General features: G+C 40.4%; 3 protein-coding genes across 12 annotated transcripts; 2 read left to right on the plus strand and 1 right to left on the minus strand.

The window, feature by feature from the left end:
• The first annotated feature begins 6,894 nt into the window (after nt 1-6,894).
• Nucleotides 6,895-24,692, plus strand: TMEM233 (transmembrane protein 233). Its single transcript, XM_072879858.1, has 3 exons — nt 6,895-7,385; nt 14,662-14,796; nt 22,843-24,692. Exons 1-3 carry the CDS (start codon nt 7,197-7,199, stop codon nt 22,852-22,854), a joined length of 336 nt encoding a protein of 111 aa, XP_072735959.1. The 5' UTR covers nt 6,895-7,196; the 3' UTR covers nt 22,855-24,692.
• An 8,686-nt stretch (nt 24,693-33,378) lies between these two features.
• PRKAB1 (protein kinase AMP-activated non-catalytic subunit beta 1) lies at nt 33,379-43,310 on the plus strand. Of its 3 annotated transcripts, none has more exons than XR_012045211.1 (8): nt 33,379-33,399; nt 35,328-35,502; nt 36,399-36,565; nt 38,314-38,407; nt 39,431-39,559; nt 40,847-40,980; nt 41,499-41,567; nt 41,650-41,721. XR_012045211.1 is itself a non-coding variant. In XM_072879852.1 (8 exons), the coding sequence occupies exons 2-8, from the start codon at nt 35,338-35,340 to the stop codon at nt 41,725-41,727; spliced, it is 822 nt and encodes a 273-aa protein (XP_072735953.1). In that variant the 5' UTR covers nt 33,656-33,718; nt 35,328-35,337; the 3' UTR covers nt 41,728-43,310. The 3 variants fall into 3 exon arrangements, 2 of the variants coding, with proteins under 2 accessions (XP_072735953.1, XP_072735954.1); XM_072879852.1 differs by lacking the exon at nt 33,379-33,399 and adding an exon at nt 33,656-33,718 and having other exon boundaries at nt 39,431-39,545; nt 41,650-43,310; XM_072879853.1 differs by lacking the exon at nt 33,379-33,399 and adding an exon at nt 33,828-33,847 and having other exon boundaries at nt 39,431-39,545; nt 41,650-43,310.
• Nucleotides 43,311-45,673: 2,363 nt separating this feature from the next.
• On the minus strand, nt 45,674-121,631 carry CIT (citron rho-interacting serine/threonine kinase). 8 transcript variants are annotated; one of them, XM_072879828.1, is made up of 48 exons: nt 121,589-121,631; nt 121,080-121,205; nt 120,184-120,325; nt 118,736-118,911; nt 117,288-117,389; nt 116,931-117,073; nt 115,899-115,992; nt 114,352-114,555; nt 112,982-113,135; nt 105,322-105,502; nt 97,935-98,040; nt 96,920-97,063; nt 95,441-95,560; nt 91,729-91,899; nt 91,404-91,457; nt 90,789-90,842; nt 89,469-89,609; nt 88,970-89,095; nt 85,917-86,012; nt 84,060-84,176; nt 83,508-83,617; nt 80,393-80,567; nt 78,745-78,942; nt 76,479-76,532; nt 67,887-68,084; nt 67,221-67,414; nt 66,575-66,710; nt 66,046-66,150; nt 64,509-64,649; nt 64,208-64,315; nt 63,356-63,473; nt 62,945-63,109; nt 61,509-61,646; nt 61,052-61,232; nt 60,752-60,843; nt 60,351-60,455; nt 59,296-59,465; nt 58,221-58,301; nt 57,875-58,010; nt 56,438-56,577; nt 55,475-55,567; nt 52,993-53,101; nt 52,739-52,867; nt 51,809-51,889; nt 51,106-51,184; nt 50,808-50,990; nt 49,587-49,890; nt 45,674-49,077 (listed from the first exon to the last, which is right to left on the minus strand). In XM_072879828.1, exons 2-48 carry the CDS (start codon nt 121,173-121,175, stop codon nt 49,054-49,056), a joined length of 6,168 nt encoding a protein of 2,055 aa, XP_072735929.1. In that variant the 5' UTR covers nt 121,176-121,205; nt 121,589-121,631; the 3' UTR covers nt 45,674-49,053. The 8 variants fall into 8 exon arrangements, with proteins under 8 accessions (XP_072735929.1, XP_072735926.1, XP_072735924.1 ...); XM_072879825.1 differs by having other exon boundaries at nt 63,356-63,518; XM_072879823.1 differs by having other exon boundaries at nt 49,587-49,920; nt 63,356-63,518.
• Between the last annotated feature and the right edge of the window lie 265 nt (nt 121,632-121,896).

Here is a 121,896-nt window from a genome sequence, read left to right on the forward strand (position 1 = left end):
TTTTCAGATGGTTAAAGTGAGGTAAGATAAATCCTGCCATTTCAGTGCTACAAAGGGACTGCTACAACAGACTGTCTTGTCAGTCACAAGGAGAAAAACTTCCAAGAACATGAACTCATTTGCAGGGAAATGGAACGCTGAGATAAAACAAGGACTCCTCACAGCACAACACAGGCCACCCACAGCACTGAGCAGATGCCCATTGCTGTCTGAGCTGGCGTAACAGATCCTTTAATGTTGATATGTGACTAAATCAGACAGGTCAGAAGCCAGGAGATAAAATGGAAAAGGATAGATCATGAAAAACATATAAAGACATCTTCACATGTGTTTAAGCGCTACCAGGTTTGCACAGTCAGCTTATTTATTGGCTTCGAATTATGATGGTACTTCAGAAGGTTATCAGTGAATGAAAAAACAATCTCAGACTGTGAAGGAAACTTTCATTTTTATCTGAATATTTCTGTGCTCACATATTTATTTACCATGAATAATTTACCAAAGTTAACAGCTCATCACAGACCTTTGATGTTTGCAAAGCTACAGCCCACAGTTATAGTCCACAATGAAAAATAAGAGTATACAGCTGCAAGGGTAAAATTGCAAAGTTATGTTTAAACTAAGAAAGGCATTTCTCTCAGAATACCTATTACAGCATCAGCGTACGCTAATCCCAGTGGCAGAATAATGCATCAGCCCCACAGACACTGCTGACTCAGTAATACCCACAGAAATACAATAGCAAAAAGAGTCCTGATCCACCATTTTTAAGGAAGGAAACATGCATCCTTCCAGCCATTACACTTTCTACTATTTAATATGCCACATATTAAACTCTGTCCACTTCAAAAGCAGGAAAAATGAGACATACCCCTGTTGTGCCCTAACTGGTTATATACTGAAGAAATAATGACAGTGATATGAACAGACTTAGGGAAAGGTCTAAATTAATTCTTGAAGTGCAATGTAATGCAAATATATGCAAGTTAGCAAAAACAAAAGCGCCAACAGGCATTTAGCCTTTGATTCCTGAATGTCCTCATTTATTTATGGCAGAGAGTTAAAGGGTAGATAGACCTCTTGACTCAACATTTGTGCCATGCACGGATATTGACTCTTATCTGTTTCTCATGGAAAAGAAAGAATTTTCAGACGACTTGTCTCTGTCTTCTTTATAAGTCCACCCACTACTGTGCCTTCCATGAGAAATCACCATCAAAATTATTCTTGCAACTCCTTGACTACAGTATTCAGTTAAATAATACAGCAGCTCCCTGTCTTAGGAAAAGTGTAACTGTGTGAACATTTAATATGTATGAAAACCAGTAAAAACTGTACTTATCTGATTCAACCTCATAAATTAATAACACCTTTGCTAGGCTCCCAATGAATCAACTGGAATTTAAGGGCTCTCAAGTAAGCTTAGTTTCTGCCTCCTGGATAAAGGGTTTTTAGTTTGTCATTATCCAGCATTGCCTGAATGGAATTTATGCACATTCTGTGATACCATCAATAGCGAAACTTACTTCAGAGCTAGGAATAACTGTCTTTATGATGCTTATTACAACAATTTCCTTTGTGTAATGTTGACAAAGAGTTTGATCCAAATACTCGTTTTGAATCACTAAATGATAGGTAGCAGTAAGCAGCCTTAAGCAGCCTCCCAAATCTCTCCCTTCTCATTTCTTTTCATGCTTAAGTAAGTTTAGTGCTTTCAACATGCCTGTACAAATTGCTTCTACCTACAAGCTCCACTATACAAACCACGCAATCACCCAAACAGCCAGGAGATACCAAAACATCTAAAATCAAAAGCATAATGGCTACTTCCCAAAGCCTGCCAGTAAACCTTCATGGTACGACTGGTTTGGGGTCAACACAATGAATTACAATAGATTTCTTTCTCTTTGCACTTTTTGAAACTGTAATAGTCCTGCATTCCTTAGTACTGCTTAGTCATCTGCTGTACCTGTTTTAGTCATTAACATAATCTTCATTTTTATTCAAATTTTCTGTTGGTTAATAGTAGTATATTCACTACCATCACACTGAGGCTACTTCTTTATTCCTTATTCTGAGTTACTTTATTCCTTGTTCTGAGTCCAGGACAAAATGTCACGCACAGATATACATTCTGTATTTGTAGTAAGAAGTTTCCTGGGAGCCAACCAAGTAAGATTAGAAAGGATTATCTGAAGATCAATAACAACCAGGGCAGCTCCTCTCTTATATCTCACCCCATTCAGGATTTTCTGTAACTTCTGTTCAACTCTAACTGCAGTATAGAATCAAAAATATGGCTTCTCTCTTAATGATAAGCACCAGGCACAGAGTTCTGGTCCAAAAGTTGAAAACCTCAAACTGTGGAGGTATTTGGGTTTAAGGCCTCAAAAAAAAAAAAAAGTTTTCTGCAGCTGAAGTTCAGGCAGAAGTAAAAGGCAGTTCACCTCAGTTTACTATAAATAGAGGCTTCTAAGCAAAGACCTATCAGTGCAAAGCAAATTTGGACACTGAAATGTACAAAACGTACAGAGGAAAGGACTGATTGAGCAGTAAGCCTGCAAAGAGGAAAAGCGGGAGACCCTGGAGACCCTCGTTCGTTTGCCGTTGCTGACTGGGAACAGACAGGGAGTCATTTCCCTCCAACAGCTGCTTGGGTGACATAGATTTCTTTATAACTTACTAGCAACAAGAATCAATAATGCAGTGCTGTCTTTGTTCCTTCACAGCCACGGTCTCTGAGTTTGTGAAGCGTTGCTAAATGGCCTGACAACCATGAGAATGAACAGCAAGCAGAGAAGGGATGTTCCCACATACTTGTCAAGACCAGAATGACCAGATACAGAATTGTCTTTAACAATAAAAGCATGGATTAGTTTTCCCCTGCTCCCTTGTAGAAGAATATTTCTGTACAAGCAGTTATTAAAACAAGCTGAAATACTACTTTTTGGAATATGGGAGGCCTCCATCCAATCTCATGTGTACCATCTCCAGGTGATTCCCTTTTGGGGGAGGGGGAGAGTCAGAGCATTGAGCTACATGACAGAAGTACCAGCCCTGCTGTGTATGGATAGCCTTAATCCCTGTGGGCTTGCTTGTTCCATTTGTCAAATGGGGATGGTTTTTACTATCATGAGATATTGTGATGAAGTTATGAAGAATTTTAAATTACTGTGCAATGGATACAGTATGAGAATTTCAGACATTGAATTACTTAATTTCCAGTTTATAGTTTTCTCTTCCCTTGGGGTTACAAGGTAGCCAGGTTTACTGTTCTCTCAGGAAGGATAAAGTATGGCTAAATGTTGGAAGATGCTTGGGAGGATTTTGTCTTCAGAAAAGTGGAACTTAGCTTGGAGCCTTACGTGGCCATTGACTGCTACTGTGACCTCCTTCCCTGAAAGTGGTGTTTAAGTCTGGGTAGAGAAAGGTGCCTGCAAACATCTTTTCTGCTGTATTCAGAAAGGCTTGAGTCCATGATCTAGCCAGAGGACAACAGTTCTTTGGAAAAACATAGAAGTGTTGCTCACAGGTCTCCTTTATTATTTCTATAATACTTTTTTCTGCTTAATAAGCCAGAAGGGTTGGAAACAGAGGCAATGATAGGCAGCTGTGTGACCATACTGATAAATAACAGATTGTTTGTTTTAGAAAGATGCTGTTTGCATTACTGTCAGGTTACTATTCCTCCATTGGGCACACTACGCTCTCTTAAAAATTTTCAGTTATTCTCTTTTTTTTCCAAGAGCAGTTGGGAAAGAGCAATATGCTCATTTTTGCCACAGGAGAGCAGAGAGCATGATCTGAGATGAGGTTTGTTGAATGTCACCAGCTCTGCTGCATAGGGATTGACTGTGCTAATCAGACATGGTCCCATGTAAGGCCAGTTTGGTGACACATTGCCACATTGTTCCAGCAAGAACTGTGACCTGGAAATGCCTCCCTCACCTTACACCGAGCTCAGGAAGCCTAGCCCATCTGTCCAGTCTCTCAGGCCAGTCCAAGGTCCCACCAGCTCCTTCTGGCATGACTCTACACTTGAGAAGAGTTCATGGTGCTCAGGATTTGCAGAGACTCTGCTCTCTTACTGCTGTGGAGAACCAGTGAGGAAGCTCCTTGTATCATGTTGTCTGGACATACATGTTAGTCCCAAACAACCTCTGAGCATTAAACTAGCATTTTTTTATCTTTCTGTGGACTTTGACTTGTGTGTGCAGATACTGGAACTTCTTTCCAGAACCACTGCGAGCCATGAACGTGCCTTTGAGGAGAGTCCTACCAGCCAGCAAAACAGCAAAGTGTGGTGGAGAGACCATATTCTGCCTTACAACCAATCCTGCTGTCAAGCTATAGCACCCTCTGAAATCAGGAGAAGGCGACCTTTAAAAAAAAAAATAGTCTTGAACCTGTCATGTCTCTAGCCCATCTGCTTTGCCCATCATGATAAGCAATTTATCCAGCATCTTGCCTTACTCATATCACTGGGAAAATCTCTGCTCTGTGCAGAGCGATCAGTTTCTTTTTCAAGACTTAGCTTGAAGAGCAAGGCTGTAAGCAAGAATATTGGGTATTCTGACTCATTCTCTTGGAGGGCTATTTTTATGATTGTTCTCCATGAAACTACATCTTAAAACTCTCAGTTAATGTTCTTAAATAATTTTCACAGCTTTCTGCTTGAGCTATCTCAGAACAGTGGTTCTTCCCTCCGAAGTAAGAGCCTTTCCTAGGTTCTCGGGAATATAACTACCCTCCATCACCGCAGTCTGTGAAGCCACTGTTGGCTGAATATCTCCTTTTTCTTTACCTCACTAGGTGGCTAAAGTCAGTGCCATTTCAAATTTAATTGATCTTGTCCTAACAGGATATACTTCTTGGATTTTAACCCATCTTCTCCATAAAACAAACCACTAAATTCAGCTATAATAACTGCCTCATAACAGAACCTTTGTCTCAAGAACCTCTTAATGGGTGCTCGTTATCACAAATTGCCCCCACATATCTATAATATCTTTTGTAGCTTCACAGATCTTACCACTTCCTGTCTCCTGCTTTCTTTACAACCCATTAGCATCCCTTATAGGCCTCATTTGAACAATTAAACTTTACTGTTTCTGGAAACGTACAAGGCACCCCAGGTTCTACTATTAGGTCTGTGCCTTTGAGAGACCTAGGAAGGGATTCACATGGTCCAGATTAACAGAGCCCAGATTCCTCTACCAGTCCATGGTCCTCAGAGAAAGATTTAGTGCAGGTTGTTGGCCTGATGTGACTGGTAACTCCACCAGTCTCTCAATCACCCTCTTGGAGGTCCCCCATAAAGGCGCTTAAACTACATCTCTGATGTTAGTAAGAATCTACATCCTTTCCTCATACCCCAGTTTCAAGTCTCCCTGGCTAATCTCTGCACACAACTTTGCCTTCTCTATAGAGGTGATGTGCCAGCAGCTTTTTGTTGTGCCTGTTTATGTTCAACATTAATGGCTCAAACTGCCCTATGTGAGCTGGATGTTCCCATTCACATGCCTGATAATAGGTTCTTATTTACCTGTGAGTGTTTCAACTCCAAGCAGACAAACTCAAATGCATTAAGCCATTACAGTGTTGCCCTGATAAGTGTTCTCATGGATTAAAGGCTTGAGTGGCCCTGGAAGATGCTGATCCCTTGCAGAGGGTAAGTCCATGGCCTCCATCCCCACTGAAATCAATTCTAAAAGTAATTGTGTGGTGTGATGCGAACTGTGTTTTCTGAGCTTGTCTGGTGACTGTGTTTAGAGTCCCCTGAGAACAAAGATAGCAGAGATTTTACAGCTACAAAGAGCTTGTGTCTGAACACTAATGGGTACATTGGCAAGCAGATGTAACTTCAGTATTTCTTACTCTTCCCTAAAGATATAGAATCTTTTCTTTTGACATTTCGATAGATCAGCAGATTCTCATTCCACGTTATATTCCAGGCACGCAGCTGAGAGATGATTAATGTCTGAAAAGTACTGCACCTATATTTCTTGTCTTTACTCTGTTGACTGCATTTTATCTTGTAGGATGACATCCAGAAATGGGAAGCCGTGGCTCCATTCAAGTCAATGGCAAAACTCCCAGTGACGAAAGTAGCTCATTCATAAAGCTCTAAACACACCTTAATGTTTTCTGTAACTTTAATTAATGAAATGCTCTCAGGAGGAGCCAGACAGAGCAAAATCTTCATCCGATCAGAAGTCTCTCCATTTTGCTGAAGCTCTAGGCAGGTATAAAGTTCTTTCTTCTTGTAACACATGGCAGAAACAGAGCCTGTTCCTTTCTGGGTACAGGCAGTCATACTTTTCCTCACCAACTTCAGAACTATGATGGAAGCAGATCTGTATTTAGTTGTTTTGTGGTTGTGTGGGGTTGTTTTTTTCCATACAGTAGGTTTTGGAAGTAATAAAGATTCATTTCCTTTCTCCCCCTCCTGCATCCCCCAAAGTGGATTTCACCTTACAGATGTTATGTTCAGTAAGGACTGAATCACTTGCTAAAAATTGGCCAAAATACTCGGGGCCTGAGCCACCAAAATGCTTTAAGCTGGTTATTTTCTGCCGATCTTTCATGTTTTTGCTAAGTTTAGCAAGTCACTGGCGTTAGGAGATGACAAATTCATCCCAGATGAAAGGAAATGCCTTTGCAGACTTTACGCCACTTGCTGCTGGAGCTCACTGACGCTAGAAACGAGAGTCTAAGAACGCAGCGAAGTTCTCCTCGGGAGTAGTGCAAACTCAGTTACAGTCGTGTAACTGGAAACAGAAAGTTTCGGGAAAGACCGGAACGGGCGAAGGCCGTGTGGGTCCGGACCCCGCGGCGCGGCGCGGCGGGGAGGCTCCTAGGGGCAGGACAGGAACAGCCCGCGGCACCCCCGCCCGTCCCCGGCCAGCCGCAGCCGGGTCACGGCGCTGGAAACCCTCGACGGCTTTGGTTTTTCTTTTTTTCCGGTTCCTCCCGTGAATTTACTGCGGGGTTAAAAGCCTTCGCGTAGGAGGAGCTGTCGGCGGGCAGCCCCCCACCCCCGCCCTGCAGTGCTGCCGGGTGCCCGTCCCGGGGAGGCGCCGCGCCGCGCCGCTCCGGGCGGCTCCCTTGGCTCGGCGCCGCGGCGGGGTCACGCCTGCCCGGTGCGCGGCGCTGGGCTTTCCGAGCCGCCCGCCCGCCCGCCGCACCGCAGCCCCATGTCCGCGCTCCCCGCCGGTGCCGATGTTAAGAGGGCTCTGGAGAACAGCCCCGAGACCAACATCGAGGATGAGCTGCCCGACGGGCCGCCGCAGCCGCGGCCCAAGAACTACCTGCTCCTCAGCATCCTCGCCTGCTTCTGTCCCGCCTATCCCGTCAACATCGTCGCCTTCGTCTTTGCCGTCATGGTGAGTAGCACCCCGCCGGGTGCCCGAGCGACCTTCGGCTTGGGGCTGGGTGTTTGGCGGGGCGACCTCCGGCTCCCCGCGCCGGCCCGGCCCCAGCCGCGGCGCTCCCGACCGGTCCCGCCCGGGACCGGCAGGAGCAAAGCGGAGCTGGAGGAGCCGTCAGGGTAACGGGCGTCCGGCCGCCTTTTAACCACTTGTCCCTGGCGCGTGTGGACAAAGTTAGGTGAGGCAGCGAGACTGAGAGCATCAGCGGCTCAGTCAGCGTGTCCACTTAGCTATCCCAGCAGCAAACATAAAACGTGGAGTGAAAGGCAGTTCAAATCAATTTTTCAGTATCAGGCTATATAAGGGCGGGAGGTTTATCCTGATTAATTGATTTGTTACATCAACTAACTAACAAATCAACATTTGTTAATACATTAACTAACTTGCACACTGAATTGGACATAGTATCTATGTGTGGAAGTGGTAACTGGGGAGCAGAAATCAGATTTGCAAAGGAACAGATGTGGTTTCTACTTCAGCTAATCAAATATGATAGAAGCGCCTTTTTTCCAGAAAACAGGTTCTTTAGCCTGATACTGACTATTTGCTAGAATGATACACACAACAATAATGATTGTAGGTTGTTGGCAAAAACACTTATAAAAGTGAGTATCGAGTACCCTGAGAGAACAGCCTTACTCCTACAAACCGTAATTGATTTGCATAGTCCTTAATAATCCAGCAATCCCATTAACTTCAAAGGGATTGCTAGAACAGAATCGTCTTTGAGTTTAAAGTTGCAGAGTCAGATCCAGACTTTTCTAATAGGATACATGATCAGTGTAATCAGTAATACTGCAATGTATTTCTGTTGTTTAGGAGCTGAAAAGGGTTTAAAACATGTTGTGTATTTTCATCCTTTTCTCTGACAGCCAGGCCAAAAAGGTAAGTAAAAATACAGTTGTTTCTTTTTGCAATTAAGTATAAGAATAATTACCTATATCTAAAATATACTAAAACACACTTTTTTAAAACTAGTAAGATGGATCAGAAATCATACCTAAATACTGGGATACGTGCTTAAGCTTGAAAATTACCTATAGGAGCTATTCCAAAGCCATCTTCACAACCTTTTTTGTCCAGATAAGTATTAGCTGTCATTTTATTTTTTTCTACGTGTTTATTTTCTTTGTTGTTAACTTACCTATACAATATGCTCTTTTCCTTGATTTGAGAAGGTTTGGTTTTGCTGGTACCCAGTATCCTTTCTGTCTGTGGATACTTAAGGTGCTATATAAAGTAATGAGAGCTGGTGATCTGGGGCTGTGAGCATCTGTTCACTGTGACAGTGCTTCCACCAAAGCACTGGGGCTGCACAGAAGTTAACTGTCAAGGACAGAATTTGGCCTCTAAAGATTTTTGCACCCCATATGGAGAAATCTCCACCCACGCCCTCGTTGAAGTTCATGCAGGCTTTTGGAGTCAGGCTTAAGTAACTGTCACCAGGGGATATGTAGAAACCCGGGTGGGAAGAGCACTTCCTGAATGCTAAACAGTCTGTGCAGGTCTCAGCTGCCCACTCCCTTAAAGGAGGGAAACAAAAACCAAACCAATCATCTCCACTGGATGTGAATGCCTTCTGTTTCAATATTATTCTTACCTAAAATCTCTCCTTTTCTATGAAAATAACATGTCCAACTTCTTTCCCTACAGCCCGATTCCCCTGCCTTTTAGAGCTGCAATCTGTAACTGCTCCATTAACCTCAACTTCAGGTTCTGCATTTTAACCTGTGCTGGTTTTATTTCCACTTCTGCTGGGATCTACATCCTCCCTCTCTTTCTCAGCTTGTTTCCTAGAGTTGCTAAGGGTTAACACTGAGATACAAGAGTGGGTTATTTTCTTTTCTTACAGAAGATACCTTGATAGTCTGCAGAGCTTGCCTGAGATGTTGTGTCAGAAGAGATAAGGACCCATAAAAGTCGAGTTCTTTATAAATTTCTACTTTCTAGAATGGACCTGGAAGGAAAAGTCCTGTTGGCTTCTAGAGGGGCATGGTTCAGCACCCTGTTTGCCTGTGTCATGTCCTCCTTAAGTGCTCTCAATTCAGACAATGTTTTCACTCTAAAAGTAGAGTCTGGGCTCTAGCACACCCCCGAATTAAATGACAGATTTGTCTTCACTCTCTTCTGTCTCTTCTGCTGCCCCATTTACAACTCCAGCACTGGTTTCCTCACTTCTTTCTCACCTTTGGGAGCACAAACCTTACCATTTCAGATCTTACCTCCTTGGCTATATTTTTAGAATCAACCTCTCCCAAGTTCTCCCTGTTGGGATAATAACCTTTTCTTGTTCCTTACCTCCTTTGTGAAAGCAAGCTATGTCTCGTGACAGGGGTAAGAGGATAGCTAGTAGAATGGACTCTTAATGGTATCAGTGTATTGATACACTGGCATTACAAGAGCAGCCCCCTCAAAGTAGTTGCTGGTCACTTGCAGGTGTGAGGGTTGCTTGGCGGTTTTAGCAAATGAAGATCTATTTTCCCTAGGGTCCTGGACAGGACTCCTGGCTGTAGGATTACTGTTCTCCTCCATATTCCTCTGCAGTTCCAGCCAGATGCCATCAGTTCTGCTTCCTGTTGCTTCCAGCAGCTATATTGTGTTGCTGTGCGATTAGTTGAACCCCAGAGGTGCCTCACTCAGACTTTCCGTATTCTTTCTTACATAGGTGAGACCACAGGCATCAGGGCAGGAGTGTGGGGTGCAGGTACCAAGTCAGGAGGCTCACGTGACAGAAGAGACTTCTCTGGTGCGAGGCTGTGGCTAGGCAATGTGTCACTGAGCTCTTTGGCTCCTTATCTGCAGTCATGTCTTTTTCCCCTATTGCGAACCCAAAGAGCACTTAGCTGGCATTGAACTGGCAGTTGTATCTGGGAACTGGCTCAGGTGGACTGGCAGTATCTGACTCATGGAATCAGAGCTAGAGGGAGGCTGTGGGACAACTCTGAAAAGTGAATCTGTTGGATATTTCTAACACCAGCACTGAGGTCTGGTAGTTGAACAAACTTTGTTGGCCTTTCTCAGTACAGCACCTTCAGGTGTCTTTATTTCAAAGATCTGTATGTCAGACTAGTCATCTAATTCCATAGGGCCTTAGATTTGTAACAATTTCCAAACAGTCTCTCAAAAGCTTTTTCTCCCTGATTGTTTGCTCCTAACTCCCTCTCTATGTTGACACATTTCTGTTTAATCATTTGCATGTTTCAAACAACATATGTGGTCAAGCTGTGACAATCTTGGCTCATCCGCCTCTGATAGTAACAAGTTCTTTGACTGCATTTGTTACCCTTGGATTCAGATGCCTTGTCTGTGTATTGGTTTCCCTAAGCAGAGACAACAAGCAACAGGGTGGTAGAAGTCATGGGACAGCAAAGGATGGCACTTGCTTTCTGAGGGGGTTGCCTCTTCTAATTAGGATCCTAATGAGCCATGTACAGGCTGTTGGCTTTAGTCAGGTCAGTGACTAGCATAGTGACCAGTGTTCCTGTACAGCTGTACTTCTCTTTAGTTAGAAAGTCTATTTGGAAAGTTTATTGCTTATACAGCTTTTTTTTAAGTAGCTTGTAGGTACCTGGACATCTAATACTGTATGGGACAGCCTGTACCTACTTCAGGAATATTAAACAACAAGGCTCAGCAGCTGTTCTTAAGCATTTTTGCATGGCCCTTACCTTTGCAAACTGGTAAGCTTTTCCTCTGCAACAACACTTTCAACCTGTCCCCAGAGACACAGAAGTCCAGCGTTTGTTTGCATGCTGTTATACAGCCTGCAGAGCAAACTCCCCTTTCATTGTGTCCTGCTCATCACCTACCTGTTTCATTTGCCAAAAAGGAGAGATCAAGCCTGGTTCTGAATTGCTCCCCGAGTCCCCCCTCTTCTTTCTCCTTCCTTGTGAGTTGTTCACAGTGAGGAGTCATACAAAGCCTGCATGTCTCATTCTTCCTTTGGTCTGAACTAGAGAGTGTCTCATTTCCAGGCACGACCAAATAAGGTTTGTTACAGCCTGGCTCATGGAAAGTGTAGAAAATGTTGATCAGCAAACCTTAGTCTGGTCTGCCCAGATTTGTAAGAGATGTGGAGGAGGATTTCTGCAGTCATTTAGTATTCTTTCTGCTTTTGCCGTAAATGGTGCTCTGGGAACATGGAACAGAAAATGCACGTTAAAAGGGATTAATAGTTTGTAGCTAATTCAGTAAATTTCTGTTCATATGAGGTTAAGTTGCTTCATTGTTGAACTGAGAATATCTTTTATAAATAGATGTGTGTGAACCTGGTGAAGTCACTGAGATTGCTAAAGTAAATAAGCAGCTGCGGAACTGTGGCTTTAATTTAGTTTATGACTTCATAGTGAGCGAGGTAGCAGAAACCTGAGAAATCATATGGTATTAGGTTGAAAATGGCTGAAATTTGTTTTAAAAAGTTGGACAGACCAAATGTCACACACAGATGCTGTATTCTGTATATATTGTCTAGCCCTTGAAAATAAACAGTTGTAACATTTAAGGCTTTAACAGTTAATGTTGTCTATGTCTAACGTTGAAAACTGGAAGCTTGATCCAAGGGCCCTTTGAAGCAGATGGAAGTAAATGAATTTCAAAGAGCCTTGCATCAGGCCCCAACCACTCCCCCAAACCTCTTATATTTTCTTCAGTGCTAAGTTACACCATTTAATTTAAACCTCTTAATAAAGAAACTTTTGTCTCCTTCCTGTCTCTCCCAAATCCTCCTCTTTATCATTAATGCTGTTCTCCTCTTCTTCATCATGGATTTGTATTAAAATGATATTATTTATTAAAGTGCACAGGGTGAATTATTTATGCGGTACCTGCAGAAATCACATGGACATTCTCCAGACTTCCTAAATATGTTAGTAAAATTGCACAGAACTGTAAGCTGGTGCTGCCATGTCTTGCTTACAACTCTGTCTCAGTCTTGAGACCACATGTATGGGGAACTGAGTTTAGAGTGTTTGCAGGACCACTCTCTAGATGTTATGGAAGGCGAGTCCTTTGATGGGTGGGGAGAACAAAGTCAGGGCTGGGGTGTCAGTGATGTTTCTTCATGTTTCTCCCTGTAGCCACAGTCACATTCTGACTGTGTGTTGCTGACAGAGGCAGGAGGAGAAGTCAGCCTGCTGAAGACCAAGCCAAACCATATTTCTCCTGATACTCCTTTTATTGACCTTCCTGAATGTATATTGAGAAAACCTGAGAAAGCTCTTCTCCTGTAGACAGGACTGCTGAAAACAGCGGAGTAACTTAGGTGAGAGGAACTGTGCCAGCCACCCTTTGTAACAGGAGGCTGCACTGGTGGAGAATCAGAGGTGGCATCATCTCATTTGCCTATGTGTTTGTGTCCGTCTCTCATTTCCATCTCTTCCCTCTTTCCCCACTATATCCTTTAAGTCCACTAGCCAACCTCAATGAAATTTGACAGCAGAGCAGAGGTATTAGTGATATTCTTTAGAAAAAAAAAACAGAGAAATGTTTAGGCATGTAGGCTTCCAGGAAGAGAAGAAATGTATCAGTGCTCTCTTTAAGGGCAAGAGTACATGAGCAGCTCAGTCTTTCTTAGACACCAGAGAATAAGTACCTGCACTTATCCTTGAGATGCAATTCTAGGAATATAGGCTTCGTTGCTTTGGGACTGTCTTGGTACGAGTGATCTTACTGCAGCTCTAATGCCAAGGATGCATCTTGCCCATTAACATCTGCATGCTCACTAATTGACAGAACGCACACAGATAATGTCCCTAATTATTTTTCTGCTTGGGAAAAAAGGCTCTACAACAATGCTTGGTATCCTCTGAAGTTCATTCCTTTCCTGCTCGCCGCAGTCTCAGATCTTTACTCTGTTGAATTAGCTGCTGTTCTGTCTTTGCTACAAAAAGTGATTCATAACTAAAGCACTTTCGTAATAGCACTTGGTGATACCTCATGCAGTCATTTTCTAAAGACAACCTGAATTATTTAGCCCACAGAACAGTTCATTTGATCAGGTCTCCATATTTCTGCCCCCGCACCTCCCATTTCTGGGATACTTCCTGGAATACTTACGGGATACTAAAGAACAGGTTATGACTAACCTGATTCCCCAAGTAAGTATGCTGAGGTAGTTCAATAGTGCAATCTAATAAAGAAATCTGGACTCAATGTCGTGGTTTATGAACTCAAACTCTCCTGATCTTACAAAATAATTCTTAGTAATCTTTTTAAAAATTCTTTGATAGCATCTTATTCTTGGGAAAAAGTTACTACAAATTGCATTAGACTTGCGTGCTAGAATACTTCAGTGTCCTTCGCTGAATCTTTTCTTTTAAAAATATGGCCTGGTTAAAACAAAAATTAATTCAGAAAATCCTACAGTCTATCTCACAAAAGACTAAAAGATCAGTGGTCCTATCACACCTTGCAATCCCTGCATGTAATGAATGTAAAGCATCTGCTAAATCATGGGTGGATAGAAGTAAACTCAAGTCTGTTGAGATAATATCTGTACGTCTGATGTGTACCTCAGGATGTATATGATGATAATTATCAGTGTGTTCCAAAAATGCAAAGGGACAGAATTTCTAGCCCATGAAGATGGCACTCAGATGTTTTGTTCAGATGATCTATATTTTTTTGGTTTGTCTTTTTTTTTTTCCCCACCACCAGCAAACTACCTATTAATTCTTCAAACTTTATTTTGAAAAGTAAAACAATGGAAAAATAGGAAATTAGTAAGCTTTTTTAAAGAAGTTTTTCTGAGGCTTTCTGTAAAAATGCAGCCTATTTATGCTCCTTCTCATGCTTATGGGTCCTATAAAGCGTAAGAGTTTATTTCACTGCTAGTGAAGTGGCCAGCTAACAGTTCACATATAATACAAAAATATTTCCAGAGATAAAAGCCACTGATTTATGCAAGTGGGTGGATTAGAGTTGATTTGACAGTTCTTATGCTGGTGTGTACAAGAAAACTCATCATATGAATATAGCCTCACCACTGAAAATAAGAGAGCTGTAGTTGCAATGAAATGTACTGCAAATGAGTGGAACAGAAAACTGGACTCCCTGCTTACCTTGGACTGTCGGCAGTGGATGTTTATTTTTACAAAGCAAATCACCATTTTCTGAAGTCCTTTCTACAGTACCAACGTGCACAGAACGTAATGTTAGTTCAAAGCAGTCACACTGGTTTGTGTACAGATTTCTGTTTAAAAGAAGTCACAAACTCTCTGTTTCTCTTCTACAGGCTTTAAACAGTTATAATCAAGGAGATATAGAAGGGTCAAAAAGACTGGGTCACAATGCACTCTGGGTTGCTGTTGCATCAATTATCATTGGCCTTGTCATCATTGGAATCTATTGCGTAGTTCATTTCACAACGGTAAGCAAAATGCTACTATTTCCAAAGCAACCAGTTCTTCTCTGTGTATGGGCTTCAGAATAAGAAACTAAAGATTGTCAGAACTATCTACTAATGTTAAAATTTAGAGATGCATGCATGTTTTCCAAAAGAGCAACTTTTACTTTTCCTTATTTAGCAGTTAAGAAAATTCTGTTGTCTGTGGTTAAATGTAAACAACTGTGTCTTAGCAGCAGTGGATTTTCTAGAAACTCTTGCAGCTCCTATAGGTTTTTCCAATTTAGGACAGTTGCTTTGTTTTTTCCTGCCCCTCAGTTTCACCATCTGCAAGGCCAAGTGTACAGAGTTCCTTAGATTTCAGGTAATAGAGTCTCCAGGTGCTAATTTTCAGTTCGTAATCTGTCTAATGTGTCTTTTAACTTTGCAAGGAGAAGGCAACAGTCAATTACTATTTTACTGTTTGATTACTAGGTGATCCTAACTAGATCAACAGTGACCACAAATGTAATTTTGGCTTGGCTTGCTGTGGGAGAAGGTCATTCATGCTCAGTGCTGTGTAATTGACCTGCCTTCGTACACCTGGAACGATAGGGAAGAAGCTTGACAAATGAACCTCTGTATGCACAGTGGTTACCCAGATGGATTATAAGCTTATTTGGAAAAGAGGACAAAAGTAGTTAGGGTATCGATATCCTTTCTTAAGGTTGTGCAACAATATGTTCTTTTCTCCATAGTAATGTGCACTTCCCATTAAAATAACCAATTTAAATCAATTTATTATTGGCTGTTTTGGTTGGAGAGCCTTTCAGTGCACTGTACAAACTTATGTGTAAAGTATAAACAGAGATCATCTCATCCACCACTGAAATGCAGACATCTCTGGGGAGTGGAACAGAGTAGCCGGTTAAACATGTACAACATTTTCAGACAAAAACTTGAAGTATGCCATACTGAACTGCAGGGAAGTTAGTGGAGATGGGGTCCATTTCTGTAGGATATTAATGGATGGTACCGCAGAGTCAGAAGCTTACTGTATATTCATTAATTTCCCATGCATTTTGCAAGCATGAATCTATCTTTGGTTCAGCTTGTGTTCAGTTTGTTCAGCCTTCACAAATTTAAAACCAAGTCACTTCAGGCTGGGTGTGCCAAGTTTTGTAATTGACAGCAGCAGTAAATTCCTCTGTTCGCTTCTACTACCTTACTCATCATTTCTCAGACAAGGATAGCAGCTCAATAATTTTTTTTTAACTAGGAGGAGAGAAGGGCAGCATGAAGAGTGGCAGACAAGACTGACCTGAAGCATTCACATTAACCAGGGCACACTACCTACATTTAGTTGTAGTCAAGATTTCACTTCCTTCACAGTAGGACCCTGTGTGCTGAATGTGTGAATGCTTCTTTGTGCCCACTGCCAGACATTAGTGGTAGTTAGCACTCTACATCTAGCTAGTATTTGTAAGTACCTGTCTCTCTCCTGCCCTCAAGGAAGTAAGCAGCAGTAAATCAGTATAATACGACTTTATATTTTTTTCTTAAGTTTTGTCTTTTGAGGATTTTTTAAATTGGTTTTGATTTTGTGGTTTTTTTAAGAGAAAAATCTCTGTGTTAGATGGAAGCATTGCCAGGTGCCTAGGAACCCTCAGCACACTGCTGGGATATTAATTTCTGTATTTCGTGAATAGTTTCCTTAGAGGTCTCTTGGCCAAATGGTACCTTGAGTTTTGTGAGGACTCGAGGTTTACTGGATTCACCTTGCTCTCTGGCTTTCCAGTCTCCTTACTACTCCCCTTCTCCCTCTCACCTGTCACCCTCCAAAGAGCCCTTGCTTCTAAGAAAGTGTTTGAGGGGAGCAACAATCTTCTTCATTCTTCTGATGTGAAAATGAGTGAACAGGAGCACCCAACTGGCCTTTCCACCATCCATGCTTACTCCCTTTGTTGCCTTACTCTTGGACATTTATATTTTATGCTAAATTGTCTTTGAGTTTGACATGCCGCTGGTGTGGATGGCATTGCATGCTCCATGCAGTTATCTCACATCCATTTGTACCTCGGTCATGATTATTACTAACAGCCACTTTGCATTCTGCTAATGTGAAGTGAGTGTAAATTACTTCTACACTAACTTTAATATATATGCTTCAGTATTAGTAAGATAGTACAAAATAGCCTTCATAGAATAATATGACAGCCCTGTAACTGATTTATTTGATTACCATTAGGCACAGATTTTATGTTTCCATGACCTACACATGCATTTTTCCTGAAAGTTAATTTAGACTTCAGCAATACGTATGAAAAGCTTGACCGTTCCAGGATTCATTACTGTGTGTTTTATCCACGTGAAATTGCTCAGCTACCATATTACCCAGTTGCTCCTGCTGACATTCCTTGTGGCTTCTTTTGGTCTTCAAAGGATAACAAGTCTCATTGCAAATTACCATTGGGAGTACCCCCTTGTATTCTCCTTCCATATTCTTATGTATCTCTCCCTAGAGCTTGTTGTTTACCATCCCACCATCCCATTTCTAATCTGTGTTAGCACTTTATCTGTTCTCCCATGACTGCTAGAGCTTCTCACAGAGTGTATTACTTGAGTATTCATAAACCCTTTGATAAATTTCACTAGCTCATTCTGATTTATCCATGGTTCAGCTGATGGTATCAAAGATGCAAGGTGTAGTGAGTTTGAGGGCTGAATGAGCCTCGGGAGTTCTTCTGCAGCGTCCCAGGTCTGTGCTTTTGGAAAGCAACAAACCTGAGGCATCCAAGTCAGGTTGGCAGGAGGGAATCTCTTATCAATTGTTACACAACTTTTTATCTTGGTACAGAAGCTTGGTTCAGGCTCAGCTGGCTCCTCTGAAGTCTCCTTCAAAACAACTCCTCACCTTCTCCCAGAGGGCTGGCTACACATGTCCTGGAAATGCAGATCTGCAGGCCAAGAAGGAACCTTCCTTCTCCTGCCAGAAGTTACAAACTTCAGGCCTTCCCCATCATGGAAGTTTCCATTCAGTTCTTGTTCAAGTGCAGTCTTTAGTTGTTCATTCTTTGCTTTGTGGAGCTCAGGCACTCCCCTTTCCAAAGTCTCTGTGAGGACCCTGTTGGTCTCCTGTTTGTACACCCTGATGGTCTGCAGTCTGCTCACCTCCTCCTGAAGCCCTTTTCCCTGGAGACTCAGTGCTTCAGTCAGAGTACAGCTCCCACCAGAGAGGCCACCAAAGTCCCAGCCTCAAAGACAGGCAGCAGGCACTCCCTGCAGCTGCAACCTGGACAGCTACATCCTGCTTCCGAAACTCCATCTGGGTCAAGGCATCCTATATTCCACGCAGTTGCTCCAGCAGTTTTGGGGACGGTGCCCTGTGGCTTATCACCACCACTGTTGCACAGTCCCAAGCAGTCCCTTGCTGTCTTCAACAGAGTTTCTGAGTCTCCTTCTGTGCAAACTCAAAACTTAATTGCTAAAAACCTTCTCTGCTGCTCTAGAGCATCTCTCATTGGAATCACTGTGAATTGAACACTCAAATCTTCTCCAGCTCTGGACCCAGGTTCCTTCAGCAGTCACTGGAAAGTAATTTCATCTCTATGAATGGTATTTCTAGAAGACCAGTTCAATGAGGTCAGTGCCTAACTTGCTGAATTTCAGTAGCCTCTGAGTATCAAAACCCACATGCCCTATTAAAAATTCCAACCAAAGTTACTCATTTGTTCCCACATCTCTTCTGGCTTTTCAGTACCCAAACCTACTATGCATTCCATCTTGCTTAGGAAAGGGGTTAAGTCCTGTGCTTTAAACAGAGCTGAGGAGGGCTCCCATGGTACTCCACATACCTCAGCCAGGAGAAAAACATCTAGTCAGGGGTGTTGAGGGTAGAAATGGTAGAAGCTGCAGAGAGAGGAAGTGCAAGAAATTCCTGCTTTGAACAAACAGTGACATAACCCCAATAATACTGGTAGACTCAGTAAGAGGAAGACCCTTTGACTTTTCAGAAAAAGGGGGCTCTGAGCCCCGAACTTCCCTGCATGCCTTCTTTGGTTTATTCAGTTGCAGAGCAACGGTAGCACAGGAATAACAGCAGACGACACCTACGTCTGCATGGAAGAAACAGCCTTGACTTTTCATTTTGAAGATTTACTCAGTGCTAAGCCAACTCGGAGCTTCTACTGCTGCCTTGGAGAGCCTCATTTGTCTTTAACACTGGCATGTTATCTTTAGCAAACACACATTAAGCTATATGGTGATAAATATATATATAGCCTGGAACAGGGCCCACCCAACACTTGGGCACCATCTACCTTTTGCAGTCATGGCCCTGAATGTAGACAAGGGGAAGCCATCGCTTGCGTCACTGGAGTTAACAGCCCAGCAATAAAACTTGTCTGTCTTGATCAATGTAAAGTCGTGTTTTCCTCGTTACGCTGAGGAATCACTGAGTGTTAAGCTGTAGTGTGTGCTGAATCAAGGCTGTCCCTCATTCCACACTAGGACAAATTTATTCTTACTCCATTCTGTAACTTTTACCCTCTCGTGTCAGCTCGTGCAATTGAGCCTGCACTCCTACCTTGCCAGTCCCGAATGCTGAATTACGCTTCCACTGCTTGCTCAGATGTAACTTAAACCAGTATTTGTGTCACCACTGAGTCCAGCCCTGCATATGTGCCCGCAGGCATGTTGTCCATCAAGAACTGCAGTGAGAAAAGGGACATATTTTTCTTCCATAAGGAGGCATCACTGTGAACTGAAACAGAGCTGTGTGCCATAGCCTGCATGTGGCCTTAGTCTGCTGCAATATGCCTGGTTAGAGAGTGAATGGCAAGATACCTAATGACAGGCGACACTCAGCTGTGAACCACATCCTGAATTCTGCCTCTAGTTCTGATGTCCTTGTCTTGAGAAAGATGTGGTATGCACACACACACACACACAAAGAAAAAAAAGAGAAGGGCTGCAAGGTATGAAAAAACCTTTATATGTGGAGAGACAAAATAGACACAATCCTTTGACTTGGGAAAGAAAGATTTGGGAATCGGTAGTTAAAGGCAGTGAAATAAAGAGTGATTATTTGTTGTCTGTTATGAATGAGATGAGGGGGCATCAGAGGAAAGCAGCTTTAAACAAGAAGGAGGTACTTCTCCATGTAACATACAATGCAGCTGTGGGACTTACTCCTTCTGGTTGCTGTGGATACAAAAAATACAAATGATTTGAAACAGCAACGAGTGAAGTTACAAAAAAAAGCTTAAATGCAAAGATGCAGATATAATCTTGGGCTCAGAAAGTTTCTAAGCTGCAGATTGCCAGAGCTGGAAGGCAGTAAAGGGAGAAATATCACCCTGGATGTAGCCTTTTCTTACAAAGTCCCTTTAGGCATTTGTAACATGTCACTGTCAGAGATGGGATGCTGCAGAGATGGCTGTTTGCTCCGACCCAGTGCTGCTATTCTTATGCTCCTTCATGAAGCCTGTTAGTAGCCTTTCCACTGACTTGAATGGATTTGGAGTCAGCCTTCCTGTCTCTTCCTCAGTATTTTGTTCAGCAAAAGTTAATAATTTTGTCAGTGAATGAGGGCTCTTCAGTAGTTCACAACCTGTGTTTTCAGAGCAGTCTCCAAATTTTTGGAGAAGATTCCAAATTCTGTTTTGTTTTGCTTTTTGATAACACAAGACGCTTGGTGTCTTTTGGATTTCATTTGAGTCCCACTGGCAGGATTTAGGGAAACATAAACCTGGGCTGGAACCTCCTTACTTAAGTGAAGAAGACCCCAGGTATCCCAAACCCTTTTCTTAACTGGATCTCAACATGTCATATTCTGCTTCATGCTACCATGGGAATCATGCATTCTTACTCCATTGCTGGGTTTCCTGCATAGCCTGTTAGTAGTCTGAAACAAGATGCAGCTTCTTACAGCACATACTTCTAGACTATCTCTAGTGTCTGAGTGACGCTTGACAATGCTGCTCAGGGCAGAACTAGAGCTCATATGAGTTTTGCTTCCCAATTGAGCCACAAAGCATATCATATAAAGCCCATGTCTTTTGTGCACCTCTCTAGTGGTTCTCTGCAGTCTAGGCAAGTAGGAGTGAGTCAAGTAGAAACGTGGAGAACTAGTAAGAGGTGTTAGAGTGAAGTAAAGACACAAGCTTTTCTGTAGAGCTCTGAGATAGTGACAGTTTCAGTATGAGGAAGGGTAGCCAAAGTACTGAAGGAAAGGATGCAAGAAACTCCTGCTAATGGACCAGTGTCCGAGACTTTTTAAATTCACATCAGAAGTTCATTGTCTTTGTTTATCTTGAGCCCCAGGACCACAGGCAGGGTAGAATTATCTTCTGGTGATAACTTTTGTGAGAAGGGTAGTTGTGTTCGGTGACTTTGGAATTTAATGCAAACCGTTATAATATTTTAATGCTTTCACAGAGGAGTGTGAACTTCTGACCCCTTCTTTAATCTCACTTGATCTAGAACTTCACCCCAAGGAAGTCACAGAAATACCACCTGTCAGCATGGCTTTGAAGGAAGACAGAGAGACAGCCAGGCTGTGCGGAAAGTACTAGCTTATACTGATTCATAATCAGTAGGGTCTTAAGCATATGTGCAGTAATGCAACATTGGTAATTACTGGTAGAAGGAAAAGGAGTAAGCATTTAGACTGTGCACCAGGGAGAGATGTATACATACATTTTTCTTACTAACTTAGAAATAATTCTTCAGGGGGAAAAGGCATGCAAGATTATTTTTAATATCTCTGCTGTCCCCTTCCTGAGGGGACAAAGGCTCAAGCAGCTCAAAGCCTTTGCAGCCATTTCACTGAGTGACTGTCTCTCTTTCAGAGACAGAATAAACTGAGGGCCAGTAAGATGACAGGAATTACACAGCCAGTCTCCAGATCTTTACATTGCCTATCCTGTTCTTGGTACCTTACCATAGAAAAAAAAGAGTCAAGGAAGACTACCTGCCTTTTGCTGCAGGGATTGACCTGCCAGTAACTGGTAGAGCACAAAGTCTGAAGTCAGGGCATTCCCGTTGTCTTTTACCCACATTCATTCTTGGTGTCCACCTAGCCAGTGAGCTCATACTGCTGCTTTTCTATCAGTAAGGGCACTAACTGATTATCTCCTTGATACCCTACCTGTTTTTACTGGATTTGTAAAAACGTAAGAGCTTAAAGTCCTCTACCTGTCTATCAAATGTGTTCAGTCAGCTCAGAGGCTGAGTAGTGGGCAGACACATGTAGATGCACAGAGGCAATGAGATTAAATCAGCCTCATTTCCATAGCAAACCACATTAAAAATTCTGGTCCAGTTGTTTCATCTGTGCATGGAGGAAATGTCCTCACAATAGATTCTGCCCATTGGAGTCCTGAGCAGCACCCAAGAGACAATCAACAAAGGAGTTAATGCTGTCTGGAGTATATATTTGCTGTTTAGTGCCTCATGTCCTAGATCTCTCTTTAAGGACCTGCTAAAAGGTAGCTGCTTGGTGGAGAAGATATCTTGGACTCCAGCAGAGAGCCCTGCATCCAGGGACAAGCCAGTGAGATCAGTACATCCATGGGTAATGTCTGAGACCTACCCCCATCACAAGAATTTGAGGGAACTTCTCAGATCTTTCCTCTCCTAATGCAGATACACAGGAGAGGTTACCCAGTCCTTTTAAAATGTCTCATGTATTGCTGTTGTATTTACCAAGTTGTCTACTGCTGAAAGTATTGTTCTTGCCTGACTGTTTTATGTACCACGTCAAGGAAGCAGAGATGCTGTTGACCTCATGAAACTTTATCAAATAAGAGCCCACTTCCTGGCAATGAAAGATCCTAACTTGCACTGATTCAGGTAACCCAGTTTAAAAATTCAGTTCAAATTGACAGATGACTGGGGCCATTAGAAACTTAGCTCTTTGATTCAAAACTGTATTGAACCACTAATCTAGAGGGATGTTTGTTAAGAGAACAAGTGCCACTAATGTGGCATAATGTATCCATTAGATCTGTAGAATTAATAATTTAAACTCACAAGGCAAACTCTCTGTCTTTTCCTCCTTTAAAAATACATATTTCTGTGTCCTTGCAGCATGCTATCTGAAGACCAGGACTGCACTTGAAGGATATCATCATGTAAATCTCAGGAGGGGAGAAAGAAGAAGAGAAGGAAACCCTTCATTCCAGACTGTTAGATTTGACCCTGCAAGTCTGCAGAGGCATGTTGCTGGTGGATGAACTGATAGTCCAGTTAGTTAATCAGCATGGCGTGACCAGGTTTTCAAAATAATTTATTTATTTATAAGGAATCTCAGTATAAAGCAGCATTTTCTCTCTTACCCTAATGTATAATGAGATCTTGCCCTAACAACTCCCTTTTCTTTCTCATTTACATGGAATGTATGCTGGATCCATGATGTTCCCTGGCTGACCCTAGCCAGACAAAGCCAACATATCTAGACTGTTTATAGTGCACAATGTAAGATCTGATGCACAGCCCACTGAAGCTAGAAGAATTCCTGTTGCCTCCAGTGGGTTTTGAATCAGGCCATTAAGGATTTTTTTTTATTACTTTAAAATAGTCTCAACACAATCGTAACCATGGGTTTGTGATTTTATCCCGCTATGTGATTTTATAATGCTGTGGGCGTACTCTGACTCAGCAGCTGCTTTCTTCTGTCATCCTCAGCTTTTAGGTCTTTACCTTGGATTTTTAACCACCTGGGACCGATTTCAATCACCTGATTATTAAGAGACACTCTTTTTCCATAGCATCCATATTTTTCTTAATAATTTATTTTTGTTTTGTTGTCTTTCATTCTTGAACTCCCTTGACTTAGCTCCAGTCCTGCATTAAAGTTGCACTGATCATATTTTCCTCTTTAAACTTCACGTATGTAAAAAGTTCCTATTTTTTTATCTGACAAAAGATGTTCTTTTTAAATCGATGTTCTTCTTCATCCCTTTGTTATTGTTCCTCTAGCAAGTCACATAGTTTCATTGTGTTCTGCTTTGTTCATGTCTTTTTTTGTTTAGTTCATCCTCTCATCTTGCTATGAATAGTCTATATATCAGTGTAGTTAAAGGTGGACAGACTTTTGTACCCTTACATAGTTACATACACTCTTGCTGATCCTAAGATATTACTCAGTGAACAGCCTTAGGTTACAGAATTGATGGCCTCTAAATTACTGCAGTTTCTTGGTACCTTATGAAAATTTAGCATGGGACAGCTGTTTTTTATTAGCTGAAACCTGTTTGAAAGAATGTATTTTTTTTGTCACACAAATATTCCATGTTAAAAGGAGTAAGCTCTGGTGAGTATTAAGACAGATGACTACATCTTCAGCGGTTGTTGCTCCATTTGCTTTAATTGTTACTAAATCTTCAAGCAAGCTGTGCCAACTTACACTTACTCTCCTTGCACTAACATGAATCTGGACCGACTATCCAGAAATGCATGGGAGTTTTGCAGGTGCAGGTGAGAAAAGAATCATGCCTGGCAGGAGTACAACTACCTATTAAAAAAAATAGTAATCTCCCTGAAATCTTTAGCTGTTAAAGCATATGCCTGGAAGTAGCATGTATTTTCTGTGCCTTGATATTATACTTTTAATGTGCTTTTTTGCTTTTCTTTCTGCCAAATTCTGTTTTTCATTGAAGTCAGTGAGGCATCACCTATCCTTAATTACTCCAGTATAAAACTTCATGAACACTGGTGAAATCAGTTGATTTCTTCAGCATTTAGACTGATTGAATTTGTCCACGTGGGAATCTTGCCACTGATTTTGATGATCCCAAGAATTGGCTTTTCTGTGAACTTGAATACTATTTCAATGGTCTGATATGTCTTGTGGGACTTTTAGTAGCTTGCCTTATTATCAGATATGATAGAACTGTCATTGAGAAGTGGAATAAAATTACTTTTAATTCATGTCCATTCTGGTATGTGGGAAGTGTCTTTCCTAAGTTTTGTTGCCTCTTCTATTTTAAAGAGTAATAACCCTTTTTTCTAACTCCTTGGACAGTTTCAAAATAAAGTGAATCAAAGCAAACGCAGGATTTCTGGCCTACACAATACTATACAACCAGTCTGTACTATAGCTAGTACATTCAGAAGTTGCTAGAGATCAATTAATGCTCAAAATACCATCAAGGTAGACTCTTTGCATCATTTTCAAAATAGCATCCAGAAAGGGTGTTGAGGCCTTTTCAAAATGGTCCCTCAGTGGTCTCTTCGGGGCTTTCCTACCATGAGGGGAAAGTGGTCAAATGAGGTCACCAAAGGAGGTCTCTCAGCAGGTAACAGAGGTCAGATTTCCACCACCTTGAATTGCTGGCATCAAAGTAAACACCACTGCATTGCTGTAGTAATAGTTTTCTACGTCAGGGTACTAAAAGTGTGTACAAAAATGTCCTTCTGCAAAATATTAAACTCCAGTACTGTAAACTAAACCACAGCTAGTAGTGTGAGAGGGGAGAAAGATTTCTAAAGTTATTTGGGCACTAGGGGATAGGGATAGGCAACTTGAAGTATTTTTTGAAAGTGCCTAACAAGGATTTAGATCAATAGGAGCTAGACACCCGACTTGTTCAGATGCTTTTGAAAACCATACTGGAAATCTAACTTGCATCTTGATGCTCATAAATATCTTTGAAGTCTCGCTCTTAATATAATTGAGAATTGAGCCATTGTGTCTTCAGTGCTTCTGAAGATAAATGTTGCTACCTTACAGTGCTATGGATTAGTATAAAAATAAAGGCTTTATATTAAACCACTTAATGTGACAGAGAGGGGAAAATGCAGCAATTCCTCTAAAGTCCTTTAGTGCTTCTGTGTCGTAGTTAATCTTATTTTTGCTTTACTAATGTACTGATATCAGTTCTCTTCATTTATTCATGTTTACATAAATTTTCAACCATGTTTGAGAAATGCAGTCAAACACAGCTTGTGCTGGAAATGAATGTGGTGCTTGTACAACGACATCATTCTGTTGTAGGGGTGACAGACCCATACAAAGTGAGGTATCAAACATAGGGAAGCTAAATGACATTTTACTGCCCAAATCAACAAGACCCCTGTGACAGCAGTGGGTGTGGAAGGGAGAATGCAGTTGTTTGAGGAATTAGTGCCTGCTTTTTATATTTTGAGGGGCATATAAACAAATTGCATTATTTATGACAGGCTCTGGAAATTACCTGTTCTTCATCGTCATGCGTCTAGATTTGGATTTCGCCCATTATTATTCTGCATTGCACCTACCATTTTTTGGTGGGGGGAAAAAAAAAAGACCTGTCATATGTATGCACTGAATGATGTTATTTCATGAAATGGAGGGAGGAGCAGTAAAACGTATTTCAACTCAACATCTGTGTCCTGGGCAGGTGACCAATCTTCCTTCCACAAAGCTGCTCCAGGCTTCCATTTTCTGATGCAGTCTTCCTGCATGCTGAAGGCACCAACTAATGCCTGAAGTCCAGCTCTCTTTTCCTTCCTGCATGTATTACAGGCAGAGACAGATGGAAACTTGAAATTGCTGGCCTCAGCTCCTGGATCATGTTAGCATCTTTCGCTTCTTACAGGGCAGCTGCATTCTGCAAAACAGCAGTGTGCATGTATCTTGATATGTAACCCTAGAAGAGGGCTTCTAAATATAAGAGGAGTTTCTTTGCTGCCGCATGAAGGGGGTCAGCCAGACACTTAAACAACATGTGGTGTATGTTTCATCAGATTGCACAGCAAAAAAAAAAATCAAGGGGACAATATGAAATTAAATTCTTAGGTTGCCTCCCTGCAGGCACACCCAGGAGTTTACAGCTTGTGACTTGAAGATCAGCACTGGCTCTTCAATTTATGTGGTTGCAACCACAATCCATGAACACTGTGGCCTGAGGCTCCAGAAGCTGTTGCTTTTGTACCTGTATCTTTGGATATGTGCTCACAGTGTGAACTATGTTCTGCCTCTCAGCCTGGAGATAGGTTGTATCTGATTGCTACCACAGTGTCCATCTCTCTCAGAATCAGTCCAGGTGCATCTGCTGGGACAGCATGCAAGCATCTCTCTCTAAAATCATTTCCTTACCTGGACCTTACCTGTCTACCAGTTATTTAAGATGGATTTTGTTACTGATGTGCATCAGTAGGGGAGAGACTGGGTTATCTTCCCAGTTAGTTTTTACTTTGTGTGCGTTGTGTGTGCACACATGTACAAGAGGATGCATTTGAAAGACTGGATTCCCCAAGGCAAGTAAGATTTAAATACAAAGAAAGTCACTGGATTGATTCGGGGACAAACTGGTAAGCCACATCCTGGTGACCTGACAGCTGTTCAGGAGCCTTTATAGAATGTATTGTTTCTTGGAGGCAAGAGTCCATATTGCCAAGCCTTCACTCCTGATAATGGGGTAAACTAAGAGGAAATTGAATAGTTGAACCAACCCTGACTTTGGAGGAGATGCCTCCAGGCAAAGTCAGAGACATCAGAAGGCCTGCGCAGGGTAGTCTGCATTGCTGCTGCCTAACCTGCAGCTCTTCTGAGACAGCCCTCAGTCTTTCACAGGCAGTAACTTCAGGCTGAAACACTACTTGTATGTTGGCTTCCTCTTGCTATCCTTCCATCTCCAACCTAATTTTTAATTAGTAGGTCTCTGAAGGTGTGCAGTGTTATGTTGGAGTAGAGGAGTTTAGAAGAGATGCAGTGGTCTATGAGTGATTTTTATGTGCGCTCACAATTTTCCGTTTCCCAAGCACAACGGCATGTTCTGCATGCACAGCAACGGCATGTGTCCCTGAAATGTGAGTGAGCCTTTAAGGAGGCTGCCCGACTTCCTCTGCATCACTCTCTGGCAGTGTGGCAAAATGGACTAAATTCAGAAGTGACCTAAAAGGAGGAGGGGGTTTGGAAACAGATCACTCAGCCAGTGTAAAGATGGAGGAACAAACTTGGGAGCCCAAGGCAGAAAGGAAAGTTATAGTAAGAAATTTAACCTGAAGGTTTCTGCAGTTAAATTTATCCTGTCTTGAACTCTAGGATAAGTTCTGCTGCTGCTATCACCTAACTCACTCTCCAAGGCACAGAAGCTACAAGAAGCATTTGCTCACATGTCCTTTATAATGTGATTTATGGCATGTCTGAATGTGATTTACCAGCTCATGACTGAGGATGACTCTTCTGTTTTTGTCATATCTAGCTGTAGGGCTGAGTCAGCTTCCACTTTGCATGCAGTGACTTCTCTTTGGCTAAATAAGCTTGCATCATGTCAAAGGAAAAAGAACTTTGCCAGGTACCAGTGGATTAATCAGGACTTTAAACTGCACGATCTGAGACTCTAGGCCTTTTTCAACACATACTCTAGGGTAAGAGAAGGGGAAACTCCACTGAAATTAAGGGATGCACACCAGAGCAGGCTGTGTGGTAATGGTGAGCCATGGCAGCCTTGTGTACACGTATCTCAACTAGTGTTCAGTGGGGGCTTAATTGCCTTTTGATTTTAACCAACTCCAGGAGATAATCCAAAGAGTGAAAATGAGATTCTCACCTAGAGCACAAGTAGTCAGTGAGTGCCATCCCTCCTTTGGGGCTAGTACAAGAGTTTAGCTTTGAGGTACTCGATGCCTTCTTTGCCTCAGTCTTTAATAGTAAGACCAGTTGTTCTCTGGGTACCCAGCCCCCTGAGCTGGAAGACAAGGATGGGGAACAGAATGAAGCCCCCATAATCCAAGGGGAAATGGTTAGTGACCTGCTACACCACTTAGACACACACAGGTCTATGGGACCAGATGGGATCCACCCAAGGGTATTGAAGGAGCTGGCGGAAGTGCTCACCAAGCCACTTTCAATCCTTTATCAGCAGTCCTGGCTAACTGGGGAGGTCCCAGTTGACTGGAGGTTAGCAAACGTGATGCCCATCTACAAGAAGGGCCAGAAGGAGGATCCGGGGAACTACAGGCCTGGCAGCCTGACCTTGGTGCCGGGGAAGGTTATGGAGCAGATCATCTTGAGTGCCATCACATGGCGCGTACAGGACAACCAGGTCACCAGGCCCAGTCAGCATGGGTTTATGAAAGGCAGGTCATAACTTGAGTAACCTGATCTCCTTCTATGACAAGGTGACCCGCTTAGTGGATGAGGGAAAGGCTGTGGATGTTGTCTACCTAGACTTTAGTAAAGCCTTTGACACCGTTCCCCACAGCATTCTCCTGGAGAAACTGGCTGCTCATGGCTTAGACAGCCATATGCTTCGCTGGGTAAAAAACTGGCTGGATGGCTGGGCCCAAAGAATGGTGGTGAATGGAGTTAAATCCAGTTGGTAGCCGGTCACAAGTGGTGTTCCCCAGGGCTCAGTATTGGGGCCGGTTCTGTTTAATATCTTCATCAATGATCAGGAGGAGGAGATCAAGTGCACCCTCAGTAAGTTTTCAGACGACACCAAGTTGTGCGGGAGCGTTGATCTGCTGGAGGGGAGGAAGGCTCTGCAGAGGGACCTGGACCGGCTGGATCGATGGGCCGAGGTCAGTTGTATGAGGTTCAACAAGGCTCAGTGCAAGGTCCTGCACTTGGGCCACAACAACCCCATGCAACGCTACAGGCTTGGGGAAGAGTGGCTGGAAAGCTGCCTGGCAGAAAAGGACCTGGGATTGTTGGTTGACAGCTGGCTGAATATGAACCAGCAGTGTGCCCAGGTGGCCAAGAAGGCCAATAGCCTCCTGGCTTTTATCAGAAATACTGTGGTCAGCAGGACTAGGGAAGTGATTGTGCCCCTGTACTCAGCACTGGTGAGGCCGCACCTTGAATACTGTGTTCAGTTTTGGGCCCCTCACTACAAGAGAGGCATTGAGGTGCTGGAGCGTGTCCAGAGAAGGGCAACGAAGCTGGGGAAGGGTTTCGAGCACAAGTCTTACGAGGAGTGGCTGAGGGAGCTGGGGTTGTTTAGCCTGGAGAAAAGGAGGCTGAGGGGAGACCTTCTTGCTCTCTACAACTACCTGAAAGGAGGGTGTAGTGAGGTGGGTGTCGGGATAGGACAAGAGAAAATGGCCTCAAGTTGCGCCAGGGGAGGTTTAGATTGGATATTGGGAAAAATTTATTCACCGAAAGGGTTGCTAAGCACTGGAACAGGCTGCCCAGGGTGGAGTCACCAACCCTGGAGGTATTTCAAAGCTGTGTAGATGTGGTGCTTGGGGACATGGTGTAGTGCTGGACTTGGCAGTGCTAGGTTTACAGTTGGACTTGGTGATCTTAAAGGTCTTTTCCAACTTAAAGCATTCTATGATTCTATGACTTTTTGTGCCTGAAAGGTTTGTAAGGCCATTCTTCACCCCATTGAATCAAAGACATATATTCCCCTAATACAGGTCTCTCCTGACTTCAGATCTATCCTGTTTGGTCCTTACTTTCTTTAAAAATGAGTCAGCTGCTGAAGAAAGACGGTAAGTGATATCTCCAAGGGGGTAGAATGACTCAGTAGTAAAGGTGTCACTTCACCTGACCCCTCAGCCTGTACAGCACCAGAAATGCTCTGTCATGATTGTTAGAACTTTGACAAAGTGTGCTGAGTCTCATGATCTTATGAGCCAAAAACCAAAATGCCTTAAAATTAATTTCTGAATAAGATGCTCTGTGTGAGTTTTAATAGTCAGGTCAGGTCTAGTTCATGTTTATTAAAGAAGGTAGATGTGAGTAAGGGAAAAAGGAGCTGACCCTTGCTTGTGGCTAGTGACATGGTAAATCACACAGATACCATGTGGCTCTTCATATCCTGTAGGTGTTCTATAAGCCTCTCCTTTTAAAACCTCGCATTGCCCTATGAGGTGGTGTAGCACAGTCATGACACCTGATAAAGCATTTAATCACTTACTTTTATCTTGGTTTATGGGTTGTGGACAGTCTGAAAGTGGACTGTGCTTTTTTTTCCAAGGGAATTTCTTATTCAAAATTATTCAGTTACATTTTCCCCTGATCCTTTTACCCTCCAGCCTGCCATTTGCAATTCAAACTGTTGTTGTGATTCACCATACAATTTCCAGGATACCACTTATTTTTCCTGAGCAGACAACCATAAATCCTAGGGCATTCACATTGTTGGTGTGATTGCTAATACCAACATTTCATGTTTGTTTTTGTGGTGTCTAAATGTAATGTTTACTTAAGGTGAGTATTTGTCCCATGGAAATGTGGGTAGTGAACACAAGCAGGGTCCTGAATACACCAGAACAAAATAATCTGCAGTTCTGAATTTGTATTTAACTAAAAGATTTTGCAATATTCCCCCAACCTAGCATCACCTTCCTTTGGCTGATGGAAAGGTAATAGGTAAAGGCGAAAGTGATTGTCTTCTTGAAGGTCATGCTGGCAGTTAGTGTCAGAGGCAAGGAAGAGATTTTTATTTAATTCTTTCTCTCCTTCTTGGTGAAAATGCTTACAGTCACTATTCTTGGGTATCCCCCAAAATTGTAAGGCAATGTACACAGCTAAACAACTAAGGAACAAATTATTCTGATACCAATGTCAGGAGTGCTTAGTGAGGGCTAAGCCTCAGTGGCCTGTTGCTGTGTCCCCCGTCTGAGAGATACGGCAGTTTAGAAAACTAGAGAGAGTTATCATGATAAATTATTTCAATGGCAAGTGACACCTCTGACATTCTCACTAGGGAACCTCATTTGTGATACATACAGAAGCCTTGATGGAAGAATGTGAACCAGCTCCCCATCTGTTACATCCTCATCTGGCAGTAAGAAGAAGAAGGTTATGACAGGTATGTAAAGGGCAGCAGTAGAAAAGGTCTTTTGTGGTCTTCCTTTGGCATGTGGAGGCTGGTCCTGGATGCAGTGGAAGAGGGCGAGTTTTTATGCCCTTTAGGTTGCAGAGCATGGAAGGAGGCAAAAAGTCACAGATGCTGTGAAAGGGAGGAGCAAAACTCCAGGGTTCCAGAAAATCAGTGGGTAGATGAGCTCTGCCAGGCCCTTGTGGCATGTCTTTAGCCAGTGTCTTGCTTCCCACGTCTCCTGCATCAACAGCTATAAGGGAACTGGGCTCCCACTCAGGCTGACAGGAGAAAACAATACTCCAGTCCATGTGAGGACCGTGCATACAGACATGCCCATGAGGAGGCAGGGTGATGATTTAGTGGGCAGCAGCGGTAAGCCCCCCATGTAAGACACTCTGTTCATGGTGTAATGTCATCCAGCCCTCATAATTCATGGGGACCAGGCACCTCACAAAAAGAGTTACAGCCTGATTGCTACACTCACCTGTCACGACTGAGGGTGAGGGAAGACAAGAATCAGGTTGAAGAGGAAGCAGTTACGGGGAAAAGAGGGAGGAGAAGGCAGGGACACTGAAGGCTAACCACCAAGAGGTTGAGATACCTGTGTCCATTGCCTCTGTCCTGTCCACAGGCCTGCAACTCCCAAAGGTTTTGGCATGTAGTGCACCATGGATAGATGGTTCATCACTGTGTAGGGAGGAACCATCACATTTTAATACCAGAACTTTAAATTGAATAATGCTTGGACCTACCATAGACTAGTTACCACAGCCTCATGAGCTAGTAGCAGTCCTTATCCTGCAGTTTATTACCTATCTGTGGTTCTTAGAAGTAACAAAAACCATTGCAAAGAAGTGAGGATGGGCCCCAAAGTGAAGGTACCGTTGCTTGAAGCGAGGCTGGCTGGCTGCTGTGCAGATCGTCACAATGGTCCTGCTGGGCAAGTGACGGACAAGACGTGGCAGTGTGTATGTCCCACCTACACCGCAGACAGTTCTGCAGACCTAACCAGCACACGCAGAGGCACGTGCACGGGTGCTGGCCAAAAAAAGACTGGGGAGAACAAAACAATTGGGTTTGGAGACAAAGAATTTAGGAGTGCTAAGCTGTGTGAACTATCAAAATAACAGCAGCTGCATTTTATAGCAGGGGAACTGTTCTGCAGGGGCTGGGGAAGAGCTGCCCACACACATTCCCCTCACACCCCTCTGGCAGGCTGTCCCATGCTGAGGTGTTCTACCCGTGAAAGACAAACTAGGAGCAGCTGTTCCTCAAAACATACTGCGGGAGCCAGCCGTGCACTCGCGATTAGGCACGGTGAATCTGTCTATCCCAGCAGAATTCTTCCCACAACATAACGGCATGCCACAAGGCTACACTTTGGTTTGGTAGGAATCCTTCTGTCTGTTTGCAGGTTGCTTCGATTGGTTAAGAAAAAAACAACAATTTCCTTGTAAAGAGAACTGCCGACCCGGGAACCTGCAGTCCTCACAACTTTGTGCCTGTTAGAAAAGTAGAAGAAAGACAGCAACAGCTGATGAAGAGCAAAGGGTGAAATGAGATCGTGTAATTGGAAATGCTCAGAGAAATATGTTAGAGAAGTGTATGAGTGTAATTTAATTTGGGAAACGTTTATCAGTTAAGGACTTCAGTTTCCATCTGTGCTTCCCCCGAGGGAACAGAGCCGTGTGCTGGTGGTTTCACGGTCTGCTTTGACCACCTAACGGTCAGCATCCGCACAGCCGGCTCTTGCTCCCGGTTCCTGAAGAGGGCAAATGCATTTATTGCCTAGTTCCAGCATCCCGGTGCTCGCTCATCTGCAATGCTCCTGAGCTGATCCCAAACCTTCTGGTGGTGGTTTGGAGAAAATGGCTCCGAGAGGCAGGTAAAGAGCCATCACGCTTCGCTACTGACCTCATACCTAGGACACCGGTTTAGCGGTCATATTAAGTAGGTACGGGATAGCCCTGGTGGGACAGTCGGCATGGAGCCTGCCGTCAGCGGCCTGATGGAGCTGCCCGGGCCCAGCGCGCCCGGGGAAGCGTCTTGGCTGCTGCAGGGCCTGCCTGGGGCGGGGGCCGGCGTCGGAACCTGCGCGCCGGGCTCGGGTTCTCCCCGGGGCGGCAGCCGGGGCGCGCGGCCGGACGGAAGCGGAAGCGCCTGGGCGGCGGTGGAGGGCCGGCGGCGGGCACTGAAGGCGGGAGGTGGGTTCCCTCGGCCGGGCACGGCCGGGCCGGGCGGCGCGGGGAGCTCCGGGGCTGCCAGCCGGGAGCGGGGCCGGCGGGAGGGGCGGGGTCCTGGCGGCTGCTATGGGGACGGTTGCTACGGGGACGGTGAGGGCGGGGCGGGTTGCTGTGGGGACGGCGGGGCCGCGGCGGGTGTGGTGCGCCGGTGCCGTCGGGCCCGCGGCCCCTCGGCTGCAAGGCCCGGGCTTTGCCGTCCGTGCGAGGAGCGAGTGGTCCGTGGCCCGCGGCGGGCGCCGGTGGTCCCGGTGCGCGGGGGTGCCGGGGTGCCGTGCGGCTGCAGCCCCGGCGGCCTTTGTAACGCGCTCCTGGGCGCTTGCGGGGGAACCGTGCCGTCTGCCGGTGTGCTCGGCGGCTCCGGGGAGAGGTGGGGGCGCAGGCAGCGACTGCCCGGCTGCCCGCGTCGGGGCGTGAACCAGCTCGGCAGATAAAACACCGAGGGGCGTTCTGTGAGCGCTGCAGGGCCGTTCGGTTTCGTTCACGAAAGTCCGACTCGCAGAATCAGCGAGTTGCTATTCGAAGGAGATACGGAATGCTCAAAGCCGTTGCAGTTTGACGTAGTCAGCTAACATTCGCACGTATACCTATTTTTTATCATGCCAGTTAAATTATTTATTTGTTTAGCCGTTTATTTACTTAAGTCGTGCACACTGAGACTGGTTTTGGGTTGTGACTGAGCTGAGATCTGTGCAGTTGAAAGTTGGGCAATGGGCAAGTTGGGTAATTTGAGCTTACAGGAAACAGGGCAATATCCCATACACTGTACCCCATACACAATATCCCATACTTGTACCCTGCTGGTACAAGTCTCCTGCATCGGCGCTCGGCAAGGCCCTGTTTGTACAGTTCCCCGCGCCCCCCTTGGCCACCTCTGAGTTGCTGCTCTTCACCTGTAAGTGGTCTTTCAGATAAGATGCGGCATGCGCATCCAGTCTCATCCCTTCTCCCTGTGGATGTGGCCCCATGGGCTGTGGAGCGGGAAGAAGTGTTGTGTTTCTTGTAGAGCAGGCCCCTACCTCTCCCAGAGAAAAGCGGAGACCGCAGGAAGCCTCCACATCAGCGGGACCGTGCTGTTTGTGCTTTAGAGCCACAGCCAGCCACTGTAAGGATCCTCAGAGATCCTTTGAGATAACTTTATTTTCTAGTGAAATCACATGTCTAGTAGGCTGTTTTTGAAGCATTCTAACAGAAAGTTCTACTGATGCTTCAACTGATGTGGGAGAACATGTATGCCTGGGTATTCAGAAGACAGAAGAACAAGCACTTGGCTTGGGAAGACACAATACCAGTGTGCTGCAGTGACAGACACCTGCTTGGTCAGCTTTTAGAGTGGCTGAGTCTTGCAGAGATGCTAGGGTATTGAACCGTAGCACATTATTAATTGTCATTTAGTGTCTTTGTTCTGAGCGCGATATAATTTTAAGATGCTAGCATTTGGGGTTAGTCAAGTTTCTTAGACAATTCAACTCAGAAACAGAGCCCAGGTCTACTGATGAGCTTTGCTTTCCTGCCTACTGGTGTTCTGGCTTCAAAAGTACACGTGCTAATCTGGCTTTTCCTGCTCTTTTAGGTCCTTAAAAATGGGGAACACAAGCAGCGAGCGAGCTGGGCTGGAGCGTCATGGGCATAAGGCATCCCGAGGTGACAACTCAGGAGGAGCCATCAGTACAAAAGAGGGTGATAGACCAAAAATTTTAATGGACAGTCCTGAAGATGCAGACTTGTTCCATTCAGAGGAAATGAAGGTATTGGTGGTTTGGTTTTGTCTTCTAAAAGCGTTGGGAACACTGTCCAGCTGTGGTGCTGTTAGCAACCTTCAGTAATTCTGTCACTGAGTTTACAGGCAAAACTATCTCCCTTGCTTCCCATGCTAAGGAGAGATACTGCATTGATGTTCAAGCAGATATAATGACTCTAATGTCATGGTTTCCAGCAAGAATCAATTGTAGAAAAACTAAAATGTAACTGGCTCAAAGCTCTTCCCCAGTTCCAGGTACAGTGCCCTGGCTTCCTTCGGATCCTTAATGCTCTTGCAGTCACCAGTGACATTTTACCTGTCTATTATTTTCCATATTAAAAGATCTGTTAACTGTTTTTTTGCTCAGTATTAGATGGATTGTTAGAAATGTCTTGCTGTGTATCGTGTTTCATAAGAATGTGTAACAGAAAATTGCACTTAGATATTGACTGTTGGGCAGAGCTGTTTCCTATAGCTCATAATTCATAATCTTCCTGCCAACTACAAATTTTGTGCCTACAATATTTGTATAATCTAGATGCTTCTTAAGTGTATTTCTTCTTAATTATTTTTCTCTCTCTTCTTATATCTGTGTATTTTGAAAACTCTTGTGAGCTCAAGTCATTTCTTTTTAACCTATTTTAGGCTGGAGAGAGGGGGATTATTTTGCCTTCCACTCTTTCTGCAAACTTGTAAGGCTTTAACATCTTTGCAGAATTTGTGCAAATGAATTTGTGAACAGCATCTAGAAATGCACAGTTTCTAATCTCCATCTGGCAAAAACTACTTGTAGGCTTGTACCTTAGAGAATCGTGCCTCAGCACAAAAATGTCTTCAGTAAAATATAGATTGTCTAAGCCTGCCAGGAAATAATTCCTTTTGATTAAGACATTGTGCTTGTAGGCTCCATTGGAGAAAGAAGAATTCCTAGCTTGGCAACAAGATCTGGAAGTGAATGATAAAACTCCCACTCAAGCTCGACCAACAGTCTTTCGCTGGACTGGAGGAGGGAAGGAAGTTTATTTATCTGGGTCCTTCAACAACTGGAGTAAAATTCCTCTGACAAGGAGGTAATAAACTGCTGCTGCTCTATCAGTGGTATTCCCCATGGACTGGCAGTGCTTAGTGCAGTGAGAAAGGTGGTCAGTCGGTAAGACTGGTACTGTGCTTGGATTTACCACTCTCCTGCTTCTCTCCTCAAGCCCTTGATGAGAATCTGACTTTTTGATTCTTGGAGGGCACAGGATGAAAGTTGCGCTGTGTGTCGATTTTGAAGGAGTGATTTGTTCACTAGGCACCATGCGCAAATGACCCAAAACAATCCTTGTTGTGCAGGCTGCTACCTGGGATAATATTGGGGTATGTAAGGTGAAGTTCGTTTTAAGCATAGTGTCTCTGATGGCAGATGTACTTTCTTGCCATATCATTGGCTTTTGCCCAGCTCAAAGGGTCCAAAATATGCGTAGGAAACTCTGAGCCTGAGATGCCTGCTGGTAAACTATGTGAATGAGAGAATAAATCTGTGTTAAGCTACCAAGTCCTTTTTCCTGCCAGAGAGCTCTGGAGCTCTGCTTAATTCTGTACCTGAGTAAGTATTTCCTTTGAACCAATGTTTTTTCAAAAATTTAAAACTTAATGGATGGCGGAAAGTCTGAATTTAACTGTCGATCTGAGCCATGTTGTCTGTCAATGATGACATATCCAGGAAAGATTGGTCTCCTGCCAATTTCTGGTGTTTCTCATCTCAGTGAGTGGTTACCTGCATTGTCATTGTTGCAGAAGTGTCCTAATTTCTTAGGAAACTTGAGAGAGGAGCATAGTGGCCTGATGAAATGGTATGGGAGGATTGTTCTGTGCATGAGCAATGTGAAATAAATTATCAAGACAAGAGCTGGAAAAAAGGCCAGTGGAACATCAGTATTACTGTCATACTCTAAGTAGAAAGCCTGGGAGACAGGAAATGGTGAAATGAATCTGGAAGGACAAAAATGTCTCTTTACCCAAAAAAAAAGACAAGTTTGTCTCTTGTCAGATTAGGTAGTCTGGGAAAGTAGATATTTGGACCTCCTTAGAGGATGGATAAAATCATGTTACTGAATCAAATATGCTGAAGTAGAAGAGTCAATTATTCCAAACGGAAATTTCAAATCCATCTCTGTGGTGGTATGCTTGCACTCCTTACCTGAGAAGAAGTAGAGAGAGATACTGGCATTGTGTGGCCCGTTTGAGTTGTTCACATAGAATCAACTGTTTCTCAGCTTCTTTGAGATGCTAGTGAAGGATCGGGAAGTTCACAGCACAGGAGTATCAAAATTACCAAGCAGCAGCTATTCAGACCCAAAGTAACTCAGAAGTACTCGGAGTTGCTGCTTTCATCTTCTAGTCATTGTTCATTTATTTCATAGGTGTTTGTGAAATGCAATTTATGCTGGCAAATTCTGAAAGGCAAGGAAATATGAGTAAGCTGATCTTGTTCCATCAACAGTTGTCTCGCAGATAAAATGAGGTCTCACTTACTAACAAGTAACGTGAAGGTGTGAGGATGACTTTACAAAAGCTCAGTGCCAATTCTTTGATGCCAGGAATGTGATAGTAGATGTGTTGGGACTTACCGTCACAGAAGAAATGATTGTTAACATTAACCTTAGTTTGATTCTTTACCTTTAGATTGCATGAGATTCTCCTAAATGTGGCACTGCCTTTTTAAGTTTTTGCACATTAAGGAGGCTTGTATTCTGTGTTACAGTGTTTGTCACAGTTTATAGATTGACATACTTTTCAGAATATTTCAGGGCTGATTGTTTGTCTTAAATTCCAGTCACAATAACTTTGTGGCAATCCTGGACCTGCCAGAAGGAGAGCACCAATACAAGTTCTTTGTGGATGGGCAGTGGACGCACGATCCTTCAGAGGTAATGTTTTCTTCGACTCGCTGTATGTATTCATTGAGGCATCTGATGATGAGAAACTGGCTGGTTTCTCTACCAATAGCTGGCCTGTTCAGAGAGAAGGTATTGGTTAACAACAGAAACTGACTTTTTAAACTGGTGAGAGAGATATTTCTGATCCCAGCTGGCCTAGGTGGTGGCATCAGACTGGCAGCCTCAAAGGACAGGAGATTTTCTAACAAGTGGGTGACAAGATCTCTTGGGTAGTGGTTCATAAGAGACGGTGAGATTTTGTTGTCTAGTGCCAAACTGTCTTTTAAAACACTGTAGTGTTGCTGACAGCCCAAATTTATTTGTGCTGTGCTTGCTATCTCTGCGAGAATGTTGCTATTGCTGCTCTAGATACTTTCATAGTCCAGTAATTGTGCCAAAATCTACCAGGCCTTTTCCTCCTCTTCTGCTATAAAATGAGCTTTAACCCCAGCCCATCCAGCAGTCCCTACCTGCATCAGAACTAATCATTCACAGTTGCTGGTTCCAGTGTTCTCACTGTCTTGGCAAAGCTCACAGAACCTCACAGAATTTACCTTGAGGTAAATTTAGCTCTTAGAACCCTCTGCCGTGGATTCTAGTCTTAGCTTTAGTAGTAAACCAGCAATACCAACCATACTCTGTCCTACATCAGGCCATGCAGATCGTAGCCTGGCTCTGAAAGCCCTGTAGAAGCTAAAAGTAAAGCTTGACTCCTTGTGTCCTCACTGTTAACTTTAGCCCAAGCCTGATCCTAGCCTTATCTATAGCCCAAGAATTTATCAAGTGCTGTGGACCTAGCAGGTTCAACTGACATGTATCCCCCCCCAGTCCTAAATCCTGCACTTCCCCTTAACCTAACACTAAGTGAGCAATGGTGAGCTCTTTTCATATCTGGTACTAGCATATTTTAAAAGCAATATATCTCATTCTTGGTAATGCTGATTGTGTAGTTTTGAGAATCTAATAGTCCTGCACGCTTTTTTATTCTGACTTTTGTATCTTATTTCTTCCCAGCCAGTAGTAACCAGCCAGCTAGGTACTGTCAACAACATCATACAGGTGAAGAAAACTGACTTTGAAGTATTCGATGCTTTGATGGTGGACTCCCAAAAATGTTCAGACGTGTCTGGTATGAGCATACTGGTAATTTTATATCACACTTTTTAGAGCTGTTAAAAATTCCATCTTCCTTTTTATCTGGAGTTAACGCTTCAGTATAGATTAATCTCCACTTGTGTCAGACCCTGTGGATGTGTGCAGGAATCACAAATGCACAAAGGAATAATGCGGAATGCATAAAGGAGGAAGTCTCTGACAGAGCAACACAGGTCACTGTAGATCTGATTAGGAGGAAGTCATGGGTGCTTGATAGCTGTTTGCCTGTGCGATGTGAAATGGCTGGTTTTGGTGCACTCAGTGGTGGATCAGTCTCTGCCTTACAACATCAAACCAATGTTGCCAGCCTACACTGCTCCTAATACCATCTTTCTCTGGTAAGGAGATGGGTTGAGGAGGTCAGAAGTTGTGCATTAAGAGGTAGAAATTAGGGGCATCTTAGTAGTGCTAACACCGGCTCAGGAATATGTCATATCCTCTCACTTTAGTATAAAATCTCTCTATATTAGAATATAAATATGCTATTTTTGCCTTAAGTTTCATATTCTAGTGAACAGAAGAGAGGTAAGATTTAGCTCGAGTCATTTCTGAGATCAGCCTTGCCACCTGTTCTTTATAGACCTTTGTAGGGATGGAGACCATGATTGAAATAGTACCTTAAATCCTCCTTCAGAAGACCTGTCCTTTGAATCTGAGGCAGACGGTGCCTTTGGTTGTTTTTTGCTATATGCCACTTTCCCCTGGACAAAGCTTTTTTTGCAGAAAGAGTGTGATTTGTGAGACTTGGACAGTGCAAGAAGCCAGGAGGAGATTCTAGTAGGTGTCTTCCCCCCACGTGCTGTAACAGCCTTTCCTTATATTGCTTTAGACTCTGAAGAGCTCTTTCTATTACCCTGTCCCTGCACGGGAATAATATCTGCCTTTTACGTGTGCGTACCGTGTTTTTAGTGCTTCCCTTGGAGGTAACTTTGTGCAGCAATGTTTACTCTTAAGTGTTTGCTGGAGAAATGCTGGGCAGAGATGACAGTGAAGTTCTGGAGTGCAGTAGGGCCCTCAGAACTCCGTGTCCCACATCTTCACAGCTAGTCTCGAGTCAGACAGACTTTGGACATCTTAAATCACTTCTTGGGCAGTGACTGATCCTCTGGCACTGCATCAGCTGCTGCAGTTCTTGTACTTACATGCCATTGATTTCTTTTGGCCACATGTTCCTGGATGTGAAAATCGACTTGGAACACCAGTAAAAACGTACCTATAAAGAGCAGATATTCTCACGGACTATTTAAGAATAAATATTTAACATCTCTCTGGCAGAGTTGTCAAGTTCACCCCCAGGACCGTACCACCAGGAGCCCTATGTTTGTAAGGCAGAGGAGCGCTTTAAATCGCCACCTATTCTTCCCCCCCACCTGTTGCAGGTCATCCTGAATAAGGACACAGGCATTTCTGTGAGTACATTGGTTTGTTTTGCTAAATAAGGGCCTTGAGGATGTGAACAAATGGGAAAAAATCTGGGTACAGACAGGGGACAGGCAAGGAAAAACCTTAGAATAGTTGCCATGTTGGTAAATTCCTTATTTAGGAGTATTTAGTCTAGATGGATCCACCTGAAGTAAATTAAATTTATTTTTCCACTTCACTCTCTTCAAAATTGAAAACTAGATTGCTGTTTTACTCCCAGAAACCCTAATTTTCCCACTGCAACACCATTAAAATGTCAGAAGCACGTAAGAAATAACTGAGGTCTGTTTCACGATCACAGTGAGGATGCAGAGGGTTTCACCCTGGAGGCATGTTGGGTTGTTCTGAAACTTTGTCTACATTTGTTGATGGACTCAGAGTAAGCAGCAGTGTGATGTATGTGAGAGTGTGGCTCGTTACAGACGGTGTTTCTCACCCATCAGCTGTGATGAGTAAACTGTGAGTTCTGATATTTTCACACTGTCTCACTTTCTCTTTTTTCCAGTGTGATCCTGCTCTACTCCCCGAACCCAACCACGTCATGCTGAACCACCTCTACGCACTTTCTATCAAGGTGAGAGGCCAGGGCACGTACTTCACACTTGCAGCTTTTAGATAACCATGTAATATGCTCACTTGTTTTCCATCTCCTGCAGGATGGAGTGATGGTTCTTAGTGCTACGCATCGCTACAAGAAGAAATATGTGACTACTTTGCTGTACAAGCCAATATGAACATCATCGTAGTTTGTGACCAATTGTTCTGGGCCAGTGCAGTCTCAGAAAAATATTCTTCTCCTAACCAAATGTACTCCTGCTCTGTGCTGTAGGAAATGAACTCTGATTTCATATTGTTTCTGAGACTTCCAGGTTCTCCTATATTTGCCTTATTTTCCTAGTCCCACCGTGGAAGTTCTTGGAGATGGCAGCTTCATGGCAACTAGACAGATCGCAAAGGTGTCAGTGCCCATTGTCAGCTCAGTTAAAAAACCACCAATTTAATTAGGCTGAAAAATGTGAGGGGAGCAACAGATTAAAGACCTGTAGCAGTGAGGCAGACTGTAAGAAATAACAAGCCAGCCCAAAGTCTAGAAAGTTCAGGGTTCTTGTGGAATCTTATTTGACCTCAACACTCGGCAAAAGCAAGCCCATTACTGCTTTCATAACTCATCAAACATGCAATTATTTCAGTAGCAAGGTCCAAACTTGCATGGCTGAAATAAGTGTGAATATTGATGATCTTTTTGTAGCAGCCTTTCTAGGCAAAAATCAGTGACACAATCACCGACAAGCTCATTTTTAGTTTACGGTAGACTGGGGTGCACTGCCTCTACCGTGAATAGCTCTGTAGTTTTTCTCTGCGTGAGAACTGAAATACAATTTTCCCCTGTGGAATTTCTGGTAAAGACAATTGTTTTTAATGGCTGGATTTTTTCTGTAAATCATAAATGTGTCTTGCAGTAATCTGCTTTTTGAAACCAATTTCTCTTGCTGTCACTGATAAGGACTTCCTTAAGCTGGGATAGGTAGCTGTAAGGAAATTGATGTATTCAGTTTAGGGATTAGTTCTTCAGTAACAGCCTGAAGGTGACTGTAAGTCACCTGTATCGCAGTGGCCAAACTCGCCCCTTGGTGTAAGCAGCTGCCACATGCTGGATACAGCAGCACTGCACCCTTCTGTGCCCAGGGCTAGAGCTGGGCCTCCGCTCCAGGTTGCAGCGTTGACTGCAGGTATAAAATCCCTGGGGCTTCTGCAGCCAGGGCTGTGGGGATCTCTGCAACTTTTTATTCTGTTTATATTTTCTAAGTGAATATAGTAACGCCAGGTTGCCTGTACTTGGTACTCACAGCCTGTTTTATCCCAAAACAAATGCAACATTAATGCAAAACTGCCTGCCAGCGTGCCTCAGGCCTGCCCTGGAGGAACCAGCCCAGGAGGTGACCTGCTGGGTCCTTCCCGCTGCTTGTTGTTTGGTGCCTGAGAGCGCCAGTGACTGTGCCAATGATAACCAGCCCCCGTCCGACTGCGGGGAAGAGCACATTGCACAAATCAGTAAGGAGTTTGAGTGGGGACAAAAGCTGCAGCAGCCAGCGTTCAGTGGAACCAGCCCCAGTGGAAGGGTGGTTTGCCATCCTCGGATCTGTTCACTAGCCTTGTTGCAATACCCTGAGTAGCTCAGTAGATCTGGGTATAGTGCAATGGTTTTCTCTGAAAACTCTTTCTTCATTCTGTGCTATGGATAGTATTTGTATTCTGAAATATGGAATTGCTTTGGTTTTCAGCCTCTTTAGAAACAAATAAAACATTTTCAAGAAAAGTGGGTGCCTTGCTTTGTTATTATCCTTCCCATCCTTGGTAACCTCAACTTCCTTGAGTTGTTATTGTTTTATAACCTGTGATTGCCTGATTGCAGTTTTATGCCTTGGGGGATTGTGCAAGCTTTTCATTCATAGATGCAGTTCAAAACACGTTGTCTGCTTGCAGTGGTGAAGAAGTGAATCAGTGAAGATGAGGGAGGTGTTAGTGTGTATTTGTGGTGTAAAGTTTACAGGAAGAACAAGAGTCGGATTACTTGCAGGCTCCAGCAATCAGTTCCTTAGGGCTGAAAAACTTGGTATTGGCCTTAAGCCTCCCGTCATCTTCAGTTGGTTCCAGCCAGCCACGCTGCAAGCAGACCTTTTTTTCCCAAGCCTTTCTCCTTGAGAGTGTGGATATGGTTTGTGGTGTCGCAGGCACATGTATGGCATTAGATTAGGCTGTGCAGTGGGACAGCCTGCACCCTCTGTAATATTTATTAGCACCAGAAAATGCTGGCTTGTGAGGAGGTCAGGGAAGAGGCTGTGGGATGCGTGATCAGTGCTAGTACCTGCAGAGCAGCATGTACTGCAGGGAGGCCTGTATGCTTTGCTGGGCGGGGAGGTAGAGGTTCCTTTTAGCTGGAGCTGTGGTTATGTCAGGGCAATAAAAAAAAGACGCATCAAAAGCAGACAAGGGAGAGCAGGTTGGAACAGTTCCAGTTAACTAATTTAACAAACAGGATTGCCTTTTGTTGAAATGTGAACTCAGTCAAAAACACCTAGAAGTTTAAGTGCAGAAGTATATGCTGGTAGATAAATGTGTGACCACAGCCATTCTTTGTCAGTTCCCTGCCATGGAGAAACCTGATGCTTAAATAATGAGGTTAAATAATGGCTTCTCCTTCCATAGCAGCGTCAGCAAAGGCGTGCCAGTTCCCGATGTCTTGCAGGGCAATGGTGCTACTGCCCAGAAGCGGGGGGGGATCTTGTGACATGCTCTGCTGTCGGCATAATAAAAGGGGTCCTGGTCTGTTATCTGAGCTGTTCAGTGAACTGAAGGAGGGCTCAGGGCCTGCAGCTTGAGGAGTTGTGGGCAGGTGGGCCCTGGTACCTGGCTGTGCTCATGTCTTTGCTTGGCATATGTGCCACAGTAAATGCTTCTGGAGCTCATTGCAGGGCTGGGCTGTGCGCCGCAGGATGCCGGTACGGGTTACATGCTATGGCAGCAAACTAGGTGACGGCGTTTGTGCAGAACTGAGTCTGTTTGGTAGGATAAGTGTCAGCAGTGGAGAGGCAAGTGTTGGAAGGAATTTTTCAGCTGTGTTCAAAGAAAAGTGGATGTGAGAATGTATTGGCAGACAGAAGTCATGCAGTGAGTCCTCTTAAATGCTTTTAGTGCCAGCAGGGAATGATAGCGCAAGTTTCTTACTTGAATGACCTAGAATTAATTTTTTGCTAGAAGAAAAGAGGAGCTTAGAGGTAGCTTAATATAAGTTCAGTTTGTTATTTTTTTTCAGTTGCAAAAGAAATTTTTCACAAGTCAAAGACTAAAGAAGCAGAAACTTTGAGAAACGGAGGACAGAAAGGAAGGTGCAAGTATGCAAGACTTGACCTAACAGTATTTATGGCCTTGGTCTCATTAGTTCTTGCTAAGCTTTGTGGATTTTTTTTTTCCAATTACATGTATGCATGACTCACTCCAGGCTTTTCATGAGTGGTGGAACCACAGGAGAGAACCATATATTTTATAGAAAGGGGTTTTTTGTTGTTTTTTTTTTTGTTTGGTTGTTTTTTTTTTTTTTAATTTGCAGCCTATAGCCATGTCTCAGACAGTAAAGAGCACTTTGTGCAGCCAGCACTGCACCATTAGCTTTTGCAGCCTGAAAAAAGCTTTGTGTTTGTTTGCCTCAGAAACCAGGGTGAGGGGCCCAGGCTTTGTGAGCAGCAGGCAGCCCAGCACAGCACCTGAGGGCTTGCAGGAGTAATTCTGTGATCACCTCCACCTTGCTCAGCTTGTTGGGGTGAGTGAGCGCAGCTGCCTGAGGGCAAAGGGCCTCTCCCAGACAGGCCAGGGCAGGTGACCGAGCTGTGGTGGTCCCTGGCACCTGTGGCCTTGACCAACATCTCCCAGGAGCCACAGCCTTCCTCCAGGTAAGCCACAGCTGCCCCTCAGCCCCCCAGGTCCCCTCCTCTTCCACAGGAGCATCTGTGGGAGGGCTGGCTCCTGGCAGGGCAGGGGGATGATGAAGGAAGAGGTAGGCAGGCTGGTTTGGTTTTCCTGTTTTGGGGGGGCTTTTTTTTTTTTTTTTTTGTTGCCAGGTTGTTTTCTGCTTGACAGGTGAATGAATTGGATTAATCACACTGTGTTCCCTTATTGTAATGGGATGAATCAAATCCCTCCAAAGGCAAAAGCTGGATCAAGAGTTGGATTTATTAGCTCACTTACATTCCCCACCCACATCTCACAGACTGTGCTGTTATGCTTATTCTTGGCTGTTGCTAGGAGAGCACATTTTTTTAAGGTAGATGCAGAGACTTTTGTTACAGTCATTTTGGGGACTCTTGGGCAAGCCGTTACATTCTGTGTCGATGGCAGAAATAACAAGAGCTCCCTGCCCTCCCCGACCCCCTCCATTTCAGCACAGCGTGTGGTGGTCAAGCTGACAGTGGATTGGTGCGGGGTTCTTGATAATCAAAAGGCTCAATAAATAATTTTTTTTTACTCCACCAGTTTCTGGATTATTTTAGTTTTGTTACAATTCTGATCATGCATTATAGGACTGCAACAATGAGCTTTAAATAAGTATTCTTTGTGCACAGTAAAATAGAAATAAAGGAACATTTAACAAGTTAGCATTTCATCATATACATCAGATGGTAGGCACAATAGATAAATCAAGCAGCTTGGTTTTTATGTAGAGCGTTTTCATGAAGAATGTCATGTAGACCAAAATGTAAGAGGAGCTATTAGTAACCCACCCACACACCCTCCAACAAGCCCTTTACTGGGGGTAAGGGGGTGGGTATGTGCACAAAACCAAAAACACTGAACAGTAGGAGGACAAATTAAGTTACTGTAGGCAGCAGTGTGAATATTAAAAACCTCTTCCTGTGAAAGAATACTTCAGACCCTGTAAAAACTGGTTCAGTTAAAAATAGATGTATTTACATTTAAGTCTGATCTAGCAAGTTTTCCCAGCAGGTGTAAGTTAAGATGTACAGTAACTCTGCAGGTTGTACTCAATCTGACTTGATCTGTGAATGGTTTTGTTTTTTTAAAGTTGCAGCTATTAGGCCTTAAAGCACCAGCATATTACAGCAGTGGGATGAGTAGCTATCTCCGTCCGCTTTGCTACCAGTACATTGCTGGGATAAATCCCAAACCTGTCATTAGATCACACTATTGGTAATTAAGATGGTTTTCTCCAGCTCAGGATGCGTGGGTCATTTACCAGGGCGAGATTGTTTTCCCAGATACTCACATGTGTCTTATCTCTACCCCTATCACTAGTTAAGTACGTGAGGGCAGAATTTAGCTGTAGGTGTTTGCAGCCAACTGCTGCTATAGTAAAATATTTGGACAAATCCACCTGTTTTAGTTCATATGAACATGCTTTGTTTTTGTGAAGCCACTTATGCTACTTGTTCAGGGAATAACGACTATTAAAATGCTAAATATTGTCAAGGTTAGCTCTTTGGTAAGCTTTGATGCCTATAGATTACACAGCCTCTAATGCTGGGTGCGATGGTAGGATGGCTCAGTGTTACTCTAGATAGAAGGAAGCGTTCATTTCACCATGCCAGTCAAGATAGTTATTTGTTTTATTTGGTTATTGTTCAACAACAAAGTTCAATACTTTCCAGGTGGAGCGTTGAACTGTCCCTCTGGTTCCCTCCCTTGTCAATAATAAAAAGGTAATGAAGAAAAATCCTGTACTTTTAGAGACCTAAAACCTCATTTATGCTAACAAGCTTCAATTGCAATTTAATGTTACAATATTTCTTCATGGGAGCAAGGAGGACTAAGCTGAGGCCCCTCCAGTGTCTGAAGATGGCTGTCCACAACCACCATTAAAACAAAAAGCTAGTGTTGAAAAACACACAGTTTACAATAAAAAAGTAGAAACCAATTCAATTCCCTTTTGTTACGAATATAAAGTTTCTTGTAAATATGTACAGTCCTTTGAGCTATTTCTATAGCAGGAAGCATTTCACGAACAAGACACAAGATATACTTTCAGGATTCAACAAGCCCCTTTCTGAGGTCTTGAAGATCTTCCATGAGATGCAAAGATTTAAAGACTGATCTCAGTGACCTTTCAAAATATTCAGACCAGGAGACAAAAACTTTCAGCAAGTTTCCTGCCAAATCATCTGATCTAAAATAACCCAACAGACAAGAGAACGGAATACAATATTCATGAAACTCGCCAAAGGACACTGACAAGGCATCTGAATTTTTATGGGTTTCTAGAACAGGTTAGCACAGGCTTGCAAGGGACTAGCAGAAGTTTAAGAGTGTGGCCAAGGGAAGATTGGATGCAGTTTTGCTCTTTCCAGTTGTAAAGAACATGGTTGTTCACTTAGAATGTTGCTACTGCAGATTGAATGGTCAAAACCTGCTTTGAAAATCATTTGCTCTCTGCTTCATGTTCACAGCAAAAGAGAATAGAAAGCAATAAATGGCTCGAGGTTAGATACGCAGAAGCAAAGGCGAAGGCGTGTTCAGTAACCGCTAAAGCTGTTCATTGTGAGTATCCTCTTGTGCCATGACATTTGGTTCTTATTGTACGACAAGTTACAGACCACGGGAAGAGCCAGCCCTGGGCTGCTCTTCTCTCTGGGGAACGTGGGACTGTCAGGACTACGGTGTCATTTCTGAAGGGACCATGTTCAATGCTGAGAGGAGGACACAAGTGTGACTGTAATTCTTGTCATAGAATAAGGCTTGTTAACTCTTCTTTGCCAAATTTCCAGAGTAATTAACGGTTATTTTGCAGCGTAATCTAAAGGTTTCAGTTAATTTACAAGTGAGGTACAATACACTACTCAGCAAAGCAACCTAAAAGGAGAGAGCAGCCAGTGATGGTGCAGCAGCATGCAGTGAACTGTCATGCAGAAGACCTGGATAAAGTCTTACACCCCAGTAGCTTATAGGTAATGCACTTTGTCTCGGGGCCGGGCACATGGGATTGTTTAAAGCAGGGTTCTTCCCTCCCCATCAGAGCTGCTCTAGAGCAATTTTAGTGAGAACAAAATAACTTTCAGAAGTGGCAGGTGAACAGACTAATCAGAAGTAATTTTTCTTGTGTTCTGTAGAGAATATCCAATCACACCTTCTACGGAAAGACTCACTCACCTTGGCCCTTCTGTTTCCAGGCCATCAGGAGTTCCCAGCATGTCTCAGAACTACAATCAATTATCTGGTAAGGGGTGCTAACCACATTAAAGACCTGGGGTGGGACTCTAGTCCCGTTTAATTTCCATGATGAACTACCAGAGACTAAAGTGAATACAAAAAGTTCATGAACTGCTTGAAAGAGTAACAGTAGTACAAAGTGCAAAAACAGGAGTGCAGGAAAGTGCAGAGAAATTAACTGAGATGCGAACAATCTTCAAAAGCGTCACGTCTCCCGATGCGGAGCTAGCTTTGGCCCAGGAATGGTTTTGGTAACTGGGCAGCAGACGTATGGAGTGCATATACTCAGTATATTTCCTTTTTTTTCCTGCAGGTCAAGATGAGTAACTTTGTCTAGCTGAGACTTACACTGAAGACTGGTCCCAGACCTGGCAGGGAAATAAAACTACAGTTACAGGTTGCACATATTTTTCTCACATATGCACAGGTGCCAGCAGCAGTACATCACCTAACTAACTACTGCTGCTACCGCTGAGCCAGTGCTGTATGCCTGCTTGCTTCTAGGTGGCATAATTCTGACAAAGGCAAGTACTCTCAGCATCACTCTGAACACAGCAGGCTCCCATGTTCCTTTCTCCAGACATTGTCCCCTTTCAAGTCCTCGATAACTTGATTTCTGTTGGTAAATGCACCTTTGCTTTCAGATCTGGAGGACTTCAGCCTGTTCCAGAGTCAAGCTGCTTTTGCAGTTAGAGAACTAGCACAAGGGAAGGTGTTCACAGGGCCAGTGAGTTACACCATACGTGCTCTGTTTTAATAGAAGGGGGGGGGGGGGTGGTGACATTTGATTTGCTCTTGTACTCCAGTTTCCACCAGCTCTTCTGCAGTACATGCCTTTTCCTGAGAAGAGAAAAAGTTCTCCAGGCTCCTGACTTACCTTATTGACTTGAGCAAGAGGAGTTCTGGCACCACTCACAGGCATTCGTCCTCGGCTGCTCTCTTCGAACAGTCTTCCAGGGGATCTTTCTCTGCGGGTGCTCAGAAGCCGGCCTGGAGATTTCTCCCTCTCCAGTGGTCGCCCAGGTGACTTGTCCCTCCGCAACTCTGTCCTTCCCTCGCGGTACCGATGTGGTGTGCTTGGTTCTCGAGGGTGGCTCGGACCTTCTGGTGGTCCTGGGCTTGATGCTACCCGCTTGGTTATGTGCTCGTTGTATGTGGGCGGACCTCTCTTGTTAGGGCTACTGTCATTCAAAAATAATGGACGCGAACAGCTGAGCGACAAAAACCTCACGTTACATTTTCTTTTAGCAAAAATGTAACTTTCCCCAAACACCCAGCAGTGTTTAGGTGAAAAAGCATCAGACCTCCCTGAGCCAAGATGAAAAGTGCAAAGATACTTGGATAGCTGAGTATTCATTACATTAGCCACACTAGTAACGTGCCTTAATGAATTGCTAATGTAAGTCATGTCTGTGTAACGGGCCAGAAAACAATACGTTTTCATATACTTCAGCAGTATACTTTTCCATATAAAAGTACACTAAAATTTGATATATGCCTTCTCACATACAAAATTTTCAGTAGCTCCAGGGTGTTCAGGCCAGGTTAGGGTGAGCTACAAGCCTCAATTTCTCAGTTTCCAATGCAGAGTGGCACTACCAACCCCAGTATTTATTCACCCGTCTGAAGTATCGCTGTTCTGCTGAACAGAACAGGATCATATCCCAGCTTCCCAATGCTGTCTCCCTAAGGCATACTCGTTATTTAAGAGGAAGGGGCTCTTGCTTTAGAGATTGTTACAGTCAATCGATGTTTAGTGTCATATCAATAGCATCTAAGCTCACCAAGCTTTGAAGTCACAGCTGTATTACAACATAAAAGTAAACCAGCTGAAGATCACAAAGCATTTGTGGAGGAGTATATAATATATGTGGGTATATAATACCCACGAATTCCTACAGAGTTCATGTTTCTTTGCCTTCTGGATTTTAAAACATCGTGACTCTACTCCTTGTTCCATTCCAGCATTACAATAATGCCAGCCTCTATCTCTAAGAATAGAACAAAGGCATCCCACAACATCGGGGGGGAAAAGCTGTCTGGAGCAAAGTTTGCTTACGAGGTGCCCAAGGACCGTAACACACTGACTTCATCATACCTGCGTGTAGCAGAAGATCCTCTGTGGTGCTGCTCATTGTTGGTCTCCTTCACTAGATTGCCCTTACAGCAAATCACCCTTAATTTGTCTTGGTAGGAGGAGGCCAAGTAGATAGCTCCAGATGAAATTGCAGGCCCTAGATACCGCGGATTTGGTATCTCCAAGTGGGCTCGTGCAGGAGTTCTGGGTAAGATTGCAGGAAAAAGTCTTTACAATGACAACACTGTACCTTTTCCAGGGAAGTACACATATTCTTGCAGCACATGCTGTTCAAAGTGATGAAAAGAGAACAACTTACCCTAGAGAAGCTCGTGCCTGAATCTCGATCACTTCAAGGGAATTGAAGTGGGTCACAAACAGATAGGGCTCCCTGTAGGCTGAAGAAGCATCACAGAGGGAGGAAAAACACAAAATGAAATTCTCTATTAAAAACTTCTAAAAAGCATCAGTGAGCACAAGAGAACCTCACAGCCCCTTGGGAAAACTAAGGGAATATATTTTCTGTAATAAGACATGGATGCTATTACTACATGGGGAGATGCAAGCTTAAAGAATTGTTGCTTTGAAACAATCTGTCTCTCAAGAATTTTACTAACCAAAGTATCATGAAAAAGGCATTAAAACCAGACTGTTAACTGAACAAAATCCCATTAGGCAGTGCGAAAGGCCTGAGGGAACCACACTGACATTATATATTCTTGACTATTTCAGAAACTTCCAAGCATCATTAAAAATTCCACTAGCCAGTCCAATCACTGTCAGACTAAGAACATTAAGGAAATATAACTTCGGTTTAGTTTTCCTCAAATTGTTTATACTTCAGAAGGTTTGACATTTGGATTTATAGTGATCTTAAATCACGGGAAAATCTCCATAGTTTCTGGGAGAATTGGGAGAAGGAAGAGGAAACAGAAGCGCTGAGTGAAGAATACCTGTCCCACAAGGATGCTTCGCGGTTTCAATAATTTCCATAATCCAAGTGAATGTCCCTCAACACCTACCAAAAGCTAAGGGCAAGCGATTCCATTTCAGGTCATCTGTCCTACTGCGTCTTCCATAGGAATCCACAAAGACACCAAACTCTGCCAAGAAAAGTCATGTCATGTCATGAGCACGTGCCTGAATTTTATTAATTTATTTTTGAAGGGACAAAGGCAATTGACCCTGGGCTTTTAGCAGGGACAGGGTGCTTACTATCTTGCAAATCCTAGAGTGCCTTGAATTACTCTAATTGACATTGAATTGGCGAGATGTAGGAGGACTTTCAGTACCAAAAGGTACTGCAATTCTAGGTCTCTCTATACCAATTAAGGTAAGGTTATTATTTATTCTACAGTTGGGAAGACTATGAGACTCCTAATGTAACTCACCCAAAATTACTGCTAGTGGGCTGTTGAAGACTTCTGTACATTTCCGTGACACTATCCTAGAGGGCCAACAAAAGCAGCTATACAAAAAAATAGCACCCTCTTTTTTTCATCACAAGAAGATTAAGAAGTCTCATCTGTCTGTATGGAAACCAGACAAGAATGCCAAAGTTTGAAAACCCCTTAACATTTTATCAGGATAATCAAACACCTGTTTGCACTTAACATTGACTACAATCCCTTCCCTTTAGGCACAGAAGCCTACGCGTGGTAACTGATCCACAGGCACAGAGAACTTTTAAGCCAGAAGCAAGCTGACCAAAAGCACCTCAGCAAGTGCTATTTTAGTGCCAATGCCCTGCGCATCGTACTGTTTAAACCACCAGCCACAACTCTTCCAGGGCTTTTAGAGTCACAGTCTTCAACCAATCTTTGTTATCAGGTACTAGAAAGTCAGCTGTGTTCAGCTTTCCTTTACAGCAGTACTTAGGTACCTTCTGACAGTTCACGTACCAAAGAGAGCAGATGTAGTGCAACAACTGCACAACCATACAACACACTTACCGTGGAAACACAGCAGATACTCCTCCCTCTGCCCTGTTGGGTTCACTTGGATGATACTGACTGGAAAACTGTTGGTGGAAGCAGCAAACACAGCAGAAGCCAAAGTGTGGTCATTTTTATCCAGAAACTCTGCAAAGAGAATGGAGAAAAACAGCTTGATCGGAACCAAATTTTTTTTCTAAACTGCTTTAGAAAAGCCCCACCAAAAGAATCTGTGGAGCCACTTGGTGCGTTCCTCAGGAAATGTCTCCTACCTTCCAGCGTATACTGCTTCATCTCAATTTCATAGAACTTGTTGGTTCCAATGATGATGCTGTAAGTGGTCAAATGGATGCAGCTGCAAGGCTCAGAGGTTTCGATCTCCTGGAAAAGAGGAGGAAAGTATGGACCCATATTAGTTCCTTGTAACAGGTTCCAGATTTTTTTTCCTGGAAGATTATATACTGCCACACTTTTCTCTTTAAAAGGGAGAGACAGCAAGTCTCTAACGGTCTCTCAAAAGCACAAACTAAAAAAGTACTCTTGCTAGGAGGAAAAGTTTTGTTTTGTTGGAAGTCATTCTCGCTTGAATATAGACTCACATATCGACTCAACTCCAGGTGCTAACCCTATTGAGAACCTCTTCCTTTTGGAAAGATACACTAGTCTGGAAGATATTCTTCTGCTCCGTAGCACAGTTTTCTGGAGCAGTAGGGGGTGGCTCCCTGCTTACAGTAGGTCACAGCCATGCCAATGACTGCACGTCTGAACAGAGTGTCTGGAGATGACATAAGATCAGGACTGAGCAGTTAGGGTTGAATGACAGACTTGCCACTAGGAAGTGTTACCAGTCAAAACTGCCCCGGCTCCAGAGTAGCTGTGCTAGAACACTCACTTCCTAGCCTGGAAGTCACCAGGAATCAGGGCAGCTGCTAGAAAGGCAGACAGAAGATCCTAAGACAACTGCAGTAGGACTGACCCCAGTCAAGTCCCAAACTCTTATAACCCACAGAGCAAAACTCTTGTCAGTAGGCATGTCCATCACTGTGATTCCCCCAACAGAAAGAATCAGCTCGCCAAAGCATCTCTGCTGTTAACACTTACGAATTAGCTTGATGGCTCCTTAAGCAAAGGGAAGACAAACATACACAATCTCCCTTCCTTCTTTGCACAACATCACACAGATACATTGTCCACCAAGATTTGTATTGTGATTGAACAGCTAGGATAGCTCTGCAGGTTAGCCTGACACAACACACAGATCCCCAGATCTTCTGAGGACAAGTTTCCTTGCATAATTCCTAGTTTATCTGGAAATTTAGTTGGCAGAACAGAAGAGCACATTCTGGCTTGCTGCCGTCTTGTTAGGATCTAAATTCAGTTGTCTGGATTAGTGAAGATAAGGAAAACCTGCCTTCTAAAACACGCCTTTGCATGTTTCACACGTAAGCCCTTGTCAAGGCACTTGGCGCTACGGAGGTGGAATGGCGGCACTAGCAGAGGACGGTGACGGTACAATCTTCGGTGTTTCCTACCGGCTGCTGCTCCATTGTGAGCGAAAGTTGGTATCAGTTACAATGCTTGTAGATGTTCCAGGTTCACTGGCATCTACATTGTTTGTGCCAAGATCTTCTCCATCAAACATGTCTTTACTTCCAAGGAGGCCAGCATCTGGATTACTGTGCTGACTCTACTTCCTTACAGCAGTGCCAGTGTAGCACTCAGTGGGGATAAAAGCCTCAGTCAGGCTGTAAATTGAACCAGTGCCTTCAGGGTAACCTGCAGAAGCTCACAGGGATATGTAGCTTCACCTGAACATCCCTTAATTTGTGAATGGGACAGGAGATGAGTTTCTGGGTACCAGCCCATTTTAAGGCGGGCAGTGTTAAACTCTCTGTCCTGAGGAGATATCCTTATTATTTTGCTTTTTTCCCCTGGATGTGTATAAGCATATAAAATTTATTCATGACAGTTCATCGGACTTGTCTTTGAGAGGAATAGCGGGTTAGATGCTCGGAGTATTATCTGCCTGCAGCTGTCTGAAGAAGAGTTGCTGTAGTTCTGCTTTTCATACCCATACATGGCAGAATGCAGCAGTACGTGCACCAGTGCCATGCAGTACCGGCACTGCAGGTAGAGAGGGTTACATCCAGAGGAGGTGCATACGCAGCCATGTGAGATCCACAGCTTACTGCCTTGTTTGCTGGCCAGAAGAAAGTACACGTATATCAGGGTAAGTATGGGAAACAGCTGCCTATCCTGTGATGGAATCGTACCAAATACCCTTTGATTTTTACTGGTACAGTAAACAAATTCAGATACCCATTGCTTCCTCAATTGCAAAGGAGAGAGAAGTCATTTGTTATGGATTTTTCCAAAAGACAACAGAAGTGAGGGAACACTGCTGGATAATTAAGAAAGCAGCCTTTTTTGGGTAAATAAGCGAGGGTATGATTACACCTGAGTCCAGTATCTCAAAAAAAAACCCCAAAACAAAACAAAAACACAAACAAAAAACCCCCCAAAACCAAAAAAAGCCACAGTTCTGTTCTGCATCTCTCCAAATACGCCAACCCTTATTAAAGGAAATTGCTGCCTACTCCAATTTTAGTCAGTGCATATTGCAATTTGCTATCATTTTAGCTGACAAACAAATGTTCTTATGCATGCAAAAAGGTTTAAGATATTTGCTCCAAAGCGAAGTCTTAGTGCAATATGTGAATTACCTCAGCTACTGAAGGGAATTACTAAGCTTACCTTTCTGATGCAGAACTTGCTCAAGCTCTCATTGTATCGCAGAACCACCACTTTATTGGGCATTGCTGCACAGATACAAAGACCATTCTCAACCTATAAGGAAGATTACACGCATAGTTCAGGATGGTAATACAGAGTAAATTCTAATGCTGAACGTGTGAAACGGATGCGAGTACCTCTTGCCACAAAAAGAACTTTGCGGAGATAAGCAAGTACATTTTTAATAGGGTAGTCATTGTGAATTAGTGAAATAATGAAAAGCCTCTTCACATTCTCAAAAGAGAACGTGAACTTGAACTGCTTCTATGATTTCTTTTATACCTGAAAAAAGTTAATAAAACTTTCAAAGGTTTTCCACAGAAGAATGTTTCATTACAAGGGATAAGAAATTCACACAAGTTAGGTCTAAATTTTAACACCTGAAACTGTTCTCTTAAACATCACTTTGAAATGAATGATGTTCAGTTTGTTATCAAAGTAGTCTGTAGAAGTAATTGTTAATGAGAAGTTTTGCTGTGGCTAAATGTTCCATACTAAAACTGGGAATTAATGTAAATACAAGCCTTATCAAGTGACGCAAACACCTAAGTAAATTTGCTAGCCTGGAAACTGTTACGTGACATTCAAGTACAAACAGTGGATGGAATTCACTAATTATAAATCTCAAAATTGAAGTCAGCTATGAAGTTATACTATGCTATGCTATATTTCCTATTATGTAGCAGTTTAGGCTACACCATCATGTCATCCTGACTGAATTTATTCTTATTAGTAGTAGATCCTCCATACTGTCTCCAGCTCAGCCTCTCTTCAGCCCCTATACTCTTATTTGAAGAAAAAGATTTAAAACAGGAATATAGACCTTGGATGTGTTGCCAGTGAAATAAAGATGCTGATTTCATTAATATTCAACTCAGTGCAGTCTAAAGGGTGGTCTAGGGGCACGAGGGAGCTGTTTCCTACCTTGCCAGCAGCAAAAAGGTGACATCCTTTGACAGCCTCAAAGACATTTGGTGAGATATCGGGCTGGGCTGGGAGGTGAGACTGGGCCAGAGATTGCTTCACTTTCTTTACATCAACAAGACACAGAGCCCTTTCTTCTCCTGGAAACAAAAACGGTTACATTTTGTCAAGGGAAAACTCCCTATTCTCTACAAACGCCTGTTCTGTTACCTAAGCAGCAGCTTATCATTACAGGCTGTTACTGTGGTAACAGTCACAACGTACCATGTAGAATTAATTCCATATTATTCCTATTAAAAGTGAAACAGAAACCTTACAAAAACCCAACCACACAACAGGCAGTAAATCCACTGGGAAAACCACCATTCTCTCGGTGGATTATTAGTGTTGCTAAGGTCTAGTAGATCACAATAAGAGTGGCTTCATTATGACACTGTTCAAGATTAGCCAGGACGTTTTATTTTACCCTTCAGAACTTTTAAAGTAAAAGGTGCATAAGCCTCTCTGTGCCAACAAAACTGGTAATGGATTTCCAAGAAAATTTAGGATTTCCCTAATAAATTGCATTATAGACCAAGCCCAAGTCCTCTCAGAGCCTAGCAATACAGTCACATTGCCTTCTCCTAGTTTTATGTGAGATTTTCTTTTTCCAATTGCTTTTTTCTCTACCACCCTGAAACAAATAAAGCATGGACAGCTTAAATCTTTACAAGCTGAAAAATGCAGAACAAACCGAACAAGACAGAGAATTTGTTTTTCATTCTCTACAAATGTCATATAGACACTTGATAATTTGGGCTTTCAGATGAAGATACGCCCTAATCTTCAGCATGCCTACATCAGTGTAGGAAGGATTATCTCTGGAAAACCACAGATGGAGAGATTAAAGCTGATGCTCCTTTCATAAGGGAATCTTAAACAAACCATGACAGAAGTCCCAATTTTGTTACATGAATTAGTGTTTAGAACAAGAGAGATTAAGAGTTGTTGGCCCTAGGCCACAGTGATCACATCGTGGTCCTCAAATGGTTAACTACCTTAAAAAGAAAGGTTATGTAGTGACTAGGAAGAGATATGCTCACTGATCAGCTCAACGCTTTTTAAATTGAACTTAAAATGACGACTAACCCCTAAGCTGGAAATGTTTTGTCTCTGGTTCCTCCCTCCCTCAGCTTTGGAAACCAAGAAATCACTTTCTCCTGAAGGTTTAACTGAGCCTTCATTCACCTATTCATTTACAAGAAAGCCTCAGACAACACTGTATTAACCACAGTAATTGATTCCTGATGACATACTGATTAAAAAAAAAAAAAAAAAGAAAAGCCTGTAATGAATCTCAAGGAAAGCCCAGCACCACAGTACACACCACCTCGCAGTACACAGCGATTACCATGTATTTACTGCAGGACAAATGGTAACATCTATCCTGCTATCTACCTGCTATCATGAGTAGCTTCTCCAGATCCTTGATGAGGTGAATTTGGAAGACAGCACCCATTCCTGGGATGTGCGTTAAGGAATTCTTCAGTACATTCAGGGCATAGAGACCTTCTTCTGCGCCCACTAGTACTACCTAGAGTGACAACAGGAAAAAAAATAAAAACAGCACTACATGGGGAGAACAAGGAATGCTTCAAGAGCAAACTTGACAATACTGTTTACTAGTGAAGAGAAAAAACAAACCAACAAACCAGTATATAATTACACATATTGCTCTTAAGATACCGCTTCCATGAATGAAATATCCAATACTCAGAAAGGCCCAACTGAATATTCTCATTACCTGGTCACTGAAGGGCATTGTGCAATTTATATCCAAGCGGTCTTCACCCTCTAGCTTCAGCAGGGAGTTTCCAAGCAATTTCTGCAAATAACAAAAAGAGGTTTTATTTTTGTTGAGTTAATCTTTATCTCTTTCTCTATTAGTATTTTAACAATGTAAGCTCATCATTTCAGACAGGCAAAAAGCTTAGCACAGATTTCTTTATCTCAGAAAGCTAAAAACTGCAGGGATACCACCTACAAAAGAATTAGTAAACTTTTATCTACCTGAAACACGGTCGGGCAAACTGATTAGAATTAACCTAAACTCAGCCAGAACCTGTGGTTGTCCCTATCCTTCCCATTTCCCCCAATCTCCTGCAATGGAGCAGTGAAATTTTCCTAGGGGAAGGATTAAAGAAAAAGTCCAAATGTTGGTGGGAGCATGTATCAGAGACAAAAGGAATGCTAGCATGAGAAAAGAGATCATTTCCTGCTAGTCAGGTATTCCCTACCTCCAGAGCTAACATTCTAACATGCAATGCCATAGAATCAAATCTCCCTTTATCAGAAAAGAGAGAGTTATCAGTGCAACAATGATGGAAAAGGCTATCCAAAGCCAAAACAAATCCATTTAACTTCTTATCAGGAACAAAACTTAAACTAAAAACTACACACACCCCTCCCCCCCCAAGAAACAAAAACACCCCGACTCTGTAAGACTGGGAGAGGAGGGAGCTTTTTGCTTGTTTCTTTCTTTCTTTCTTTTAAGGTTTGCTCATTCGATGTGGTACATCATGAGATTGCATTCAAACCATGTCCTAACTGCTCTTTCTTCCTTTTCTGTTTGCTGTAATTACAGAGATATAATTTTGGCATCCTCTTACTATGCTCCCCAGGTCTAAAGAAGGGTATTGTAATATAAAGCATCAGTCTCACAGCGAACTAGTTGCCTGGTACTCATACTGTACATCATAAGGCAGAAGTAATAACTTACCTTCAGTTAAACCTCAGTATGTCAAATACCGAAAAATTATTTTTCAAAACTCTGCTCCCTCCCAGAATATTTTATTATTAAATGAAACTTTTATACTCACAGCATCAGCCTCAGCTTTTTCTCTGGAAACTCTCCCACCTGCCACTATTGATTCCAGTGCTGTGACCCAGCGCTGTTTGTCAGGGAAGCTGGGTGCTAACAGGTAGAGTGTTCTACCAGGCCAGCAAGTGGTGTGTGGATGAGACTCCAATTTTAGGATATATGGCACATCTGAGATGTTATATAGATAGAATAAGACTTAGATTAGTTTTTGGAATATTGTCAGTGGACTTAAAATCAACACCTTTCAGCCTCATTGGAGAGAAGTCGTATTTATCATGATGTGTTACCATGGCAATTTATACATAGGTTTCTCCTTTACAGGTCCTGCACAGGCTAGCTACTTAAAGCTAAATATTAGCTGGATGTATGCAATCCATACATACAATGCTGTCTCTACTAAATAAAAATAATTTCTTGCCTTTTATTCAAAAGAGAAAGAAATATCATTGGGGGAAAAAAAGTACAAAAACAGCCACTTGACTAACATTTGCCCTGTACTGTTCAAGAAAAATCTGTAAAAATTGGTTATGGAAACCTTTGTTTTTAACAATCTGTATCCTTTAATGTTAAAGTCAAGACATACATAATCTTTTCATCAGTTCTCTTCAATACATACAAATCAAAACATCAACATTTTTTCATAATAAGAGACTGTATACACCCCACAGTATTAGACTATTAGTCATTAGACTTTCTGGTTAGAGCACAATGGTGGCATGAATCATGACACTTCACACTTGATAGAGAGCATTGAGAGAAGAAACTTAAATAAACCGAGTGCTTTTAAGTATGTTACAAAACTCTTAAAATTTACTTCCATTTGGCTTGATGATTATATTATTCGCAGTTCAACTACCATGACAGAAGCAACAGCCTATGTGTAACTAAATCTAGATGACTGACCTATTCACCTAATTCAAATAGAGGTAACCTCAAAATTACACAGTTACAGAGTGAAAGTTAAAGGGAGAAAATTCTGTTCAGCCAAACAGAATGCCAGCTGATGGCAAGCCAGATGAAATCCATTTGACCTCATCTACATAAGATTCTCACCTGTCTTTGCTGTATTGGTAAGTTCAGTAGCTCCTACAGCTCCATGAACAGTTACATCACCATCAGGAAGGCAGAGCTCAAATTCCTCCAGAGGCCTCTGTCCAGCTGCAGGGAGAATGGGGAGACAGATTAAGAAAGAACAACAAAGAAGTAAACAGCAAGAAAATAATTGTGATAGCAAAATGAAGTGGATACACACTGGATGTTTCACAGCTGGATTGTTATGACATACCAGCTAGTAAAACTGTTAAGGATCTAGAAAAATGTTGCCTTACTACAGAAGATTTAGCTAAATTAGGTATGGCCACAGCACACAGTAACAATCTTTAAGCCTCTCAACTCACCAAACAATATCTGAAGATTAAAAAAAAAAAAAGTTCTTCCTAGAAATGCTAAGTTACCTTCTCTTGCTTCTGCATCATAAATGAGCACTTTCGTTCCCTCCAGGACAATATACTTCCTGTCCCAGCCCTGTTGCCCACGTTTATTATTCCTGAGGAAAATAAGCACAAAGCCATGTTGGATTTTCTGCTTGGATTCTGAATAAAACAAGCATGCAACTCCTAGAAAGACAAATTTCAGTGGTAATAAGTAATTGTAATGGCCATGTACCGATTATCACATTGTAAGAGCCAGGATAATATAAGGAACTGTTCCAAATGTTTCAGCACCTGATATGGCACCAAGATTCATGTTTATACCTTGGCACTTTCATCCATCCTTCAAGACGTAGACTGCTGCTTGGCTCCTTCAGCTGCAGACCGGGAGAATTCATTTTATCCCGGCAGAATGCTTCAGAGAAGTGCGTGGCATATTCTGCTGGCAGTCCACAAGTAGCTGGCAAGCAAGTTGAGCATTTGGGGTGACACATCACCTGGCATTCTGACAAAAGGACAGAGAGAAACTTCTGTTAAATGACAAAAAAGTCATGACACAGCTGCCTCAACTTCTAATGCACAAACCCCAGCTTTTCCAAGAATCTCCTTCTACTCTAAACCATCATATGTTTTCTAATGTAGAATGTTTGCACCAACTAGTTTCAGAGTCTTCATACGTGGTCCTTTCTTCAGCTTTCACTGAAAATCTGTTCTAGACGGCTGATGCTTTTTCATTCTACCGTCCAGTTACACTTTGTTTATGCACACGCTCTGCTCTTACCAAGACATTTAGATGCTTGCCGTCCAAAGTGCACAGTATCCAGACACACGGCACATTTTGTTGCTCTCATATTTAGCCCCACGTTAAAACGATGTGGGATATTATGATGCATTCGCTCTTTCAGGCGTCGGCTGTACTCTGGAAGGGACAAAATTTATTATCAGGATGAAAACTGTGATAGGGATAAAAATTATAGTAGGTTTTGGCATTTTAAGGCCAAGGTAATAAGGAGTGACCACATATCTCTATCAAAGCCATGCTGAACATAGACACTATTTTCCTTTGCAATCTGCAAATCTTAAGCTACATTACCACCTCAGTAATTACCTTATACAGATGCACTGAATGTGCTGCTTGAGAACAGACTGTGGAACTGAAATGGCTAATGTTTGGTGTAGCAAGATTATGTCAATCAAACCATCTAAATTTCAAGTCTGCACTCAGCTCCAATTCTTACAATGTGCTAAACTAATCTCTCAATTTTGCATATAGCTAACAAACCCTTCAACACCTATACTGTTGTAATCAATACACAGCAGGCCCTCTTCATACAGCCTTCATGCTAACCATCAGTGCCAGCATATCTTAAAGCACACTCAAAATCCCTGTTAGTGGATCTATATTGAGCACAGTTTATCCTTCAAGGCATGGTCTTTTACTAATGAACATGATTCTCTTCCCTGCCCATGATCTGCCTCTGAGGACATCTTCCCACACCACTATTACCCATCCTCATAGCACCCTGCGCCTCCCCAGCTAGCTGTGATGGCTGGACCAGTTTGTGGGTTCTGGCTTTTTCCAGCTAAAGGCTGGAGGTTTTAATTCAGAGTCTCTGGGTTCAACACTCTCTCTGGAATACTGGTTAACTAAGAATAAATGAGCAGAGCCCTCAATCCTTTAATTTGTTCTGATGATCCTCTCCCCTCCATCCTCACAGGTGTGGAAGGGTATCCCCTTTTCCTAGTTAATAGGGTATTAATGTCATCTTTGACCTGGTATCTTCCTTTTATGCCTAACCAAAGTCTTCTCCCTTTACCAAAAGTCTTGATAGAATCTTTCTGCTCAGCAGAACAAATTTGCAGTTTAGACAGTAAAAATGTTAACTGCTAAGGAAACAGCCATAAATCCTTTTGCTCAATGCAGACAGTAGTACAGAAAACATACTACTTTGAAAAAAACATGCTCTTAAAACAATTCATGCTAATAATTACTCTATTGCTGAAGTTTTCAGAAATAAATTATATAATCCAAATAGAGAATTTTAAACCAAAAACGAAAGCAAAACTTATCATCTTTATCAAAACTTTCGAAACTTATCAAAACTTTCAAAACTATCAAAACTTTATCATAAAAAAAAGGTTTCAAAATTAAAAAAAAATATAGCATTGAAATAGTAGACAGAAAAATAGTAACAGAAAAGTTCACCAAGAACCTACCCTCTGGTGTAGAAGATTCCTTCCTGCGACTGGAGGGTGGAGCTAGCAAACTGATCGGAGTAGGCTGGTGCTCTGGTGAGCGGACTATGGCAGACATGATGATTTGCTGCCTGGCTGTGGCTGGAGTAGATGGATGAGGGTGGTCTGATATTTTCCGATGAGCAGCTATAGATGAGATAAATGCCACTCATTAACATAACCAATAGGAAACACTAGTTCATAGCAGTGGTTCTGTGTAACCATTCAGTGGTTACAACCCGCAGAAAAAAGTGTAGCCTTATTGCATCTTCACAGCAGTAGATAAGAATTAAACAACATATGTTACTGCTATAGCGGCACGCAATTAAAGGCACGTTTTCAGACCAAAAACGTGCGTCTCCTTCCAGATTGACCTTTTCTGTTAACCCCTACCTTCTTCACGAGCAGATCTGAGTTCAATGCGTGTTTTCTGTAGAGCCTCCTCCAGCTCAGCAGAACGAGCCTTCTCCTTCTCCAGTGCCACTTTCAGCTCATTGTATTGCAGGGGAACCTGTGTGGGTAAAGAAGGGTCCTCTTTCCGCCGACTAAACAGGCCCTAGCAACAGAAACACACAGACAACTCCTAACTCCTAGTAAGAGATGGCTTAAACTAGGCAAAGTGAACCTAGCTAGTGGCAGTCCGGCCAGAGGGCCTAATGGTAATTCTGATATGCGTAAGGATGGATTTTTAGTTCATATTGGCACTGGAGAGAAAATGTTGAGATATGGATTAATTTAAAGAGGGACGTACATTACCTGTTAGTACTCACACCTTGAGTTTCCGAAAGCATCTAAACAGAGGATCTCAAAATATGTGGTTAAAATTAAATTACTTAATTCAAAATGACAGAACGGCTTATGACAAAGATGCGACACAAGTCACATCGCCTGACTAATCAATCCTATGCTGTAACTACAAGACAACCACTCCAGATGCACAATATGTTCATACACACATACATACTTACCATTTAAAAAAAAAAGCATGGTTAAAATTCTGTATTCCTACAGTCTCACTGAGGTGTACCTACTGGGTTCTAACCTAAGTATTGTAGGAATAACAAAATACTGGAAAAGCCACATTCTGCCTAGTAAAGTTTGTGTTCAGCAACTCAGAATGCTCTTAAATGAGGACACATTTGTGTTACACAAAGAAAGATAAAACAGAATATTATGAATACACAGCACGTAACCAATCACAGAACCATCATTTAATTCCATGCCTCTCAAACCTTTTTCACCCACCTTTTTCTTTTTCGCTGGTTGGTCCATCTTTGCCTGCAGAAAATCAATGAGTTTGGTTTGCTGAGAAATAGTGCCCTCCATTTTCACTTTTTCATGGGAATAGAGAACCTGTGAACCACACACACACACACAAGAAATTTCATCTTAATAGAAGAAACAAACAGATAACTCAATAGCAGAACAGAGCTAAAAAATAGTATAAGGAACATGTCACACAGAAACAACAGATCACATCCTAAAACCCCACTGGGAGTTTAGGATGGGGAGCACAGCATCCTGCCCACTGTTTCCACACCCTCACCTGAATGTTTTCCAGCTGATATTCCAGGTCACTTCTTTCAGTCTTCAGAAGATCTGCTCGATCTAGAGCCTCTTGCAGACCTTGAGTTAGGCGGAAGATGTGATTCTTTTGTAGATCCATTTGCTGCTGCAGCTTTGCCTGCTGTTAACAGGAAAACAAAGGCCAGTGTTTTGGGTTTGTTGTTTGCTTGTTTTTAAATAAAAGCTATTAAATGTTATCATTCCTTGTAAAATAAGCATCATTGCAGAACTTAAAAGTAAACATACAATTCTTTAAAAGCTGGAAAATTACAATATTCTAGAAGCTTTCCTTCCTTTCAGAATGCATTATGACTAAACAAGCATTTCTATGCAGTGTATTTATATTAGTTTGTAGCAACGGCATTTCTTTCAACTGCATGTTCAAGTTATTTGCTTTTTTAAGCATTTAAAAATCTTGTAATTGTTAATAAGACTGCACATACATGAAGAATTTCTCCATGCCATTTTCTCAAGCTCGCTATACAATCACCAGAAGCCACATCAGTACTTTGTAATTAAAAAAAAAAAAAGTATCTTTCCTACAAACCAGGGTAAACTCCTTCCTCTATAGTCACGAGATAAGGAAAATTATGTCCAACTGTTTACATCTTTGCCTCCAACTAACAGAAAAGGGGTGCTCCTAATTCTTTCAGGTTTTATACTTCTTTGATGAGAAAGTCCCTGAGTATGAAAACCATTAACACTCACATGTTACGAAGCAAGAGCCAGAACTCTTTCATTGTGATGCGTAATGGAGTTCTGAACTCTAGGATAACTTGTCAGTACCCCAAGTACACCAAAAGGCTCTAATTGCCCTGTCTAATTGCCTGTAACCACCCTTCCCCTGAAATCCTCCTCTGCAATCTCTGGGAAGAGGAGGTCTGGCTGCTTGCATTCAGTGTCTCACTGATATGGTGCAGATGTGTAACCTTGGATCAGACTTCTGTGAACCAAGCTAAATTATGAAAAAAGAGCTGTGAGAAGCCTCACCTGTGGCCTCCACCCATGCGCCCTCAGCACATTGGCTCTAGAGCTGCTTTTAAGCCATGGTCCTTGAACTTGGTCTGGTCAGAGCTATGTTGTAAGAATGCTGTGCCTGGGCACGGACCTTGCCTTGCAGACCTGACCTAGGATGTGCCTCATCGCTACAGGCTTCTGTAATGATCACTGGTCTGCTGGCTGAACCCGATTACCTTCACCAAAGCTGCTCTGCTCTTCTTGTTCAGGTACTGTGGGACTCTGCTGACCGGCTGCAAGGTTCCTGTCCTTGCCTGACTTGCTGTCACCCTTGACTCCCAGCTCACCTTCCCTTGAAGAGCAGTTCACTTTTACTGCTCCCCGACATGGCCGCACACTTTGCAAAGTTTTAAGTAAAAACAAACCCTCCAACTTGATTAATCTCCCCAGTTATATAGAAGAAGGATGGATGTGTGTGTGTAACACTGCTATTCACACAACTTCCCCCCCTCAAGATGTGGAACCTCTTCTGAAGATACAACATGAATATTCAAGGTTACCTCCTCCAGAAGTCTCTGCTTGAGCTCCCTTTCTGTCTCAAGCTTCTGTTGTAAACTGCGTGCATTCATCTCCAACATAGCATGCTTCTTCTCCAGGTCATTGAGCTAGGCAGGTGGGATAGATGGTCAGAATAACGTTGAACACTAATAAATATAGCATTCCACAATCTTAAAATCCAACTTCACCAAGCACACGCTAAAGAAAAATGATACAGTTATCCTTTACTTACTATAAGAGAGAAAACCAACCAAACAACATTTTAGTATGCCACTGCTCAAATGCAGATATCAAGTTATTGAAGGACTTCACTGTACGCTCCAGGCATCATAGGCTGCTTTCTGCTTTAGTTTTTTTCAAAAGGAAATCCCAGGTCTTTGGCTTGAAGATAGAATTCCATTCTATGACCTCCAGTCTTTTTAATTTGCTCTAACTTCTTGAGAAAGCAGCTCGAGACCATGTTTCTACAAGTAATATCTCTAGAAAAGTATCTCCTCTAATCATGAAAGTCTAGGGTTGAAAGTTACTTACCTTATCAGAAAGGCTCTCAGCTTTGAGTTTTTGTTCCTTTAGTGCTTGCTGGAGGGCTAGAATCTCTGCCTTGTGTTCTTTGACAGCTAGTTCGACCACCTGGCGAGATTCAGTAATACGCTGATCTGCTCTCACTCTGTATTAAAATGGAAAACAATGTTACCTAACTCCTTTCTGGGCTTGACCTCTCCCTAGCATGCGGTAGCATCAATAACTCTTTCAGGGGGTTGCCTCAAATTCAAGATGTTACTTTTTAAAGCCAGACTGTTTGCTGCAACACTTTTATATTATATAACCCTGTTCCTGCCCCTGCTAGAACTACAGCCTGAAAATTTCAAGATCCCACAGGAACAGTTTAGGAGCAAAGACTATTCTTCCATATAATAAAGTAGAATTTAATAAATCAAGACATTTCATAAATTACAATGATAAATACCACTCCCCACGAATCGCTCACTTGCAAAGAAACAAAAGGAACAATATCACTGGTGAATGACTATTAACTAATAAACCATTTTTAGAACTATCTCACAAGAATTTATCTTTAGTTCCAACTCCCATATCCTATTCTAAATATAATTTTTGTACTATCTTCTATAGAGCATTTTCATAAAAGCTAATAAAAGGAGGAGGAGGGGGGAGAGACCTGCTCTGTTTCTCAGTATCCAGCATCCTCTGCAACTCTCTAACTCGACATTCAAACTGGGACTTCTCATCCCCTAGAACACTTCTCCATGCTTCCCACTGACGCTCTTTCTCCAAGAGTTCATCATTCAGGGCCTCCAAGTCCATTACTTGCTCTTCCAGCATTGTACATGTTGTCTTCAAGGCCTCCATAGTCTAAAAATAAATCCTCCTATCAATTCTCACATCCCACATCAAGCGTGCACTTTAAGCTTCAGCCTTACCATTTAAATTACAGTACATGCAAATTGGCAGCAAACATAAGCTGGTAAATCACAACCCATTTATTTCAAGGCTTCCATACATTCACTTCTGATTGCCATTAATGTCAGTTCTATCTCATTATGAAAATTTTGAAATTTACAGGGTCACAAAATTAGAATTATTCATTTTAAGTTACGATATCTTCAAAGTGCAAAATTTCTAAATAAAATTGCATAAAAATACAATGGGAAATACCAAAAATTTCCATTCACTCAGCCACTCTGGGAAGGAAGGCTTAAACGCCACTGCCCCTGGAAGCATAATTCATTCCTTATAGGTTTCCAGATTTAAAAGCATTTTTTGCTTTTCAGATAATTAGCTAGCTATCACAAAGAGATTGTGATCCAGACTTATAAAGCCTTACTTGCTTCTGACTGGTAAGCTGCATCTCTCTCTCAGTGATCTCCCGACGGAGATGGTCAACTTCACTTCGCAACTGGACAACCTCATCATTGGCCCCTGAGGCCTCATCAAGTTGTTTGGACAGGAAGAAATTCTGATTGTTCAGTTCTGCATTGTCTTCACTGAGCTGGTTCAGCTGCTCTTCCAAATCCGTAATCACCTGGAAAGAAAAATAAATTACATGTCAGTGAGTATGGTTTTTTGAAAAAGTGGTCTCCTCTCACAGAACCATTTATTGCCAAGCAAGGAGACAACCTGGCTTTTAAACTTTTTCAAATTTAAACAAAAGCAATACTATAATGGTAAATTTTATGCACAGGAGTGTGCTTTGATTAGGAATAGAGTTTTGTTTCGTACAGAAAATAGCTTTTTAATTATTATTATTTGGTTTAGAGTATAAATATGCTGCAATGCAATTTATTATTCGAGAGACAACTGTCACATCTAAAGCACTGGATTGGGAGTCAGGAGTTCTGGTTGTATTCTCAAATCTGTTGCTGACTTACAGCGTGCCTTTGCCAAAGCACTTTACCTTTTTTTGCCTCAATTTCCCCTTAAGTGAAATGAGGCTGATACCTCTCGGAGAGGCTTTTGAAGCGTGCTAGTTAAGAAAACTGAACAAGAGGTGCAATGGAGGCAGTACAATCTGCTGAATCTGCCTAGCAATCGTTTATATTACTATATGTAACACTATGTAACCAGGAAAAGCAGAAAAATTTTAAGAAATATATTCTATCAAAGTAACAGCTTTATGGATGGCAGCACAGGACATATGAAGAAAGAAAAAAGTGTGGTAGCACAACAGACTAACAGAAAATCAGTGAAAAGCAAAAATTCAACAAGGACAGCAGCCTTGCCTTTAATGAAGTGGAAGCGTCCATTTGTTTAATCAGAATAGCATGATACTATACGCTTTAAACCACATTCCCCTTCAATTTAAAGAAAAATATGAACAATGGTGGGCCATTTTCACAGTCTCATTTGATTTTTATGAATGAAAGGCCATGAACACTGGATGGATAAATACCTGTACCTCCTCCTAACTCAAAAACATCATCACAACAGAAGAGAAAGGAACCTCAGTATAACCTTGAAATCAGCTTAATAAAAAGAATTTCAGAAACTGGAAAGCTCTATACAATTCGTATTCAGCTCTTACAAATATGTTCTAGAGGCATTTTTGCCTAGATGTCAAAGAAAAGTGAGTAAGATACTTCATTAAATGGGAAAAATTAAAATCCCAGAGCACAGTTGGCCACACATTCAAATTTAAATGTTCCAATTTCCTATACAAGCCAAGGACTTAAATATCTAAAGCAGCAGAGCATAGAGCATACAGCTCTTCTCAGCTATCTGGAAAGATGACAACCATTTCTTTTTGAAGAATCTGTAATGCATATATTGGCAGCCTTTTACCATGCCTCTCCTAGATCTAAATTAACAGTATTTGATTTTTAAACTGTCAGCAGAAAAAGTCCAATTGACATTACTCCCTGCTGGGTGAAGGGGAGTTCCTGCTACTCATATGTTTAGGGTCAAATCAAAATGATTCATACTCTAAAACACAACATTTCTAATGAAAGTCTGATCATGTGGTTGTTTCTTGAGCACTCTTACTGCCCTACGCAAAATACAGTTTATTCTGTATTGTATGCGTCAAGTTTTCAAAGAACACAGACTGTATCATAAGGATGTGTTAGTGTCTAGATTGCTGTAGGGATAAGAACTTAGAAATCTATTTATACAAACAAAAAGGAACAAAAGAACATTTGTTTTTACAGTGTTTGACCTGCCATTCTTACAAGTAACATCTGAGATTTCTACTAACTGCCAGACAAGATAATATCTCTTTTTCTTCTACTTCTTTTTATTTTTATGTTTAACCACACCACATATCTAGGCAGTTTTAAGATATCATCCATGGTTTCTTCCACATAGATTTTCTATATTAATACAAGTCCTTTCTATAAAAACTATTAAACTAGTTTTGAAATACAAGAAAGCAGAGATGGGGGAAACACAAAATGGATAAGGTGACATGCAGACTTAATACGTCAAACTACTTAATTCATTTTTTAAAACTGGCTGTATTTCAGTTCATTTCATCCCTTCAGGGCTGGAAGTTAAGCTCCCATTCGCCTTTATTCTATGTTCTGAGATTTTGACTTCTTTCCCTGAATATAACTAAAATTAAACCAGACCATTTTAACTTCACTGTTACATTTTATCTAGTAGGATATTTCTGGAAAACTTAAATAGCACAGCAGTTAAGAAAGAAGGGTTCCAGAAGAAGTGACGTGATCTCCTTTCTTGAATATTTTCCTAACAGTATATTTATTGACAATTCCAAAATGGTTTGGCTTAAATTCCAAATATATTATAACCTATATAATGTAATCTATATAGATTGATAGATTTTAATGTTTTTTAAAGAGACAAAATTCATTCTTCTTAGTACAGGTTTCCTTTTTTCACAGGGAAAGGGGAAATTTGTTAACAAATCCAATTTTTAAAAGCTATCTGCAGCTATGTATAACCCAACAGGGTTACAGAGTTTATAAATGCTATAAAGCCTAAATAGTAACGGGTAATACTGACACAGGAAAATGGGACACAGTGTGATATAAATGCCTGTCCTGGGAACCAAGAAGAAAGAAAACACAGATCAAAAAACCATATTTGATAGGAAATGTTGTCTTAGGCATACATACATACATACAACCTATGCCAGAATCCTGTACCTGAAAAGAGTTAATAGCTTTAGGTATTTTTTCTTTTCAGTTAAGGAAATCCCCAGGCAAAAAAAAACCCAAATAAACCAACCAAGCAACCCTGAGCTATTCTGGCGTTAAGTTTGAAGTATATTAAAAGAAAGTCTGAAAACATTATTTTATCCTTTTAGAAACCCATAATATAATTACAAAAAACTTCAAATTTTAAGTTTCTAAAACAACCAAACACTTGAAAGCTTGAAAAAGCAATTCTAGACAGTCTAGGCGGCCACTGTATCTGTGCCACTGTATCATCACTCACAGAGCAACTGCAATTTTCTCTTTGATCTAAGCACATCTTCATCACAACTAATCCACAAAATAGATACAATCTAACTACACCATGCTAATCTTGGCAGATTGTTCACTACATGCCACATCTAAGCGCACAGCTTATCTTTATACTGACACAGAAGACTATCTCATTTTTAAATATGACAGAGCAACGCAAGCATAACAGCTCTTCAGCAAAAGTGACCATATTCAGCACAACTCCCTCCCCATTGCATAGTTTCAGAAAAGCAAAGTGTCTTCTCTACTGGGAGATTGCACAGATTCACAGCTATTATACCTGGCCCTACAACCTTCTCCAGGCGTGGATCACAAATTAAATATCATAGCAACAAGCAGTTCAGGGCCATGATGATTAGGTTTGCATATCAGACACAACGTACAAAATTTAATCCATATGCTCCACATATCAAAACCAAAGGCAAAATAATGAGGGAAAGGTGAAAAGGAAGCAGTTTTAGAATACTAACTGCAGCTTGCAAACTTCTGCATAACCTTATTCCTTCATGAAGCTGTCTCAGTTCTCAGATGCCACCAAACATGCAGGAAAATGCTAGGACACGGCAAGGTAAACTGTTTCAAGATGCTATCAGCAGCATGTTAGTTGGAGTTTGCAATTTTTCGTACAACCTTAATCCAGAACTTCCAGACTAATGCATAGTTTTACTCTATCCATTTCCACTCCTCCCCACCCCCACTAATCTTTACTAGAAAGCTAGCTGTCAGAAGGAAACAGGAAAAAAAGAAAATGCTCTCTCTCAGCCCCAAATTATTGCGAGGAGGAAACAAGAGCAGGCATCAGACTCACTTTCTCTTAACCTATTCACATTTGGATCTGAGACACAAGCTTTTCCAGGAGAGAAATAACCAAGCATCGTAATGGAGCGGGGAATACCAAGCTTCTGAATGAACACAGCTGCAGCTAGATACCAGTCTTGTATCTCTACCTGTTCAATTGATATCTAACAATGAACTCCTCACTTCCTTCCCCTTTCCATAGTCAGACAACATCTGTGACTTGAAGCATACCTTACACGGAGATCTCAGCCTCCAAAAACTCATCGTGGCTTAGCTTGAGGGACATTGCTCTCGTTAGAAGTTGCAGAGTAGTAGGACACTGCACAGTTTGCATTCCTCTCCTTCCACACCAACCCATTATTAAAACATACAGTCTCCTGTACTCCTCTATCCTAGTTCCCAGAAGACAAGCTGCCTCTACCAACCATGAGCCTCAAACGATGATGTCATCGTCATTGTCCACAGTGAAGGTCCCATTAGCCTCTTTCACAACAACACCTCATCAACACCCTAGAAGTTTCTGGCTTCTTGTCAGGCCACAAAAACTACAAAGCTCCATTTTTGCCTATAACTGGCATCTGCCATCACATTTTCTGTGAAATGAGAATCAAGGATAACCCCTTCCACCCAACAGCCAATTTTTTTTTTTTCCCCACAAATTTAACAAAGCTATATAAAAGTTTTTGCCTGGGTATTAGCCTTGTTACAGTGGGCAAGATCCCTTTACTCTGAAACATAATTTAGCATCAAAGTATATAACATATTTAGACATAATTTTGGAAGTTCTCAAGAACACAGATTATTCTTGTATGCCAACTCATTGAGCCAGTGTGGAATCAGGATCTTAGACCAAAGTCAGCAGGACTTTATGCACGACTAAAATTATACATGTGCCTAACAGGCTTGCAGATTTAATGCCTCAATATCCAATCTCATAGACAAGTGCAGAATCAAGCCTTTTAATGCTTAAGATAGGAAAACAAGATGGTGACAAAAGAACCTCAAGGAGGGAAGATAAACCTTGTTTTATTGGAGAAATCCTGAATAAATGGAAATGTAATACCCAATTAGCATTAAGAAATGTCCCTCTCCTTGCTAAAGTAAAAGCCACAGCCTGTACCTGAAAAAACCTAGAAGATTCAGATGGTGGTTAACTGGAATAGCAATAGTATTTTACTAAGCTGAGTGTAAGTATTTTATAGGATTCCTTTCTCCTAAATATTTATAGCCTTTTGTCCTGGTTTCAACTGGGATAGAGTTAACTTTCTTCCTAGTAGCTGGTATAGTGCTGTGTTTTGGATTTAGTATGAGAATAATGTTGATAATACACTGATGGTTTAGTTGTTGCTAAGCAGTGCTTACACTAGGCAAGGACTTTTCAGCTCCCCATGCTCTGCCAGGTGCGCAAGAAGCTGGGAGGGGGCACAGCCAAGACAGTTGATCCAAACTGGCCAAAGGGCTATTCCATACCATATGGCATCATGCTCAGTATAGAAACTGGGGGAAAGTTGGCCGGGGGGCAGCGATCACTGCTCAGGGATGGGCTGGGCATCAGTCAGCAGGTGGTGAGCAATTGCGTTGTGCATCACTTGTTTTGTGCATTCTTTTATCTTTATTATTTTCTCTTCTTCTGCTGTCCTATTAAACTGTCTTTATCTCAACCCACAGGTTTTACTTTTTTTTTCCCCCTATTCTCTCCCCCATCCCACTGGGAGGGAGGGTGAGCAAGCCCTCGGTGGGGCTTAGTTGCCAACTGGGGTTAAACTACAACAACTTTACCACCCACTTACTGAATGTTTTCTTTTTCAAACAATTCTATTATTTAGATAACTTAGTTGTATTTTTAACTTCAAACGTGTTGATGCTTCAACAACAAGCCATAATTAAGAGGCAGTTAGAAACAACTGACAAATACGTACATTTTCCTATTTAAGAAAATGCCTTTCATTTCTAGATCTTTTTCTGATTGCCTGGAAAATACTTTTAACACTCAAATGGATCATATTTTTGATAGAATAATTCTTTAAATGTATGGAACTAGACCTTCTCCCTCAACAGATCTGCTGGATGAGCTATCATTGTGACAAGACTATGATAAAATTTGCTGCTCTTGTGTGCCCGCATGCATCTGTGTGTGCATACAGCAGGTACTACAATTTTCAATTTTTATTGTAATTATCTATCCTATGATTTCTTGCACAACTGAGACACAGAGAAAGCAAATGCTAGCATTTTGTTTTTGACCCCTGATAGTAAAAGAGAGATGTCACAAGATGAAATAACGCAGAGCTATCAAAGCAACTGAATGTAAATTCACTAACAGGGCAGAAATTACGACCAACAACACAGCAAATTTAAAATAAAGGTCTCTACGTATGCACCCCAAAACACAGCAAATTTAAAATTAACAAACAGAAGAACCTAAAAAATGTCTACGTGGTCAGAGACCTCAGCAAAAGGAAGAACACGAGTGCAATGAGGGTACAAGGAAAGCAGACACATATTTGAGGTGTAAGCCTTCTCTACAATCAGAAGCTGTGACCTTTGTGAAGTGAGAGAAACAGAAGAAATACCAAAGAAAGTAGATTAAGTATTTTTATTTATCTTTTGAATACTGTGAAAATACTGAAGTTCAATCTTTCGATTTTTTTTTCCCCTGTCTAATCTTATTTTCATAATTCTTAGGCTGTTTTGGGCTTCTCAATAAGATTAAATAAAAAATAATTCCATACCAAAGTTTGCCAGACTAGTTCGAGGAGTTTGTTTCAGCTTAAAAAGGATATCTTTTGAAAACTTGCTAAAAGAATAAACCCACTCATTATCATGCTGCATAAGTAGCAGCATATTACAATTATTCCCTTGAAGTGTTATCTTATTTTAAAAGGAGTATAAGTTCTAATCACCTTCAAGTAGAATCACATGGTCACCAAAGGCAAAGCCTGCATCATACTGGTCACAACCAGATAAAAATGAGGTTGAAACATCTGGTGAAGGCACCATAATAAACGTTCCCTGATCCCTCGCTGTCAATAGAAGATTGTCCTATCTTTTCTCTCAGTGCCCCTCAGTAGACAGGATGGACAGCTAGAACTGCTCATAACACAGAACAAGAAAGTTTCTATCCATGGTCAATTAAATTATACATGCATTCTCCTGGGCTCAAAAGAGAATGTATGATGAACATGTATTATTCATTTAGGAACTATTTAATTAATTTCTTATTGACGAGGATGTCTGATCCCACTTATCCCACTGAAGGGCCTTACAATGCACAACACTTTTAGAAATCCTTTTATGCAGAGTCTTTGAAGCTCTCAACATTCTTGAAATGTCATGGGTCACTCTTCGCTGCTGGAGATTGCTCACCACACTTACAGAGCCAAAGTGTTACTAGATAATGAGTTACAACCTCTGAAAGGCAGCCTACCATGCAGTGAAAAGAAGAGACAGATTTTCCACCCTGGTTTTTGCCTGCATGGAGATCACATAAGCATTTTCATAGAAAGCTGTCGTTCTGTATGAAGGGCAAGATAGAACAAAAGAAGATACCTATGGATGGAAGATACATGATAGCACATATGGAGCTAGGGGATCAATCTAAGTAAACAAAGAAGGGAACAAAAAGTGAAGTTTCTTGTGCAGGGTTTCTTTTAGATAGAGGTTAACACACTTTGGTAAGCCCTACTTCCTCATTTCTTCATATCAGTATATTCTATGAACAGAACAGAAGAATCCCCTTGCTTAGTGCTAAAGAGCAACTGAGGAAAACAGAATAACTCTCATCCTGAAAAGATTTTTTTGAAAGATGAAAACCTGTGCATTGGATACTTCGTCCTACAAGCATGAAAAATTAAGTTTGAGGAAATCACTGGAAGTAGGGAAACAAATCAAGAGAAAACCAGCAATTAAGCCCTGCTTACAGGGTTGGGTAAGGAGAAAAAGCCTAGAAAGATCAGCAGTCAATGCTGATCCAAGAGGACTGTGGTCCTTGTTCAACACTTTTGTAATTCATGTCCTTGGAAGACAGATGCTCTCCATCAACCATCATAAACAAGTTCGAAGACAGTGTTAATCTGCAAGGATCCCTATTGATAGACAAACCCTCGGACATCTGTCCTGCATTGATGAAATGAATCTAAAAACATGTCAAAAGATCTCAAGCAACAGAAGGTGCAAATTAAGATCCTACAGTCCTCTCTGCTCTTTGAGCAGATGACTACATGTCAGTGTATTATTTGGAACCATAACATTTCTTGCCTCTTCAAACAGTGTTAAAGTCCTCCTTAAAACCCAGAGTAGCATGAAGGCTCTTCCACTCTGGCCTAGACCTACGATGCAGCTCAGGATTTGGACAGGTAGATCTTTTCTTTTTGTGAGCAGAAGAGATCTTCACCTACAATCATTTTTTGCAGCTGCTACACCATTCTTATTAGCTGCACTGCAATGAGATATTTTAATTTACTTTCTTCTCCAAAAAGAAGAATAGTGTCAATTTCATGATCAGACTAAAACCTCAAAATTGAGGTTTACCTGAAACCTAAAAGAAATCAAATCCAATCCGTCTAGCTCCTACTAACACCTTGAAGCCAGAAGTCCACATTAGGTACTAGTGCCATCAAGGATTAAATAAGTAAATTGTTTGTTTTCTTATCCTTAATTTCAAAATAATTCAATGATTTGTATTTAATACTCACTGTGCAGCTATTACGAAGGGCTTCAAATTTACGCTGGATTTCATCTCTATGTGCCTAAAGGAGGTAAGAAGTTAATCATCAATTTTTCATACATTAGAATTCGAATCCAACAGCTGTTGCTAAACAAACTGCAGAACAATCTACCAGCAAGCAAAGTTTGGAAGGCAGATGCTGCAGGCTATCAAAGCACTCTGTGGTGGCAAAGAGCTGATTAGCAAAAGTCACATCCTACTTAATCAAAACACACTTATGCTCCAAATTCTGAACTACTTTAGAAAAATGTACAAACTCGAGAAATGAATTATGTAAGAGGTTCCATCTGAAATGGTCACCAGAAGATATGTCGATTCCATGTTCAAGTTTGTACATTCTTGACATTTAAATTTGAGTTGGTTTTACTTCCATATCCAGATTGTTATGTCATAAAATAAATGCTACGTACAATTTAATGCTTGCAAAGAAAAACTATAATGAAGTATTATGCAAGCTATCCCAAACAGCTCTGCCAATCTACCTGAATCCTACCATGAAGTACCATTTAATCCTGAGCCTCTCTAAAAAGCAGTGATGAAACATAACAATCAATTCTTCAGAAGACAGCATCCAAAGTATGGAAAAGTGCAAACACTTATTTTAAAGAATACAGTATTGCATGCACCATTTGACCTCCTAATTTACAAGCAAAGCATGACAAAGCAAAAGTTCTTGTTTCAGCCTCATGGCCTCTCTCAAAATTCATCAAATGGATTTAACAAGTGTCTAATGTCACATGCTATCTGAAAACTTTACAAATGAAAGGTTAGTGCACTAGCACATCCAGCCACCTTTTTTCTGTCAGAACATTTTCCTTAGAGCCAAGAGACTAAACAGGATAAAACTGTTCAGCAGAAGTCAAATATGAGAGCTGAAAAGCTATCTTACCACAACAGGTAATGTGAAACATAAAAAAAGTATATTAAAATATCCATAACAGAAATAATCCCAAGCCCACCAAACTAGACTATCTTACAACAGCTGGTCCAAAAGCACTACCACTTTGCCAAATTAACTGAAGCAATAACCGAGTGAACACAGGTCATAAATATTCATCTGTTTCACTGGTGGGGTAGGGTAAAGATAGCAAGCACATCGCCATCCCATTGACAGTGATATTAGTTGTTATGAAAAGCTTTCAGCTGGGAGGGGACCACCTCAGTTTTGAGCAAAAAATAAACTGATGCCACGTTCTATTCAGTTATTCTTAAGCCTTGATGTTGTTGCTGTACTTTCCCAGCATGTACACTCTTTAGAACAACGGCTCTCCCATTCATCTACCCAAAGCATCAATGTAACACAAGCACCTATCTCAGCTGAGCCCACCACCCCTTCCAAAAAATAGCAATGGCAGAAATATTTGGAACAGTTCTTAGATCAAATGCCACTGAAGTGAGAGAATGCACATTTTCAACACTTCGAAATAGCTGGATTTGAAGGTCATTTAAGACTGCTGCTCAGTGGGGGTTAGCTGGTAGCAGGTCATCTACTTCTCCACTTTCTCCCCCCACAGCCCTGGGAATCTTTTACGAAGGAAATATTTCTTAGAATCAAGCAGTTTGAAAGCATCTTTTCGTACTCAAGAGACAGCAGCCAGCAGCATATAATTTGGAATTCCATTTACTGGGGTGAGGGCGGGAGGGGGGGAAATTGAAGGGTTTTTTTCCTTTATATCATTCACGCACCTCACCGGAGACTGCAAGACACATGTGACAATTTTTAATGAACTAAGAGTTGGAATAAAATTATGTGCTAACAACACTATTTTCCTAGGAATTTGGTGTGTGTGTCCCCCACACCCCCAAGTAAGTATCCTTAAAGCACGGTAACTGATAGAAAAAAATAATCATCAAAATATTTATGATCAGCAAGTACTTTCAAACTCATGAGATATTATTTAAACAACTAAATCACAGAGTAAAACTCTGAACAATAACAATTTCATATGCAACTTTCACCTCATCACAAAAGCAATAATGCTCTTACAAACAATCAAACAGTTTTGGTAGCAATGAACCACTACTAGGAAGCATTCATACGGTTAAAGATAAGACGACAGACAAAATTTGACATTTTAGCCATTCCTGCCTCTATCAACACAGGGCACAATTCATATCCTATTCTGAAAATTAAAAATTAGATAGTATGAATTCATTTTAACCTCCTAATGAAACATGCATCTACATAATTCTAATCTGTATATATAGCTCATAGTAGGAATTTTAGGGCTCACCGTGAGAGCTTGAATCTCTTCCTCTGCCTCAGCTGTAGTCTCCTCTAGTTCAGTTTTGGCTTCGCGGAGCTGATTCTCCAGGGCTGTGCGGGCAGCCTGCAGCCCAGTAATTTGAGATTCCCGCTCCTGGAGCGTCAGCTGCAATTCTGTCAACTGCCTTTTGAGTTCCAGCTTTTGCTCTTCATGCTCTAGACTAACCTGAAGAAAGAAAAAGTAGCATCCAAATATAAGTCACTAACAAAGAAAATATAGGCAATGTAATCTGATTTCAGACCTCACTTTAAGATGCCATTGCCATGTCTATCCCAAAAAAATCACATCTTGACAGATTAAGTCACTGAGAAGTCAAGGACGCAGCTTTGTCGACTACCTAAAAACTACTGGTTTGCTTTGAAAAAGGTTAAAGGCAACCTGGCATTTTGAAACAACAGGGGCACACGAATAGTTCCAGCTGTGACTCCAATATCACATATCAAACGTTGATATAAAAAGTATAAAAGTGGAAGTAGTTTGTGATGAACTTTCTTCACTGAAATTGAGAATCTTTAAGAATCTTTATTTGAGAACCAACCTTTAGGCATAAACATCAATACTAATCTTTACATATATGTAAACATTACACATATTTTGCAATTGACTTTCATATGTCATTTTCCCTTCAGATTCTTTTTAAAGAAACCAACCAGATCATCTGGCTCTGGATTTATTTGAATGGCTTCTGTTGAAGGTTTTCTTGAGGCATACTCAGGGATAAACATGTCATTTCCAGAAATGGATAAGAAATGAACAAGCAGGAGAACAGATCTCAGTGCTCAAAATCAATTCCAAACCTTAGCACCTTCTTCAGGCTGTCTGCTATCCCAAGTGAATCTGTCTGTTGTGCTGTAGATGCGCGACAAGCCTGCCAGAAATCTTACACTGGTCCCAACCAACTTCCGGTCAAACAAGGACGTGTGTTGGTCGTCCAACCCTCTTAGCTAAAGGCAAGATTTCAGTCTTAGCTGAAAATTAGTGGAGTGAGACTGGAGAAGGTAAAAGAAGATTTGAAGTGGATCCAAACTAGTTGATACAAAACTAAAAATGAAGCACAGCTCACAAATCTTTAAAAACACATATTTTCATATTACTGTTAGGTTTCCTTTCCAGAAAACTTCTGAAAAATGTGCATGAAGCAACAGGTCTCCTGTTTTCTTACAGCAATTCTGTTGTGTCCTTTGCTTTCTATTCTGTAGACTCTAAGGCTATGGTTAAGCTGGTCATTGTACATAGCTAAGCTTTTATTCTCTACCCCTTAACCACTCTAGCTGGACAACATTATAAGGATATTGTACAAAAAAACCCATAAATATGATTCTGAGAAAGCAAGACGATCTAAAAGCTCAGATTCAGTTAGGTCTAAGAATGACAAATCCTTAATACTTACTTTTATCTCCTTCTAATGAGCAATTTTTAATTTTTTTTTTTTTTTTTTTTTTTTTTACTCCTAGGGAAAAGAAAGTACTGCTAGACCAAACTAAATTAATATACCTCAAAATACCATTTTTTATGACACAGAACTAAACCAACTTAATTCTAGTTCTCACTGTAATACTCAAAATGGGGTACATTCAAGTAAGTTTGTTCGGAGGGATTAAACCCAAGTTTTCACCTCTCGCAGCCTAGTCTCTAACTCCAGCAGGCGGTTCTTGTCAGTGTGATCTTGGTGACTCATCTTTTCCAATTGTTCTTCTAATTTTCGATTCTGGGCCTCTAACTTTCCAGCTTGTGTTTCCAAGTAGAACTTCTGTTGCCTCAGCTCTGAAATCATCTCCTCTTGGGCTTTCCTGATAGGAGAAAAGCACAAGTTAGAAACTCAAAATGTCCTTTCACTGGGACGAAGTAAGGAATAATATACTACAAGTTTCCTGTTAAGTAGAATAGTTAAGTTCATAGCTTAAATTCTACATCCCAACTTAAAAAAAAAAAAAAGGTCAACTCTGTATTCCTTTCTGCAAAAGAGCCATGTACTAGCATATTCATCAACATATGCTCAGAGCACTAAAATTCCATGTTTGCAAGTTGCACAGAAAAATTAATCTTGTACACTGTAATCTACAACAATATTTAAGCTACAGTTCATTCTTCTCATTTTACCAATTCCTTGTCACATGTTTTTCTATACAGGAAAAATAAATGCTGAGAATAGTTGCTTTCACACAATATATTTCCATGAGATAAAAGAAACCCTATGGTTTAGAGTTTGCGGGGGGGTAGTGTGTTGTGGGTTTTTTGTTGGGTTTTTTTAAGTTGTAATGGACCTAGAACTTGACCTACATTGAAGCAAAGCTTTGTTGTCTCTGATCAAAGTCTTAATCTACAAAGTGAACAAAAATAATTACTTGTGCTCATAAGAATTTTGAGAGCTGGCAATGATTAATTATTACCATAAGAATTTGAAACGGATACCCTCATAAAAAAAAAAAAAGACAGAAAAAAAGGTCTTTTACACTATTTACAATTCCTGGGATCATTTTATCATGCATTGGAAAATTTTGCATCATAGTGTGCTTTCTACTTAGAAGTCTCACAAAGCTCTACATATATTAATGAATTCATATTTTAAGAAGTTCACTGTGAGATAAGCTGCTATTAATCCCATGCCAGAGAAATTATGTGGGTTGCCCAAGATCAAATAGGAAGACTTAACAAAACTAAAAATAGAACTTATGTCTTCTGACTCACATTTCTGTGCATTGCACACAAACCCACCCTTTCACCCTTTCTCTTTTTTTAATTTACCTCTCCAGATTATTGCCAGGCAGAACTGTCAAATGGGGTTATTTCACTTCCTACTGTTTACTGGGCTATCTTCTCAGGAACCTGATAATCATTAGTTTCCTCAGATACTGATGGAACAAAAGCTAGCAGAGTTCCCCTCTCCTCTGAAGGGTTTAATCACTAGTTCTCCTCTTCAAACATGCTCAGATTAGCTGTAGCTGTTGTGGATTCAAAATACAGTCCAACAACAGATTTATACATTTTCACCATGACAATTCACAAAATAAGCACAAATTCATTAGCTATCTGCATGCATAATAAAGCAATTTTCTCTTAAAATGTTATTTCTGTACTATCTTCTACCAATCCTGCAAAATTACGTTACTTGACAATATGTCTCTCAATAATCTATTCTAAATCATATGTTAAAACATTATTATATTTTTTCTTGTTTTCTATGGATCTCCAGTCAAGTGTCCTGCTCTCAGAGGATGCATCTAGCTCAGCTAAGTTCCTACGCTCAGTTCAGCACCAATGACTGTGACACTAGACCTTGCATATGCTTCCCAGGTACACATTGAGGCAGTACTTCTGTTTTATTTCAGACTGAAGGTAAGTTATGGCTTTTGCTGCCTCAACAAACTTCCTAGATGATTAACTGGAGGTCATCTGGAGCATAAAGCAACACAATTAAATTTCTCAGTTATTTCTGTGAATATTTTTGGCTGCTCAGGCTAAAATATCTTGCCAGATATTTGAAATACAACAAAAATTGGAGCCATTACATATCTGGAGGCATAATCACCACTGAAAAGGAAAAAAAACAAAGCAACTCTCTGCCAAAATTCATCCTTGCTTGATTCTATTCAATATTATAGGTGAATCCATCCAAGCGCTTCCCACAGAGACACCACCTGACATTGCATCCAGCAGTTGACAGACACTAAAAACCTTTCTGCAGACAGCCAAAGTTGATGAATGTCTTAAGTCAGTAAGAGCATATACTACTTCAGCCCTACCTTGCAGGACATATCAAACAATCTGCACTTTTTCCTATACTTGAAGTAGAATGCTTTTAAGTCATTTATGAAGGAAAAACATCATAAGGAAAAGGAACCTCAACTAAAATCCAAAGCAAAATAAAGTTCAGGCAGACAAAAAGGTCTGACACAGATTTCCTCTGTGTTTAATAGATAAGAATTCACCACAAGAACAGCTGCTGCTTACACAGTGATTCCAGATGACATTAGATCTTGTCCAGTAGTATACCCCAAAAACACTAAACTGACTATTACACCGGTCATTGATGAGAACTGGAGAGAGGCTGAAGCCGAGAAGGCAATAGAGATATACGCAAGTGCTATCTGGGTTAGGAAGAAAACAAAATGAATTGAAGCAGCATTCTGAAGCTGAAGCTGGGGTATCTCCTACTTCACATTACTTCTGCCTGTTTCAGTAACAAAATATCTGACTCTTGCAAATGGCAATTCAAAAACATGCAGAAAAACTCTTGGCTTAAAAATCTAGTTTTCTTACTTGTCTTCTCACCCATCAGGGAAGTATGGAATGTTTGTGAAAGAAAGGTGTTTAATGTTTCCAATTTCAACATCATGTAACTGTCACAGGAACCAAGGAAAATATAAATCTATTAGCAATATATATGTTCAAAAAAGGAATATATGCTTCTCCAGAGGTATTTTAGACATTAAAATTATTAGTATTCATTTAACATGTTTGGTAAACCTGCACAAAGCACCAGCCTTAGGAAAGGCTCCAAAGTAAACATTGTAATACAAACCAATTTTCCTAGTCATGTTTGAGGAAACACAAAATACGCAGTGAACCACAACTATTTGAAGAACAAGCATATTTTTGCATCACTGAAAATAAAGCAGGGAGCACAGCAGGCCTGCAAAAAAGAACCACTTCTGCATTAAGAGAACAGATCTTACTGAGAACTGTTCAGTAGTGACCAGTATGACAGCTATGACAGTTGCTATACTTACATGTTCCTCTGGGTAAAAAGGCTGCTATTTGCTGCCAGTTTATTGGCCTCAGACAATTCCACTATTCTCTGCTCCAGCGACCTAATCTTCGAATCCATTGCATTGATCATCTGAAACAGAGCAATGTGCCTTTGAGACTGCACAATAGAAGTGATTATAAAAACAGTGTTTAAAAAAAGTCTGAACTTTTTCCAGAAACAAAAAGAAGTAAAAGAAAACCAATCAAATGGCCAAAAGAGCATCCCAGATGCAATTACTGGAGCTATTTACAACTGCTTTCTACCGCTTTAATATTAGGAAAAAGCAACCATCATATTATCAATACACAAAATTATGGGTACACAGCAAGCTACGTGGCTACTTTTAAGGAACTATTCTTGAAGATACCTTGAATTAAAAAGCCATGCCTTTTAAAATTAGTATTCATCAGTGGACTTCCTTCAAAACAGCTCAGCAGCACTACAAAACCTCAAGCAAGATTATCTTGCTTGAAATCAGAGTCTCAGAAAGCTACTCTTAAAATGGTTTGATTTCCAATTCAACTATACATACCGCCTTCTGTTCAGCCAGGACTTTACATTTCTCACGTGCTTCTTCTTCATGTCTTCTGAGCATATTCTCAAGTGCTTCCTTATCTGCAAGATCTTTCTTCATCTGATTTTCCAACACCTAAATTAAGACATTTCTTTTGTCTAAATTATATCTGTTTCACTGGGCAAAGGGCAAGCAGAAAGAAAACCATCAAGAAAGATCAAATTTTTTTTAAGCAATTGATCATATCTCAAGCAAAATTAAACACAAGATGCAATTGCATGAAATCCATGGAAGAGCAAACTTCAAAAACAAGCACTCCCTCAGTTATCTCTGAAGACTGACTTTAATGATGGAATTTTATGAAGACATGGAGATACTGTAGATTTTTTAATTATTTTAAGTCATATAAACTGTGTTCAAGAAATATTCCAGACTAATGCAACAGAAAACAGAAACACTCTATACCCCAATAGGTACAGTAGAGGAAGTAAGGAAGTGCACATTCTTCAGCTGCCCTACCAATATGGCTCAGAAGTAATTTGTAAGTTCCCTAAGTATGCGTGAGAAGGCAACTGAGACCCCATGAATTCTTCAAGTCAGAGACACCAAATGAAACAGCTAAGTAAAAGCCTTCTTTTTGTGGCACAAACACCTGTCATTAGGAATAGGACTAAAGTAACTAACCGTTACCTTTTTTTAAAAAATGCATGTTATGTATGTATGTCCAGAGCTTTACATCCATTGTTAAACTGAAGATCATTTCCTCCAAAGACAAGTTTTCAAAGGCACAAAGTCTGGACACCACAGGACGCTTTTTACTGTTCCATTTACAAACATCCCATGCCCTCTTTCATCCCTTTGAACCTTTTTCACCTGGCTTCCTGATTCCTCCTGCTAAACCCTGTATCATATATCCCCATAATACACTGGCTCTCTCTTTCTTTTAATTCTTTTTCCAATCCCTATCCTCTTTTCCCGTTTTTATGTCACTACTTCTCCTTTCCCAACATCTACCTCTGATCTTCCTGTTTTCTATCACTCTCATTACTGATTACCACATGCTCTGGTCTGCCAGGAAACCTTCTTACTTCTCTTTTTTTCCCCTTCATATGTCTCCCATAGAAACTCCTTCTCTCCTCTTAAATACTACAACCTCTCACATTTAAGCTGAAATGTAGAATTCAAGTCCCAGGTAAACGTACTAGGTAAAGATTGCTGAGAACAGATTATGCTTAGCAGAAACAAAGTTCCTTACAAAATGCATTTGCTGGCTTACATACTGCAGGTTCTTTAGAAAAATCCTTAGCCAGTGCACATACTCCTATTTCCCAATTTGTTTTTCCTAATTTTAGATGGTGTCTGTGATTCTATTTCTGTTTGTTAAAGTCCTATGCTACCCTGGAAAAGATAAAAACAAAGTGGGTGGTTTCTGTGGCTTCTTGGCAGATGTTACAGCTCCAAGAAGATGGAATTTCAGAAACACTCTAGTATTTGCTGAATTTAAAACTTGCAGGTAGGCTGCGTGAATACTCTTAGAAAATCATCAGTAGGAACTGAAAGTGTTTTCAGGATGTGAGATCCAATAGCATTAAGTAAGTATTATTTAGTCAGCAATAGTCAAATTACAATCAACAACTGCCTTCTGACTTCAAATGCCACCTGTTTTAATGCAGTGCTAAAGACAGATAAGGTACAATGGCATGGACTAGAAGAAAAACTTATTCAGATTCCACTAAGCTCTCTGAACATTTCAGTAGTGGTAAGCAAGAAGGCAACTCGTAAGACAAAGCAATCAGAGCCTAAAGGCAACTGATTTTCCCTGAACTCATTCTACCCACAAAAGCTTGTAAGAAGGTGATAAGAAGATATTTTTACTTTGAGTTTTTCCTCATAGAATTGTTCCTTCTGTTTCAGCTGCAACTCCAGATGTTGTGCTGCAATCTGAGCCTCACGATGCTTTTCTTCCAGCTCCTAAAAGCAGCAGAGATTCATATTCAGACACAAAGAAATAGTAGGTGCTGTGTGTATGCATTACACAGGTATCAAACATTAATTCATTCTCTTTTTTAAGGTTTTACACTATAAAAATCCCAAGACCAGGGCTGCCATAGTAAAAAGAACATTACAAGAGCTGCATGTTATCAGTTTTAAGCTTTGCATATTGCTGCTGACCCACCTACTGTAGAGCAGATATACTGCTAAAGACAAAGATTTTACTTCCACAGTAAGAATCTCCATTTCCCAGTAAAATATTCCCAAAGATGGGCCAAGGATGTTTTGTGAAAACAAGCAGTTATAAACACTTTATAGCTGCAGTGGCATCACAGGAAGTTCAGATCTATTTTTAACAAGGTCTCTCACTTGTTTTCTGACAGAAGACCTCAATAATGGGGCACTGCTGTCTGTGCTTTTCATTCTACATTCATAGAGTGGGAATAGTATTTACTTTGCCATATTCCTCAGACAAATGTTGTCAGAATAACTATTTATAAATTGCTTGGAAAATGAAAAGTGCAGGACGCAATATATATGGTAGAACATACCAGAATATTTTTAACCTCTTTACTTCACATCAGATAATTTGAGCCATGCACAGTAAGGACTTAAATAATTTTGTATCTCAGAAGTTAGCTATTTCTGCTGTCCAACTATATTTTTCAGGATATAATCTATAATCTCCTTTCAACAGGACACCTCACAAGAGCTGAGCTTAGAGCTTTATGCTCCTTCATTGTCATATCTGCCATTCCAACAATTTTCTTAGAACAAGAGGCAGATCCAGGTCTGTCATTCACTACCACTGGGTTGACTCTTGCATAGACAAGTTCAGGTTTTGGGATGCATCCAGGTCTCCTGTCTGCCTTCATTACTGCATGGCACAGGAGAATTTCCTGATATTTCTACTTCAGCTCTTTTCATATTCTCTTTTCTGATCTTCCTCATCTTGAAAACATACAAAGATTTTTTTTCTCCAGTAATTGCAATAGACCTCTTTTTCCAGAAGTGAGAATCAAAGAGGAGGTTCACCAAAAGTAGGTCATCTACAGTGCCTAGTACCCGACACTTCTGCAAGGAATGGAGATTGCTGCTTTTTGCAATTGAAATATGTCTCCCAGCAACAAGAGGGACAACTCACCTCCCTCAGAAGCCCACACGTTTCAGGTCCTGGCAGAGAATCAGACAACCAGATCAGCAGCAGCTTCAAAGCTACCAGCATCAGACTGCTCATATTGTAGCAGAAGCTCCACCAGTTTCTGCAGTGGCACTTAACAGCCAGTGTAGGCTTAGAAAGGTAATGTCTTACCATTCCAGTTCTCACTTACTATTCTCTATGTAGCGCTAACTGTGGTATTAGCATCATAGCAATGACTGACGCTTTCAAGCAATAATAAGTATCTTCTCTAACTTGTTTCTTACTTCTTACTCAGTTCTGTACAGACAGATCAGCAGGTACTTCTCAGGTATTGCTAGATGAGTGTACATGAAACCAATGCCTTTATTCAACAATTTCTACCTTATTCTATGCAATTCTGTATCTTCAGCTCCCTTCCTACCTTTCTATACTTTCTATACCAGGAAAAGTCAAAAGTGTTTGAAGAGATCAACCTGAGGGAATGAACAAGGTAGAAGTGGAGAAAAAAGAATACTATTACCCTGTGCTGCCAGATCAGAGCTGCAAGGGGCTAGGAAAGACTCTGCAGGATTTCTTCTTCAATGCCTGTTTGACTTTTTTATAAAATACTTTTGTCTCTCTCCAACATTCTGTCAGAACTCCATGGAAACTATCTATAAGAAGAGCTAAACATATCCCATGGTGTAAAACAATTAGTTGATATTCCTGCATTCCCTTCCAGTTTTTCCTCCACAGAGAATGTAATCAAAACCAAGGAACAATCCCCAAATATACACAAGAGGCTTATGAAACAATTTGAAGTTTTACACTATTTCTAAACATAAAGTTGGCTCTGTGCCCAGCAAAACCATAGTCTCCCACTTACCATGCACTCATGTTATCGAAACAATTTGAAAGAAACAGCGCTATTAAAGAACTGAATCTACCTTTTCTTGAGAGCACTCAGGCATTCTGATGCTGAAGTCTACATATGCAGCTATTACCCAGAACAAGTATGGGTCATCTGTTGACTCCAAATATGGTTTTTTATACATTTCCATTTGGCCTTCCTCAGGTGTGTCTACGCTCAGGATTGCTACCAATAAAAAGTAATCTTTTTTTCCTTATCATATTGGCAACACAGAAAGAGAACTCATGAGAAATGCAAAATTAATTTAATTATTCCACTATAAAATTATGGTCCCAGGGAAGTAAAAGTACTAGAAACACCCTCTGCTTGGTTCACTGTAGACTGACATACCAACTCGCTATAAAGATTTAATAGGTTTAACAAGGAGAGAAACAAGAAATTGCCAACAGATAAGGTATGTGGGTGAAAATGGATTCCTGACAAATATTATCTTTGGAGACAAACAGTTTAGATGACTAATTTCTCTCTGCTTCAAAATGTAAACATTTCAAGTAGATCTGACCTCTAAATTCCATTGCAATTTAGTTTAAAAGCTAGATATCAATCTTTTTATTGTTGCAGTATCCTGTACTAAGAATGTTTTACTCCTGAAACAATCACTAGGTAATTAATTTAAATATTACTAAGCTGACTTAAAAGTGCTGCCACTGAGACAACTAGAATTTTAAAGTAGTATTAAGACTAACGGTATAGGAGTGAGTTTCTAACTAAAGGTGCAAATAGAATTTGAGCACTTAAGCTTTCTCCAGTATGACTGGTACAAGAAACAAATCCCTTTATTCAACAATTTCCACCTTATTCAATGCAATTCTATGTCTTCCGTTCCTTTCCTACCCCTCTCTTACAAACTCTTACCCTTTATCTTTCATTTTCACCTCTGCTCACCAGAATTTTTTCTGCCATCTGTTGAATCTGTTGAGATTTAGTTTGAATATCTTCCTTTAGACGGTTTTCTCTTCGTTCCACAGTCTCTAGTCTCTTCACTTGATTCTCCAGAGAATGGCGCCGTTCCTGTAGAGCAATTATTAACCGCCATTTAGGATAACCAACCCTGCATTATCACAAAGCAATGAGTAGTCTCTAGAAAAAGTCAGCTGAAGCAGTCAATATATGGTTGTCTTTGATATTTGAAATCCTCATCATGCCTCAAATCCCTTATGCTAACCACATGTCTTTATTGACTCCTCACTGAAAATAAAAAGCCTCTCTGCTTTCTTCAAAGAAATATATGCTTTTTAATTAAAAATGGATTAATGTCTAACATCACTTTCCCATGTATAGTTACTACAGGAATACAAGCTGTTCACAGTCATCCAGATGAGGGTTCCTGAACTGAGAGACATCCCAATAACTAATTTACTCTAGACAGACATTCTCCACTCACCTCCGCTTCAAGCAATTTCTTCTTCATGCTTTCATTAGAATCTTCCCGATTCTGCAGTTTCTCTAACTCCTTCTCAGCTCTCTCCTTTGCTTGACGGATATTCTGAAGAAGTTCAGTTGCCTCTGAGCTAGCTTTCACAGCCTAAAGAGCCAAAGGGAAAAAAAAAAGGTATTATAAGAAAAACACCCACACAAAAACTTGGTATGTGAAAAGTTCATAACCTTGAGACGGTCAACATTCTGAATGAAATTGCTACAGAACTTTGGCCTCACAGTCTAAAACTAAGACAACCTACAATCATGTGCAGGAACCCAAATTCTAACTTCTATTACATAATTCTTTTCTGTTTCACAAAAAACTGAAAATCCAGATCATCTACATGTTTGTCATGCTGTACTGCAAGTTTCTACTTGTCTCTATGTACTGAAAGTAAAGTCTACCCCCAAAATTCAGCTCAAGTTCTTGGAAAGAACTCACAAAACACTCTTACTAAAACACTGGGAGAATAACCTGTTGGCCTACAGATAATTCCTTAGAATTAATGAAAGGAGAAAAGGGGAGGGGAGGATTTCAAAACAGTAATGTTTTAATATTAGAAGTACTATTTCTACATAGTTTTGGCCCCCTATTCATATTCTAGATCACTAACCATTGAAAAAGCCCTCTCTCAGCAGGTGCCAAGTTTGAAAAGCTCTCTCAGTGGATTATTATGACAACCCCTTCCTTTTCTGCTGAAAGATCCCAATAAGAGAAGTTCCCCTACTGTTCTTACAGTGCCTTCTTAAGTGACAGATTGACCATAACTGCAAACATTAGATATTACGTACTTCCTTCAGCTTATGTTGCTGAGGTATTTTAATTCTGTTGTGAACCCTTATCATTCAACATTTTTTCTGTGAATAACTGAACTGGAAAGTGATTTTGCAATTAAAACAGAGTACTCTGGGAGACTAAACCAAGTCCAACATGTATTTTACTAGTGAGCTAAAAACATCTGAACCCTGTCTTCAGAAGCAAGGAACCAGTGCATTGCATACTGCATACCCAAACTGGCCTTTTAAATTAGAATTTCTCTACACTACTCCAGTTCTGACTCAGCTTCATTTGTAAAAATAAAACACTGTTGACATGTCTCAAGAGCCGAAAGCATATTGAGAACACCAATGATTTTCAGATACCAGTTCCCACCCCTTTTCCTTATCATCCCCCATGCTATGACTAATTCTATTTTTGAGGATAAAACAAAGTGCATCGCTCCTCTGCATTAAGGTTTCACTGGAAAATCTTGTGGAAAATTCACTTTCACTACCCAGACATTACCTTTGACAGCTTTTCCTGCAGCTCCTGGATTTTGGCCTGCTGCTCTGTATTGATCTACAGTTAAATAAAAAGGTGGGGGGAAAGAGTGTCGTAAAACCAAAAAGGAAAAAAATGCTCTCTACTTATGATACCATATTTATTTTAATTCACTTCCCAAAAATCTTTGTTTCTCCCTATAAATTCCAACACACCAAAACGCTTCTTGGCAAATCTACTCCCATTTTACTAACTTCTGGTTGATTTCATATTTTGGTCACCAAGTAGATTTTTCAGGTGAGAATACTCAGAATTCTTTTTATTTTTCATTTGCTATTTTTATTCATAAAGAAAACCCTTATGTATCACTAACCTGGCTCCAAACTCAGATTATACATAATGGCTTGTCTTTGCCTAGCTTCTGAACACAATCCATTAAGAACAGGATATCCAGACACAGCTTTATATCAAATCAGAAAGAACAGTTAATTTCACCAAAAAAAAGACTTAAAAAAACCCCAATAAAATAGGGAGGCATGTGAGGCTGTGCATGTCACTGACTAGCCAAAGACACTCTTGGTTTTTGTGCATAATATGAAAGACCCAGGAAGCAAACTCCAGGACACTGAAGTAGCATACCTTCTCCAATTTGCAATACAACTCTCCTGCTTCATTTTTGCCTTGATCTTTAACCTGTAACTTAAATATAAAATATATAAAAGTCTCAGGAAAACTTGTAGTACACTGGTCCTCTATCCAGTCATCACCTCATGCAATTTAAACACAAGCAGTTACACAAAATATAAATTACATTATTTTGAGCGTACAATTGAAAGACATTTTGTATTAGTTGTACAAACCACGTTAATCTTTAGAGGACACACACACAACTTGTATGCGTGTGTAAAACAGCACCAGAAATTCAAGCAAGCATTAGCCCCCTCTCCCATGAAGCCTAAACTACCTTTTGCAATTTGTTGTGACATTCAGTAGCTTTACGTTTGAATTCTTCAGCTGCCAGTCGGGACTCTCTCAACTCCGATTCATAAAGATCACTACGCCTGCGAGCTGAAATAAGATCCTCTTCTAACTGATTCATCATCAACCTCATTTCTTCTACTTGAGCTTGATATTCCTGTAGTTGTGGTGGAAGGGGAGGAAAAGGTATTACATTTTAGAGGCAACAGGGGAAATACTTGGAGCAGCAGATCCCAGAATACTGATTGCAGGCAAGAGGCGCATTTAAGAATATGTGGAAGAAAAGTAAAGTACAAAATAAAACAATAAGAGCTAAATAAAATAAAATATCCATGGTGCTCTGGTTTGAGTCTTGCCATTTTCAAGTCAATACCTCATAAAAGTCAAAACATTGACTTTTTGAGAGTAGCTTCACTGCCGAAACACATACATACATCTACATACAAATGATAAAAATTACATTTCTAACTTCTGAAACAGAAACGTGCCTTTGAGTTGATGCCTCTACTAAATGCCCAGATGCTCCCTCATGATGTATTTTCTCAGGCTAATAACATGACAGTTACCACAGATCTGCACAGCTTGGGTAAAAGGAAAGAAGGAGAAGCAGAGGGGTAGCATACTGTGGCTTCTAGCCATCAGTTATTTTCTCTTCACAGAGTTAAAAAGGATCATATTGCTCTGTATGGGAGACAACCTAAAATCAAATGTTAACTTAGAAAAACTGTCTAAAAATTGCATTGCCCATAAAAGATATTTGCCTATATAGGCAGAAATAATGACTCCCCATGCAGGACACTACAAGACAGGGCATTTGGATGGGGAAGGTGGGAGAAGAAAAGAACATTTGAACTGACTATCTCAATGAGACTGGGTACTCAAACTGAGACTAGCTCGTGAGATTGCTTCTCGTATCTTTACTGGAAAAAAAGAATTTAATTATGTTTATTTAGCATTTACTAAGTCCTGTAAGTATACATTTTATAAAATTACTCTAAAAAAAACAAAAAAAGCCAAAACCAGAGTACTTTTTATGAAGCTGAGAACAAGTAGAAAACACGCACATCAAGAGCTAGGAAAAAAGATTATGAAGGACTGACAGTGGGGGAGTCTGTCTTTCTTTCCATTTTAATATCTTACAATACGCCTGACTACCCCCATACTGAAAAGTGTAACTGTCTCATGACAAAATCAGGTTTGTCATCACTCCTTCCAGACAGCCAGCTGTCTTTAGTTAGACAAGTGATTGCATGAACACTGACCCTAATGTCAGCCTGTGCTTCTCTAGCAATATGGAGAGCTTATGCAGATATTTAAAGAAGCTGGGTCTTTAACAGATTGCTTTACTATCCGTTACAGGGAGCATGGCAGAATGGCTCTTTGGTTTGTAATCCCCAAATTGGTTCTCCAGTTTGTAAGGCAGACAGGGGACCTACTCTTTCCAGTTAGTATCTCTATGGATGATCTTATTTTCTTGCTGGAAAGAATTAGAGCCTTTTTATAATAAAAGTGAGCATACATTAATGCAAATATTTGTTTCATACAAACACTTTTGTGAATAAAAAAGGCAGAATGGTTTGAAGGAATAGATGTTCTGCTCAGAAATCATAATTTGTTAAGACTTTCTAAAATACTCAGCTTTTATATCAGCAAACACCTGACCGAAGAATTACAGGTATGACTATAGTTGTCACTGTGAGAATGAGTGTTTGGGAAGGGAGGAGAATGGGGAGGGAGAAAAGAAGGAAGAAGAGGAGATAATTAGTAATATTTCAGTTTTTCTTGTTTCTTGATGTTTGCAAGACTATCTTTGAATAAATGTCACGGTCAGGTCAGAGGAACAGGCCATGTCACTCAAGGCAATACAGAACAATACCTCTTGCATATGCATTGGTCATAGTTTAAAAACTACCAAGATGTACTTAAGCGCATATTAATGGGCAGGCAAAGCTCAGGGCATATACCTGAAGCAAATCACATCAGGGTAGCTGTATACAAATAAGTGGGCCTTTCAAAAAAAATATAGATTCTGATTTGTTGCAAGTTCATCCATTCATATGGGTCTTTGTCAAGTAATGACCAGAACACAGGTTTCATAAAAAACCCAAAACAAACAACAACCCCCCTCCCCAACCCAGCACGCTCTTCTGTTCAAGTGCCTGGGGTTAAGTTGAACCTACAGTCTTGCCCTGAAAATACCAAATGCCTAATTATTGGGTTTTGAAGATTCTGATTTGCTGTTAATTTTACTCATTCCCTCTCAAGCTTCAGGTTTTCAATAGCAAAACTCTAAGGGACTCTTCCATCTCACCTCCCAGTTCCCTCTGACTTAAAAATAATGATCCAAGACTTTGATGGCTAAGATCCACCTGCTGGTATGAGTCAGCAAAAACATCTCTGCATATTTTATTGCAGTGTTCTCGCACATGAGTTTCAGATAGCTCAGAGACCACCCCAGATATGGAAGTCTGCAGGATATGACAAATTCGTTTGTTGGCCTAAGCAGCATTTTCATGTCATCGTGAATCTTCACAAGCCAAATTAAAAGATTCTGGGACAAAATATTTGATTAAAAATTACTTGCATTATTCTTCCTCTGTTACATGTGTCTGTACTGCCTAAAAATCTGTTGATATTTATCATCACCAAAAATGTTCCACGTTTCAATATTTAAAGCAACTTTGATAACAAAGCACCAGAACATAGAGTAATGAGCTTTAGATATCTTCTATTACATAAAACAACCATCCAGAAGAATGCTGTAGAAGTCTATGGAGGCCTGCTACATCCAGAGAGTTGGTTTTTGCATTTCATTACTTTTTACATAAGAGCTGTTCATGTCTGGAGAATTATTACCAAGGTTTCTGGGCTTCCTTGTCTCAAACACTATGAAATTAGGTAGTTAATGTTTGTAAAGTGCTTTGAAGATGAAAAACAACAGATAATTGCAAAGAATTGTTTGAACACCATAGCAAATTTCAATTTCTTTTTCTCAATACAATATGTTGCTATTAATTCATAAAACTGAATGGGTTCTGTCTTGTAGACTGTTTTAAATCCTAAAAATGTCCACATTTGTCACCATATTTTCATTTAATGTTGACATTTTTTTCCTTATGAACAACTGTATGGATTAATGAATTTTCAACATTCTTCTGGTGGAAAAAAAAAAACAAACTTATGAACAGCTACTTTGCAAATAGATTAAATTAAGAACAGAACAGTTAGGCAACACAGATTCTGTTTTGAAAGACTATTAAGCATTTTAAATGGACAGATAAGAAAGAAGAAAAAAAAAAAACAACACAAAATTAAGGCTAGCTCAGTTCTCTCCCAGGTGACGATTCATGAACTTGTTGTGAAATTTGTATGGCTTGACCATTTAAAACAAATAGTTCCTTTCTAATGCAGCATATTACTAAAGCATTGCAACGTTCTCCTAAGCTGGTTTTATAGATTAAGTACTTTCAGAACTAGGAAAAGAAAAACTTGAAGTTTGGAGTTTGTGCTTACTTGCAATACACACAGAAGTGTAATTTTGTTGATTCCCATTTTGTTTAAGAAACCATGTGAAAACACGCAGACTGGGAGTCATCACAGCCTACCAACATAAAACTTAATCCTGGCAACAGAGCTAGAATATGCCAAGAACGCCTATTTGTAGATAGCCACTCTGCTCCCCGAAGAAGCAGGTATACCTGTTCTTTGATCTCTTGCAGTTTTCGGCTTTGCTCTCTTATATCATGAAGTAGCTGTAGTGCCTTATCATCTTCCTGAGACACCTCCATCCGTGCCTGCTCCAGGCTTCGCTTTAAGCTCTGCAGAAAGCAAAATGTTCAATACATAGTCTTTGGTTTTTCAGATGGCTGTACAATAAAGATCTTTAGCTATACAAATGCCTCCTTGACTGCAGTGAGGCATCCAAAAAAAAAAAAAAGAAAAAAAATTGAGGCACCAATGATGGAACCCTAAAGAACTCCATACCCAGTGCTGCTTCTATCTGGATAGAAGCAGCCTGTTTTACAAACACTGTTTACTACCCTGAAATCTTAGTTCAAATCTCTACTTCCTCACATCAGGTTTAGAGACAAAAACCAAGCAGAGATCACAAAAGGTATCCATTATTGACAGCATTTATCTATATATCTAGCACTATTAATTCACAACCTAGATACAATCCTTCAACTTCCTGTTACTAACAAGCCTATTCATTTTTCTTGTTGCTGTTAAGTGAGTTAAATCCTTTAATCATCGTTAAACTTCTACAAAGAACAGAAGAGCTGCTTCTGTATCTCACCACATACCTTATCTGCAAATTTTGACAGACCAGTGGTCCTCCTATCAACTGTATATTATTCTTCAACAGAAAGATACAAACTTAATTTTATTTATTTACCTAGTAGCATCTGGTATAGGAAAATCACTCGGCCCCGTTTTAAGATATGCTTCCCAACAAACCAACCCATCAGAGATGCTTTTCAATTTTCTGAAACAGAGTATTATCTGGATTTTTGTTCTTGGTACAAGAAAGGAAACAGAATATTATATCCAACTGAAAATACAGAGACTATTAACTAGAATGAAAATATCCTCACTGGAATCTTGCCAGGACAACTGGGCAGACATTCCAGCTCCCATGAAAAATGCCAAATGATCTTTGAAGACACAGTTTTAAGGCCTCATTTTTATATTCTATCTGAAAAATAGCACCTCTCCTAGCATCATCCCTGACACTACACTGGGGAACTGGATCAGTCTGAACTCAGAATACCACAGATGGAGGCAACACCCTTGTTTCTTAATCCTCTTATTTGTCCTTGAAGACTTCTGTCTAGGTACTGATTAGGTCCCATCCTCTTCTGGCTAAGAAACCTGCAAGAAGTCAAACCCAAGCATGTTCTAGCACAGCCAGTAAGACAAACATCACAAACAGTTTCAGCAAGACCAGGACAGTAGTTATTCCTGTATGTTCTAAGTGCATGACCATGAAACAAAGTTTGAATAAAACTATCAGGCAAGCCTCTGCAAACAATTCAGGACTCCATATTCAACAGATATCCTCTCACATATTATTTTCTCTCCATCAAGTACCCCAACTGAAACCATGATGGAAGAGAAAGGCAAAGACCACCAGATTTCAGGCCTTCATAGCTGAAAGGACTGGTGTAAGGGCTCACACTGCATTCTGTGATATAGGTGGCCAGGTCCTGCTCCAGGAGGGATCGCTGGGTCTCAGAGGCTTTCAGTTCCACCTCCTTTTGGCTAAGTACAGCCTCCACCTCTGACACTCTCCGGTGCAACCGCGTCATTTCCTGCTCCATCTGCAATAAATATCAAGAGGTTATAAAAGGGGCTTCAAAAGCTTTGTTAACTGCTACTTTCAGAGCTCTCTTTGTAAGGAATTTGTCTCCAAGAGACTTCTAGCTATGTTTCTCCAAATGGTGTTTAAATTCCAATACCATTGTCTCTGCTCCAGGAATGCACAGTTCTTCTTAAGGACAAGTAGTAAGTCTAAGTCACCCCATTCATTCAAGCTGCTTGTTCATATTCAGTCATTCTTCGAACCCCAGTTAGCAAAGAAGACACACTCATTTTTCACCTGACTTGCAGAGATGCGTCACTTTAACCTTATCCCAAATCCATGCTGGACCAGAAGATGGTTTCCCCCCATCTCCTTGTCAGGAGCAAATCGTCAAATCCAGAACAAAGCAGGGAGAAAAGTAATCGAACTCTCATAAAAGTCTCAAACAAGCAGTAAGTTTTAAAAGACTCCACCGGGTTCCCTTTACTGGAGCATAGCAGCTGTTATAAGATGTTCACCGTAACCAGTGACGTGACAACAGTTATGTAAGTAGAAGCTGATGAGTTAGGAAGAGAACCTCTGAACAGTACTGCTGTAATTGTGCGTATGATGAAGAGGCACGGCCTGCAGGAAGAAGCAGTCGTCTGTGTCACGCTGAGAAAAGGACTGTTTAAAATCCAGAGCCGCTTCTTGTTAAGATAAAAGTATCTAGAGCAACAGCATGGCCTAAATTCATCTCCCTTTGTATTGGACAGGAAGCCACCTCACTGAAGGAAAAGCACTTTGCCCACCATGAGTCTGGATGATCAGCAGCATCTGACAGATCCCTGGACATACAGTGGTTGCAGATTCCTGGAGCAATGGAGATGGCCAATCGCATAAATAAATACCTTGTGACACTTGTCCTGGGCGTCTTGGAGTTCTTTGCTCTTGAGAAGAAGTTTCTTTTCCATGGAGCTGACCTTGGCTGGAGAATCCACGCTTGAAAAAACAGATCTAAAAGAGCAAAGCCAAACAGAACATGAATATAGGCAAAAGGTACAGAAATCTGCATTTATGCAGCCTTGGTAAAGTCATTGGGTCCTTACTTATTCCAGGATAAAAGAAAGGTGCAGTAATCAGTCTAACAGCCATCATTTCAGATCAAACATACCATAAAACCTGATGACAGTATATAATTATTAAATAATCCATGTGTACTTCTAGTTACAATATTAATATTTTCCATCAGTGACTTTTATGTTAGAGTGGAAAACAATAAATCACAGCAACATTTTTGCATAACTTGTACAGATTTATAAGTGTAACAAAAACAAAGCATAAAGTCAATGTAACCATTTGGAAAGATAAATTATCAGAGAATTGCTTTTTATTTTGTACTTTAAGCAGGTTTTAAAATTATCATCAAAGTATAAATGCCCTAAAAACTTTAACGTGTCATAATCTGCACCACAGGAAGAAGAATTTAATATCCTTAGTTACCTTCTGTGAATCAAAATTGAACTGAAAAACTTTCCTAACCCAATTCATATGACCCCTACAAACTCAATCAATATCAATATGATTAGTCACACTGCAGAACTTCAGAGTTCCACTTAGAAGTAATTTTTTTCATGAGACACAACTTAACTGTACTATTCAAAACAATTTGACTCCAGAAACCTGGGGAAAATATTTACATGTTCTTAAGCTTTCTGTCTAATTGGGACTCAACATTTAAGAAGTTTACCATTTCTGTTAGTCTAAATTCTTTCTAGAAAAGGATAGGAAGCCACTCAATGTTGTGGAGCATATTTTTAGTGCTTTGCAGTCTTAAATATGTAATTTGCAACCAAAAAATTAAGTACACACATCAAAACATAATTTTAAAAATCGCATTCTCCCTCGCATAAAATGATTCAAACTAGATATTTAAGCAGTTAATGATGGAACCAGTGTTAACTGATAGATGGAAACACAGAAGTACAATGAAGGTGCTAATAAAAGATCACACAGTCTGCCCACACATTACTTTCTGCTTCTCCTGGCCACAGTTTGGTATGCAGCCAGTTATCCCCATGGAGAGAAATGAGCTTTGAGCAGCTCTCTGCATATAGCCATACACCCACACACAGCAGCACAGTCTCTTCTTAACACCAAGGAAAGTTTGATTCCATCACCACCATTTTCTGAGAAAAATCTACTCCTTACTCCAAATAGATATGAAAGATAGTCACAAAAAAAGACTCATGGATTTTTATGAAAATGTTGCAGCAACATATCTATATCAAAATAGATCTCCAGTACCATCACCTTAAGTAGTCATTAGGAAACACTGTTTTGATATTAGCAAACAAACATAGCAAAATCCACCAATTCTGCCTTGAAAGGTCAAATATTAATATTTCTTCAGAAACCTAATGTGGAAAAACTTAGAAGAAAGAATCCTGCATGTCAACGATACAGATATGATCAGAACTTAATAAAAAACAAATGTTAAAAGTGAATGCTTTTGTAAAGCATTCCTTTAGTCCTGGTCCAATCAATCTGATCCATCAGATTATTGTATTTAAAAATCAATTTATAAAGCATGTCTATACTTCTACAGAGAAAAGACAACCATCTGAGAAAGATGCATATTAAATCCCATAACAGCTGGGCGTACAAACAAGGCTAAAAATGAATAGTTGAGAAAAATCAGTCTAAAAATACAAATTAAAGCTCACATTAACTAAAAAAGACACCAAGAAATCTGCTTCAAAATGTTAATCAAATATATGTAAATAGCTGCAAATGTGTACTGAGACAAGTCTGAAAATCTTTTTATAATAAAAATTTAGCTTTACAGGTCTGAACTGCACTGGCCAAAGCAATTTTTTTTTTTTTTTAATTATAGTTTCAACATTAGCCGTCACCTTTTTAGTTTTACTCTTTTCAAATCTGAGACAATACCTAAGAAAACTCTAGCCAGTTCTCACAGACCTGGTTTTATTTGCTGCTTCTATTTCACCTCCCCAAAGGGGCTAATTTTATTTGTTGTTTTTGCTTATTTGCTATTTTATTTTATTTGCTATTAAAAGAATCAGAGCCTAATATTACAGGCACCATTTTGCATTTCAAAAATTTCTCCCAGCAAGCCAGCTTAAAGTATCCATATGCACTGCAACACAGGAAGTAACAGGACAGATTCAGGCAAGAAGATACAGAGCGCTGCAAAGACACGTTGTTCAGCCAGGAGTGATGGGATGGGACAGAGCACAGGAGACTGGTACTGACCGAAGTTTGAATTTCATTAGGTGACTGTAGAGGGAGCTGCTCCTCAGGGTTAGTGTCAGTTTTGCAAGGAAAGAGAAGACTACAAACTAGAACTACAATCTTTCTTCCTCATCCCTGTCCAAAGGGAGGAAGACATTCCTTAAAAAAATATGTCCTGGTGACACGACAATTTTCCTGCCATGGAAACAGTACATCTTATCCCCAAATGAAGTTGATTTCAGTTAGCACTAGAAAACACAGTTTTTAAGAGACATTCTTTCCCAGTAATTCTTTCCTGTGTACAAATTATATTAGAACAACTTCATGAACATCCATACAACCTTCACAGTATCAGAAAGGGGGCAGACAGAGGAAATCAAGAGAAATGGAATACTGACTAATCTAATAAGCCTTGTCATGGTGATATAAGCTCTCAACACTGCATGACAAGGTAGAAAATACCCACATTGCTGGGACACATATTCATCCTCAGTCAGCATCATCTCAGAAATTAAACACATACAATCCAACATCAAAAGCCCTGATGCAAAGCTATCATTCAGGTTGGTACCATCTCAGAATATTTCATGTAATTAACTGCTACATCTGGATCAATTCTCTTAGCACAACAGAGCAGTTTCTGGTGTTTCCTCTGAAGTGTGAAAAAAAGATTAACAAAAGGTAACCAGCATACAACAAGAAAATTGCAATAAAAGATTAAAAAAAAAGTCTATAGTACCAAGCGCTGATAGCACTAGCTGTGCCAATTTACTTTCAAAAGAAGCACTGCCTGCATGACTAAGAAACAAGTTAACTTACAGCTGACTATCTAGTGATTTCACAGCTAGATCAGCAACAGCCCCAACCAGCAGAACTATCAGAAATGGTGCTAGTTGTGTAAAAGCTCCTCCGGTCTTAACATGGCTGAGATGAAGAAGAAAAAAGTATTAGTATAGGAAAAGCTATAAGATGATTGAGGTATCGAGCTCATATCTTAACCTCTCTTGTGCTTCATACCTCATACCTTCCTTTGTCCTTTTATGCCACTCTCAAACCCCCAACTCACCTGTGCTTATTCCTTCTCACAACGATTGACACCATCTGTCCTAATCCTGGCCCCCACACAACCTGCCTATAATTTCATCCCCCGTCCCTCATGCTCTATTCTTTTTAGCATTATACTCATCTGTACCTTCCACCCCCTCGTAAATGCTTGCTCAGGCCTAAAAAAAACCAACCAAAAACAAACAGTGATACCATCAATCTGTGAATAGAGCTAGCTGAAGCAAAGCATATTTTTGGTATGTTCATCCTCTGCTTCCTCTTTAATCTATCTTTGGTGAAAGAGTTTACCAGAACCCGACAAACTGTTGGAAGAAATCAGTAGTCCTTCTTTTTGAAAGAATGGCCCATTTTAACTCTCAGTATTTTATAATGACAAACACGAATCCATATAAAATTTTAAAATTAAAAAAACAAACAAACAAAAAACACCAAAAAACACCCCCAAACAACCAAAAACCCCACCTTGAAAAATACAACTTCTTAGGAACCCACAGCAAAGATTTGGACCATCTACCAAAACCTCACAGACCACAATTCAAGAATTACTAGGATTACATTTATTATATTCTGAAAGATAATTTAAAAAAATAAAACCCTACATCAGCAACCGAGATTAGGTACTAGTCCCACTGTCAGCCTTGCCTCTGTTCAGCAAGTATTTTGTATTAACCTAAGTTTTGTATCATAAGTAGTCAGGCCCCTTTAGCTCCTTACTCCAGCCTAAGAGAGGACAGAGGCAGGCAAAAATTTACATCATAAACTATTTTTTTAATTAGGCATTATTTTTTTATTAGGTATTTTGGTATATCTTATTAGGTATTTATTTGTATTAGATATTTTGGTATATTTGGTTAGCCCTGGATTTATAATGTATTTATTTTATGCCTTAGAGCTTCTGCTAGTCACCTGCAAAGGACAAGAACAATTTACTTTCACCACTTGATGCATATTTCTGGCATCTAAGGGTTTTTCTCACTTGTTCTAAGCACTGGAGATGAGCCACAGTTAGGGACAGGAAGTAAGGTGGGGCTGGCTTTTAATGGAATTAAACTCCCAGTTGCCTGTTATCTTGTCACAGTCACACACTCGCAGCCAAACCAGCAGCCAAATTTGCAGTCAGGCAGGCATTTCTCCCTCAAATCAAGAACTCAGAGGCCATGATGGGAGAAGGAGTTAGCTGGTCCTTCTCTGTAGCCTGATCCCAGTTCTTAGAATCATACAGGAGATTTAACACTTTGCTAGTACAGGAACCTATGACATAAGCAATGCCCTTGATTTTTCCTGATTGCTTCCTACGACACATTATCATGCCTTTTGCTCTTTTGTTAGATCTTACATTTGTTACAGGATCACAAATTCTTCCCAAAACTCATGGTATGGGACAGCATACAGAACATTTTCATTCAATGGACCCTTCTAAAATACACACCGACTATATAATTTCTGGCAACAGGTCTAAGTGACTTAGCTGAACCCTTCTAACCCTAAGTGGTTGGGAGAAAGAGGAGGATGGAAAAGAGAACTTCTTTTATCCTTCTTCTGTCCAATGTTTTTGAACAGTCCTTTCTCTGAAGTATTTGAAATTCCTAGCTCAGCTATGGCTTCTTACTGTCCAGTGAACAAGGGTGAGAGTATAACCCTAAAGTTTATAGCTTGACAGCCCTCAAATTAAAAGCAATGAAAGTTTCAAGGACCTTGTTAATGGCACTCTGCAGTTGCCTGGCCTAAATGTGAGCAGCACTAGAGGCATTAGGGCCATCATGCTGCAGACACAGGAAAACAGATCTGCATCACTTAGCAACCGTAAGGGTTAGACTTTCAGAGGAAAGATTTAAGAAGAAAAATTCTGGACTGATAAACTTGATGACTTAGGACCTTTCAGAGAAGACATCCCAAGATTCACAACAGATAAGCCTATCCCCCATTTACTGTTCTCTTCCCCATCTAGAATTTGATATTCAAGCTAGTGTGGACAGAAACAGTACTTTTTTTTCCTCAAGTAAAACATACACCACACAATATTTTGTAAGTGAGAAGTTATCTTTATGACCCAGTGTTGCAGTGATATTGAGAATAAACTAGCCACTGCATTATTTAAATACAGATTATTTTCAAGTCTCCGTACACTCTTTGCCATATTTAAATCACCTTAGAACAAAATGCAATTATTTACTGCTAAAAATATCAAAGTGCATTTATCGAGATCTCATTCAAAAAAAGAAACCACTAAGATCTACTTATATTAAAATTATTTGGGGGAAAATTGAGTACATTATGTCTTTCTGTTCCAGCTCAGGGGAAAAAAAAAAAAAAAAAAATTTTACTTCAGTCAAAATTTCTCCAGAGCACATTAATCTCTATATTCTTTTGCTGTACCCCTTCTCATCTATTACCACAATTCAAATACAACTTCAATACGCATCTTCGGTACTAGCTCCACAAAGAAAGCATATCAATCAATCTGCTATATCTATATTACTTTTCAGCCTTCAACCTCCAGCACAGTGACACCACTGTTCCTGATACTTTACCTCACGCTCCTCTTCAGTTCTAGTCCTGAGCCTTGATTACATATACATTTTTACCATACATCTATGGTCACTGTTGAGCCTCTTCTGACTGTCATGAATGGTCATGTAGCCTTGATAGATGGATTGCAGTTCCCCAGGCAGAAAAGATAACACTATAAGTTATTTCACTGCTAAATCAAGATAGATTTTAACCCCAGGTATCTACAGATACAACATTCCATTTTTCTAATTCTGCTGACTATTAGACCATTTCACCAAAATAATACTTTTTTGGTTGTTATGTCCTCTCCCTTCCTCTTTTGTCATAAAAGCAACTCTGCTGAGGAGGGACAATCAAAAATTCCCTTTTTATTACTGGCATAACCATCATATAACCTTGATTCACAGTGTGGGCAAGATCAAAGATGTCAACAGTATCACTAGATTTGGTTACACACTTACCGCAGAGCAACTATCACAACCAATATGACAAAAAAAATGAAAACTTGATTAAGACGGATTGACAATGAAGTCCCTTAAGGGAATTAACTAGCAGCAATGAACGATGGTTGACACAAAAACACAGCACCTTAGTGCATTGAGTCACTAACCCAGCTAAAGCCATTGCATTCCTGAGAGGCCTCATGATACTGAGGTAAGGACTTCTCAACTTAACGTACCGCACTAATACTTTTCCAATAGCTCTGTCATCGGAAACTAACCACCCACCACACCAAATGGTTTATACCATACTGTTTATATTCTTCCTTTTCTCCGACTCCATTCTCTCGGAAAGCATGTTTTGTTTCAATTGAAAACCATTTTTTCTAGATCTTTACCTCCCTCCACAAACACGTACCCTGCATACTTCATCTGAATCTCCGGTCTCTTAACACACAATACAGCAGTCTTCATATTTAACTTGACCCAACAGCACACAGTCAGCTGCCGTGAAGCTCTCTCTCTTGTTCACTGACCCATCGCTGCACATTCCCAGATTAGTGGAGCTCCATTTCTGTGGATCACTGATTCAGCCTTACACATCCCCAGCACTTGGTGCCCACTTTCTGACCCAATAAAATAACACCCCCCCGCTTTTCGATCTCCGAACTCCTCAGTATTCTCCTTCTTTCAGGGATCTGCAATACCAGAAATGCAATCACTTACTGCTCCCTGGTTAACAGCAACAACTAATTCAAAGTATTTGAACAACAATTTTAACAATAACTGGTTTAGAATCAATCTTTCCATTCCCTTCCCTCCCCCTCATCCCAGAAATAATCACAGAACAGTAGGACATGCATAAGCCACAGCAGCAACAGATAAAGCCAGAATCTGGCAGCTTCCCTAAAGCAGAGTACAGGCCAGTTAAAACAGCTTTTCCCTACACACACACACCATCCTCACTGTAACAAACCTTCGCATTTTTCCAGTGGTCCTATCCACCTAAGCAATAATTCCTACTTACTCTGATCTGAGGATCCCTAATGCCTTGATGAATGAAAACCCCACAAACGGCAAATCTTCACCCGAGAAGCCCGCTGGATTCAACTGGCGCGTAGAGGATAAAACCCGCGAATTCTTCTCTGGTTCATCAAAATTTGAGGTGTCATCATCAGACTTGAGAGTAGGAACGAAGGGGGGAGGAGCTGGTGAAAAAAGCAAGAAGAAAAGACAAAATTCAGCTACAGTTCACTCTGCAACAGTCCCACTCATTCAGTGCTTGCAATGGCACTGCAGCTCCTGCTTTTAATCTTGCTAACACAAGCAGACTGAGCTGCTGCTCTCAAATCGTATTACAGCAACAAGAGATTAACCCTTAAGCTACCAACATGGCTACCACTCTGCAGGCAGAATGTCTCCCAGTCTGATTAAACCGGGTTTTAGGTTGGGGATTTTGGATTGGTTTGGGGGATTTTTTTTCAGGTTGTTTTTTTTTTTTTAAACACATACATTGAATCAAATCAAAGCACCAGGCTAAGAAAATCATTACTGTAATATAGATAAAAGTAATTCAATTCTGATTCATGTAGAAAAAGAAAATGTCTCCAACCAATCCAATTAGTGACACTACATGAGAATGTAGCCTGATCCTTTGCTAGTCAGCCAAGGGACATATCTACCCTTTAATACTACCAAGAATCTTCTCAGCACAGGCTTCTAATCAACAGCAAACTAGTCTTTCTCCTGGAATATTCTAATAAACTATAGCTACTAGGAGCTAATTGGTCTTTAGGAAGGGAAGAAATATCGGTAAGATTTTATTTCTCTAAAAGAGCTTGCTAAAGATCTGGAACTCTTGTTGGGACACTACTGCAGTCTGGCTCTGATACAATCAGCTCTGAAGAGAGGAATAAATAGCAAGAATTACAATGTATTTCTTACTATAATTTCTAAATTGGTACCACTTAACTTGTTAAGCAGTTGTTTAATTTCAGCTGATTTTCTCGTGTTTGCTTCAGTTTAATTAACCAACAGAACAAAAGAACAAGTTCTTCTCAATGATGTGCAGCACCCGAGCTACCTGCTGGCTTTGGCTACGTGTGTGAAAGGAATGAATGCAAAAGCCTGCTGTGCGATTTCTACCTCATTAAATCACATTTTCTAATATTTTTATTTATTTATTTATTTCATCACTCAGGTCCTCACTCACTGCAAATCCACTAATCTCTTTTTTGCTCTGTAAAGGAGACAGCTCTTCAGTCGGCAACCTGAACGCAGCCCATTGTCACAAGCTGATGGAAGTGTAGTGTGCTAAAACGGTTACCATGGATCCAGTATAGATCTCCTGTAGCTGAAGGGTTGATGAGAATTGAAGAACCGGGAACAAACATTACAACCCCTGCAGTGCAGGCTCCCTGCTCCTCACTCTCTGCATGCTCGGAGTTTAACCCTACCTGCCTGCATTCGTGACAGATGCTGATGCTTATCTGACTGACACAGGCAGAATGAGTCACGGCTGGAGCTTGCTAGCTCCCTCTAGGTTGCCAAAGCCTTTCACAGCCCACTTTTTAACTCTTAATTCTCTAGACAAATGTACGCTTAACCTACCCACCGGACCAGCATTAATAGCCAAAAAAAAGAAATCTGTCTGTATAAACTGCCAAATCAGTACTACACATGCAGGCTTTGTTAGCGGCTCCCCAAGGAGCCATTCTGACACTGCTCCCAAGCAGGGAAGTGAGAAGAAATTCCATGAAGCAGATACGATGCTGCTCACGTACAGTAGTTCCAGGTACATTAGAATGAGATAAATGGGGAAAATATACAAATTAAATAGGTTCTGTAGTAAGCAGTTTTACTTACTGGCTCCAGAATGTTTAAAATTTTTGTCAATATCATGAATTTATTAATTTCTGCTATTTTATTGGGTAGAATATAAATTTAGATCCAATATAATGCTGACATTTATGTACTGTAAACATAATTTTGGAATACAGCTTGTTGATTAGGATCTGTATTTTTCTAAAAATTCACTTAATGTCAGGATAATGCCCAGCTACTCTTTCATATGCTCTTAATGATTAAAAACAGAGAAGCAACAGAAAACAGTTTGTGAGTATATCATCTTTAATGCAAATATAAGCCCAAAGTTACAGTTAATTCATAGCAGAGGAGGATAAGTTCAGGAATTAATATTTTTTAGTTTAGGACCTCTGCTGAAAGAACTTTGTACATCCTCTTACAGGAAAGGGTTGCTGTGGGGTTTTTAACATTGTCTTTGAAGACAGATACTGTCTATGAAGTAAGGTAATAGAGAAAACAGCAAACTATTCAGTTCATCTGGGGAAGTCTAGAATCTTTCTTAAAGAGGTAGCAAAAAACAATATAGCTGCCTTTTTATAATGGTATAACCACCCTGTTATACACTCCTCAAGAATCTGAGAGATAACTTCATCTTTGAGAGAGAGATCTAGTGCCTTACTCTCACCAGAAATTAGCTAAGAAGATCTTAAGAGTCATCTTCAAGCCCTTGCAATTAAAAAGAAAGTCTTTCCTCTTACCAACAATAAGAATTCCTAGTCAAACCACACACATAAAAGAAAATATAATTTAAATACGCATAAGATCAGCATGCACATAAAAAGATGAAAAGCACTCAGTAGGGGAACAATGGATGCAAAAAGATAAAACTGAATGCGAGACAGAGCAAACCTTTGGGGCTGGTGGGAAACTAGTTTAAAGAGCACAATGTTTTACACTACAGTTTCCTCTAATGTTTAATAGAAGATGTGAACGAAGAAGAGAAATTGTGAACACTAGATTTAAAAAATAATGAAAAAAAATCATTTGCCCTCTATTTCGCATTCACTAAAAATCCAGGACTAACAGTCCAAAAACTCTGCAACTTTGCAGTATGACCTTGTTACAATATTTGTATCAAGAAATAGTAGCAACTAAAAAGAAAACTTAGAAAGAACAGTCATTCAACAAAAACACCTCTAGATGTTAAGTAGTTCTGAACTGTCAACAGTGACTGAAAATGAGAAGCAGAACTTCCTCAGAAGTTTCAGGTCACTGGAGGAAAACTCACATCTAAGTAAGAGGGAATATCTTTAAGAAAAAAAAACAAAGCTAGATCCACTGTCTGATTTTGAAAATTATTTGGTACTTTCTTCATGGTCTTTTATTCCTAAGACTAAGGAGTCCTTTGCCTGGTGTTGAAAGTATCTACAGAATAGATGGAGTAGTCTTGTAAAAGCAAGCTAAAACAGGGAAGCCATTTTGTTCTCAAATGTGGGTCACATGGTGACATAATCTCTAGTTAAACTATTATTTCTGGCTTAAAACCAGAGGACTGTCACACAACTATAGTATTTTCAGAACCAAATTAATATTGGTGAATGCAAATACATTGATGTGCTTATCAGTTGCTTCTTTAAAGGGAAGAATCCTTTAGTAGAGGTCAAGATAAGCCTCTGAGAACTAAATGTTAAAACCATGCCATCACATCTGACAAGGTGAAAAATTTGCACTTTTTTCAGGCTCACCCAAAAGGGAGGCAAAACTATTACTCAAAAAGACAGTAAACCCGATGCTTCTACTTGTACAAACTGGTATAAAGACCTCTTTTTGTCTCCGATATGTTACAAATGAACATACATGTTCTGTTTACCATTTAAAGTATCTTGTACAGAACTGCATGTTTTAAAAAAGCCAATTGCTTGCCTAGATACCTCCCCACTTGTGGAAGGATGTAACCCTCTTCCATCTGTTCCAAAGAATGACTTTCAGAGGAAAAGGGGGTGTTGTAGGTTGCTAAGTTTAAAAAAAAAAAAAAAAGAAAAAAGCAAAAATCAAAACCACCACACATACACTGCAGTACTTTAACCAGTTTATCATTAAGATTAGATAAAATGTCTCTTATGGAAAGAAGCTTTTTTGTTTGTTTGTTTTAAAAGTTTGCACTAGCGTATGTATTTATGACTAGTTCAAGGAACATTGCTTTAATCGGGTCTTTCCATCCTTTCAAAATATTTTCATGCAAATTCAGAAGAGAGATACTGCATTTCCCCTGGGACAGTGAAAGACTTAACTGAAATAGGAAATTTGAAGGAAATACAGAACATTTCTTAAGAATAAAAATGTGTCTTTTCTTGATCTACAAGGTAATCTATGTATGCTTTCTGAGGAAAAGCATCCATATAGCCTTTTTAAGTAGGTTAGGCATTACTCTTCCTCAAGCTTTAAGAGGCCTGTTTGAGTAAAGTGTTATGGAAGGAAAATAGAAAGTCCAAGTGATGTAATTTAAGGATGTTTTCTCTAAGACCACTTAAAAAAAGGGCATTATACTACTTCTAACCAATCTATACAATATTATCTTAACATCTTTTCTGTTCTGTCAAGACAATGATCCAACACATACATTTCTGTTAAGTGATCTTCAAGCTGACATGAAAGTGATCTCCACTTAGAGAAAGAAGTCAACTCTTTTTCTGAAGCCAAGCATTTAAATGAAACATCACAATGTTTAACTGTTAAACACACTGAATTACAACTTTGGGTTCATAAGGATAAAGAAGAGTCTTGGACTTATGAACAATTAAATGTGAGTTCCTGCCTGTTTAATAGCAGAAGACAGCCTAAAAATCAGTCTTCAACACTTTCTCAAGTTCTTCTGTTTGCACAAGACATTAATTCTTTTCTTCTCATATATATAGTTTCCTCATGCAAGTCCAAATATGCCGTTCCATTTTCAAGACCTCTTGGACTGCAGTTACAAAACAATTCTTAAAATGAAAGATTCTTTATCCTATACATATATATCACTTAGATGACAATAAAAGTCTTCTGACCATCTCTCAGTAGCCTTCAGCAGGCATATATTTGGTTCCAAATTAAACAGCTGATGTACTTTATGGATTTCAAATAACAAAAGGTGATTAACAAAATCCCCAATTATATAGACTGCAACCTTGTTGCCGATAACTCAAGTATGTCATCCCCCATTCTCTACCTCTGATTTCAGATACTTATCAAGTACTCAAGTAGTTCTGTTATCAGCTTTCCAGTTAAAATCCTGATCATTTAGCTGAAACACAGATAGAAATATGTTTATTCTAGGTAAATAAATTCCAAAATCTTTTCAGAAAATTCTGTCAAGTAAATCAACACAATCTTTCAAAAGTTTAGCTTTGTTTTCTTTTGTTTGGGGGATGGTGGTGGTGTCTGTTTTGGGGGTTTGTTTTTTTTTTTTTTAGAAGCTTTAGAAGTCATTAAATAGCAGAAATCAACAAATACAGAGAGCAAAACCTATAAATATGTTTCAGTACAATACTCCAAGGAAGGGGAAAATTACCTGTTGAGAGAGACCTGACCTTAGGTTTAATGGTTGGATTCTGTTTCTGTAACTTAAGAGCTGCTTCTACAGACACACGCTACTCGAACCCAAGGAAGTTGGGAGCTTTTTTAGAGGCAACTATCTTTTGGGAAGGGGTTTACTGAAAAGTCAAGTGTTTCATAGGTTACCATAACAACAAAATGTAACACTGAAAAAACCCCTTAATGACACATTTTTAACCAAAATCGGTGCATTAAGAATGGTTATCCTGGAGCTCCCAGCATGATAATTTAAATACCTGCAAGGCAAGGGCACCAATTTTTTCCCAACCTTTCTCAGTCTGAAATAGAAATAACATCATTGCTTTTATAGACTAGAGGAAAGTGACTGTGCTGACAAAGAATTAAGTTAACAATCATAGAATCATTTAGGTTGGAAAAGACCTTTAAGATCATTGAGTCCAACATTCCATACCCTCAAAATCTTTGACCAGATTAACTTGAGGGAGTGAGATTCTTTAATTTAAATCTAAATCCTATGACCTCTTCCAGCACTCACTAGTTTCCTAATTTTCTCAGGCTGCCATTGCTCCAGTTAAACACCACTATCAGCGGAGGTCAAGATAAGAAAGAAACTTTTAGCTTTTAGATAGCCCAGGTCAAACCCAACAAGGGTTCTGAATAGAATGACAGCAACACTGCCCTGAATAAACCAGCAAATGGAGAACCACTGCAGAGAGCAAAGCAATAGGTGATACATTGAATCTGCTACTAAAAGCAAGAAGACTGCTGTGTTTTGTGCTAGTTACAGTGGGGTTTTATGAAGTATGAGACATAACAACGAAGTCAGGGGTCAAAACTGCGTGAATCTTCGCAGTAGGTAGGTCCGGATAGTACAGGGAATGATGCAATCCACTGGCCAGCTGCAGACAGAAATGGGATTTTTAAAAATCCCGAATGATTATTTCAACATTATAATGACATCAGGGCTGTCTACCAGCTTGTTCATCAATATCACTGCTGTCACATGAAATGGCAAAACACTCAATTAACTTGTGCAGTTGTGTGAATACTGGACAGACGATTGCCAAGGAAACACCAGAACATACGCTCACGTGCCATTTTTTTCCAGATCTGAGATAATATGATACAAATGCAATACAAAAATCTCAGAAACAGAAACTGGTGGCTTAGGCAGGTTCTGGGGAAAGAAGGCAGAGTGAGCTGAAGTCTGGGAAATGTATGCTAAAATGATGAAAAAGACTCAAGGCTCAATGGCTCTCAAAGGGCAGAAACAATGGAATTTAACAGAACAGCAGCTCCACAAGTTTAAAATTAATGAATCAACAGAAAACTGAGTAAACATTCTGTGGAGCTGACAGCTGAAGCACTGAGATAGTCATCAAAAGTAGCAGCACTGACTTAGCAATTTATCATGGAAAATGGAGCACAATGGAGCACAATCATTGCTCTTACAGCATATTTGATAAAGAATATAAGGCAGACATGTTCCTTGCCCAGATAATCTTACAGTCCAAATAATTTAAAATACTATCCAGCACAAGTCAGGCACTCATACACAGATCATTGACACTCTCCGAAATATTTGCTTTTGCCATGGAGCTGGTGCCTCCGTACTTCCAAATACTAAATTCCATTGCTTCCATAGTATTATAAACAATTTTCTGCATAGAAAATTATCTGTTTCACTGATTTTATTCCATTCCTAGTAGAATGAACAGATTTTTGACAAAAAATTAATCATATATTAGCCATATTAACTTTGAGGAAAAACTCCAATGCCCCTATGACCACTGACATTTCATCACCTACAGGAGCTAAAAAAAACAAAAGCAAAACCAAACAAACCAAAACCACAAAACAAACCACCAAACCCCAAACAAACTTAAATGAAGCTGGATCACAAGCAATGATAGAGAGAAATCTGAAGATACAACAACAAAATAATAGGATTAAGCCAAAATTAAGCAAACTGAGGTGGAAAAGGCCTGAAAGAACATACTGATGCATTTTAATCTGAGGAAAGACATGGAAAAGACCATTTTGATTTTCCAGTCTAGTGCCTGCAGTAATATGGCAATTGCTTCAGAAATTCATATAGAATTGTATTAAACTTCATCTTACCTTACAATTTTCACCTGAGAGATGTTAACATATCCATCCAAAAACCAAAATTAATTGTTTTGTTAAAAACACCTGCTCCAGGACACAATCCTGTTTCAGATTAATTATTCAATTCAAACACAATTAAATACTCACATTGTACAAATTTTCTTGTTACCCAAAGAAACAGAAATTGTTTATAAATGCAGTATTATTCTACTCACAGTTATGGATATTATTCCAGTCAATTTTAGAAAAAAACGGATGGCAGCAGAGTCCCTCATAACCCAGCCTTTCCTTCTGCCCACAAAGCAGGCTCTGGATCAAATCAAGAAATTCACTACTAACTTTCACATCCTCTGGGAACTTCAGAAATCTCTGCATTAGAAAGAAAAGGATTTCTGCTCAGTAGGAAAACAGTTCCAGAACAGTAAGATTAAGTTTCATTACCCTGAGATACGTCATGCACAAGGGATAATTATTTATAGCATACAAATAAAAGTATTGTGCGTTATTTCCAAATAGGCTTTTATATGCAATTACTGCAGTAAAGATAAGAACATAGGAACAACCATACCCAATCAGACAAATGGTAGACCCAGATCACCATCTTATGCTGAACAATGGCCAACGGCATACACAAATGGAAGAGTAAAACAAGACATTTCCCCAGAAAATTCTCACAAACTTCCAAGGATTTGTGGCTTAGGATTTTCTGAACCAGGGATGAAGTCTTTGTATTTGCCAGATCTCAATGGATTCTTCTTCCGTGAATTTTTCTAGTCACTCCTTGAACCCATATAGACATTCAGTAGGTGCAAACTTACGGCAAAGAGCTCCCAGCATGAGAATGTGCTACATGAAGTATCCTGTTTTGTTTGTAACATAGTTACTGCTGGCTACTTTCATTTGATGCCCCTAATTCCCATATTAGAAGAGATAATAGGCAACTATACTTTGATCACTTCCTCCCAGCTACACATGATTTGATTTTTTTTTCTTTTTCTTTCCTACTAACTCTTACCATTCTATGTGCTGCTTTTTGGACTAAGAACTAAACCAACATTTGCATAGATTATAACATGAAGATACTGTTCTTGAGCCCACCACTGGGTAAAGTTGGGATACTTTTCCCTTCGTATGCATTGGTTTAAATTTATTTACACTAGATTTCACGTGATGTTTTAATCATGCACACACTCAATATCCTCAAGCCTTTCTGCAGCTCTTCATAGCTAGCCCTTGTCTTTACTATCCAGAAACACTTAGTAAGATTCAGGAACTTTATCAATCCACAATTCATCCTTTCAATCCCTTTTCTAGATTACTTTGGAGATGCTGCAATTATAGTTGCCTAAGATGGACAGCTAAATCTTTTTGAATTCATGCATTGCAGATGGTTATTTTTAAACACCTGTTACAAAAAATAACTTGATATCTACAATATGGAGGCATATAAAAACAAAATAAAGCATATATTCTAAATATTTTATGAACATGACAGAGACAGCCATAAGCTTCTTTTTTCAACTGTAAAAACATGATCTTTAGTTACAGCCTTTTTACCCAAGAACACGGAAGGAGTTCTCTCTACCTGGAAGTTCATGATGTTATTGAAAGTTTTTGCTGAAGTCCCTTCAGCGAATGGAGATCTTCCATAAATCATTTCATACGCAATGACTCCTAGGGACCACCAGTCACATTCTGGACCATAAGAAGCTTTGCCATCCCCATTCAACCCCGTTAGCATTTCTGGTGCCATGTAGTCAGGTGTGCCAACAGGTAGCTTGGCATTTACCTAGACGCAAAGATATACCAAGTGAAATTACAGCACTTTCTGTTCATCGTGATCTTAGTAATAAAACATTTTTTTTTTTTTAAATAAGACAATTTTCAGCCCTCCAAGTGAATTTTAAGTAATTTTAAGCAAGGCTGTTAAGCAAAAAGGTGCACGGTTAAGGAAACTGCTGATAAACAAACAGAAAGCAAGCTATTTGGTATAAAAAAAAAAGTCGAATTATCAGAGCTAACTGTTACTAGAAACTACAAACAGCTGAAGCAGAAAAGTGGCATTCTAAAAAGCACAGAATTACTAAACACTGATGTTTTAAGCAGTATACATACTCTAGCACTACTGCTTCAACTAGTATTAACAAGGACATCATATCTGAAATTTGAAAAATACTCAAATTTAGAGAAATATTCCCTGCCCTCATTCCATTCTGTGCCATCCCTACCTTTTTACCTTGTGCTCATCATCAAAGTACTACTATTTGAATTTCTGGAGTGCTTAGAAAAGGTAATTCAGGAGCCAAAACTGCAATGATTTTTGCACTGAGTGGTATAAAGAATGAAATAAAACAGCAGGCAGACTAACACAAAAACTTGAAGATGACTGAAAAGATAATGTAAAGAAAAAATGTAAAAGAAAAATGCAATGCAGAGGGGCATTGAAAAAGGCAGAACAGGGAAAACAGAATATTAAGAGTCACAATACTAAGCAAATGCTATGAAAAAATCAAAATTGTAAAACAGGACAGGAATCTGGTATAGAACTTCATATTCTCACTTAGATAGATCTTAATTTCAAATTATCACTTGAAATTGTATGCAGTTACCTAAATTTACAAGCAACTTATAAAAAAAAAACTCAACCAATTCACAGCTTTGAATATATTGCTTTCCGGTGAGTAAAGCCCAAAACATTGGAATGTGACTCATTTCAATCAAGAGCTCCCCGGTCTTCAAAACTATGCCACCTTAGTTACAACAAACACAATTTTCAGTCCAGTTATGAACAATTATAAATCCATGTCCTTCTTTAAACACAGCATTGAACAGTTGCAAGAATCTCTAGAAGTATGATTTTGTATTGCCATGCAGCACCATGAAAAAGTAGACTTGCCTTTACCTTGTATATTAAAATTTTACTAAGCAAACATATATCTACTGAGAGCTGTAAAAGCTACTCAAGCTCATGTTTGAAAAGCCATTCATAAATGGAAAAATATCACTGTGAATAGTTTCCATATTGGACAAGAAAGGCAGAAGAACAAGGTGTAATCAAGGAACAGATATAAGGTTAGCATTCCCTTTCTGACTGGACTATCCAAACAAGCCATTTTAAATCCACGTTATTACCGTTTTGTTCACTGTCATTTTGGCAGCTGACCCAAAGTCCACCAGTTTAATGTGTCCTGTTCGATCAATAAGAACATTCTCTGGTTTGATATCTCTGTAAGCAAGAAGAAAGCAATCAGTACCTTTCCATACCATTCCCCACTGTCACATCTAGATAACAGGATATCCCTTTTCAGCTACACTCAACCGCGTGCTCAGTTGCATAAAACCTTAACAAGTGGGAGTCCTATATCCAACTGTTGTTCTGTTTCCAAGCAAATATGAAAGCAGTGAAGTTCCTCTTATTTCATGGAAAGTTAATAATTATTGACAGAAGATGGAAAGAAAAGGTGTTTTCGCACCTTGAAACCTACCTTGTAACTGAGTTACAGTGAAGTATTATATAGCTTTCTTCCCAAATTTCCTCACAACTTATTCTGTACATCTTTCAAATCCAGGCAGCTACCTTGCATTAGAAAGCCACAGCCTATGCTCTAAGTGCAGCCAGTACAGCTGCTTGGAACATAAAATACTTCATAACATTTCCAAAGCTTCAGAATGGAATAAATTTATTGAACACCAACATGATTTGAAAACGCATACAGTAACAGCCTTCAAGCCTTGATATGATCTTTAGAAAACTCTGCGATATTTAACTACTCCAACATCCTATACTGCCCTGTTCACCAATCAACACACAAGTTTTAACAATTACACTAATTTCCCATACTACTTGGGAAAAGATTTTAATTTTTTATAGTGCAACATTAAGGCTTCTTTTTACTAAGCCTCCAGAAAATATATGTAACAATCCTTTCTTGATATTAGTTTGAACTTTACATCAAAGTTAATGCCTTTAGCTACAATTATAGTTGAGAGTCTGATTAATTTTCTAATTTTCTCTTCTGATACAGCATGTGAAATACTGTCCTGAAAGAGGACAGAATATATTAAAAAAAATAATAATAAATCAAGAATGCATCATTCCAGAACACCTTTTCTGGAATGATGCTGATCAAGTATTATGTGCAATGCAAAGCAATCTTTACCTACCGGTGTACATAACCCATCTGATGGACACTGTGAATGGCTAAAACCAACTCTGCAAGATAAAACTGCACCATACTCTCATCTAGTTGGTCCTCATATCGGTTTAAGAGTGATAGTAAGTCCCCTCCAGGCTGATACTCCATAACCTACATAAAATTTTAAAGGAACAGACATAGTCCATATATACAAAAGACATTCCATTCAAGTCCTCCATATTACACTGGACACATATCAAACAGTTGCACGTAATGTAGGAAAATTTACAGAAGATGAGCACATTTCAACCATCACATTGTTCTTCAACATAGCAATGGCAATAATGTTCAATAGAGAAGAAAAGAAACAAGGACTAGGCATTACCAAGTAGAGATTTTTCCTATCTTGAAACGCATATTGTAACTGTGGAATCCATGGACTGGTGCTCTGAGATAATATACTGCGTTCTTCCTCAAAAAATGACACCTACAAAAAGAGGAAGTGTTCAGTTATATCATGACAAAAATGACTTAGAATACATTAGAATCCCCTAGTTTTAGAAAACTTGAGTCTGTGCCAAAGGCACACATCACAAAAAAATTACACAGAAAATATTAAGTGCTATTTCCTTGTGATGTGCACCTTTAAAAAAGTAATTTTACTCCTTTGTGTTTTCCACTCCCCTCCCACCTTCTGTTGTCTAGCTTGCTTTCAACTGAATAGTCCCTGCAGCAAAGGCCAGCTGCCCTTTCAAACAGGTGAAGCATCTACCAGTCTGGAGTGCACTCTCGGTTGACCTCATCTGGACTGGCCCTAATAAAAACAAAACTAACCTCAAAAGATTCAGACAGGAAAAAAAGAAGGTAGAGCAAATATGGGGTAGCACCTTACAGCTAATTCAGTAAAAAGTTCATTGTAAGATATTAAAATACAAGGCTTTCTTGAAATCATCCTATAGCAACTATTTAATTATTTAGATGTGCAGCCAGACAACAAGAAATTAAATTTATTACAGAGATACTGCTAGTTCATTAGATCAACATTCCCTACTTTCACTGACCCATATTCAACAAGATTAAGCAAGTATCATATTGAAGGTAGTATCATACCTTGCTTTCTTATCAACCTATGCCATAGCAAGAGTAATTTTAGTTTCTCTTCATTTCTAATAGCCACAAACAATGCTAAGGGATCTCAGGAGCAACTTAACTGCACCAAATATCAGGAACAACTGATGTAGATATTGCTGTATAAATTCACAGGCTCTTTCATGGAGTATCTCTGTCCTACTTGTCATCTCCTGTCAGTGAAAGATTAACTTCTGTTTCTCACCAAACTATGATAACAACCTCCATTATCCCTTTTTTAAGTTTTCAAGTAACACATTTCTCAAGCTAGTGAGAGGCTCTCCATAAAAATCCAGTCACCACAGTTTGCCTTCACACCCACTCTTGACATTCTATGTCGCTCTTTAAAATAAAAAAAACCTTAATGAATAGATTGCCTGAAAATTCAAGCCATCATCAAGCTGATCAATACTGATCCAGTATTTTCTTCATCTGTTTTTAGTTTTCTTGCAATTAGATGGTAAGCTCTTTGAGACAAGGGCCATTTTTTGTTTTGGATGGCACCTCACCCAATAGATTCATGGTCTATGACAATGGCTTTTAAACACAGCAAAACTGCACACAAATATATTACTTCATTTAAATGTAGGACGATCCTTCTTCTCAAGATACTTTTTAACTTAATTCTAATAGTAGTGACAAAAAGGAAATGTTCAATAAATTGTATTTTATCATTCTACTGTCATAACAGAAACATATACATACATGCTCCTGCGCCAACAAGGACTCCTTGCTCATCACCTTCATAGCATATACATCACCAGTAACTTTCTCTCTTACTACTTTAACATCTGCAAAGTGACCACAGCCAACCACACTCTTTACTTCAAAATCCTTCACGCTGGGTTGCAGTTCCCTTAATTCAGCTATAGTCTCTGCATCTATAAAAATAAAACACTTATTTTTACATTAGCCAACTAGCATTTCATAACGAACACAACATCATAAATGGTGAATAAAACAAAACAATAAAAACATTTATTTCCAGACTCTCAAGAAATGGTAAATCATTCCAGAATATGCTGCTTTAAAAAAACCAGTATGCATAAGAATTAGAAAAAGGCTGTATTAATGCATAGTTAAGACTGAAATATGGTACATACAAAAGAATCAGGAAATGTTAAGACGGTTCCCATAGCAACCATAATTCTGTCCCATTCATAACGTCATAGGCTGATAGCTTCTTTTGTTTCTAATTTCTTTCCAACCGTCCTTTACCAATACAAAGTGTATTCTCCAAATATGAGGGCTTTACCAGCCAAGTTCTACAAGTCAAGTGGCAGGGTTTTCTCCTCTGCCTGTGGGAGGCACTAGTCCATTGTCTAACAGATAACCGTAGACATGACATTTCAGATATTCAGTTCAAGTTTTCCATTGACTAGTTTCAACCAGCATGCACTGTGATAATCAATTGCTCTCTGTAGATTGTTCTAAAAATTCTTCAGACTAGCAGAAAATTACTCTCTGCTAATAATATCTAGAAACTCTTGGATGGAACTATTATAGAGGGCATGGTAAGTTACTTTTAACCAAACGGCTTGCTAGTATATCTTAATAGAAAAACTGACGAACTTTTTTTTTCTCCCCCCAATCCGAGCACATCATCAGTAAAATATTTACTCCATCAGAAATTATATTTCTGAAGCACAGAATTACTATTTACAAGTTACACATGCAAATTTCGGATAACACATGGAATCCAAAAGATTACATCAAGCTGAAAGAGCCAAGTATTACCAAGGTCCTTTCTAGATTTTTTTTCCCTCATACCTCTAGTCACTGTCCTGCTCTCAACTTCTGACATCCTTCTATTGTGCAGACTTGGAGCTTTGCTGCATGCAGTACTCAGACACTTTTAAAGAAAGCGCCTCCTCAACTATAAATATATATAGTACAGACTAAGAAGGATGCACGTTCGAGTCACAGTACTTCAAAAGCCACTTGCATTTGGCCTTTCTGGACCTGAACACAGCCCTACTAAGACTGCCAAGGTCCCCTTTGCAATGTTGAGTCTGTCCACAAAAAGTCTGATGCTCAAAGTCCTGCGTTACAATCACTAATGAATCAAAGCAACTAAAGCATTATTTAAACATTCAGATTCTTAAGCACTACCTTTTAAAGTGACACCTGAAAATCAGGCTAAACAAACTTACACTTCTTGACAAAGTTGCCAACGTGTTTAATTTTCATTAAAGTGGGGTTTCTGCATTCTTCAAAAAGAACGAATAAAGAATCAAGGATGCCTTCCCGGGAGAGAGGAGACATCTGCTGTTGAGTCACAAAGAGTGGCTTCCCCTGGAAAAAAAAAAGAAGCAACAGCAGATGGAGTCTCAGACAACAATGAAAACCTTCAAATCAATAACATATGTATAGAGCAGATTAGATATTATCCATTTAAAAATCACTACTTCAGAAATTAGACAAATGATGCAGAAGTGTGAGGTAAATATATCAACTCACTATGTCTATCTGTAATAGCTGTTACAGGTATTTTACTTTTAGACAAAGCGATCCTTTAAAGATTGTTAAAGTTCAAATCACAGCTTTCTTGAAACTCCCTACATCCTCCTGATGACTCCGATCTGACTGGCTTTTTTCTTGACATTGTACTACGTGGTTTTTTTCATGGTACAAATAGTTTAAGCAATCAGTATCAATACTAGCTCCAGAAGGAAAAGCTGCTGAACCTCAGATGATCAAATAACAGCTGGTTGGGTAAAGCCATCTCATGACAAACCCTCAGCTACATCACCCACAAAAAAACCTGCAGATTACAGTACACAAAATGCAATATTCCATCTTTATGTGGGAAAATCCACTCAGGCTAAAACATTAACAGATGCACGTAAACGTAAGACCAGCTGCTATCCACTGAACTTTGTGCAAACTAGGTACACACTTTGAACTCCAACAAGTCATCCACTTCCTCCAAAGGACCACACAGCCACGCTTTGAGTGTCCACACAAACAAGCAAAACTGTATTTTGATACGCTGGATATGGGCACAGCTGAAACCGAGATCAGTAATCCCATGCCAGATGCTCTTTACCTGAAAGAGCAGATTTAGCCGGGAAATTCGGCTGGTGATGGGCTCCATCGTTCCTGCCTCTACCGGATTTCGGGCACCGCATTTGAACTTCAACATCTTTACAGATTATCTTGTAGAAAAGATCACCTGAAAAAGAGAACCGGGACTTTCAAGCAGAGACAATAAAAAAAGGAGATGGGGGGAGTATAATTTAAGCAACATTTGTACTTCCTCAGAGACAAAATTTATTAAAACTAGCAAGCCTGAACGCATCCGGAGTGTAACAATAATCAATGTGTTTTCTGGGAAAGGCGGGGAGAGGGAAGGGCTCCAGACGGAAAACAAACCCTGACGGCGCAGAGCCCCCCAGACGGCGGCCTTTGTGACTAGCGGAGCCGCTGCCCGCGGCACAACAGCCCGCGCTGCCACAGCCGCCGCTCCGGCCTCTCCTCAGCGCCGGCGGCGCGAGCCCCGGCCTCAGCCACCCCACAACGCCCCGCGCCGCCCTCCCCCCTGCCGCCCCACTTTACCGCCATCCAGGTTTGAACAGAGCGAAGGGCGTATCCCGGCGACCATCACTTCCGATGACGCGCGCCAAGGGCCCCTGCCTCAGCCAATCCCGAGGCCGGTCTGGCGGAAGCCCAGTCGTCATGAGGCGCGGCCTCTCTCAGGGCGGTGCTGAGGCCCCCTGGGATGTCAGCTGTGCGTCACTCCTCCGAGCGGGGCGGGGGAGAGGGTGGTTAACGGTTTTAACCGCCGAAGGTGGCAGTCTGACCGGCTTGCCTGCCGCTGAGGGGGCTGGTGCCGCAGGAGGGCTGGGAGGCGCGCGGCTTCCCCT

The sequence above is a fragment of the Ciconia boyciana genome, chromosome 15 (genome assembly GCF_034638445.1).
Source record: "Ciconia boyciana chromosome 15, ASM3463844v1, whole genome shotgun sequence".
In the NCBI taxonomy this organism is placed as follows: domain Eukaryota; kingdom Metazoa; phylum Chordata; class Aves; order Ciconiiformes; family Ciconiidae; genus Ciconia; species Ciconia boyciana.

Bases quoted from the DNA above. Each gene is read 5' to 3' on its own strand.
- TMEM233 (XM_072879858.1), top strand. From the start codon at position 7,197: ATGTCCGCGCTCCCCGCCGGTGCCGATGTTAAGAGGGCTCTGGAGAAC. The intron at 7,386-14,661 runs GTGAGTAGCACC...TCTCTTCTACAG, and splicing joins CCTTCGTCTTTGCCGTCATG to GCTTTAAACAGTTATAATCA.
- PRKAB1 (XM_072879852.1), top strand. From the start codon at position 35,338: ATGGGGAACACAAGCAGCGAGCGAGCTGGGCTGGAGCGTCATGGGCAT. The intron at 39,546-40,846 runs GTATGAGCATAC...TCTCTCTGGCAG, and splicing joins AAAATGTTCAGACGTGTCTG to AGTTGTCAAGTTCACCCCCA. The intron at 41,568-41,649 runs GTGAGAGGCCAG...CATCTCCTGCAG, and splicing joins TCTACGCACTTTCTATCAAG to GATGGAGTGATGGTTCTTAG.
- CIT (XM_072879821.1), bottom strand. From the start codon at position 121,175: ATGTTGAAGTTCAAATGCGGTGCCCGAAATCCGGTAGAGGCAGGAACG. The intron at 67,415-67,886 runs GTAAGGCTTTAT...ATTTATTTTTAG, and splicing joins AGCTTACCAGTCAGAAGCAA to ACTATGGAGGCCTTGAAGAC. The intron at 60,844-61,051 runs GTATAAACATGA...TATTTTCCTCAG, and splicing joins GGATGGATGAAAGTGCCAAG to GAATAATAAACGTGGGCAAC.